Here is a 144179-nt window from a genome sequence, read left to right on the forward strand (position 1 = left end):
GCCTCCACAGCAAAATTTGGTTGAGTACACAAAACATATAGCAACTTGTTGGGCTGAGTAATAGTAATAATCCATCTAATCACAGTCAATTCAGCTGCTGGTTGCTTATGGGCATCCTTTACACATTAATTTAAAGACTGAATAAGCAAGATCAGAGCAGCTATTTAACAAAAGCATGCTCATAAAGCTCCTCTAAGCACCCAACACTCATTTTCAGAGGCTTGTGATCTGGGAGCATGCTTTTAAAACAAGTTTACCAGCTTTAACCTTTCTGCCTGTCATCAGAAACCCTCACAAGTCAGGCAAATTTTATTTCATTTCTTACTAAATGATACACATTTCTGAACACTAATTTGGGCATCAAGAAAAAGTACATGTATACACAAACAATGTAGTGGGGTTTTTGCTTTGTGGTTTGACTTTTTTCTTAAATAAAGCACATATTGTGTCCAGTCTCCAGTCTCAACCTGCATTATTTTCAGTCAAAATTACCCCAGTGAGGTAGCACAGAAGGTCTAGGGAGCACCATCAGTCTTTCATTAAGAAATATTTTTTGTTTAAATACCTTTGAGCAGGAAAACCACACATATTGAGTGGCTGAGGTTTTGGCCCATAATGAGTGCCCACTTTGTCAGCTGTTTTCAGGTGCCACAGAGGTGAATGGCAGCAGAGGCCACCATCTCAGAACAATTCATGACCCACTCAAACAGGTCACCACTGCAAATCCCCACTGTTTAAACCTGCTGATTTGTGTGCCTTACATTGTCACAACAGGGAAAAAAAGCAGTGCATGATTTTGTGGCTTTAAGGGTGGATGTGCAAGAACTAAGGGTCCAATTCCCCCAAACAGGGGAGTACTGTATTTGCATGGACTCCCATGGAAGGGAGAAATGATGAATCTGACTCTGTGTCCTCAGAAGGCTAATTTATTACTTTATAATGCTATATTATATTAAAGAACACCATACTATACTAAAGAATACAGAAAGGATATTTCCTCAATGCTAAAAAGTTAATAATGAAAACTTGACTCTTTCCAGAGTCTCGACACAGCTTGGCCAGAGAGTCAAAACAACTCACACCAGAATCCAATAAAACAATCACCTGTGGGTAAACAATCTCCAAACACATTCCACATGTGAGCACAACACAGGAGAAGCAAATGAGATCAGAATTGTTTTCCTTTTCACCTAGGCTTCTCACTTCCCAGGAGAAAAATCCTGGACGAAGGAATTTTTTCAGAGAATGTGAATGCTACAGGGTGGACATTCCCATGTGAAACAAGCACTCCCTGTATGGTGTGTCAGGAGGAGCTATTGCAAAGCACAGTTACTAAACATGAGTCCAGATTTATGCCCAACCTTTTGCCACAGGCAAAGCTACTGAGAAGATCAATTGCCATGCCCCCAAGACAAGAAAACAGCAGTTTGGCTCCAGGAGAAAGTGCACTCATTTCTTCAACTCTAAAGATATTAGAAATCAAACATCAGAAGTCCCCTCTTCCTTTCCAAGAGGAACATCAATAATAAATCAGAAGTGGGCTCTGTGAACACTTGAGTGGATCTATGAGGGCCTAAGAAACACCACCCACTGAGAAAGAAATCCCAGCATGTGAGAGAAAACAATTCTTTCCAAGTTTTTCCTGCTTTTTTGCTTTAAAGGCTGAGACAGTGAGTGCAGACAAAAATTACAAGAATGAAACCAGATACAGTGCAAAAACTGAGTGGAAGTGTCAGGGACCACAGAGGACTCTGCATGACAGCAGCTCTTCTGCAGAGTGGCTGTAACAATCCCAGCAAAATGCCATTCAAGGATCAGGCCTTTTTGTGAGAGAACTGTTCTGATCAGTGAATTGTCTCCCTGCTGACCACAATACCATCACAGCAGGTGGTTCAGGAAATCAGAGATCAATGGGAGCCATGGTGTTAAATCACTGATGGAAGCAGGGTAGGGTAGGTATGCATCAGAAGGTCACTTGTTCAGCTCCAACATCACATGCAGAAACTAAATTTCAAGATTTCAGTTGGAAGTTGCAGCTGTATGCATGACTTTCCTCTTCCAACTGGAAAAGAGATACTAGAAAAACTCCTAGCTCCTCATAGAATGTTATCTTCTTTTAAAAACACTTCTTTACACATGCCTAGGGATGTGTTAAGTTCTTGACTATACTTCAAGTTAATATAAGTTTGGCTTGTCACTGTAGCATCCAAACTGTTGGTTTATAGAGCAGGAAAGTTTCTGGGCCATGAACTCTGCTGCAACTGCCTACAAAAATTCAGAGTCTAGTTATAATAAATTAAAATTTATCACCTTTTGATCAGTAGAGATACCATTATTACATCATTGCTATGCTATATTGCAACTGGGTTTCTCAAGGAGGCTGATTAATCACCACAAGCTTCATAATATTCCAGTTACTATTACTGTAGCAGAAGTAAACAGAGATTGAGAAATCAAGTATCTTGCCCTCAGATCCTTTAAATAGTCTGTGGCAGATTCAAAGTGTTCTTTATAGCAAAGTAAAGGAAGGCAGTTTAATAGCTAAGCACCAGATTGATACTTGGGAGATCTGAAGTCACTTCTTTCCCATACACCTTTTGTTTTGTGTCTGGCATGCTTCCAAATATCTCCAGGTTCATCCTTAGTACAAGTGGGTGAAACTAATTAAACAGGAGTTAGATAAATATAGAAAGAGTCAAAGAGACCCAGCCACACACAGCCAAGCCAGTACTGTTTGTGCAGTAATGTTGTTTTTCATATATAAGAAGGGAAAAAAATTCCTCTTTTAATTGCCAACTGCTTAGTCCTAGACAATAGGAACTAAAGCACAGGTTAATCCAAGGAGATTACACACCACCCCCAGTGCAGGTACACAAAGCAGCTTATTCCACCTCGCCTTTCACAGCACAAAATGACTTCACATCAAGGCAGTGTGGGAGCCCCACGAATGTGGGCAAGTTTGTGCTAGTGCACTGCAGCTTCACATCATGACTTGCTGCTTGTGCCTCTCAGTGCCATGTGGACTGTCCTACACCCCTTGGTGAGTGTGCAGCTGCCTCAGCAGCAGAGGCATTGGGACACACAAGGAAATACACAGAAGGCTCTGCAGGAGGATTTGTAAATGCTGGTGGGACTCAGCTGACCTCTGCCAGCAGGGAGAAGCTTTAGGATAAATGTTCATTCCTGTGTGCTTCAGCAGCAGTGCCACCAGCCCACCTCACACTAAAGGGGGAAAGAAACTACAGAAGTAGAAATATGGATCCTATTTAGTCTTATTGAATTAAAGATGTGAAAGTAGAGACATAACAGAGGGACCTTGGCTTTGACTCCACAATTCCTTCAGTTCTGTGCTATCAATAGACTTATTCGAAAAACTTGCTAAATAGAGAACACACCTCATGCATGTGGGTTCCTAATGCACTGTTTTGGTTTCAGCCTGTCTTTGATACCTTCCCAGGGCTGCTGCAGCATATATAACACATTAGCTTCAACCTTTTCATTCAATCAGCTGTCAAATACATACCAGACATTGAAATACCTTTCCCTCTCTACAAGAAAAATTTAAGATTAATAAAAAAGACCCCTGCGTCAGGCTTAGGAAAAAGGTACAGGAAAGATTTGGCTTTTCAGGCTTTCCTGTAGATGTTCTTCTGCAGCTCTCCCTGTATCACTAATTCTGTTCATCCCAGGGGAATTACATTTGATAGCATATTTAGTTCACAGGACTAGCACAGTTACATTAAACAGAGGCTGCTGATGAAACATTACATCTCCCTCCCCCTGGCACACCATTTGCTGTGATGTAAAAGGCAGACACCCCATAGAGAAATTAATCAGAAAGGGGAATGAATCTAAAGAGTCAAAATTAAAGACCCCATGACATCTGCATCCATCTACTACATCCAGATAAAACAGTGTCCCAAAACTCAAGGATGTATTAGATCCTTCCAAGAGATGGAAGGGGTTACAGAATTCAGCATATTATCATCAATATAAATTATAGTTATTTTAATTGAAAGACTTCTCTTTGCTCAGCGCTGAAGCTCCACAGAGAACACAAGATCTTTTAGAAGAACACTTGTTTTTCTCTGCAAACTGATTAAAAAGACTTCAAGTTAAAAGACAGCTCATATAGAAGCAGTATCAGTCTAACTTCAGTAAAACCACACTCCTTTACCATCAAAAAGGATACAGCCTAAGTATCTACATTTCTCCCATAATGGGAAATCTCAGAAAGCATCTGTGTTCAAAAAAAAAAAACAAACTACAAACCAACAAAACAACCATAATTATGTGTCCTCATACCCCAGTTCTTCCCCATTTGGTCTAATGCTCTCATGCTCTCAAAGCTTTTCAACACTAAAACTATTCCAACATAAGGAATACCTAAAACAGTTTTAAGGACATCTTGATTTCCCTTTATCCCTTAACCAGATACTCATCTGTCACAATCCCTACAAAGGCATTTGCAGAATCAAATGGTGCCCTATAAGGGAAGGATTCTAAATGCCTCAAGTAACAAATTAGGCTGAAATAGATTAACCTGGATGGAATGTGAAAGAAGCAACCTTGGCTTTAAGCACACATGAACTACCATACCCTTTGTAGGCTTGAACTACTAGAACAGAGAATGGATTTAACCAGCTGGGAAAATCCAAGATGTGGACAAAAGTGAATGGATTGTGCAGCCTCTTTTAAACCACCATGCAGGTGAGCAGGTTTTGTTTGCAACACCCTAACTAAATGCCAGGGTTTGAATTTGTGATTCATGAGCAAAATTATATGCAAGAAGAACCTCATGAACTCTTGCAGACAGTACCATGTTTATGAAGCAATGCTCAGATTAGAGCTTCTTCACAAAGGAATTTAGTAGAGCAGGGTTTGAAATGCTACTTTCAAATCTGTTAGGCTTTATTCAGGTAGACCTCAGCTTGAAGTGTGGAGCAGGGAGAAAAAGACCCTTAAATTAATCACATCTCTTCACAACACAGGATACAGAGTAAATATATCATTTTTCCTGTAAAGTTATATCACTTCAGGTGTTTGCAGATGAATAAAACTGAATCAACCACACAAGCCTACTTATTTTACAAAAATCACAACTTAACTTCATTTTAAATTGAAGATCACTTATTCTAGAGACACATAGCAACCTTAAATCACTTTAAGGGAGACAGTAAAAATGCCTGGAGGAGAAGAATTATAAGTATAAAACTGCTTCTATTCTCAAAATACCAGTATTACTCTAATCTTGGCAGTGCTAGGTCAGAGTTCAGAATTGGGCCTTGAAAGATTATTAAACAAGTATTAAAGTAGAAGAGGACTATACTGCACATTGTTGCTAAGAAGTCTTATAGCTTTTGTCTCTCAAATGCTGTTTCTTTGCAGGAAGTGGCTGCACAGCAGAAGATAGGAAATTGTAAGTTCAGTCAGAGCTGACTTTCAAACCACATCATCATTTATTCAGAATGAAAACACCTTCTTACCCCCTGCTGTTGCAGACTGCTGAGATGAGTAGAGTACAATGATCTCCTCTTCAGAAAGGATGGTAACATCAGACTGAGGGTGGGAAGAGACTCCTCACACACTAAACAATCTGGTTCTCAGCCACACTCCAGTGAAATTTTTTTTTTAAATTGTACCATGGCAGGGACTGCAAGCAAATAGCAAGACAGAGAGTGCTCCCATTAGTTGCTATCCATTCAACCCCACTACTTGACAGTAACAGCTTAGGTGAACTAAGCAGGACTATGCCATTCTCACTTTATCTCTCCAAATTCTCCTGTTTTTCCTTCACTTTCACAACAGTTTCCTTACCTTTCTGCCACTGCATATGCAAAAGAAAGAAAAACTCACTGGCTGTCCAGGCCCTGTGTTTTTCAGAAGAGCCCCTCTGAGCTTAAACACCCCCTGGAATCATAGAATATGCTGAGTGGGAAGGGACCCATCACTATCATTGGTTCCAACTCCAGCCCAGTGCCCAAGCAATCTCTGGTAACAACACCACAGACATTTCATTTAACGGATTCCTCTAGATCATAAAATCATTTAGATTGGAAAAGACCTTTAAGATCATTCAGTCCAGCCATTACCCACCACTGCCAAGCCATGTCCTTAAGCACAACATCCACACATCTTTGAAATACCTCCAGGGGTGGTTACTCCACCATTTCCTTCAGTAGCCTCTTCCAATGCTTGACAACCCTTTCCATGAAGAAATATTTCCTAATATCCAGTCTAAACCTTCCCTGGCATAACTTGTGGCAGTCTCCTCTCATCCTATTGCTTGCTGGTTGGGAGAAGAGGCCACCTTGCTACACCCTCCTTTCAGGCAGTTGAGGAGGGTGATAAGGTCCTCCCTGAGCCTCCTTTTCTCCAGGATAAACACCCTCAGCTGCTCCTCATTACAATGGTACTCCAGACCCTTGTCCAGCTCCACTGCCCTTCTCTGGACTTGTTCCAGCATCTCACTGTCTTCATTGAAATAAGGAGCCCAGAACTGGACACAGAACTTTAGGTGTGGCCTCACCAGTGCCGAGTACAGGGGGACAATCACTGACCTGGTTCTGTGGCCACACTCTTCCCAGTACAGGCCAGGATGCCACTGGCCTCTTTGGCTCCCTGCACACACTGCTGGCTCATGCCAACAGCACCCCAGATCCATCTTCCAGCCACTCTTGTCCCCAGCCTGTAGCACTGCAGGGGTTGCTGTGACCCAAAGACAGGACCTGGCACCTCACACATCTGGCCTTGGGCCCATCACCCCAGCCTGTCCAGAGCCCTCTGCAGAGCCTCCCTACCCTCCAGCAGATCAACACTCCCACCCAACTGGGTGTCATCAACAAACTGACTGAGGACGCCCTCAATCCCCTCATCCTGAACATTGATAAAATGTTAAAGAGAACTGGATCTCTACTTACTAATAGATGAGACACTTGAGAGCAAAAATTCCTTTTAGCATTAATAGACTTCCAACACCACCACCAATAGAATAGCAAACCACATGAAAGCACCATCACTATGACCAAGACTGTCCCAGGACTTAATTTTTCAAAGTGATGAAATACATCTCGGGCTGTGCAACACCTGTGAGACCAAGGTATCCTTTCTACCACTGCAGGGACAGCAATGTGCTTCCTGGATACATCAAAGAAAAGAAGAAGTCAAAAATAGTGCTCAAGTAACATCATTTAGTAAATAAATATTTTTGCTACAACTTCTGGGAGTTAAGAAATATTCCAGATACATCCATACAACATACAAATGTTATTAGGCTGTCTCTGCAAAAGCTAGGAGGGGAAAGGATGAGAACACTTGTAACAAATGTTCATGACATATTAAGCCAAGATTATTATCTATGCTTACATATTCTTTGGAGGATGTTGGTTTATTTACCTTATGAAAGGCTTCCATGGACTAGATCTTAGTTCAGATCAGCACCACACATGAGAACACTCTGCAAAACATTAACTAAAGCAAGCTAGAAGCTTTCATATGTTTCTGAATTGTGTAATGCCAGGTTTTTCTAAGTTAACTCTCACTGGCTTACTCTTGCTATTTTCCTTTGATTATTCTCCACTACAGTCTTACAAACCAATAGGAATGATTTCATTTCTATGTTCAGTACTATGGTTTTCTCTCTTTTTATGTTACCATCACAAGGATAGTGGGAGGAGAGCTATTCTCTCTATATTTAAAATGAGGTTCTGGTGCCATGGGCACTTGCTGAATTGAAATGCTTTTTGCACTTGGCACATTAAGCCATTCCCTAATACAGCAGCAAACAATAATTAAGATAAAGACTTAGGTATATGAATAACTTTCACTGCGCATTATACTTCACTCAAGGGTTAATAATCTGCCCAGGGTTTGGGTCTGTGTGAAATGTCAGGATTTATCTGAAGCTATAAGGGGGGGGGGGGGGGGAAGTCTGTCCTAGCTTTCAACACCAGCAAATAAAACACCTTATTTTAACAAGATCACAAAGCAGACCAATGCAATCTTGTTGCTACCACAATTTTCTGAGTAAATGTGTGTCTATATATGTATAATAAAATTAATCATTTTGTCCATATCAACTTTCTTCAGGAATGTGACAATATCCAATTGTAAAAATATCAGCGAATTCCTACCTGAGGCAAGTTGAGGAGAATTCAGATTTGTTAGTGTTTCAGTGATAAGCACACTTTTCTCAGCAGCACATTTTTGTCCTGTAAATAACATTTCTGTATTTGATTCAAAACATCTGGGCAGGTCCAGGCAATATTAGACTGGAAGCTGTGGGAAATGCTGTATCTTCCAACAGCCAGAGTGAGGAACAAGGAGACAAGACATACTTGCCCAACTAACTTGTATGCCTTTGCTTTTCCTCAGTTTACCCTCAATAGTACTCTCCTAATAATAGCTTGCTTTAATATTTGCAAAACATACTGAATGCATGCCAGCAGGCTTGACATACATGAGAAAAGGCTTAACTGAAAACTTCTCCTCAGACTAAATGCTTCAGTTCAAATTAGCAATTTGCATTAGAATACTTCACACACACTTCAGGCTAAGCTGTATTCCAAACTAACATAACTTTTAGCACTATGACGAGAATAAGAGGACTCCAGTAGGAAGTACACACATCAGCACTTTCTTCTCCCTTTAAGCACAGTGCAGGCTTTGAAATAGCAACAAATAAGAGCAGGTGTATTTTGTAAACAAATTTCTATATCAACTTTCAAGACTACCCTGCAAAAGTGGTTAAAATATTCATCTTTGTTATTGTAAAGAGTAACATAAACAAACAATTATTCCCTTTTTTTTTTTTTGCAAAGATATTAGGTTGATCAATTAGGCCTATTGCAGAAAGGCTTGAATTAGTCTGATTAGTCTCAGCTACTTAAATTCAGAAGCAGATGCCTCACTTTGCAAGAGTGGTGATTAAAGGCTGCATTCACAAAAAAAATTGGATTACGCACACTTAAGACAATACCTACCATTTTTCAGCTCTCCCCCTCACAGCAGATGGCCCATACAATTACTGACTTCAAAAAATTCTCACTAGAACTCCTCCAAGGCTCCCTTCACTTTTTGAGACAAAGGTATGTGCAAGTCAAGACTTTTTTCAAATGTTCTCCTCATATTAAGATTTATCACGCAGGTCAAGAAAACCATTCACAAAGGGTTGTAAGTCAAAACACAGCGCCCACACGTCAGAAGAGTCACCCATATGGCTACTAGCGGCAAGGGAGAGGCAGAATAATAACATAAGAGCCTTGGCAGCAAATAAAATCCACATCTCACCCTCCTAGCACTCCAGCCAGCAGAAGCAAGTGAGAAAGCCAGGACTGAGAGATACAAAATGGCTCATTATCTACCCCAGAAGGCACAGCACTGCCAAGCTGCTCTTTATCAAGTCCTTAACAGGTGTAAAATTAGCACTTGTTATTAAAGACAATGGAGTTACATGTATTGCCAGCAGCTGAAGAAATGTGCTAGAATTGTTTTCACCTCCAGTTAATTCGGTACCATTCAATAATGTGCACGAAGCCCGTAAATTAGAGAAGTGCCTCCTGGAGCATGGCAGGGAGCTAAGACAGTGTGTGAGCATCCTTTCTGAAACACAGGTGATTTCCTGAATGAAGAAATGAGGACCAAATCCCCTTTTCATCAATACTGATGTAATTTCAAACATTTACCTGAGTGTACTCTCAGGTAAACCTGTGCCAGTATAATCTGTAACCAGAATCTGGAGCTGTCAGAAATCCTCGTAAGCAAATGCCAGGACAGTGCTGGTTTCAGCTTTTCTAATCCCACAGAGCACAGAACGACTGGCTGCACTGATATTCTCTCTTCTCAGCTACTTACAATTCATTCCTGGGAATAAAGCAGAGAAAGGTGTTATTTACTGAGAATAGCAAAACCCTATTCCAGATGTATCTCATTATAGGCAGATCTCATTATAGGCAGATGACCTCAGGTTTAGGACAAGATGTCACTGAATCACTCAGGACTGTGTAGCTTCATTGTGTATTTTTCTGTTCTAATACCATGCTCAGCACTGAAAGCAAATTATTTAGAAAAATACTGCACATAAGAATGCATCTAACTGCTGATCCCTATTATTCAATAGCACTGTACATCTCACCACTCTGCCTCTTTCTGCAGTAACTGGGAGAAGGGTTGGCCAACATCAAACAAATCTGATCAAGGACAGAAATCTTAGTGATAATTACATTCCCACAGGGTTTCATGAAAACTGGCAGTGAGATAGAGAAGAAAATTAACTCCTCCACCAAGGGGAGGCAAGTCAGGCATCTCGCTATCCCTGTGGCAGCAAATTGGCCAGGCAGCCAGCACACAATTTGCTCTGCACTAGCCAAGGCACACGTTACCTTTTGTCTGCTGGGACTGGCACTGGGAGCATGTCAGGAGATCAACTTTAGTGGGAGGGGGTTTTTAGTCCATAAGAAACCATGCTATTCATGCTACATCTGCTCCTCCTGCCAGATACCATGCACAGCCTGAAGTGCAAGCCATAGGACAAAGCTCTCTTGCTTTAAGATTAATATTGAGACTATTACTGGTGTGTGGGAATGGTGCTGGTCTAGTGCAGAACAGTCAACTCAGAGAGAGTCACTAATAGGCACAGGGTCTCTTCTGCTCTACTGTTCTGCAGTTTTTCTACTGTCATTTCATGATGAAGTCAGAACATGTCTGAAACACCCAATATAAAAAGCAAACTGTGTTTCTATTCAAAGTCTGCTGGACAAGTTCAGGTTTGGACAAAATGGGTGCCTGTTTGCTAAGGTATGAAACATCTTACCACCGTCCTTGGTTCATCATGCATCTTAGAGGAGGGAAAAATCAACATAAAACAAATAAAAAGAGCAGTTTCTTTTTATACAGAGCAAATCTCCAGCTCTTGTTGGATTGATAGGTGTGGTGAGTCACCAGCACATTGCCAGGGCTGTCAAGTTGTCACTTTAGCTGGCTGAAGTACAAAGCTGAGTCCTTCCACATGGTCACCACTCCCTCTCTGCGTGCAAATAAAGACTACAGCCTTTTCACTCCTTTTTCCAAATGCACAGGGAAATCTGTTATTTCTTCATCAGTCTCGCATCCCCCGGGCAATGGGAGTGCTCATCATCTGATGCATGTAAATGCTAACAAAGCTCCCATCTTGACATTAAATGGCTTAAAACCTATAAAATGGCAAATGCAGCGTGGTAATGACAAAATCTGGCAGGTTCCAGGTGGCCTACAGGGTTCTGCCATGCTGGCACTGACATCTGTGACATTGCTAAACTAGCTCCGGGACTTCCCAAAGACCAGGAACTAGCAAGAGAGCTTGAGTTATGGTCTGGTTGCCACAGACAGTTCTGCCAACCAGTGGAGCTGCTCAGTCATGCACTGACCCTCCCCAGCCTACATGGGTGCACTTCAGAAAGGAAAAGGAGCAGCAGGTTCCTTGGAAGAGTTCGTGCCAGTGCGCTGTAGGCTGGCAAAACTCATCACTCATTCACTCTGATAAGATGATAGCACAGCAAAGGCAAGGCTGATGCAACACACCTTTGTAAACACAGCACCATGCTGGCTTTCTTGAAGCATTGCCACATTTCAAACCTGCATGCAAACAGCAGAACTACTGCAGCGTGTTGCTGGGGGTAGGCTGCAGCTAAACCACCCCCTGCAAAGCAACACAAGTGACAGCCACTTGAAATGCATGCAACAACTTGCACTGGTCCTCGAGTGCTGCCAGCAGCCTTGCACCTCAGTTACCATCAGCTGGAGAACTATTAACCAGCTGCATCCGTGAAAAGAGCAGGGAGAGGCTTTTGCCAGGGAGAGGGAGGCACGGCCCTAGTGCTTCCAAGGGTCCCAGTTAGTTTGCACACAGTGCTCTCAGCCTGCTGTGCTCCTTTCCAGCCTGATTATTAACACTGCTAATGGGGAGAGGCCTTGGAGGACAAGGACTGTAGAGCTGCATGCCTGGTGCACACAGAGCCAAGATTCCTGGCCATATTCCCAACATATACAGACCTACCTACTACATTAATGGATTTTATAACATCAGTGATTCAAACAGCACATGCACACTGTGGAGGGGTTAATTTTACAAAAATATTCAATCCTATATTAACAATTTACACACCTCAAAAGGGATCTTTAGTTGCTATGGTAAGCTAGTCAGTGTGTTGTCAGTATATTGGAAGACCTTCCTTACCTAGACCTGGATAGATTTCCTAGTTCTCATTCTGGAGGAAAAATAAGTGAGACATGTCATTGAAGTTTAATGCTTTAATGCTGTTTCAAATCTTGCTTTGTGTTGGGTCACCTGTCTTTCAAGGACAACCCCATTAAGAAACTTCAGTACCATTGCACAACACCTAATAGTACACTGCATTTACAACAGGATTATTAGTAAAGAAGAGCAGGAAGAAAAGGGAGAGAGAGTTTAGATACTAAAGAGCAAATCAGAGACCAAGTGAGGCATCCAAAGAGGAAACCAAGAACTGACACTCAAACACTTAAAAACTGGGAAAAGGAGAAAACAGGGAAATATGGTGTTTGCAAAAGTGTTTAAAAAATTTCTACATCAAATCTATATATGGGGGGTTTGCAAATAATTTAGTTGGTATGGGCTGAGCAGAAATGTGACCAAGGATATAAACAGGGGACTCCACTCCCCTCCTTTGTGCTTGCCCAGAATGAACAGCTTTGCAAAGAAGGGCACAATCCATGTACTGGCATTTTCTTCCATTATGGATGTATTTGTATACATCATTACATTTTCCTCCTTCTGTTTCTCTCCCCAAAAGCCAAATCAAAGCTCTCCCTCATTTCCTGTTGCATAAGTAACTAACATTATCCTCACTTTGAAAACTGAGCAGTTTGAAAGTGGCAGCCCATTGGAGCCTGTCTGTAGGGTTTCAGCTGCCACAGCTGAATGTTTTTTCTCTGTATTCAGCAAAGGACATTGGAAGAGACATATTTTTAAGAACTTTTATGTGCTCAATTTGAAGGCAAACACAGTAGTCCACTTTGTCCTTCCCTCTCGTTCCCTGTCTATTTAGGCTAAAAAATTGTGTTTGTACAGCACTTAGCCCCATGAGACTGAAGCCTTTAGGTACAAATGTAACTCATTTAAATGGTAATATACAGCAAAATGAGTGGCACTCTTCAAAACAAGCAGCATTTGTAAGTGTATCTCTGCCAGGTGCTGACAAATGGAGGGTCATGGTTGGAGGCAAAGGGAAAGGTCTCAGTGAGACAATATTTAAAAGTCAGTTTTTCCAGTCAAAGACCAAACTCTAAAATGTCTGCTCATTTCTCTACTGCCTATGCCCTGAAGCACTGTGCCTGCCTCCCAGAGAGCAGCACACAAGGACTCCAAAGGTATTTCCTATACAAGGTCAGATCAATTAAAATGTGCTTTAAATAGAGTCATGTGAGCCATGTGCAGGAACTCCACAGCCTCATTAGATCCCTGACACCCTGAAGGGCAGAGTCTGAGACAATCTGCTGACCTCAAGTAGGAAAGCCAGATAACAAGGAGGCAGGACCTGCTTTTTCCCTACCCTGGGAATGAAGGCTTTGCTCCCTCTGGTCATCTAATATTGCTTTAACACCAGAGATGCTAATGACCTGGTTCTTTTCCTACTGAAGTCAGCAGCAGATCTCCAAAACCTAGTCTTTCAAAAGTGAGGGCAAGCTCTTTTAGCTGTCCCAGCAAGACAAGCAGGAAAGGAGCTGCTGCTGTCCTTTTCCAGACCTGATAGGAAGCTCCTGAAAAAATGTTTACATTAAAGAAATAAATGAAGCAAAACCTTGGCAGAGTGAAGTTGTAATGGTTCATGCCAGGGCCTGAGCTGTCCACTTGGAAGAAAAGCAAACAAAACCTGTCTCAGAGAGACCTCCTTATAATCAAGATTTGAAAGGTCCTAGTCTCAAGAGAGAATATTAATATAAAAGTGCAGCAAGTGAATTATGCCTCTAAATAAGTGCTGATGCAGTGGAGAGATGGCAGAAATGTTATTTGTGTCTGCTGTAAGAGCACCCCTTTACTCTCCACCCCACAGTGAGATGCAGTCCAGTGATACCTGCCCTTCTGTCTCATATGGAGGTCCCAGGAAAATACTATAACCAGGAATGACCCGTCTCAATCTAAATTCAGAAGCAAAAGACATATAAACAAGGTTAAAGGGAGTGCATCACCTGGGTCCCTGTGTGGGTTGCCCTTGGCTCCATGCTGCAGCTGTCCCACCCACCCTCTCCTTGTGGGGAGGCTCTTGGGAAGGGAAACAAGGAGTGAAGCCATTGGCTTCCCTGGAAGCTACTCTGAGGTCACCCTCATTCCTAACACACCCATCATCCAGCAGCTCCCCTCAGGTGTGATCATAAATCTCTGAGCATTTACACTGTCAAGGGTTATGTCTTATTCTGTGTATTCCACAAGCATATTTCTGCAAGTCAAATTCTGCATGAAGCCATGAGATGCTGCATACAGGAACAGCCTGGAAGGCAGTTTCTGCTTTCTAATTTGCACTTGTGATATCATTGCACATCAATATCCTTCCTTTCTCCTAAATACCACTGATAAATAAAATGGTTTTAGTAGGATTTTCATCTGGTGAAAGTCAGGGTAGCTCTGCTGAACCACTGCTAAAGGAATTTACACCATCTGAAGCCCTGGAGCAAAAAAAAATATCCAAGTCAATGGGACGTAAGCCAAAATTGAAGTGTTTTGCTGGATGCAGACCAGATTTACTTGCTTGCTTAAACAGGTGCCTAAGTGCTGTAGTGAACTGGGTCCCAAATATGAAAGCATTTTTTATTTATGTCCACTTCTGCCAGCTTGGACATCTGATACAGAGGTCATCTTATAGCTAACATTTTTGTCTTAAACCCTGCCTATAGCCACACTATAGAACAGCTGCCTGTGGAGTTATGTTCCACACATAACTTTAAAAATAAAATGCAAGTGACTGGAAAACATGGGTTTATAACTAGAAAGAGAATACAAGGGTACCTGGAAATAGAAATAAATGTAACATTTTCTGCGTGCTGAGAAAAGAACTCACAATCTTATATTTCTACTGCATTCTCTTTTAGTACTGATGTTTCAACTTTTCAACAGTTACAGTGTCCTAGAAGTGCCTTAGCTGGAACTGGTTAGACCAGAAGCACTGCATGGGAAAAGGGTTTACACATACATTAAACAAGTTTTTGTCTACAGAGCATCTTATTTCTCTATAGGGAATCTATGTTTGTACTAACTGCAATTCCAAACACTTAATGTCCCCACCTGAAATCCCATCTCCCAGGAATAGTTTTATGTATTGAGCCATAATCATTGAATGGAAAAAGTCAAAAGTAAGCTAGGAGTCCATGTGCAGAACACAAGTTCCTCCTCGCTTTCTCCAGTCCCGGTCACCAGATGAGAGTCCTGCCTTCTCACTTGATTTCTATCCCTGTCCATACTTCATCTCCTCCTGAAACAGGCCTGACCATGTGGGGACATCTCCTCTCCTTGTCCCTCACACAGAGGTATGCTCACCTCTGGCCTCCTTGTGAAACCTAGCGAGATGTGAAGATGAGGAAAAGGGAATTTGTATCCCTGAAGTTTAAGCTTTGAATCCCCATTGCACTGGTTCCAAAAAACCCAGCAGCTGTTAATACTATTTTTTCCCTTTTGTTGAGAAATATGTGTGATGTGAGCTGCTTGATAAACTGGGCCATCAAGGGACCTAGAAAGTGTTGCCCCAGAAAAGAGAAGGTGAGGGATTTCATGGGAAGAACTGCAGGCAAAGGAGAAAGAATTCCAGTGTGAACTATCCCTGCCAAAAGTTATTCAGGTTGCTCTCCAAAGCCAGTGGATTTATAAAGTTTTATTTGACACCATAACAAGCTCAACACAATCAGGTGTTTAAGTGTGCAAGTTAATGGCTATTTGAAACCATCAAATTTAAATAGACAAGGAATGAAATAACGCACCCAGTTTAATTTTGAAATTATTGGTAATCTGATATAATTAAGTCTTTGTAAAATAGACTCAAATAACGAACCAAGAGTATATACGTGTAAGTTTTAGCTGGACAGAAGTGCAACAGCTGAAACAGTAAGGTAAAATATTATCTCAGGTCTTGAGATATGAAAGAAAATTTGCTACCTCCAACTACCAATAAAGAATTGTATTTGCATAGGGAAAACTCTGTATTTCATCCATCAGTGCCTCGCCTTATTTTGCATCTCAGGCTTGCTTTGTGCCAGCAAGCCAGAGGCTAAATGCATTCAATATGCATATTATTGCCATGTTGACATGAAACTCAGTAGCCCTGAAATGTCTCATTTGTTTCTTTGTGGCAAACATAACCATAGTTAGAAAAGGAGAAAATAGCAAAGGATGGAAGTCTGATCGGCAAACACTGTACAGGGGAATATTTAAACAAATTATCAGGTTTATTAAAACTGGGATGGATGATTAGCAGCTTGATTTTTATTTCAGAAGACGGTAATATTGCCAGGATGGGGGAGAAACAATGAAGACCTCCAAGGAGAGGATGAGGTGGCTGGCAAATAAATAGAAGAAACAAAACCCCTTGGGTCCTTTTAAGATGGTGTTAGAGGCTACCTTGAAGAAGAGTGTGTGCCCAGCCTTGCTGTGCCCAGGGCTCAGAGGTCCCACAGGTCACCTCATCCTGCCACAGCCCCACAGAGATGTGCATCTCCAGAGGACAGAGCAATGGCACCAGTGCAGAACCAAATGCCAAGTGCAGAGCTCCTCATCAATACATTCTCTTTTTGCCATCATGTTTGTGGAGGTTTTCGCTTTTGCTTATAAATATTTGTTCCTCAGCATGCTGCTCTTTTTTTTAATTTTGGTTGCTTTTATTTATCTAATCCTTGCTCTGAAAAGCCCACCATGTATTGAATCACTACATGGTTTTGATTCTATATTTGAAGAACTGTGACTTTCTGCCCACAGAAATTAAATTTAGATGGAATTTACAAGTTAGTAAATATAGCTGGTATTCAAGGGTATCAGCAAAGGGATCCTCCAGAAATTCTAGATGCCATATTCCCTTGCATACAACCAGACACAGTGCAAAATATCAGTAAAGAAACATGGTGCACTCTTTTCCAGGGATAAATCAGAGGGATAGAGAAGGGCACTCTTTTTAAGCCATGCAGTCAAAAAGCTATTTAAGCATCACACTCCTGCTCTGACTCTCCCACTTCTCCAGCTGCAGAATGAGGAGGAAGGAATTTACCCCACCTCACAGGCCTCTTGTGAGGGTAAGCAAACAGTGCATGGATGCCATGCTGTTAGGGCTACCTAAGGAGAGAAAAAGAGGAGGGGAAAACTTCCCACAGATCTGCCTTTTGGCCAAATGGCTGGAAAACAGAGATGGTGTCACCAGAAGCACAAGCTTTACATGAACCCTGCCTGGAGGCTCCAGCCAGCACCAGGAGCTGAGGACCAGGCACAGCTGCTGTCCAGCCAGGGAGCAAACACAGAAGTGCCACAGAGAAATGAATGTAGCAGGTTGCCATGATGGACCTGTGGGGCCCAGGGCTTGATTCCACTTCCTAATATTCTTGTGGTTTCAGAACCATCTTTAATTGCTTTTTCTCATCAGGGAAAACAAGTATGTGAGCCGCATGTCTTTGTTCTGTAAACTATCAAGTGCTAAGAGAGTGTAAGTATTATCACTGCTATTTATTTCACCCTTTGGTGTTTTGTCTCTCTTTCCTGATTGGTTTACGAATGTCAGAGCTCTGTTCCCAGTTCCACACCTCTTGGGCAAAGGGACAATGCAATTTAACACGGTGTACCAGAGACCATCCTCCCTCTTCTGAATACTAAAATCACATACACAGCAAAAAGCACTCGTAACAATAGATGTATCTTTTATTCACAGATAAAAACTGAAGCAAGCTGTTATAATACATATTTATACAAAGGATTTGAAAAAACCATAAAAAGGAAGATGATTAGAAAATATGATTCATTATGAAATGTGGTATTACATACACTATTAAACCTTTTCAAAAGTATTTGTTTGGCAACAATTTATCAATAGTTTCCACACTTAAGTGGCCTCCTTCAAAAAAGCACAAATCTCATGCAGCATGTATAAACTTGATCCTGAGGGTTTGCCTTCCTTAGAAAAACTGTAAAAAGATATACTATTTGTCTTAAAAGTTCAAAATGCAAATGCTATATTTATAGTCAAAACTATATAAAAATATGGACCTAACTTAACATTTACAAAAACTTTTTGCTCCTTTTTTTTTTTTTGCTTGTTTTATGGTTTTGGTAATAAACATAATTCTCAATTCCTGCAGTCAGAGAGGAAAAAAGAAAACCAAAACAAACCACAGTGCCCTTTGTAGACTTCCTCACATTAAGTTTACGACTCCAAAAAAGACCAGGTCTGTGAAAAGTGAGGTTAGTAACCAAGGAAGTAGGTAAGCAGTTAATATATATCTATATATGTATATATAAAATGGAAAACAAACATTTATTTTGATCTGGAAAAGTAATAATACAAAACCTGAAGGTAAAACAATCATTTCAAAATGCCATAATACTCCTTCTCAATAGATAAATGTTCATAAAAATATCTTGAACCCTAACCAAGAAAACAATTATAATACAATTTTAATTCTGCTACATAAAACAGCTTTTCTATGAAACAAGAAGGCAAGTTCAGGTATGAAAACATAATTTACTTATTGCTTTTGCTACAATGTTGTTTGTTTTTACATATAGTCATAAATACACTATACAGTATAAAATATTTCGTAGGAATACATTTTGTGGTCTGCTTAGGTTTGCTGGCTTTAATTCTAGCACCAAATACAAAAATGAAAATCAAATGAACTTTAAAGGCACTTCCATTTCATGTTTGTTTGTTTGTTAATTAAAACCAGGGTTTGTACTAACTTTCTTCACTTCCCTCTGGTAGAAGCAATTCTTGTTCCTACTTTTACCTTTGTACAGCTCAGGTCACGTTGAGGCACCAAATGATTTATTAACATTCCCACTCCTCAGCTGTTTCTTTCTCTTACAACATTCATTGTTGCTTTTTAGTCTTCACCTTTCCTCCTTCACTTCCCAGCTACTTTATCCATTTACTTCTTCATGTCAGACGTCCCAGCCTCACTTCCTTCAGTCCCTTGAGAAACCTCTCCTCAAACCTCCACCTCCCGCACAGCATCCTGCGCATCGCTTATCCCGATGTCGAAACACGTCACTATCATGATGTGTGACTTGCACAGGTTAACACACTGCTCCAGCTCCTCTGTCACTTGTTCCAGTGCCTCTAGGTACTCCTGTGACTCCTTATCAAGGTCAGGATCCACTTCAACTGTCAGACAAAAGAAGTACTGAGTAAGAGAAACAGCTTACAATAAAACATTATTCTATCACAAAGTAGCCAACATGGTAAAATTTAGTTTCTCTTGAACTATCACTTTTTTCCCCCCTTTTTTCAGCAGATATGAAACTCTACCATGAGGCTTCAGTTATGCACAACACTAAGTCTGGGAACAAAACTCATGCCTCAATTTCCCAGCTATAATATGGATATATGGAAAGATTTTTTTCCTTCTTTGGAAAGAATAATAAAAGAATAATAAAAATTACATTTAATATTAACAGCCCCATTTTAATGTTCTCTTCTGGTTTGTTTGGATGGGGTTTTTTTGTTCAAATAGCATATTACAGAAACATAGATTGAGTCACAGAGTATTTTAGGACTCAATTCAGCAAAATACCTTAGCAAGTGATTAAGTTTTTTCAGTGGGATTGCTGACATGCTGAAAATCTGTTAGAGGCTGATCATATTGCTGTTTTTGCAAAATACTTACAGTCTTCTTTCCACTTATTTGGATCCATCATCAACCTGCACTTTGTCTCTTCCAACTCTTCCTTCAAAAATTCGTGCTTTGCCTTTATTTCTCTGATTCTCTGCTGGCGCCTCTCCAGTATCTTCAGCTTGGTATGGAAATACATCAGACCCTTTTAAGACACAGAAAGACCATTCCATGAATTTTCCTGTTGTGAGCCAGCCTGTAACAGCCTGACAAAAATTGCTCCCAGTTCACTACTTGTAAGAGTGAGCAGGTGGGTAGTTTTATTTGGTTGTGGGGTTGGTGGGGTTTTTATGGGTTTTTGGGGGATCTTTTTATTTGAAGTTTACATTAATGGATTCTAATCTTGAGGAACTGCAAGCTACATCACTTGAGCATTTGTTGCACTTCTCTGAATTAGCAAACATCTCTTAATACATTCTGAAGTTACTACTGTTTGTAAATAATTCTTTTTTCCAGTAGTGAAAATGATAAACACAGCCTAATGATAATGTCAGAGTTATAGTTAATACTAAAACATGAATTCTTATTTTCTAAAAAGCATTCCTACCTTCTCAACATCCTGGAAAGGCTATTACAAAAGAAAGGGGAAAAAGGCATCAGTAGAACATAGAATTCTGGTCCCTAAAATAGAATTAGCTGAAGTGTTTTCCAATTACAAGTCAAACTCAGTATATCCCTGATTTAATAGAATCCTATCATTTACATAAAGAGTTAATGACCCTATGGTTGAGGGAGACTGTAAGGTTCCACCAGCCAGGCTAGGATTATGAAGTCTTCTCATAATGTATTCATTGGTAACTTCCATTTACACCATCAGTCATGTTAGACACAATTAATTTTAGACAGGAATCATTTTCATTTTCTGTGTTAAGGGTACCCCAACATATGAATTGTAAAATTAATAATTATAGTACTTTAATTGCACTCAATTTCCTGAACACCATTCTGGCATTCAAGCAAGGAGTTTGTCTGTATATTGTAATTTAAGTTGTCTACAGTTGTAAAATATGTGCTGACCTCAGTTTCCTCTTGTCTGTGTCGCTGTAATCGTTCCACATCATCAATCTCATAAACTTTAATTTCAAATGGCTCTTTCAAAGTGCCTGGCAAAGGTGGTAGATCAACCCATTGGCCAGTGACACTGGGTTTTCTTCCTAAGGAGGCAGCATCTGGCAATGGAGCAGGAATCAGTCTGCGACGCTGGAGACCTAAAACACAAAAACAAACATTCCTCAGGCTCTAGGAGACTAATACACTGCAGAACATACTGCAGTGAATTAAAGAAAGATCTAGGTTCTCAGTATACTTAGGAAGAAATGTTTTTCTTGATCTTTTCCTTTTAGTAAAATACCCTCAGGCTGCTAATTGAATTACTGCCTTGACAAAGTAGGTTTCACTTGGTTCCCAGATGGAAGCAACAGCAGCTCCTCTCCCAAAGCAGATGTCTGAACATCAGTTCTTTATTCTCTCCTTGCAGAAATATTTTTCCTGGATTTATTTTTCTTTGGTGGACTACAATGGTATTCATTACCTTGAAAAGGCACTGAAATAGTGAATAATCTAAAACTAATACTGATAATGACTTACTTATCTGGAAATCTTCTGCTCCCCCAGTTAAAGCCTAGCAAGGCTAAGATCCCTGTCACTGCACTACATCTTTGCAAAGCTCAAAGAGTTCCCTCCAAAACTACTGGTGCTATTTTAGGGTGCTAAATACCATCAGTTTTCAGTGATTTTGTGGGATTGAGAGGCATTCAGAAGGCATCAACCAAGCTGCAACTTGAGCACTCCAATGTTAAGACATCTCACACCTTTGCACCAGCACCCAGAAGCTCAGTGCATAACAAACCTCACCAGTTCTGGAAGCCTTCAAGAGTGCTCCCAGATTTTCCAAGAAAATTATACTGCTCTATTATCCTTCTGCTAGGGTTCTAGTTTCATGAAGCAGAGACTGACTTATATCCTTCAGAAATGCTGATGCTTTTGATTGCAAGATTTGGCACTCTGGTGCCCAGCATTTTTTTGGTGATTATTCTCTCACCATTCTCCAAAAATCTGACCTTTACAGTACATGACTCAAGCATGAGTACATGCATAGAGCTGCTCAGGCAACATTAACAAGCCTGCAGCCCAATCCTTAAGAGGAGGGCTGAAGGCCACCAGCAACAAGCTGGAATGACACAAGGCAGCAGTAAATTTAAGCTGGCTTTAGGTGGCTGGTGACAATAAATTTAGTAGTTAATTGCCTCCTCTTATTAAAAAATAACTCAGAGGTTAAGATTCTCATTTTTTCTGCTCTTACCAAAGGGAGCACATCAAACAGACAAGGCAGCTCTGCACAAAGGACAATGCTGCCAAAATAACTTCTGGGCTAAGACCTCTACAGGAGATGTGAGCACAAGTCAAGGCTGTCAGATAGGCCCTGTCATGAACTCCAACATCAAATTTGAAAACAAAATCCCAGCAGGCACCCCCAAAGCAAAACACCTCCACTGATATCCCAAAAGTCACCTGCTTTACATATTCTTAAGAAAAACATCTCTCATTCTTAATTGCATCCTTGCTGATTTCTAAGTAACAAGAACAAAACAGGAATGTTTTCAAAAGGGGAAGACTTGATTCCACTTCTACAAAACCATTCTCACAACCCCAATGCATTCAGCCTGAATCACCACTAGTGTCCTGTGGGACAAAGGCACACACTGTAACCCTGACCCTGTAACTGCTGACAGGAGATCCCTCTGAGGAGGACACCAAACAGATGTGGTCAAACACATGCAATAACCAGGCAAACTTCATCTCCTTCCACTGTACAAGCCAGGGCCAACATCATTTCTCCATTACAGGATAAGGAGACAGGTTTACAGTAACATACATAGGAGTAGGATGTGTCCTTAAATCCAGAGACTCCAACATAGTCTGGTGTTACGTAAGTCACTCCAAGAATATCTAATAATGTGAAAAGATTACAATTTTTTTAGAACAATAATAGGTCTGAAGCAAACATTTCTCGTAAGAAATATTTGATGCACTTCCTGGCAAACTGCATTTCATGCATAAAACACATTATTTTCTCAAAGTCTACAGCACTCCAAAAAAGTAATACATAATTTACTGATGTAGAGCAATTACAACTGGAAAAAGAAATAGTTTGTCATTTTTAAAGACTTTATAAGTATTTCCTGGGGCAAAAACAAATACTAATCCATCAGTGGGTAATGCCTTCTCAATATGTGTGCAACTTACACAGCTGTTAATATTGATTTGTGGGAAAGGTTTAAGAGGCAGATATGCTATAGAAAGAGAAGAGCAGCAAATGTTACACTAAGTTTCCAAAATGATTTATCACTTGCTGAAGCAACTCAGTTTCCTTGACCAGAAAGCCCCACGAGATCAACTTCATTCATTTGGTTTTACTGCCAGAACTGAGCATCATTGGTATCTACAGGGATTGCAGTAATTGCCATGTTCCAATCAGAAATTCAGACCCAGCACATTGCTGATATGAGTTCCTCCTATATTCCCAGCAGCCAATATGCCCAGGCTGCTGAAGGAGGCTGCTGGTCATGATCTACATGGCACTGGTTGCCACTGGTTCATTACAATACCACAGGATCTCAACCTAGATCTGAGAAATAACACTGTAACACCAACCACATGAGCCAGATTTTGAAGCTGACTACAAATACACTTGGACTGCAGCTGCCCTCACATGAGCACCAGCAGTGAGAGCAGTAAGAAAAGGCATGAGAGGGAAGGAAAGGGGACCTGGCCCCCATATGCCCACCTTTACTTGGTGTGGTCAGACACAGTGAGCCAAAGTTGCCTCTTCTAAGCAACTCTCCCAGTCAGTTTCCTACTGTGTATAGTATCCACACACACAGCCTAAAATTTCTTAATCTATACTATTAGAGTGCAATTTAATAGTGTTGTGCTTAGCTAGTAGCATTAACCTAAGAGTCACTGCATCTTACACATACACCCTACTGCTCTAAGTCTTACCTTTGGGTAATCTAACACACATTTAGCAATCCTCATTAATTCACAAACACTCTTCTCCCCTCCTGGCCTATTCCTTTGTTTCTAAATTACAGTCCTAGCCTGTCTCTCTGGCATTCCCTCACAGACACCTAGCAGCAGAGCTCCTCCTCTCCTCACTGCCCTTCTCTCACCAGTTTTCCAGGATCACTCACTCGATCCTCACAGGAACTCATCAGCACTCAGCCAGCACCTCACTTTTCCCAACCCACCCATAACACCCTCCTGTTTGGGCCACCCTGGCCCTGGCCCTCCTGAGGGAGGAAGGAATGTCCCCCACCTGCCGGCAGCCACCCGCTGCCTCCTCCCTCGCAGGGAGGCTGCCGGCACCCCGGGGCACCCACACCTCTCCTGCCCTCTCCACCACAGCACCTGTGTCACACCTGCAGCTTTGAAGTAAAATAAATGACAAGTAGCTGCTGTCACAGCAATACACATGCACACACAAGCGCATGCAGCCAGTCCACCTCCCTGCTTTGAGCTTCCTCCAAGCCTCCTCTCCTCTCTGTCAGAGATGCCACAAAACGCCTCCATCCTCAGGATGCAGTGCAGCACCAGCGAACACCTGGCACCAGCAAACACCTTCATGTCTCACCTGTTGACCGTTTCTTGGGGGATTTAAGGCTCCTCATCCGGCCCGGGGAGGACATCCCGCTCTCGCTCATGGAGTCGTGTGCCGAGGAGGCGCTGCCGGTGGCCTCGCTGTCCCGGATCATGCTCTCATAGCCGCTGCTGCCCCCGCTGTGGTAGAAGAGAGCCGTCCTCCCCATGGCTGGCGGCAGCTCCCCGCTCAGCACGCTGCTGTTGTCGCTGCCGTGCCCGCTGCTGTAGCGCTGCGGCCGCCGCGGTGCCGTGATCTTGCTGTAGGGGGACGGCAGCACCGGCATCTGCGACTTCTCGTCGCTGAGGTTGATGCCGCTGTCATTGCCGCTGTCAGAGTCGGTGGAACCTCGGAAGTGTCCTGCCTTGGCAGAGCCGCCCGACACCAGCTCGTTCACGCGGCTGTTGGCGGCCCTCATGGCCTGCTTGGTGCCCATGATGGTGCCGCGGCCGGGCTTGCCGCTGACGGGCTGCACAGAACGGGGGGCTGCCTTCCCACCAGGGGCCAGGCCAGAGCCCTTCCCCGCAGGCTGTGCCAGGGACTTCACAGAGGAGCTGAGAGACTTTGACCCACTGGCAGAGAGGCCCCGGGTTTTATTCCCATTGGCTTGCACCTTCTGGTTAGCTGTAGGTTTGGCCTGATTGTTTTTACCAGGTGCAGGGGCGGGGAAGGGCAGTGGTAAACCCATACTGGAAGCAACAGGAGGGACCCCCAGCCTGGGGACAGAGCGCCCTGCACGGCTGCTGCCAGTGCTCCCGCTGTCCCTCACCATGCTTGCTTTGGATCCAACTGATGTCAGGCTGTCACACCTCTCCAGAGACATGTGGCTCCCGTATCGGTGCACAGTTTCACTCTTTGACGCCTTCACCTTTAAGCTGGACGTCATCTTGGGCAAAGAGTGGTCACCCTTAAAGTTCATTTTGCAGCTGGCGCTTTCACTAAAGTAAGAGCCAGCTTTCAACCGCAAATCTGCTTCGTCTTCAGCCTTTGGCGTGGCAGCTCTGGCAAAGTCCAGGCCGGAAGCTTTCCCCCCACCGTTACCCAGACCAACAGGTTTCTGCTCCAGGCTCGATTTACGCACAGGAGGTGTTGGAGGTGTTGGCCCACTTGGTCTGGGCAACATGGTTGATTTCTGTGGTGCGTTCTTCTTTCCTAGGGATGATTTCAAGCTACCAGTGGCCAGGGGAGCATCCGAATTCCCTCGGGTCACACACTCTGGCAAAGTACTGTTAGCGTGTGACACTGGCGTCACTCCCAGTGTGGTGGCTCCTCTCTTCAACTGTGGCATCTTCATGGCAATTTCTGACTTCTTGGCAGCTCCGCTGGAGGATTTGCAGGCCATTTCACAACCATCCACAACCCTCTGCGAGCAGGCGAGCATAGTCTGTGACTTTGTTGGCCTGGACGCTGTGCCAAAACCCTGGGCAGCTTTTTCTGGCTGCTTTTCAGTACCAAACGTGTGAGGTTTTGGAGACAGCAGCGACTCTGCAGGTTTTGCTTCCAAGTGATAATCGGCGCGTAACAGCCAAGGATCTTCAAATATACCATGTGGATTCTGCAGCTCTTTATAGCTGAGGACAGTATTATTGTGGATTGGAGAAGAGGTAGTTTTTGTTTTCCTAGGAAGACTAGAGTGTATTGTTTCTATCACAGGCGCATCACGAGAATTACTAAATTTGATTTTTACTGGCTGATCAGTGACACAAAAAGCACTTTTTATCTGAGATGCTTTGGTAGTTTCAGAGGTTTGAGGGCTTTTACTGATGCCTGAGGAAAGCTTGCTCGAACTCAAGCTCTCACTCTCCAGCTCAGAGAAGCAAAATCCACTGTCATTCAGAGCACTTTTCAGGGGGACACATAAATGGGATGAGTCCAAGTTGAAGGGTTCCTCAGACTTATTACAGTTGTAAGATGACTGTGCGACAAAACTGTCACTAGACTGGGCTCCATCACTTTCAATTGTACAAATGCTGACTTCACTAAGCCATGAACTGATGGAGGAACGTCTGCTGCTGGTAAAGGGATCCTTAGCAAAGGGCACAACAATATCAATATTTACACCAGTAGAAGTCTCCTGTGAGGTATAAGCATCAAACTCATCATTTATGCTGCTGATAATACTGACCGGCCTCGAACCCGATGCAAGGGCCTGAAGGGAGCAGTCACTGTTAAAGCTAATGATACTGGAAGGTCTCCCATTATCCATAATTCCACTAATAGAGAGCTCTTCCACCACTGTGAAAACAAGCTCATCCTCTCCATTCAGCTCAACAGGCTGCTGCAAAGTCACTGTGGTGGTCAGTATATCCCGATCAAAACATTTCCCTCTGAAAGCTGACCTGAAGCTGTGTACCTCTATCGCACCTGACTGACTCTGGGTGTTGCTACCAACAAGGAATGTGCTTCCTAGAGGGTTTTGCTCAGGTTTGTTTCCCATCTGTTTGCTCATTCCCACAGGAGGAGTCCGAACTGCATTGCTATTGTCTGGCTCCAAATTCTCAGCTTTGGAGCTTGGGGAGTGTTCTCTCTGCTGTGGAGGGGGAGGTGCTGGGCTTGGCAAGGGCCTCTTCACATACAAGGATTTTTCCTTAGTGACACATTCAGCTGTGGCCTTATTCTGCTCTGGATTCCTCAAGGGGCTACACCTTGAAGTCTGCAGGGAATCAGTGATTGTCTCTCTCTCCCCCTCTAGGATAGAGTCTATTATTTTGTTGTCAGCTCTGCTCTGCAGCTTGGAAATCTCTGCTTTCAAGTGAGGTGTGCTATTTTCTTGACAGTTGCCATTGCCACCCCTTGGTGTAACAGCCTGGAAAGGAAGGTTATATCCTTTTTTGGGAGATGCAGTTTCTTGTGAAATCGGTTTCTTAAATCCTCCAGAAGGAGAGGATACTTTTTCCTTTATCAACTTAGACTGCGCATTCTCTGTACTTCCAGGAACAGGACTACAATTGGACCCAACGGAGATTTCTCCACAAGCAAATTTCATGGGTTCCTCACTTCCATCAATGCACTCTAACCTTTCCTGCAGTTCAGCAAAAGTGTTGCATTTGAAATGGTCCTTGTCAGAACTCCTACTAATAGCAGAATTGTCTTTGTTTCTCTTCTTATTTAGGGACGGGATAATAGGAACAAACTCTGGTGGACCTTCGTTATCTGTCAATTCCCTGTCGGACAAAGCTGCACCGTTGGGGCCAACATAGATGACAGTATCACAAGACTGTTCACTGCTGGAGGAATAATCAGGATCACTGGATATATTCAGGACAGGAAGGTCAGGGTCAAGGGCAACAGTTCGTGGGTGGAATGGTCGCAAATGGGGCGGTCTCCGGACATGTCCTTCTTCACACGAACTCTCTCCTCCAGACGAGCTGGATGCATACTGCAAATGACAAGTAACAGTAAATTTATTAGTAGCAATTCATAAATAAGCATATACGTGTACAGAAATTGATTAAAAGGTCAGGTTGCAATATAATCTGTGCTTTGTGTATACTATCACAGCTACATCAAGTGGGAAAATATCAGAGAGGAGGATAAATTAAAGTAACATGCTACATAGATTTTACTGTATTAGTAATAATATAACAATCACACCTTTTCAGATAATTTCCATTAAATATTATGCATTATCTTTCTCCTCAATAGTTTTCTGTTCCTCCTCTATTGATTTTTAATTAATACTGATAGAAGCTTTTGAGATAGTTCCACATGTAAGCAAAGAAAGAATACGTGTTTGAAACAAAAAGAAGGGAATTTCAGGATTAAGGATAGGGGGCAGGATAATGGCTCAGTGCCAAGTCATTTGTCAGTTCCTCTCCTGAGATTTTATGCATTTTGTATTACTTCCTACCATCGAGAAATCCCATGTTCCCCTACTGAGAGGTTAGGAAAACTCATTTTCAAATGAATTAATTTCTGCTTGTTTGTGAACCAACCTTGGATTTCTTCTTTCTCATGCGGTGGATTCGTGATGCGAGCTGAACAGTTGTGAGAGTCTCTGCATAATTGGCTGGGGAGTCAGAAATGTGTGCAATCATAGTAGTCCTGCAGTTGATATTCCCAAGTGATTCCCTCAACAACATTGTCAACTTGTTGTCCCTGTGCAAAAGAAAAAAATGAAAACACTAGGCTTATTTAAAGAAGCCACCACTTTTTTTTTTGCAGAATTTTACACCACAAGCTGTGCTTTCACTCTCATGCACTCATGATACATGTAGATAAGAAATATGCTCCTGTTATTGACCACATTTAAAATGTGTCTATATGTACACATACCAAGGTACCAATATTTTAATTTATCTGCCTGTGTATTTACAGTATGGTAAGTCATTTTGTTGCTTAGAAAATTGTAAACCAATTGACTGATAACTAGCTTTCTCAGGTTTAGGTCATACTACCCAAAGAGCTCATGACTGCTGTATTTTCAGCTGAACAGACTTAGAACCTGGATAGTTACACTCTGTGAGCTCTATGCAAACACTTTTAAAAATAAGAAATAAAAGAAGTCAACAGAAATTGTAAGAAATCTCTAACCGGACATAACAATGTTAGATATCAGAAATTCAAGTGTCACCCCAACTAATCTACTTTCCATTCTGCCACCTGTGGTCTGCTCTGACATAGCAAAAGGGAAGCAGAACTTATCTCTGAAGGCTTTCCTGGTGATGTAAAGCCTCTACTGTGGACAGCAAAGCTGACAAGACAAGTGACATTTTGTTCTCCACTGGTCTCCAAGACATCTTTCCCCACAGCTCCTTGGAGTAGGAAGCTCCCTGCTCCCTGAGCAGTTCCATCCTGAGGGAACTCCTGTCATGTCTGGTCACTAAACCACAGTAGGTGACCAAGTTGAGGATCTGCCCTTCCCTGTTCTAACTCATCCATCCTCTACTCCATACACAAACCTAGCAAGTAGCCTGAGGAAAATATCTCTCTGCCTAATACAGAAAGAAAAAAACCACCTGTTTGAGATGCATCACTAGATAAATATGTGAAATGACATGATTGATAATGCATTATAACTTTGTGCTGTTGTTAAGACAAGCAGCAATTAAATTTAAGGACTGAAGGCCAAGTTCTGGTAAGGGTGCTTACAATGTGGCTGTTGTTTTTAAGCTGGGCTCCCCACAGGTGTGTTTGACACAAAATTGTTGTCACAGACACTCCACAAAGGAACACACCTAAACATTCACTTCTGCTAAACTAATGTGCAACATGGTGGTCTTTTTTTTTAATTTAAAAGATGCATCATCCAAAAAGACACACAGAAATAACGACCTTTGATGACCATACTTGAGCAATACTCAATTATTTTCCAAAATTTAAGTACAATTTTTACAATTTCAAAAAGAAGAAAAAAATCCTATGAAATTTGGTTTCAATTATTCACTAAGTCCAGTTGGCTGAGATCAGTCAGAAATTCCAGACCCAGGAAACAAAGAGAGAGAAGGAAAGAAAACATTAGCCATTTTCCCCTCACTTTTTTTCAACAATCAAACCCTCCCCAACACTTCACCCAAATTCAGTAGACCAATATACCATTTTTGGCCACCTAACTAAGAATTTCACGTTATTTGAACATTTGAAAACCTGTGTGTATGTTAATATGGACAAGTAGACAAAAGATATGTGCATCTGTAGGAGTGGCCTTAAAAGAAGGCAGACCCCTCTCTGACAGCATTTCCTTCAACTTCATATTAGGTGAACAGTAAATTGTTGATGCAATCCATTTCTCAGGTAACACCAGCCACAAATTTAAGATAATGCAGACTTAGAATCTACTTACTTATATGGCACATGCTTAGCACCATTAATTAAGGCCAAAATTACGTTGCCCAGGGCAGAGAGAGACAGACACAGAGAGCCTCCTCCATCTCGGCTCTTGCTCAGCACTTTTTCACAGCTCCCCAGATCAATGAGATGCAAACGACTGCGTCCTCCAGACACTAAAACAAAAAGGGGAAAAACAGTTGTACATCACGTTCTTGCATGGACTCAAGCCAAACCTGGTATTCAAAATGCATTCAAATGAGGAGAATAATGAATACAGCATGGATAATGGCTAAATTAATATTTAATTGTAAGGAAACCAGTTATTAGTCACAGCTACAAAAGTTAAAGGTGACTCAACTGGCTTGAGAGTTCATTTTTTTCTTTTTAAGTTAACTGCAAATTATTATTAAAACTAATGCAAGACCACATCATTTAGAATTAAACAATAAGGTAAGAACATTCATACTTCCTCCTTTGCCACTCTTCTCCATGCGATACTGGTATATGTGAAGAGTAAAGAGCATGTGTGAATTCCTCCTATCTTCCTCCTCACATTCAGGCTTGCTGGTGCTCCTGGCAGCAATTGCAGCATCAAGGAAAAATGCAGCTTTCTCTGCTGTTGGGGCCCTTAGCTCGCTTTGGTTTTGAAGCTTGAATATAAACAAGAAAATGACTAATTAGCACAGGGGCATTTTTTTATTATTTTTTTGCTGAACATGCTAAATCTCCAGGGCACTAAGAGAAACAACTATGTACACCATGGGAGATGAGCTTATAAATTAAAAGCAATAAATTTTTTTTACTGGCTTAAAAGTTGTCATAATTGTTGTCAGATAAAAGGAAATAAAAAGTAGAAGAAAGTCAGGCTCAGAAAAATCTATGTTGTGCTATTCATTATACCTGGGTTCCACATATTGGATCTTCTCTCAGATAAACCCCAGGAGACTGGCCATCCTGAAGGCTGCCAGTGGCTACTTCAGCTAACAAATCCTTAAGGTTTTCATCTTTGCCACTGATCTCTACAGCAGATACTCTAATAGAGAAACGAGTTCCAGTTTTTTCTTTACGTTCATTGATCAATTTGAAGAGCCAAGAAATTGCACAGGGGATGATACCAAGGCTTTGTGTGGAGTTATCTTTCCCAATCATGGTAAAAGATTTTCCTAGAATGAAAAGACAAACATAAACACAATTAACCTTTCTTGTACAAGGCAGTATGTCTTCATATTGCCACCTGATATCATCATCATGGTACATTACATGTGCCATGTGCTGCACAGATAAGGGAAAGAACAGATGAAAAAATTCAAAGTATTTCATTAATAATCCATTACTATTTATTCAATTAGGTTTGCAAGTTTTGCAAGCCAGACCCACAGCAAATTAATGTTAAAAACATCTCTGATCTTTTGATTTTCATCACAATGCACCTACATAAACTTGCTCTTCAATAAGCTAATCTGATGCTACATTTTACCTTTTCAAATTAAAACTTACAATCACAGTGTAGAAATAAACCGTGATAAGTTTGCAAAGCTAATTAAAAAGAAATTCTAATCTATTCATATACTCCAGGTTTATTGTTCCAGGAGCTGACAGCATGTAATTACCAGACTGACATAGTAATTAACTGTAACGAATTTGGGAGCTCACCAAGCTTGACATGACCAAAGCAAAATATGCAACCATCTGCACCATTCACAACAGACTGGATTACTTCTGCTACTGTTCCAGAGCATACCTCAGCCTGAAAGAAAAATTGGAGACAAATAAGTGAAAGAGCATATACTGCTGTGGATTTTACTGTTCTTCTGTAATGAAATGAATGACTCAATATTTTTGAGGCACAATATTCTCCCCATTTTTATGGCATCAGTCCTATTATTTTAGTAACTATGCTATCTCAAAAAATAATAAAATATGCTACTACAGCCTAAAATAGTTTTCAACTCTATTGAACCTATTCTCTTGGAATATTGATTCTATGACTAATGTAGCAAACTGAATGCTATCCAACCAGGCTTCCTGCTGGTATAATAGCTTAGCCAAGGCTATTCAGTAATAGTAGCAACCTCACTGAAATTAAGCTACTCAGGAGTGCTCAGAGGAATTAAAAAGACATCCATACTGGAGAAAATGCATTAAGATCCCTGAATAAGATTTCATAGTATCACATTTTCCTCTTCCAGTGGAAACATCATCATCAATAAAGAAAATTTGCTAAAATACTTGATTGTGCTAAAACCAGTTTATCCATGTCAGGGAAGGTTTCAAATACACAATAAGATGATCTATTAAGTACAGCAACTGGGGGCAGGGGAGGGGGCTGCTGTAAATATGTAACTCCAGTGAAATGATAAGGCTCTGTTTGCAGGTGCATGGCAGCAAGCTTGCCTTCAGCAATAACACCTCCACAGAAAGGGCTGCAGTGGCCAACATCACCCAAAAACATCACAACAGGCCGCCCAACAGGCCTGCCACAAGGACCTGAAAAGCCAACCCAAACCAGGGCTAAAGAGCCTGAAGGACTGGTGCCAAAACCAGCAGACATGCAGGCTGTGACCAGCCACCTTGCAGCAGTGGGGGCAGCACAAGTAAGGAAATCTCACTTCTGGACTCGTGTTGAGGTCACTGTTGCATACTTCTGCACAAAGACCCTGCTTGAACTTATGCAGGATCTAAAAACAGCTTTCGGATGTGGCCACCTGTGCTTTGGGCACTGATGTATGGGGGAAGCTATTCCCCATCTTTAGTGCTTGTCTAGAATTTAGACTCAATAGATATTTTCTTATCTACAGTCTGGGACCCAAAAAATTAAACAAAACCCTAGGAGAAGATCTGAGGAGGCGATGATGAACTAGACCTTGTCATACTTTGTCAACATTAATAGACTTTTTTCACCTTACACTATATTTTTCACCCTATTTTTTTTTCCAGCAGTTCAGACTTGGTATAGTTCTTCCAATGCTGTTGTATTAGTTCTTTTTAAAGCTGTTCTAGGATTTTATTTTCTGAACTAAAGATTTTTCACAAAAGGACTTATCAGATGTCCATGAGTGCAACCTCACTGAATATACAGCAAAAACCCCAATCCTCTCAAAGACCAGCCATCCTGTCTATGTTGCAGATTTCAGGTCTGAGGCTACTACTGAATAAATGCTCCCTTTTGCAGGCCAAAAGAAAGACATGCACCTCCATCAGCACAACCATCAACATAAAATAATCAGCCAAAACCACAGTATAAATAAACTGGAAAAGGTGCAGATAATATTAAAGCTCCCTGTTCCAGTATAACAATCCCAAGGGGTTAGCTTTATCTTTCCTCCTAACAGTATTTAGTTTAACATTAAGCACATGTTTATTTCCCATTGAAAGCTGTGGGGAAGGACTTTATTTCAGTCCCATCAAATGGGTTAAAACCTAGCTGGATGGAAACTGGATTTCAAGCTGGATGTGTGCTTTTCTCTAACAAGAGAATACACAAGAAGGTAATTTTGTCAGCAAATCTATCTCCCCAGCTATTATTCCTTAATTTTACATCTCAACTAAACAGAAGATGTAAGAATTTACCCACTTGTACATTAATTACCATGTCTTTTCCAGGCATTAAGGCAACTCATTCAAATAAAATTCCCCAGAAACAGAAGGAGCTGCTCAGGCAATCAAATGCAGTGGCCAAGAGAAGACTCAAGAGGTTTACGTGAGTGACTCCAGTACCTGTGAAGCATCCTGGGGGAAAACTGCATCAAAGGCAAACATCTTTGGGACAGCAACAACACCTCTTCTGTGACCTGCATTGGAAGGCCCAGTGGCTGCTGGATCATAAAATGTGATTTGCTTTTTTCGTGGGTCTACCTTTAGGAAGGACATGGATTCAGACGTTTCGTGTGTCCCTTGAGAGGAACAAATCCTCACCATCACTTTCACCTGCAAGGATTCAGAAGAAAGCAACAACTTGAGATCCCAGCTACAGATAAACATGCGCAAAGCATTCCTCCCAAACCCACTCCCCTTCCCATGATGTGTTTGTTTGCCATGTTTAGGTGTGTCAGAACAACCGTGGGACAAAAATAGAGCCAGATTTTCCAGCCTGGGGTCTTCACTGAACTAATTAGGTTTCAAAGGTGCACTTTGTCTCTTCAGTTGACGCTGTTCCAGTTTTACCAATTCAATTTATAAATGTCTGATCTGCAAGTATGATCCACTGTAGGTGTAACACGATGCCAAAGAAAAGAAAATTCTATTCTCCTGCCTTTCAAGTATTCAATGTGACCGAAGGGACACTTTGAAAACCAGTCTGAATAACACAAGGCTCAGACAGCCACTGCATTTGAAATAAGTCTAGAAACTTTCAATTTCTCATTCATATTATTCTAATAAAAAGGTGTCTCTCTTACAACTGTCCCAGGCAGTTGCCTTTATGCTGTCATTGCTAGGCTCTTCAGTGCTTAGTTGCAGATTTAATGGGGGCAAAAAAAGAAGGGAAAAGAAATCAAACCAAAAACCACTAAAAGGTTAAGAAGCTTGAAAAGAAACCTCTCACAAAGGTACACTTCTATTGCAGCACTACAAATTATGATATCCTACATAGAGGTTTTTAAGACAGTATCTTTAGAAAGCTCCAACTTGTTGGCTGTGATTTCCAAAGCACCTTAAGGGAGCCAAGACTGGGTCTCAGGAAAATTCAGCAATATCTGCACACCTGCTTCATTTAAGCTTCCTGGAAATCATACTCTTACTTTAAAAACCTGTGAAATACTGCCTCACACCCACTTACAACCATCTAGCCTTATGAAATACTCCCATGTCAGAACCAGCATGTTTTATATACCTTGCACTGAAGCAAATTACTATTACAGGTGGAACTTTAACTCTGAACTGTCCCACAGATCAGATTTCAAAGAAAAGCAATGTTCAGTGAGAATTACTTTTTCCATGGTGTATGAAACATTTTGGTAACAAGCTGAACAGTACAATCTCCTTATTCAACTACCAGCAATTCTCACAGCACCAGAGTTAACCAGGTGATTGAAGAGCCTTCATGGCTGCAATATACCACAGCTGGGGCAATTTACATGTGCACTGTCCACAGCACCCATCAGCACCTCCATCTTCTGCAACACGGCTACTGAGCCAGGGACATCCACTCCTGTTAAAGAACATGGGTTAGGGGTGGGCCTGGCTGTGCTGGGCTAAGAGCTAGACTTGATCTTGAAGATCCCTTCCAACCTAGACAATTCTGTGGTTCTATGAGTCAGGCTCACTTTCAGCTCTCAGCTGGATATTGCATGTAGAAGCTGGTTTCAAAAGCACTTGTCTCTCATGAAGAATGATTCTCCATTTCAGTAAGAATTTTGCTAAATGTAACCTTAAATGTGCCGGAACAATTTGACTCCTACTTACTTCGTTTCAAGAACATTATGCCATTAAAATGGTGTGCACTTACTCCATGAACACATTCTTTGTGTCTTTACCAAAAAATGGACTTTACAGTCAGCACTTCACTTCTGTGTCCACAGAGATACTGGCAAAGGAAGAACCAAAGCTGAAAATCTACTTCAGCAAAGCACAGCATGTGAAATGCAGGCAACAAGCAGAGACCAGAGCAGGCTGAGCCACCCTCAGGGACTGAGGGACATTCGTACCAGACAAGATGAAAAGGTGACAGCAGACACATCTGCACCCAGTGTGTGCAGTGAAATGCAGTGGCCAAGCCAGGATGATCCACAGCAGATGTGGGAGCAGCAGGAAGCACCATGCTGAACTGTCCCTGCCTTTACCAGCTGGGGAGGGAGGTAATTCAAATATTTAAGTTCTCAACTGTCCTATTCTTCCATCTTCTTTTCTCTATGGGGGCTAAGCTGCACACAGGCATCCCTACACAATTCCTCAAGCACCCTCAAAGGAAATATCTTCCACAAAGCAGCTCTAAAAGCTTTTCCCCAACATTTCTTCTAAACAAAGAGGTTAAGAAACAACCAACCCTTCCCATAAACGCTGCAGGAGGCTCCATCAAACATAGCAGCAAATTCTTCTACCTATTGACTAAGCTGTCCCCTGATTCAACATTTTCTTTTCTTTCACCTTTCACAGTAATACAAATATGAAAATACAGTCCCAGAAAACAAGCAAACCTTAGAATAAATGAAACAGCTGCCTCAAAAGCCAAGTGCATCAGAGGTGACACACTCAAGGCTGTTTCCCCATAAAAGCTGCATGAAGCCAGCTTTGTGTATTAGCCTGTTAACTCAACCTTGACATGCTACCAAGGTGCTCATAAAAAATAACCTCCCTCAGGGCAAAAAAAAAAAAAATGAAACAAACCCTAAATATATAAATATATGTAAGTATAAATGCCCACTTCAGGGTCACTTGATTAAAATGAATTTTAAAATATATGCTGTTTTCAAAGCACTTATCTAAACAGTCCTTTCTGTTCTCTCTTCCATCTATTATTAGATTATAGCAGCCAGAGCTTGGATAAGAGGAAAATTGGCTTGCTCCTGACCTAAACAGCAAGTCACCTCCATCAGAGCATTGCTCCCCCTAAACACAATGATGGCTTCACCCACAGAAAATCCTTGTGTGACAAATTAGCTTTTTAAGACCATCTCTCTGAATCAGAAAGATACTAAAATAGCTTCTCATAATGGATCAGATCCCATAATGGACCAGATCCCAAACTTGGCAGGACTCAAGGGTCATCTTCATGTTTACAATGGAAGTGAGCTTTCAAGACAAATGTGAGGGGGAAGAGAAAAGCAGCTTGATGGACTTCCCCCTTTAGTGTTTTGTGTATAAAAGCTGGTTTGCAGAGTAGAAAAACAGATTTCACATTTAGTTTTCCTGCCCACTAAATATATCTGTATGTGATATCTATCAGTAATTGCAGAGTTATAATGTGCCACACTCATTCATGATGCTGAGCCAGGCTCATTTCACTCAGAAATAAAGCAGAAATGCTCATGGAAGAGCCATCAAGCACAAAGATTACTCAAACATATCCCCTCACAAGAGCAAAAACTGAGAGCAGGCAGATCCTGGGTGCATGCACATGCTTCTGTGTCTATAAAGAAAAGGTTTGGTGTAATACTGTTTATTCTTCTCACACTTCCTGCATGCCTGTGGTTGAGGACCAATCTTAAGTGACAGGTTTAAATTCTCAGCTCCGAGGTTCATCCCAGTATTCTTCTGGAGTCAATACTGCAGGAAAACAGTACAGGGTGAGTACTAGAGAGCCAGCCTGGAGCAGCAATTTAACTGCAGCTTCTCCTGGGTCTCTTTACCTACTCCTCATACAAAAGGCATGCTCACCTGTAGAGACAGCAAAATGTGGTGCAGGAAATCATCCAGAAACAAGAGCTTGCAGGGAGGGGAGGATTCAGGATAACACAGGGCCTATAAACTTGAAAGTAACTTTGGCCCATAACTAGGGAGCAAATCAGCAATGACTGCACCCTAATGCTTTTATTTGCTTATGAAAATGAATTATTAGAATTAAGTAAAATTACTTTCAGGCCCACTCAAGATCACACCTTTTTTGGGCAATTATTTGACAATATTTCCAGGTTTCTAGGGTCAACTCCAACTGCAGTGGTACCAGCTACTGTTTACATTTGTACAAAGCAAGGAAACACAAGAAAAGAAATTTAGAGGAGAATGAATCGAGAAATGGAAGAATAAGACAGGTCTAAAGGAAAAAGAACAGGTCAGGGGGGTGGGAATCAAAGAGAGCCAAAAGGATTGGGGGTGAAGGGAGAGAGAGAGAGAACACAATAAAGGAAAAGACAATACAAATTTGGTTTCAGAAAAGTCATCTCAGGCGGCACAAGGCACCCCACAACTTTAGCTCTCCTTAAGGAGAGCTAACACAGACATCCACCCTGTGATGGGAATGACCCTTTTTGCTAAAAGTCAGTATTATTACTACCTTTTTTCCCCCTTTTGTTGTTTCTTCTTCAATGCAGAGAATGACGCAAAGTAAAAAATAATTACAAGTGAAAGTTTATAAATATGAAGTATGTAAGACTTTGTACATAGACATTCATGCAGGCATTGAATACTGGATAGAGGCTTTATTTTAATGAGGATGTTGATGGAAAAAGAGGGTAGGTTTGTATTTGAGTTCAATTTCTGTAAATAAAAATAAAAGAAACATAAATATCACAATATTTGCACATTATTAACATTTTTCTCAGTGCCTGAAGACAGCCTAAGTCATGGAAACAACTGAAGTATCTCATTAATTAACTAACTCTAATCTGGTGGGGTTTGTACACTGAGGGTTCACACTCCATTACTGAACTTTTCCAAATTCCTGTATATGCAGAAACCAGGAGGTCAGCAGAATTGCTGAAGGAAATCCTATTAAAATCAAAAGTACTTGGGAAAAGAAGATGGTAAATATATCTTGAATATGTCATTATGAGATAAAGAATTCAAAAAAATAAATAAACTAGCATCTAATTTGGAAAAGCTCTAGAAATGGGTGGCATAAGGTCAGAGGCTCCTCACCCAGCCCAACAATTGGTGTTATTTTAATCTTCACTGCCAAGGGTGAGAGAGAGTTTCCAAGCAATCAAAGAATTTTATTTTTTTTAAAGTTTATCTGTCAGCCTACAGTGGAAGCCAGGGCAAAGAAAGGTGACAAAAGAAAGCAGCTACTAGAATTCATTTGCTCCAGCTATGCAAGGGCAAACCTAAGGGATGGATGCTGAAGCATAAAAGCAAAAATCATCAGTTTTATGCAAACATATGGGATTTTAAGGAGATAAATCGGCAAAAGGGTGAATTAAAAAAAAAAAAAAAAAAAGAGGGGAAGAAAGAAAAGTCCTCTGTGTGGAAGACAAGGCTATGTGGAGGGCTCTGGGGCAAAACCCCATAAACTTTTAGATGATGAGATCACTAGAGAATCATAGATCCACGCAAATATCAGTAACCTGTTGGAGTCCAGAGACAAAACTCTAGAGATCTTTAACCTTTATGAAACTCAAATCTAGATGGATATTTAACAGTTTTCACCTGAACATCAAAATATCTCAGAAACTGAGGGATGTACATCCTGGCTGGCACCAGCCTTTCCTCCCCTTGCAGCACTCCTCCTCCTTTGATACTGGCCACTCCATTTCACACCAAAGGGTCACAAGGAGAGACTTTCTGCCCCACTGTCATGTGGAGTCACAGTTCCCATGCTGTGATCTTCTCCAGCATTGCCACGTGACCCATTGGAGTGGGCTCATAATTTCCAGATCTCCCCAACACCCTGAACCAGCTGTAGTGGAGGAGAACAGGACAGAGGAGTCACACCAAACAAAACAAGGGGCTGGCTTCAGGACTCTCCAAGACAGTGCAGAGCATCAGGAGTATGTCAGTGCCAGAAAGCAGGTCTGGAAAAAGGAAGAGACAGACCAAAAACCTGTGAAACCCAAAATTTGACACAACTGATAGCTGAAGGTGAGATGGATGGTCAGAGGCAAGCTGGCAATTTTATCTAGTGAGGCCCATATATTTTGGATCCAAACTGAACGGAGGTATTGCAAAGCCATCACATCAAAAAATACAAAACTCCAAGACCAGTGAGGCATGTGTTGTCCCAGAAGAAATCATGTCCAAGCCTGAATTTGCAGAGAAAAGAGCCAATGATCAACAGAGAGAATGACACAATCCTACATAATTCTAGATAGAAACAGCCAGGAGATTGACAATCAGGTTCTCATAGATTATTAACACATAAGTAAGTGAGACAGAAAGGCTTTAAACTCTAAGATCAGAGAAAGGGGAAGGACCATCTCACACTTAAAGAGCCAGATGATTTAAAGATTTGAATTCTGTTCCTAAGACCATCATGGACCTCTACTACATGTTTTAGGCAACAAATAAAAAAAAAATTATATAGATATATATATATCTCTCTTAGAAAATTGGTCATTCATCTTTCAGTGGAGAGTGCCAAACACTCTACACAGTTGAATTAGGGAAAGCCAAGTAGACAGAGAAGACTCCACTAATTCACTAGGTAATGTCTAGATTCCATGGCATTTTGAATGTTGAGGAAATTAGGGTCCTGACCCAGCCAAGTATGTTAGTACAGACATAACTGTAACATATGGTACCTCCTTCAAAATCAATGGATGTGCAGTGTTTATGTTTTTGTGGTGATGCTTTGTTAGCATCTGATGCTTATAGAGTTGTCAAGTTTCATATTAGACATAATGAGAAGGAAAAAATGAAAAGGAATGGATTAAAAAGCATGTAAAATTTTAAAATACATGTGCTCAAGCCTTTTTTACTAGAATCAACTCTATCTGTATTTTGGGAAGGTGCTGGCACTATACTGGAATCCATTTTAAAAATGCTGGTCAAATTCTGCAATACAGCGGTATCATAATCCCTAAATGAACAAGCAATTTGGTCTTTAGCAATAAATGTCATTATAACAAATTTGAATGGACACTAAATATTCCCTAGAAACATGTATCCTTGACAGGCATTGTGGAGCCAGGAAGTTAATTTTGTCCAATGTTCACAAAATGGGGTATAACAGCAGGTTAATTAAATAACTACATTAAGACACCCACCACTCTGAATTAAGATTTCTCACCAAGAAATTAAAAAGAATTCAGATTCTGTTGAATAAAGACCATTTTCCAATGAAATCACTTATTTTTCAACTACAATGTAAATCAAATTACCAAAGTCCTAGTTCAGAGCCAATATTTTGCATGGATTTAATTGTAACTGACAGATATATAACCCTTGCTAAATTGTTTTACTGTGGGTGGTTCTTACAAGCCTTTCATATACTGCCACTACCAATGGATGGCAAATTTATAGGCGAAATTGCCACACTAGAATAGACCATCTAGCTCCCCTGGGAGAAACCTAAAACAATTTTTTTTTAAAAAATCACTTCTATATAGTTTCTCTGCTAAAAAAGAATTGATTCTGTACTTTTAGGAAACATGAAGGAAAACTATTTCATTTTTTTCAAGGTGAAAACAGAGTACAAGAACTTATGCATTTCTATCTCACTTTTCCACATTTTTGTTTAAGCAGTTCAATGTGTTTTGGCAGGGATGCAAGTACCTTGGATGATGCAGTGGGGTACCTACATGGATAAGCGAGTGCTTACTGTGATCCATGGCTTATATCAGAAATAATGCTTCAGTCATTAGGGAACAAGGAGCAGTAAAGATGACAAAATTAAGTACCTATTTGTTATCCATCATCAAACCACTGTTAGAACCAGTGAATGGGACACACAGCACGTTTAAGACAACCCTGCACGATCAGTAAATCATATTAGCAGTACCTTAGCTATGGCTTAGTAAAGCATAAATGGAAGTAAATGTCTAAAACTCATAAATGGAGAGCAGTATGCATATACCTGTCCAAGAAACATGTCTGACAATTCAGGCTCTCTTTAAATGCTCCACTTCAATTGTCTCACATAGGAGCATTCTGTCATTCTAACATTTAAAAAATTGACAGAATCCTTGGAAGAGACAAGCACTTAAAGTTGCTGTTGTAAGTGATGCAGTATTATAAAGCATGAGCTGAATAGAACCCCAGAAAATAACATTTTGCATGAAAAAGGCTTCCCACCATGCTAAAGAAAAATAGCCCATTAGAATGCTATACAGCAGCCACTGTGAAAAGGATGTCTTTCTTAATACCACAATATGATAAATTATCTTAAGTAGCACATTAATGTCAGAAATTGAGTATAATCTAACTTCTTTCCAGTGACAATATTAAATGGCTTTCAGACGTCTTTCCTACTATTCTGACATTAAATTTAATAACACCCAGAGAGACCACAAAAATGATTCAGTTACAAGAATCATAGTGCACTGGATCATTGCCTTTTAAGTAGGATTCAACTAAATGGTTTGGACTCTGATGCTTTTGGCACATTCAAGAGAAAGGTATGAATTTTGCTACGTAACATTTATCAGCCAGTGTGCAAAATTCCTTTCAGTATCCAGTTTGAATTGATAGTGGGATCTTCCTTTGTGCAGGAGTTTGATTACTGTTGATTATATGAAACACAGGTCCCAAGGCAGACCTGCTGTTCTAAATTGTTGCTTTTTTTTCAACTTTTCCCTGCTTGGTATTCCTGTGTGTTGACAACCCCAGCAAGCACCTGTGAGAGTGTATAACATTTTGCAATCCTACTAAAGAAAATTAAGCAAAAGGCTTAATTAAAGATTTGTATCACAGGACAAGTCCACACACTGCTGCTGAAATTATTATAAGCAGAAAAATTGGTATTTCTGAAATGTAAAAGAAATTAATAAGACGTTTATTTTCCACCATCCAGAAGACTACTTGAAACAGTAAGAAATTATAAATACAAATTGCAAAAGATATTTAAGGGCTCTCTGCTGCAGTAAGTCTCTAATAACAAATGTATTCAACCATAAAAGCTGTATAGCAATTTCACCACAGAAGAACTGGATGATAAGCATGGAGATGATGATGTGAAATTAAGAATAAATTTAGATCTTGGGCTCAAATAATCAATAACTGAGTGCAAGTGCAAGAACTGGCCATCACAATCTCTCCGCATTCCTGCCTCGCCCAGCAGCGCTCACAATGCACAGTAACTGCACTTGCTGCAGCCATGAGGCTTATGAAAAGCAAGAGCTCAAGCCTCTTCCTTTCCCTAGATGTGTGCTCAGAGGTTCAAGACAAAGTCTCACAACCATTGGCAAGACCTGTTCAGTTCTTGACACCACAGCAGAACACAAGACAGTCCAGATGCTACTTTCAATCAGTTCCTTAGATGCAACTGTCCCATCACCCTCTTCAGAATAACTTTTAATTCTCTGTTGGCTCCAAAAATTATATCACATTTTCCACGTTGTTTCTGCATCTCTTGAAATGTATTGAACCAACCCTGAGTATCACTGAATGGAAAAAATGTTAAGAATTACCATTGCAGAGACAATACAGAAAGCCAGTCATATTTGCCATTGTAAATGCTTCAACATGTATTTTACTCTAAGCTTCCAGTGTATTTATGAGAAATGGGACTGCACAGAATGTGTCAGTACAAACAATAATTAGTCACTGTAGTATTCAGGCACTACTTATGTAGAATAAATAGTATTTTGGCACAGTTGGCATATCATTCATCTCCTCATTTTTTTCATAAGGGGAGGCACATTCCTCTCATTGAAACATCCTGAACACTGCACGGGTTTCTTGCTTGTATTTTTCATTCTCACACAACAACTTCTCCTCAGAGGTGAGGGAGGAAAAGGCTGCCCCACCAGCTGTTTAACCCACTGTAACCACACAGTGATAGTGAGGGACACTGCTGACAGGGGAATGATCACCCAAACCACAACACAGTACCAACCACAGCCACAGATGCTGGGGTAGGAAAAAGTGACTCCAGAATTCATCACTGATTCTGTCCCATATGTGTATCTTATATTCATTATTGGACAGGCTGCAAGAAGAAGGTGAGGAAAATGACAACCAGGAGGAATTTAAAGTAAAAAGCTGTTAGAAGAGAGACTGATGTTAACAGAGGACCACAGCACAACTGCCAGTGTTTACTGATTGTCCTCTCCATTGCTGTGATACTTAAAGCAGTGAAGAAGAAAAGTAATTGCTTTATTCCTGTCACCCTCATCATGAGACACCAGCTGAGTAAATCTTGATCAGCAGAAGCCAATGAGTAGAAAATAATGGAGAGTGCTAATGCATAGTGAGCTAAATGCCACCAAAAACTGTTTGGCATTGCTCAGAAAAAGTGAAACTATGAATTTTTAGTACTAAAGAACACCTATAGAGGAGTGACACTTCTTGGATCACAAGTTCTAAGAATTCAGACACATGAAATTTCATCTGTGCTGACTCAATTTTTAGAAAAAGCTGTATTGCTGGAGGGTTTTTTAAGGCATACACTGATATTTATAAAGTTGTAAAAGAGGAATGGGTTAAGAGACATTTAGCAGGTACTGCACTACACTGTGTTTCAGAGATGGCTACTTTGGGTTTTGAGGAGCCTTAAAACTGGTAACTGGCATACTCCATCACCATTTGGATGCTCTAAATCTCAACTCAAGAGCAAAAGGGCTAATTCAATTAACAGAGAGCTCTCATCCTCTCCAGCAAAGCACAGGATTCTTCCAAATTGTGGTCAACAAGTACTTGATGAGAAGGACCAGCTGGAACCCTCACAGGTTATGCTGAGTTGGAAGGGACCCACAAGGATCATTGAGTCCAGCTCCTGGCCCGGCAGGGGACCATCCCCAAGAATCACAACAAACAGAATCTTCAGTACTCTATGATCCTTGTAGGTTCCTTCCAACTCAGGATACTCTGTGATTCTGTGTTTTTCATGTTTTCAGCCAAGAGCTAAATAACACATTTTGAGGGTAACAGACAGACACATCCTGTGCTGGAGGAGAAGCTCCCACAGCTGAGCTGATCAGGCTCCTGCCATATCCTTGGAATTCTGCTGGAGCTTTTCCCTTCAAAAATTCTCCGCTCTACTCACTAATGAAAACAGTAGGCAGAGCACATGACCCAAGGCATATCATCTCCTGTCCTCTGGAATCATGCACTTGATCACAGACTTTGTTAATCTGTTTGAAGACACCAGATAAACCAGTGCTTTCCATGAGGTACAAGTCATGCTGGGAAGTTCCCCCAGTTGCCCTCAAAGCACCGGAAAAAGGCTGTGGTCTCTTGGCTTCACACAGCTGCAGGCACACAAGTGCAGAGACAGTTTTATTGACCTGTAGGCACAAGGAAATACAATCATACTTTAAAGGTCTTCCTAAGGCAACGTCCCTCAGAAATGCCAATGCTCCCTGTTATTCCTGGTGCCAAGTACTGAGTCACACAGAATAAAAATAAAAAAAAACAGGGACAAAAAATGGGTTTTGTTAAAACTCATACAAAGAAAGGACATTCCTTTGCAAAACCCTCCTCTACCTGGGCATGTCTAAATTACTATGCCAGGTTTACTGTATTCCATCATTACATTCTCTTTTCTAAGACACTGGAAAAGCAGGAGAAAAAAAAAACCAATCCATTTTCCTCTGTGAGTTTTCACCTTCTTAAAATAGCCCAAATTTCTCCTTTATTTTCCATTAAGCACAAATTCAGTTAGGAAATACAGAGTATTCTCTGTGAGCAGGTGTCAGCTCCAGGTATTTAAGCTGACAAACTCTTTATGTTAATGCTGATTTGTATAGTCACTCTAGGTGCATATTTTAGCTCTCCTGTGCACACTACATACTTCAGTTCTATCTTCAAACACTAATCTCTTGTACCCTATGTAAATAAGTATTCAGACTCTGTTGTGTGGGTGATTAAACAGCTATAAATATGAATAAAGCTCCAAGTAATTGGGTTGTATTTTAATTAATTTTAGATAAACTAAGCCCAAATTTTTCATTTCAAAGGTGCTGCATTTCTGAAGTTGGTGAGACTGCTACTCCATTTCCATACTCTTACAATGACATGTGAAGCAGAGGGAAACAAAGCCCTCTCAGCATATCCCCTTAACTTCAGCAGAGAGACAGCACCAGTGCCTGAGTCCTGATGGCAACACAGAGCCTTCTTCCACAGCTGAAGCCTGTGTGGGCACCCAGTGGGTTCAGACCACTGGCTTTGGATGCCAAAGGAAATTTTGTCTCTTACTCTTTTCAAAGTCCACAGGAGGTAACAGCACTCAGCACATTCAAGTGGATGAGGTGCTCTCTCTATCACAAGACCCTTTTCTTGAGTCGATCCAGCTCTGTTCTGGGCTGGAAGCTTCCACCCCAGTTAAAATTTTTCTAGAGAAATATTTTAAAATATTGAAATCCAAAGTTACCTTTCCAATGCCAGGGTTGTCCTTGATTTTGGACACAGCTCTCAGAAGGCAAGGTGGTGCTGGGGGAGGACAGAGCTGCAGGATGCCACTAAAGTTAGTAGCATAAATAGAGAAGTCGTGTGTGTGTGGCAGGGGTGGATGGTATTTCTTTCTCTTCGAAGACAGGTTGAGCTTCTGTGCTGCTCTGTATAAAAGTAATAGCAAGAAAGGACAGTGTTACTTAGGTGTTAACAGGAAACTGAACCAGACAAACAGATGCTCATTGTCATCACTGCCTGCTTAACAAATCAAGTCATTGCATTCTAATCTGATTTCAGAAGGACAAGCCATCAGGACACTAATAAAGGAAATATGGGTAGAAAAATTACTGGCAAAATATTCAGTTAATTTCTCCACCAACAAAATGTCAATTATAATCTAACTTGTCTTTCTTTCCCGCAACAGCCTGACATCTGAATCCTAAAAAAACTAACATCTCACTGATGTAATAAAAAACTGAAAAAATCCCCTTGTCACTGGCAGAACCAGATGGACTTTGCTGGTAATAACATTATGAAAGTGGTTCTTTGTACTCTACAAGTTACTCAAGGCAGAGGATAGCACTCCAAATCAGTCAAGCTCAAGATCCTCTCCTGTTGGCTGCACAGAAAATCCTTGGATAACAGGAAATTTCCTTCAAGACAGATTGGTTTTGCCTCCCCAATTCCATTCTTTTGCATTAAAATGGAAAGCTATTAAAAAGACACGCTTTAATGTGCTGAATGATAATGATCCTGCTTTTGAAATGTAGAATTTCAAAACATAAAAGATGAAGAAGGAGCAAAAATTAGAACATACAATTAAAATTGTAACATTCTTCCTTGTGAGTAAAAATAGGAACATAATCTGTTTTTTCTGCTATTCCCCATCAGCAGCACCAAACAATACAGCAAGAAACCAAAACAGAAACTCTTCCCTACATCAAAACCCACATGAGAAAATAAAATTCACCCTGCAGAGTGATTATTTTAAGCAGAATAAAATATATATGTTGGCAAGCACATGCTGGGCAGCTGGGCATGGCAATGAGGGCGAAATCTCAGTTCTCTCAAAATCAAGGAGAGCTTTACCACCTGAAAAGACACTTGTGATCTGACCCTGAGACTGTCAGTAGACAGTCCCTCCACAGAGAAATATCATAAAAGCATCCAAATTGTTACCTTATACCATTACTTTGAATGACTCTTAGGGCAGCAAAAGCACAGGGTGTCCCACTGCCAGCCTCTGGGGACCTGCTGAGACCACAGTGCTGATGCCAGCAGGTCTTTTGGGGACAAACCACTATTCTGCTCCATACTTGCAGTGTAAGGGCTTGTCACTTTGAAGAAATTAGTAAGTATCTTGATAAAATGACTACTTTATATTTTCATCAGGTCTTTCAGCCCAGGATCTCCAAGTGCTTTTCAGTGAGATCAAACTGGCACTAGCATCTGTGAAGTATTCTAAGCACAGACCCATGGAGGAACCAAGGCAGTGTTTTGCTGTCATAATGAATTAAGGATAAATCTAGAACCCCAACCTTGCCATGCATCTTGTCATCATTGTCAGGCAGCCTCAGGCTTAGTCAGCTTAATAAAACTGATCAGAGAGGGAAACTGCTCCTTTGTTTGTATTCATTGCAGGTGAGAAATTAACACCAAGATTAAATGAAAATATTAATACCAAGAACAGAAGGGCTGCACAGTTTCTTCCAGATGCACTATTGGCTTCAAGTGAGCATCAGTACAAAAAACTGGCTGTGTCTGAGGAGCAAAACTGGACACTTGAGTCCTTGAGTTAAAATCACACAGCTAGTTACAACAGCAGGACCCTCAATACAGATCTCCAAAATTCCCAGTCCTTTTCTCTATATTCCAAAACTTGTGTGTGTGTTAAACTCCTGAACCTTTGTATTTCAACTTCTGCAGATGCAGACCCCCCTACATGCTTCCTTCTCCCTATATAAACACCACACTATTTAGAAAAAGACAAAGATTCGTGTGATGAAAAAATGAGGCTCTAGTTCCAAACTCAGAGGGAGCCCAAAGCCACTGTCTTTTGAGGAACAAGTTGGACTTTTGCCTTTGAGGAAAGAAGCAGCTTTTGACTCCTACTGCATCCTGAAACCAGCAGGAACTGCATCCCACAGTGAAGGAAAACACCACAAGCATGGGTTTATACAGAACCTCAAGAGTTTGGTGGCAATGAGAACTGATTTAACTGCCTAAATCTCAAATCCCCTTGCTAATACTTCATTCAGTCACAAAACATACGCTGAAAGAGGACATCAGGAACACAGTTGCACAGCTTCACTGTGGTTGCAGCTGCACATTAAAGCTGTAATGCCTCCTAAATTATATGCAGCTTTACTGTGCAGAAAAGAGTCTCTACCTGTTGGCACTGTCATTGTGGAACTCAAGACAGTCATTAGCATCTATCTCCAAGTACCAATTAACAATCCTGCTTATTATTTAATTGTGTTGTTGATTAATATGAAAGATAATGTTTATTTTCTTGTTTACATGCTATGATCCCTTGTTGAAATTATAAAAACTCCTCAAGAGAATGTCTTCAAAGTGCAATCAAGATATACATTAAATCCTGATGAAATAATTACTCCTGCAACAGATCTGGCTGAAGGAGCTCCTCTGGGAAACATACATGAAAGAGAATGAGATACAAAGGACAAATTTACTCAGGAATTGTGTGTTCAAGCAGCTAACTGCTGTTAAGCACTACACTCAATGAGTAACTGCACCCAAAAAGGCCAAGCTAAGCAAGGCATATAAAAAATGAACAGAAAATGCCACTTTTTAGAAGTACAGCATTTCTCAAAATACCTCAGTAGCACATTTGTGGAACATTTTGATAAACAGATCCAAGATACTGAATCTGTTACTAATTGCCTTAACTTCTGCACCAAGACAGAGCCACTTTCAAACTGGTTCACTTTGACAGTGTGTGCAACCTTCCTGCACCTCCACTGTTCAAAGGACAGTGGCATATGCTACCTAAAGCAATTAACTGCTGTAGTGCTGATAAATCCTCTTCCTGTGAGTCTGGAGGGCGATGATTCTACTAAGAAATTTGGCAAAGGGACTGTTGATGTCCATGTGAGATAACAGGAAACTGAAAGCAGAGGAACTGGAGTAGCTGTTGTAGAAAATAATCAGTGCTTTGATGGGCAACCAGCCAACTGCACTAATAATGATGTGTGTGGTTCACACTTAAAAAGCATCTCTTGTCAGGTAACAGTGCACAAAGCTTAATTACAACCTCTCTGTGCTCGAATGCAAGAATGGCTTTGCCTGACATTAAAACAAGGTTATTTCTGGAGTTGGAACACCACAGACAACTTGCAAATGCACTATCAAACAGCTTGCTGGGTTTGATTTTGTTTGTTGTTTTGGGGTTTTCTTCTAAAAGGGAAAGGGTAAGGATCTAATTGAAAGCATAGGGCAATTTAGGAAAACAAAACATCACTATCAAACTGTCGACTATGAATATGAATTCAAGTAATAGTCATCCTCAGCTCTATAAAAAGCACAGTCAGTTCTTTACAGAAAGCCAGTTGGGCAGCCCCTTTCACATGCTCTGCTTGGGCTCCTGGACAGGTCCAGGCAAAGAGCACAACAGAAACACTCATCAATCCCTACGTGCCTCTTGCAGAACAAACAATACACTTGGTGGCATGCCAGCCACCTTACTCATTAGGCCAAAATATAGGCCAAGCTGGTCTGGAGATGGGCCCAAATAAATCAAGCAAAATCTAACTTCAGAAACCACTTTACTTCAGTAAAATTCATGGGAGGATGCATTTACATGGAGCCAGTCCTGAGACACTCCAGAGTGCCAGACCTTCTGCAGTCCTTATCCAACAACACATTTCTGAATTTACACTTAAGTTTTCAGTTGTGTCTTTTCTCCAGAATTCCTTTTCTCAGGGGGAGTTTGTTCCATGGAGAGGTTGTAAAAGCTCTCCTAAACTGGGCCCTTTTTGCCTAGCAGCAGAAAGAACTCAAGCTCATACCAGATCACTTTCTGTAGGGAGCCTAATTTGGTGCCATGTCCATTGCCTGACCTTCTTTTTCTCAAATTTAATCTTGCACAGGAGGCCCTCACACACACTTTCAGCACCACAATGGGCTGCCTGACCTTGTTCACTATCAACTTCTGTTTCCTCAGGGAAAATTATGACCTTTAGGGAATTCTGCACAAAACATAAGCATTACAGTCATTTCTTTCTCCAGGCATGTGCCAAACATTTGTCATAGCTAGAGTTTTACACTTTAGAGTTAGAGTTTTACACTTTCCACCTATCTTCTCTCTCCCCATTCAGCCTTCATAACCACTCTTCTACAAAACACTCTTACAAGGAAAACCAAACCACACTCTCATGTTTTTCTTCCAATTAAAGCATGAGAGACATCCATGGATATTGCTTTTGCCTCCAGCTGTGAGATCTACAGTCTGCATTTTGCTTAACTCTTTCCCTCTTTAATAGAAGATGTCTTTTAAGACACTCTGGAGAGTTCTTTCCTCATAGCTAGGCGTCATGGTAGAAAATAAAACTAATATATGGCACATGCAGGGGCACTCAAATATCAAATGACAAGGGACAGTCTCTAACCTGCTCTTTCCCCCACACGATTTACAGATTACTGGGTTTTCTGCCATGCATGGATGAGACCAGTGAGGAAAACCACAGCCAGATCAATTACATAATGCTCAGCACCTAGGGAACAAGGCTGTGCAACAACAGTAGCTACAAAGCCTGCTTGTTGAAAGAGCCATGCCATTTTTAATTTTAAATTCTGCCTCTGTTCTTAGCATGACATTTCAGATATTCTGATGTACAGAAAGCTGCTTCTAGCTTACACTCCCTGCACACATTCTGCACATTATAGCTGTGAAAGTAAACAGCAAAATTTAAATCCCTAAAGCACTCCTTCTAGCATAATTTCTCCACCAAAAAAAAAAAAAAAGAAAATGAGATTTGAAAATTTTATAACTATGCAAAGTTATAAATTTTTTTCTTCAAACTTTGTGAATTTTATTATCCTTCAGAAGGAAGAGAGCTATGAAATATACTTTGGGACATACTACAAATCAGGCAATTGAGATAAAGGCTGAGGACTTAATGGACACAGTGCATTTATGGACAAACTGCCACAAGTCAGAAATAGAACTGCAACTCTGCTTCCCATTATTAAGCTCCACTGACAAGAATAATAAAAGAAAACTTCTGCACATTCATTTCAACATGACTCATTAAATATTAACAGTTTTAGTGTTCTTGGCCAGTCTTATCTTTCAGAGATCACTATCATTATTCACATTGTGAAAATGCTGAAGGGCTTCACTGAAAGGGTCAAGGCCAAACAAGTGCACAGTCCAAGCCTTAAATATCCTGAACTCTGGACTTTACACAAGAGTATGCTTACACAAGACTTTTGGATTGACCTTGACAGACACCATGGAAGTGATTTTTATCCTGATTCTGAGCCATCTCCTAAGTTTGGAAAATTATGGATGCAGGCTGAGAACCAGCCGACTTTAAAGCAAAGCTTTCCCGAACTTTCCCAGTTCTCAGCTCAACAAGGCATAAATCCCCCCACATAACCCATATCCCAATCTTTTCCTGCTGCCAACCAGCTCCAAAGGAAGCAGTGGGAAAGTCACAGCCTGTCATCCTATCTGCAGTTCCAGTTATTGTTTCCTTATCACTCATCAAAACAGGCAACAAATAGACGGATGTCCTACAATACATCCTCCAGCACCCTGTCCCAAGCCTTCCACAACTCACAGGATAAACTTGGTTGGTATTATTATTTTTATTATTGCTATTGCTCTTTGATTTGCAGTACAGAAATTAGAAAGATAGCACAATAAAAAAAAATGCAGTTGCTACCCAAACCCACAAGCAAAACTAAAAAAAGCCAACAAGGTATCTGTTTCCACTAACAGCATTCACCTTGGAAAACATAATGAGATCTAAAAAACATAATTTTAAAGAGAAAACCAGGAATGTCTAAATACATCGTGAAGGTTTGGGAAGGACAGGCACACCATCTGTATTTCTAGAGTAAATTTTGTCCAAGATGCCACTTATAAAGGATATGATAAACTTTGAGGGTATGGTCTCTTCCTCTCCCAAGCTTACCAGGTTCCTGTGATGGCTGTCCAATTTCTGGAGGACAAAACATTTTCCCCACTCCATACCATTACACAAGTTCTGCACCAAACCTTTGTTTGCTTAGCTGTCTCAGCAATGTTGCTGAGAAGCACTGCCAGGAAGAACAAACAATTAATATTCCTTATTTCTGTGTTTTGACTTCCTCAATAAATAATTAGTTCATCTGGATCACAATGCACAGCCTCAAACAATGGCATTTTTATAATGGGTGAGGGTAATAAAGTTTCAATAGAAACCCATTATTCTGAAACATTCCAAAATGTCAAACCATATTTAATATTTCGAGGATGTTACCTCACCAACACTGTGAGAGCAAGTCTCTCCAATTCGAGACAAAGTTCATGCCTTGCCTCATGCACATAGCATAATCTTGCAATTCAGACTTGAATTTCAGCCTCTCACTTTGACCTTGTAATTTTCTCTTACTATCTCTTATTAAAATCAGCTAGGCAGAAATAGAAATCAGCAGTGTTGACATATTAGGAACATCACCGTCTCACAGTTTTTTACTAGACAGTTTTTAACTACTCTTACTCTTAGAAAATTCACATCTTGTGTCTCTCAATTCTTATTTCCCCCCACCTCACCAGCAGGCATGTAGAAGAGCTTACTTCCATCTCCTGCAGCAGCTGTTACCTGGATGAAAACCACTACCACACCATAGTTAGTCTTCTCTTTTCAAATTAAGAAGTCCCAAACCTTCCAACCTCTCCTCACAGGTCAGGTTTCCTTGATTTCTGACCATCCTTGTTGCCTCTCCCCAGCTCTATTCACAACTTCATGAAGTATGGAATAACTTGTGCACTAATTGTGCATCAGTGAGCAATAATCAAGGCTCACCTGAGTTCAGGCACAATGCAGACCAAGCAAAGCCACTTTGGGATACACTCAAAACAATCTCCAGAAGATGAGAAGCTAAAACAAATCTGCAAGGTATTCCTGACATCAGAAGAGCTCCCTCATGCTGTAGAGACCCAAGAGGTGCTCCCTCCACTCAGCTGTTTTTTAACAGAAGCAGCCAATCCAGCCCATCTTCAAGCATTCAAGCAATTTGCATACAGGTATCCAAGAAGAAATTTTCACCACACTTCTCTGTAATTTTTCCCCAAGTTTAAGAAACACCAAAGGGCAGATCTTCACAAGCACTGACAATTGCACTCCAACCATTTTTCCTGCTCTCCCAAACCAGTGGCTTCTGAGGTTGCTGCTACAAAATTGTCACTTCAGCTTGTAGATTTAAGACATTTTTCTGGCTAAAGAACATTGCTTCAGCAGCCAGAATCAGTGTTCAGGAACTGACTTATATATATATATATATGTATCTAGATATATCAGAATAACAGCTAGTCACAGCAGCCTGCCACATACCATTTCCAGCTCTGTTCACTAAGGATGTTAAACAAAGCAAGAGCAGATGAACATATTGCTGCACTACCACACTTGCTGTTTACAACTGTACCATATGACAGACTGCTGAAAACCTGGGTAGGTTAATCTTTAAGTAAGCAAGGCTGTCAACACTTAATACAGAAATATGTCAGTTCCTGGGCTGCACACTGCATGGATAGCTGTGCACTGAAAATACAACTACCTGAATGTCAGCAATATTTCCCCACTCTGTTTCATGAGCTAACTGAGCTAAAGCAGGCAGAGCCACATCAATCTAAGCTCACTCCTTAGGCAAAAAAAAAAAGTTGGACTTATTTGCCAGCAAGACACAGATGCATGAAATAGTCAGGTTGAGCAAAATAGAATTCTAGTCTCATTTGTATTCTGTCAAGAAAAAGTAAGAAAGACATTTTTAAAACTACAAAGTAATGCACCTGAAACAATGGTGTTAACTACTGAAATAACACTGAAATCGATTACTTAAAATTTTGCTTTGCAGTATCAGCTCCTGGTGTACAAAAATCATTCTGCTCATTCAGGCTGCTCCAGGGAAGAGGTAGATGTATTTGCAAGTGGAAAAAATGAGAGATTAAATACATGACATGGCTAACAAGGGCTCATCTGAAACACCAGATTCAGACAAATATCTGACAGGAAAGAGGAGAACCAAAAGAGGGGAAATTCAGTATCTCCATGTTCCTGACTGCATATGGCAGTCTGAATACAAGTTACCATCTGTGAATACAATGCCTTCTTTACAATAAAAGCTCTGAGGTGGGTTCCATTTTTCTGTTACCTTCCTTTGACCCAACACACCATCCCCACAGATATACCCTTCTCATCAATTCCAGATCCCTCAGTTCCATATTTTACTGCACATCTAAAAAATCCACAAAGGATCCATTCCCACTTCAGCTGGGTTTTATTTCAGATGCTTAGTCAAAGGCTTGACACCTATACTGCCAAGCAAATAACTTCTCAGGGGGGCATTTACTTATTCCTACTCTTAGTGAGTTAAATGGTCACTGACAGCACTAAATGATGCAGTGGAAATCATCCAAGTACAGAAGTGGTATGCCTACACAATGACTATTTTTAAACAGAGGAGGGACACATGGGCTTCTAAACCCAGGGTTACTATGATTTATTTAACTGACATCAGTTCTGAAGTGATACTTCTCAGAGGTATAACAGGCTGATACTGCAGTGCCCTTTAAAATAGCACTTAGCAGGAAAATTTGAGATGCATATTTTTCCATCACTGCAGATGGAGAGATCTGAATATTTCTGACCCAAAGATGGTAACTTCAAATTTCAGTAAAAATGAGCAATTCCTGAAGACCTGCTCGAGACACATTATCAAATGACATTCTGAAGCTTGCCCAGAAGTCCAGAAAGCTTCACTAATAACATTTAGATTAGATTTATTATATGCTGATTAACATCCACTGAGTCCTTTCCTCCAGAGGCCAAGTGTTTCTTAATAAGTGAGCTCCAACACTGAGGACACAAAAAGCCAAACAAAGCAGAAAGCAAACACAATAGCAGCACTAACTAATGATGAGCGAGACACTGGCTAAGCTTTTTAAAATGTTCTGCCAAAAAAAACATCTTCCATACTCCAGCAGGAAGGATGAAGGGAGTTTTAGAAAGCCAAAATTTAGTATTTCATAGAGAATTAAAAAGTAGCATCAGAGTAATCCTGCAGCTGATCAAGCACTGCAGCTATAGTGCTGGTGCATTGTTTTGGCTTGACATTTTATTTTTGTAATAAATGATAATGTGGGATGTCTTGATTTGCGACAAGCACAAGCAAGCAAAGCAGTTTAGCTCTGAAAAGAGACAGTGACACTTCAAAGTCCATCTGCCCTGCAAACCACATCCTGCACACCATAAACTGAACGTTAGAGTGACTCCAAGTTAGCCACAAAAACGAAATATGCAATTAACTATCAGTCTGATTTAAAACTATTTCACCTGCTAAGTCTCCCTGTCTTAACAATGGTATTAAAATAGTTAAATATGCTATTGGAAGAGTCTGAAAGTCACTAATAAAGTTGTAAAAACAGGTGCAAACTGTCAAATTACATCCCCACAGGAAAGTCACCATTATCATTTTACCTATGGAATGCTCCGTTCCCACTGCAGAAAAACCACCAGTGCAGCTGCCACTGCTGCCAGGCTGAGGAGCCCCAAATAACGGAGTCAGAGCAAGCGCTGCTGGTCAGGAGTCCAGGAGCCAAAAAAGCAGGCAGACTGGGAGGGCTGGGCTGAGGGGGAGGCAGGAGAAGTGCTCCTCTTGACAAGCTAGGAAGGGCAGAAAGAAAGGAAAAAATCCAAGGGGAAAGAGAGATGCTGGTAGCTAGGCAGCGGTGAGATTCCATACACTCAGGAAAACAGAATAATCAAGTGCATTCAGCTAGGGAGGAAGGAGAAAATAAAGGGTCATATAGAAAAAAATGGAAAAAAGAAAAACAACCAAAATTAAGGGAGAAAATATTAAGTCCAGGTGAGCAGAAGATCCAAGAGAGGACAAAATAAGAAGAAATATCTGCATGACTCCAGTCAAGTACTTCAGATCTTTTCCTAGTTTAAAATCCACTGACCACCATTTATGCTCATAAATAAATGTAAACCTTGGTAGCTCTGAAAGCACAGATTCTCCCCTACTTGTGGGCACATCTGTTTTAAATTATTCTTCTTTTCTCTTCCTCATGGGCATCAAGAATGCCTCAGTATATAGAGTTAATCTAAGACCCAACCACTGCAACCACTGTCTGCACTGAACCATCTACAGCAGCTCAAAAAGTCACCACATCTCCTGGGAGGGCTGCCTCTACTGCTCCAGAACTTCTTGTATTGTCATTCATCAAGGCACTCAGGGCTGACAAAAATCAGGCTTCCTTAGGTGTGGCCTCAAATTATAAAGATCTTTAAGGTATTTGGTCAGCAGAAAACATTTGAAGTGCTTTGCTGTGCCCCAATTCTGCTTCTGCTCTCAAGCTGAAGTTAAGACCTAGAACATCCTCTCCAAAATCCTGACCTCTTTACATGGTCCCCACATTACTAGATCTATTTTTCCCTCGCTTTTCTTTTCCCCCTCTTTTCTGCTTCTTCCTTTTCATATTTCTTGCCAATCTGGTTGGCACCAGGTTCCCTCCTTACTTTATTCTGCCACCTCCTGCACAGTCCAACCCGCTCCCACACAAGTCCTAGAGCCTGTGCCATCCAACAGAGGCTTCTCCTTCCAAACATCTCCTTAACACTGCTGTCTTAACTGCATATCTCTCCCATACCATGATCTCGAACACTCCATACAGGAGCTTTGTCTTCCAAGGCAATGACTCACAGATGCCCAGTCCTGCTTCACCACCCAGTTCCCTCTGAGACTCTGTCAAACCCTCACCCTGGGCTCTCCACCTTGGCTGATCTGCAGTGCCTCCCCCTCTAAACCAACAGGGATACCCTGACCCCAGATCTGCTGGCCTTGGGGACCTTTTCATGCTTTGCACAGAGTTCTAACTCACCATGTCCAAACTCCACTTTCCCTCTTCTCTCAGTTCTACTCCAGGTTCCTCACCTGTCCCTTTGCTGAAGCCCAGCTCAGTGTCTCAGCTCTCAGTACCACAGATGAGCTGTTTCTAGCAGGGAGCCTGTCTCACCACACACCAACAGTGCAGTGTGTAAATGCATGATGCTGCATTAGCAGTGATACCAGTAATGATGTTCTGCTGTTAAACACGCTGTCCTGAGAGTCATTTGTGCTTCCAAGAACAAAGCCTAATAAATTCAGGCTTATCTCCTAATTTATCCTCCTCACAGGCTAACGTGAAATAGGATATACCTAAAGCACACTCTCTTTGTTTGTGCTTAATTATAGGCAGTATTATGCTGCCACAGCAACTAGGAAAGCTTAAGCTGCCCTAAGTGATACAAGATACTGCACAAAGCCTCACACCCTGCCCCATCCCCTGTCCCCACAGCACACTGTGAGACCTGTGGGTCACATTTGCTCTCTGGGGACAGGGAGCAGCCACATTCCAGCAGCGTGGCAAGGCCAGCCCCTGTGACACCTGCTCCCTCTCCATCTGCACATCTTGCTCTCCCTGGCTCCATGCAGAGAGGAAAAGGGGGACAGGAGGGCATTGCCTCTCCAGCCCCACACATCCCCCTGCAGGGATCAGGCTGCTCCAGTCCTCCACTCTAAATCCAGAGTAAGGACTCATTAAGAAGGAAACATTAATTATGTATCTGGCTGCCCATGAAACAGCTGGATGCTCCACTTCATCTGCACATCTACAGCTCTCCCTCAAGCTGCAAATTTCTCAGCCACCATTCCTGAGCAGTGACCAAATGGTAGCAAGAGAAAGTGGGGCTTTTGGGGCATTTAACAAGGAAGGGATGGTGCACTGAGGGGCTGCTGGGCTGCATTAATGCCATCACATCCCTGAGGAGCCCTGCAGCTCCTACCATTCTGCTATGGCACTGTGAAATAGGGACAAACCATGCACAAGGTGTGAGTGAATCTGCCAGCAAAGCAGCCCTAATCAGGAAGGGTTTGTACCCCACTTTCTAAGGTCACTAGTTCAAATGAAATTTTCCCACATCACATCAACACAGGATTTCTTGGGCGGGGGTTATGTTTATTGAGGCAGCTTTAACAAGTGACTCTGCTTCTTCTCTTGACCCATGATTCATCAAGAATTTACTGTGGTTACCTGCAACTACAGCAGGGATTTCTGTTTCAGCCTCACAGACTAGCTTAACTACCACAGGTCAGCACAAAAATCTCTAACTCAGGATCCAATGAATCACAGATTTTCTTCACCTTTTGATGAACTACTACTTATTCATAACCCAGTTATTCATATTATCTGTCAAAGAGGTTTAATTTGTGCCAGCTCTGCACAAAGCCAGCATACCTGTACACCCCAGCAGGGTACTGAGCAGAAGTTTACAGCTATTAAATCCAGGGAATTGTGAACTACATTATGAGCTTAGAAGAAATATAATTCTTGCTTTTAACAGGACAGAGAATGACAGGCTGAAGTGATTTACCTAGAAACACCTTAAACATGACAACTTATTAAAAAAAAAATGTTCATCTTTTTTTTGCTTTTTTCCCCTGCATTAAATTCTGAAAGTACTGATAGTCATGGAATAATCAGGTTTAACAGGTTAGCAGTAATATATGCCTCAAATGTTCCTAATACATCATAATCTTCTTTCACAGAATTTGCATCACTGTCAAACTGAACTACTGATTTTCAGTTGATGCTTTTAACATGTTTCTATGGTTACTTTCCAAGGTCGCATCAGAGAAGCCTGAACAGCAGCTCAGAAAGACAAAAGGCATTTTGCATCTTTCACCATATTAAATAATTTATGAAAGTTAAGGCATCCTCAAGGAAAAAAAAATCATAAAAGAATAGGTTCTGAGGTTATTTTCTTTGCAACAGTTTGAAGCACAGCAAAATCAATATCTCTACAAAAGCTTTCAAGATGGGACTATTTGACTAATGTTCCATATGGTACAAAATGCTAAAGAACACATTCTAAGTTTAGATCTATAGGCAAAAGCCTACATGAACTGCACAAATGGACTTTAAAGCAAAATGTGGACATCTAATTTGCTGCCAGCAGCTTCATCTTTTAAATCAGGCACTGAGACATTGTCTCAGTATACTACATTTAAAAGATGCAAAAATAAAACTGAAAAAATGAAGTAAACCTAGTAATGACAAGCTTTATTATTTCCACCATTTCTTATTCAAAGCCACACAGATTTCATCTGTCCCCTAAATGTTACAAATTTTGACTATTATAATGAAAGCTTGTACATAAAATATCTGAATTCTCTGCCTACCACTACACTAGATCAGAGTTTATTGGAACTAATTGAAGTGTCTAAGGCTTGGAACAAAAACACATTAGTCATTTAGTGGTTGTGCTAATATTGCTGTGCCTTTCCTGCAGTTTCATTAGATACAAACTGCTTCAATACCCTAATCATATGCTCAGTCACAGCACAATCAGGACACTGAGTACTGACAAGCTGTCCCACCATGCCTAAAGCTGATAAGGTGTCTGCTCTATGAGTAACCTCAATTATTGACTGTATTTTATGGTCAATCTAATGACCAAATGCTTATCAGTGAACCATCAGGTGCCTGTAATAGGATAGTGACCCTTAGTTTATATGTACCATTACTGCTCATTAGTGAATAATTAGATTCTTTAATCCAAATTCACAGGCATTAAAATATGATGGAATATCCTGACTCCAGTAAAAGACAACTACGCTTATTTTAACTCTTCAGATGTTCAATTACATTACTCAGAGATTGTATATTTTGTTAAGAAAATCTGCTTTCAAAAAGCATATCATGTGCAATGTTTTATATCATGCCTAAATTGACACAGCTTTCCCAAACATGCAGGAGGATGACGAGAGAGGAAAGATAATGGGTGTGATTCACCACTGTGATTCTCTGATTTATTATCTTAAATGGTTCTAATTCTGCAAAGCCCAGCAACATCACAAATAATTTAGAAACCTGAAAACCAGTGAGTGCTATGTTTGGAAGATTAATTTTTCAAACCAAAGCAGGTGGATACAAGGGAAAGGAGTTGTAACTATACAGTTATTTTCCCACTTCAAAGGCAGCAGTTCCACAGCAGCAAATGCAACCCTGTCAGCAAACCAGTTTGAAAAGATCAACATCAAACAAGGTGAGAATTTTAGAAGAGGGACTTAATGCAGTTTGTCTTCTGCTCAGTGCTGCTCAGGGTTGCTAGGTTAGATACTTATTTTCTTCTAACCAGTTTTGATTCCTCCTCACTGTCCTGTCAATGCTCAAATCTTCCTTGCAGCCTGTGCACCGAGGGCAGGTAAAAACACCACAAACACCACACCCCAACCAGCAGCACAGCCACTGCTGCCACCACTGTCACCGGCCACCAGCACGGAAATGGCACGTTAATGGTGACAGCTTCGATTTATTGGGGGTCTGGATTCTTCTCCCAAGGGAGTGGTATTTTCTTTTTTGTCAGAGAGCCCATTAACCTCTTCCCAAGTGCATGCCCATTCTCCTCCTTGCTGCCCTTCTCCTGCCTGATCTTTTACACCATTTCCTGTCTTCCCCCCGCTGTTCGCGTGACAAGAAAACCCAACTTTGCTATAAAGCTTATTACAGCTTTATAACAAAATATGCCAATATTTACTTAGCTGCAAGCATAGCCCACAGAAGGGTCCTACAACTATCTCACATATTTTCCCTTAGTAATATAAAGTTTGTTCAGGTTCCTTATACAAAAAACCCACCTGGAAACAGGTGTAAAGTGTGGAGCACTAGGCAAGGCACAGTTCATGCCCCACCAAGGGACAAAGCCAGCTGCATTCTTCTTAAATCTGAAGAATGCAAGAATAAACTTTTTTTTTAAATGTAAGGGTGAACTGGGAGTCTCTTCACAGCCATCCATGAATATAAGCTGTGCTTTTTGCCCTGGCTTTCTCGTTCTGCCAGTGACCTACTGAGAAGCTCCATTTTCTGCTAAATCCTCTGGTAACACAACCACTGAGTAATGTCTGGCAATTTGCTTACGTGACACAGTCAGATGTTAATCAAAGCTTTCCTCCTTCTGTGACAGATCACAGTGAGGAAAAAAGCTTAAAACTGATTTAATTTCTTAATACGCTTCTGTCTGCTGTCTTTAATATTTGGCTTTGATTTCGAATACTTAGTGCTTCTCTGCATTTCTTGGTAATGAATAAAATACTTTTTTTTTAAAGCAGAACATAATTAAGCTTGAAGAAATTAAATATGACATTCAAATGAGAAAGAGCTTTGGATGAATATGTAGATTTGGGCTGCACACATGCTTAAAAAAATCAGTGCATTCCCTGCAAAGAATATCTTAAAGATACTCATTTTAACCATGAGGACCTCTTATGACCAGGTATCCTTTTTCTTGCATCTCTTAGCTATTGTTTTCCAGGTGAGGATATGAACTCTCTGTCCTGTCTTCGGAGTTTGTGACCTTACAAACACAAAACTGATTCTCATCAAGGAACAAACTGGAGTAAAAGAAAAAAGAACTAACCAAAAAAATCCAGCATGCATCTCCCTTCCCAGGCACAAACAGTCCACAAGCAAGAGTGTAAGGGTGTTATTTCAGCAAACAGAAACTCCAGTTTTAATGTGAAAAAGGCATTTATATGTGGCCAGGAAACCATGTCACAACCCAAAAACTAGATGTGCTAAGACCTGTACAAACACAGTGAATGCTGTTTTATGAAAAATAAGATTGGAATACTTTATTCATGTGGAAAAAAACCCCGTATCTAGTGTTGCTGGGGCCCAGGAAATCACAGATGCAGTTTCCACAAGCAGCCTATGAAGTCTTTGTCTTCCTAAGTATCTTACCCTGCACCCAAATACACTGAACATTAAAATATAGGCATATTTTTGCCTAGAGACTTTATTCCTAAGGCAAACCAGCCCTTTTAACAAGCCAAAGTTTCAACCACAGCTCCTCTTACAAAAGGAGGATGTAAACAGTTGAAGATCCTCAGAAGACTTAGTCAAAGAGAGGCCAATGATTTCCAAAAATTAAATATATGTGTGTCTGTGTGATTGTCAATATATTAACTGCATTTATTCCAGTAGAGAACAAGAACAAAATCTGCCAGGCTCTGCATAATGTGAGTAACACACTGGCCTTGCTGTGAAGTTCAGATTTCAAGTGGCTGAGGAGTTTCAGTACGGCAAAAAAAACCCAGCAAATACAATGAATGGGGACTACAGCATGACACTACAGCCATGACTCTTCTTTCATCTCCAGGTGCTTCTTGAGAGAGGATTAGCTGAACAGAGATGTAGGAGAGACAAGTGAATGCTGCTGCAAAAGCGTCAAGGCAGGGATGACCTTCTTCCTCAGCAAGTTCAAGGCTGGATGGTGCAAAGGGAAGGAGCCAGGAGTGGGAGGGTTGAAGCAAAGAAGCCTGAGAGCCCATTTACTGAACAAAACCCCCCAAAGTGGGATATCCTAGTATCTGTGGTTCCTGGATAAGGCATTTCTGCCAGTATCTGTGTCATCTCTCACTCATCCTTGAGGATTTCCACCTCTTCCTTTCCCCTCCTGCTGAGAGGGCTGCATGGCTTGAGGGTGGAGGACTCAGCATGGAGACTTTAATCCATTAAGGTCCCAATGGCAGAAGAGTCAAAAAAGAAGGAGCAATGGGAACGTCTCCTGAGGTTATTGCCAAAGCTGGGGGAGCAGCCTGGCCATGCCCTTGTACCCTTCTGAGAATCTGCTCAACCTATTTACAAGTGCCAGAGATCAATGATGGATCTCTCTCCCCCACAAAATCATTGTGAGATATTCTTTTTCTTGTGTTTCAACAACAACAGAATAAGAAACAAAAGTGCTTTGTGCACAAAAATTTCCATCAGCTCTGTCCATCAGTTAAAAAATTCAAGAGAATCAATTTTGAATATAGGAAACATGGGTAGGGAATAAGCAACGTACTAATGGGGTTTTAAAATGTTTTAGATAGCACAGAGCTGCTAAAGCTATAAAATTCTGATTCACTCAAGGCAAAGACAGATTCATGAGAAGCAATTAGGGCCTGATCCAACATACAATGATGTCATTTGCAGTCTTGCTGCTGACTTCAAGAATCTTTGAATTAAGTCAATGACACTCACTTCACAATAAAAACAGAACTGAGTTTTGCTGACCAGTGACAAAAGCATCACTGAGAGAAAATATTTTGGGTCTTCTTTTGTATTATTAGGCACTGATTTCTTTCTCTCAGTTTCAAGGAAGGTATTTTATTTTCTGGCTTCCCCAGTGAAAGGGAAAAATCTTTGCATTTCCTTATGACATACAAATTAACACTGAAATAAATCCAAAAGTAGATTAAGCTAAAATCATAGCCACAATATGAAATACAGTAACAAAAGCTGTGCTGCATCCCATTTAAATACTTTGGAAAGGATGCATCTGTCCTTGCTTAGGTAACTAAACAAGAAAAGAGATGTCTGAGCTTCTCCCTGTACCTTTCTTATCCATTCCCACTGATTATTTCAGATACCTGTCTTTGAATGAAACAAATCATCCTCTGCAGGCCACCATTCCTCTGTGTTGATTTAAACTCTCAGCACAGAGACAATCCCCTAACTTACACACAGTGCTCTTGGGGCAGTCATTTCCCAACCTCCAGTGTACAGACAGACTGTGACATTCAGGCATTTGACACTTCAAATCATTGTACCACGTTCTTTTAAAAAAGCAGAACTTGGAAAGTCAAGCTCTTTCTGAGGTTAGATTGCAACTTATAGTAAACATCATTTATTTAATGGTATAAAACATCTTAAATACCAATGAAAAGGAAACAATACAATTACCATTGTGATTACATTCTGCAAGGGATTCCCAGCGCATAAATTTTACTTTAGTGCCATTCACAGACATACGCTTTTCAATATTGTCTCAAAATATGTTCAGCTCAGAATCAAAAAAGGAGTTGGAATGCAAGTACAAAGCCCTGAGTTTTGTTGTTTTAAGTACCATCTGCTTGACAGTGTATTACATTTAATCAACATTGCTAATTACAACAAACATCCAAACAAAACTAACATATTTTTGTTATAAGACACCAGAACAGAAAAAAAAAAAAAAGATTGTTGTGGGCTATTGCTAAAAGAAGAATGTCAAACTGTTTTAACTGTTTCTACCAACCATGGAAAAACTTTTATTTGGACACATAGGCCATACTACTGCATAAAAATACCTTTTCTTAATCTAGATCTGAGAGAAAAAGACTTGTTACTTCAGCTTTTGCTCCAAGGAAACCTATAGAATAGCAGACTTGCGGTGAAGATGGCCATTAAGGACTGGACAAAGCCCAACAAAGGTTTCCCTGGGTTTTTGGTCAAGTGACTTTTTGGGTTTTGGTTCCAGGTCCCCAGAGAGAGAATCGGGGCGTCCCCATCCCATCCCTGCTCTCCGGCAGCAGTAGAAAGCCACAGCCATGAGCAGGGGACCAACTCCACCCCTCAGCAACCAGCACCTTGGCAAAGACTGAATAACATTTCCCAGCTGTCTGAAGACCCACGGGCAGTTATGGAAAGCAGGAAAAGAGGAACTACCTTATGAAGAAGGAAGCAGCAGCCGAGGTACCTGCCGAGACCCCGGCCGGAGCCACCGCGCTCTGGGGCGCTGCCGTGCCCACTGGGTCGGAGCCGGGCTGCCCTGGGCTGAGCTGAGCACTGGGAACATCTCGGCCACTTTCTGCTGCTGCTTCTCCCTGATGAAAATAAAAACATATGTACAGGTTAGTACACTTTAATCCATGGCCACGACAGGGAAAAATTCCACACAGCACTTCCAAAGCGACTCTTTGCAAGGGTGAAGGTGGAGATCAGCAGCAGGTGAGGAGTGATACAGGTGCACAAGTGTACTACAGGAGGTTCAGCAACAGAGAAAGTAAAAACCATGACCACAGAGGAGGAGCAGAAAAACACAGAGAACCTTTGTGAGGAGTAATGCACAGTTAAACAGTTTGACAGGCATGAAGAAATGGAAAACGATAAGCAGAACCCTTTTGTTTTACAGTGCTATTTGGGAGCTAGCAGAACTGTTTATCTGGTTCAGTTATGACTGTCAAGAATTATTTCTCAGTGGCACATCACCTACAAGACCTATCTGTTTAAGAGGAACTAACCAAACAGTCACACTTGTAATATGTTTCCACGTGAATAACCCCAAGAACTAAATAAAAGAAAATTGATTTTTTTTAGAAAAATATATACAGCCCTCTTTTTCAGTATTATTTTTCTTAGCAACACAAGTGTACAGCATTTTTCTCCTGCAAACCATTCCAGTGGAAGAACAGGAGAAACGGGAGATGCATCTTCTCCACCATAGAGGATTTGCAGTGTCTGAGACACAGTTTGGAAGGAGGTAATTGTTTTGAGATTTTGCCAAAATTTCAGACATCTGTATTGTGAAATTGTGTCAGGTTTATATCTTTATGTTTAGGCCTCCAACTCTTTCAAGTACTGAGTTCAATTAAGTCCTATCAGTCAAATGCTCATTGACAGTGCTGGGAAGGCTCCTTTTCGGAATAACCTGCTCTCTGTCTGCAAGTCCTGAAGATTTAATTAAAGATGACACCACAATAAATATTTGTCAAAAGAGTTAATTGCTTCATGTATGATAATATATGATGTTTCTGTCATCTGAAATACTACTTTGACATTTCCAGCTAATTAGCTAAAATAGATTCCAGGAAAGGAGACAGCCTTGTAATGAAGCGCAAGCACAATTAGGTACTTCCTAGGATGCTACCAAATTTTAAATTTTGAGCTGCCATAGATCATGTTTTACAACTATAGATATGCAGACATGGCAATAGGGCACTCCCAGTTACATACACACCCTCAATTTTCTCATACACTGACAATACAAATAGAGATTTTCTCATGAGAACTGAGGCAACCTGGTTATTAGGTACCAAGGAAAAAAACTTTGCCAACCAAGTAGTGCTCAACTGGTGCATGTCTGGAGTTTCATCTGGACTCATTCCTATAGGTTGAGTGCTGTATTGCCAGTTCCCAACAAAGTCAACAAGAAAAAAAGTGCACCCAGCTCTTTTGAAGGTCTGTTCTTTCAAGATTAGTACTATTATCAGTATTATGGAGTGGCTGAGTAATGCTTTAGCATAGAGTGCGACACAAAAAAAGTACTTTTATAGAGCTGACCAAAGACATCTGAGGCTGAGACACAAAATTCATTCATGCAGATTAACTTAATCCTAGTGAAGCTACTCGTGCTAGAAGCCAACCTGGAAACTTTGAACAGCCCTCTGCAAAATCCTTCACTTTGTAATACAGGAATCTCACAAGATCAGATTTCTCTGTGATGAAAACAGAAAGACCAAGCACTGCTAGAGATCAAGACAGGCACAAAAGAAATTATGCGGAAGGAAAAAGTATTTTAAAAAGGGAGTTTGTCTGTCCATCCTATCCATGATCTACTGGCAATGACAGCCAGGAACAGAGAAGCTTGGAAAAGGATCAGATCCACTCATGTGGTTAATTGCTTATAACTAAGTGATGGAGTAATGAACCTTGAGGGGGTCAATAAAGCAGGTATTTGATCATTAATGCACTGAAGCAACAAATGTGTGGTCTTGACCTGTACCAGTCACAGAAAGAATATGGCACGTGGAACAACATGCAGGTGGGTAAAATGCAGCGTGACATCTGAAATTCAGAGTTACGTGAACTGACACCAAGTGCTGACAGCAAGACGAGCTTATATGGATTCAGCAATTTACAAACTAAAAAAATCTACACCACAACCTCTGGAGGCAGCACATGGAGCCCAGAGAGTGGCACAGCAGGGACTGCCAAGCTCAGCAGCAGTGGCATGGTGGCCAGCAAGAGGAGGACCCAAACTGCAACCCCTGGCAGGATAACATCTGTGTCTGAAAAGTCAGGGAGACAACCATAACCCTCTGCCACAGAAGGTGCTGTCTCAGATTCAAAATTACAGGCTCAAGTCAAATTCCCAAGACAAATTTTTTCATTCACTTTGAACAGGGGCTATACTAGACAAGAGACCTTGATATAAAGAAAATTGGGTTCAAGTAACATTTTGAAAAAAAGACAGGAACAGCAACATGTTTCTAACCAATCACACTAACTAATGTAAAATCTAAATGATGGCATGATCTAAATCCAAATATGAAATCTTTAGAGTTAGCACAAAACTTCATTGCATTTTACAGCAAAGTGTAACAGACTTGTAGGAACTGACTGGAATCTGTTAATAGATCAATTCCTGTAAAAGCTATTCACATTTAAAAATATAAGCCATGTGTAACACACAATCCTTTTACACCACTTTTTATTTCTATGAGAAGTTAAAAGCTTACATTTCTAAGAGACTGATGATTGTGGACATATCAGGCATGTAACTTGAAATAGCCAAATCAAACCTGATATTTCAGATGGCAGATGGTTAATATGCTTTCCAAATCAATGTATCTAAGTTGGATAAATTGCTATTCCCACATTAAACACATTTGAAAACTCAAACTGTAATTTCTTTTTCTGTAAGTTTTATTCTCAGTTTTGTGTGAACATAAAAAGAGGATGAGGGGAAGCCAATAAGATGGCATTGATTCTTGTAAAGGAACAAGAAGTGAAGGTATACAAGATAAAATCATCAGGAGACTACTGCAGAAGACAACCCATTTAATATTTATGGTTTTCAACTACCCAATTAATATTAAACTCAGAGGTAACATCAGTTTTGCTGCAGGATGAGAAGCTGAAAAACATCAAAAGTTCTTCCAAGTTTAGGATTCGTTTCAAGGACTGTTTGCACCATCCAAAGGTGACAGGATTTTCCAGCACAGCCACATGCAGCTCTCCCTGAGAAGTTACATCTCTCAGGTGAGGAGGAAGGCTCAGGTATGAGGAAATTTGTCAGGTCCAGGTCATTTACCCTGAGGCAAGAAAACTAAAGGCAAGTAATGGGACCCTCCTGGGCCTGGACACTCCAGTGTGCCTCACCACAAAAAAAAGAAAGGAGCATTTTTTTTTTTAACTAAATGCACCTCCCTCATCTCAACAAATATTTTTCTGAGGACTGTGTGTGGAAAACAGAATTTTTTAGAGGAATTTGAGCAACTTTGGCTTTCCCAAGTATTCAAGTCAGCACAGAGAGAAGGCTCCAGACGGCAGCTGAGAGGGAACTGTGCTTCTCCATTTAATGAATTTTCATAAATCATTGATGATCAAATGCAGAAAGTACAACCTTGTCACTATAAAATGTTACTGACTGCACTGAATATTTAAAATGTCATAGGGCTCCACATCCAAGAGCGATGTTTGTTTCAATTTTCTAAGAAAATATTTGCTGGACAAAAGCCATTGGAAAAAACCAAAAACCCTTTGGAAAGATGCTAAACCTCAAGGGAAGGCTTTCCAAAACTGCTCTATAGGACCCCTTCCCTCTACTCTCTCCAAAGCCACATGAAAATTGGCACCAGTAAGAGCACAGCAAGGATGACATTTGAAAATGTCACACCAAGCATTTTGCACGTGCAGGAACGAGCAACGTCTTGGTGCTTCATGTCACTGCTGTGCCATGGACAGGAGGGCTTTGGGACCAGGTCCCAGCACCCATCCTGAGGACATGGGGGCAAGTCAGCCACATTGCATGCCCAGCTGGCAGCATCCACACACACAGCTGAAGCTGGCAGGGCCACAAGAAGCAGTTACAGCAGGAGTTGTTCCCAGCTGGGAGGGCCAAAGGCTGGGGGCAAGGGCAGGATAGATGGAGGTGACCTGACATGCTCAGGCTGTGGAGGTGGAAGTGTCCTGGGCAGAACAGGGCACCCCCTGTCCCATCCCTGATTCCCAGCACACGAGCTCACTGTTGTGACTAGATGGCAGGAAACATCTGCCCAGGCTTAAGCAAGTCAGACTAGTCCAAAATTACACTATAAAGAAGTTGGCCCTAAATGAAATTTCCAGATCCACAGGACTTTGTCTGGCCATTACCATCCAAAGGACAATTACAATTCTAACAAGCTCTTTACACATTTGAAGTGCAGAGCCAGAAACTAAGCCATACTGTTTCCAGTTTTCTGAATATTTCCATTCTCTGGACATTGACCTTTGTTCAGAGAATGTCCAGGAATCTAAAAAAGCCAAACGAGGTCTCTGAAATGCATGCAAAATATGTGTCTGGTGACAGGAAATAAAAACACAGGACTATAAAAACCTATAAAAATAGATCAGCCCCAGGATAATACTGTCATGGCTGAAGAAAACCAGAAGGTTGGATAGAGCTGCAAAAGAGTATTGAGAACAGAATCACTAATGAGGGAATGAAGAAAATTACAAGAGCCTCTATGAATCTGACACACATCTGTTGATCAGAATCACAACTGAATGTAATTTATTTTAATTCAAAAAATTGGTCCCATAATGAAAGCACTTAACAGGGTAGTGCAGGTGAAGCACTAAGTGCTCTGGGACAGCCTGAGTCTGTACTGGTGATTTTTTTCCCCCTAACTAATTTTTTCTAACTTTTTTTACCCCTTTCTGACTAGCAGGCAGACAGAGGATTTTTAGAATTTGCTCTAACTTCCTATTTTCCCCTTTCTGACTAGAACGTCACAGTCAATTAAACTGTAAAAACTGCTTCGTGCAACGATTTTGCAAAATATTAAACCTACTGTTTATATATGATAAAACAATAATTTTCCACCTAAATGATTCATGCAAAAAAAGGCTCTTATGACCTACTAGCACTGACTGGAACAAATGTGACGTAAATCTGGAGCTGGATAATGCTCACATTATAAACCCTTCTTTCCCATAAGCGTGGGCAAGTCCTGCATGCATCTCCTGTGAGAAAAGTCTCCTCCTGACTGACGAGCACCCCATAAAGTTAACAGGGCAGCATATGCCAGGCTGAACTGAAACGTGTTCTGGATAAACTTTTTACTGCCACTTGGCATTGTTTCTGCCAGGGCTCATTATAAAATAAGCAGGGCATTTTATAACTACAATACACTGCTGTAGTCATTTATAACCTGCAGCTGGGATGTGGTAACAGGAATGCCTAAACCTGTAGTTTCAGACTTTTATATGCATCTCGTGTTCAAAGTAAATCAACTGCAGAGCATGATGTCCCTTCTCTCAAAGAAGGTTTTTCAGCTACAAGAGTTGCTAATGCCTGGCTTATGATCAATCTCTGAAGATGAGGCAGAAGGAGAAAAATTATAGAGAAGTAGAATTAAATAGAAAGTGGAGGCCCATCTGCTGTCACAGACTGGAAAGTAATATAGGCAATCCAAAGGAAACCTCAGAGCACTTGCTTTTTGAAATAATTAAAGCAGGTTTAAGGTTTGGATCTTTACCACCAAAAATCAGTAGTAGTCTGTGCTCCATGCAGAAAGGACCTCAACCTTTTGGGCAGGGCACACACCCAGCTACATCCAGCATGGGCGTCCTTGGCAGTACCAGGATGGAGAATCAGCAGCTTCTCCCTTCTGACTAATGGCTTTTGATTTCAATCTGACCCAGATCTCTCCTAAACCATGCTACTTAGTCCTTGAAAAATGGATTAGGGTTCTGGGCAGGCCTCAATCTACAAAATGAAACTTAATTGTTTCTTTCCTTCCTTCAGATTGAAAATGTGGGCAATCCCTGCAGGCAGGGCTCTGGTAGTGCAAAGATGTCAGCAGGCAGTGACAGACCAATTCCTTCACATTGCAGCCATTCAGGATACCCATACCAAAGACACAGCAAGAAATGCTCTTTTTTCTTTCCCTTTTCACAGCAACCTGACCACCAGTCACATGAACAACATCCTCCTATCTGCACATGTAAACCCACTGCCTGCAAAGTCAGGAGGGCATGAAATGAGCTACCAACAAGGACATGGATCCTGCTGCATATTAACACTCTCAAATCAGGACCTTTCACGTGCAGTGCATTTAAAACAGCCAGGCTAGAGGGAACTGTTTCTTCTAATGCCTCTAGGCAAGCATCAGAAAGTGTTGCCCAGAGCCCTCCCTGTTGACTTCTATTACAATAGCTACAGCCTCCAAAGCCAAAAAATCTAGCTGTGTACTTCCCTGAGTATTGCTTCAAATGGACAGATATACAGTAAAAATCCCTGCTTTTTGTCAAAGGCTGATAAGAGCAAGCAAAAGAATTCATTAACAGGTTCATAATAATGCAAATTTCTGTCATTTTAGGATTGGGTTTCCTACAACAAGACAAATCCTTTTCCATTAGGACTGACTTCCATGGGCCAGATGTGTTTCTAACAGCCACTAAACACAGGAGACATGCAGAGCTTTGAAATGGGAGAACTTGTTTCACCTTCCTGACTCCACAACAGCATTTCTCAATGATCTGGGCAACTCAACAAAAATGTCACCATATCTTGATCACTCTCTATTCAGCAAAAGAAATTACCATGTTCCCAATTTCATTAAAATCACTGTATTGTTATAATGATTGACATACAATGTCACCAAATAAAGCAAAGGTGGACGGAGATTGTCATACATAATTTCTATCTCAATCACAGTTGAGCTGCTTATATTTTAGATGTAGCTGCTTTAAAAAGAACATCCCTTGGGATCAATTTGCCTGACAGCTACCACATGGAAGGCACCCACTGACTTGCAGCTCTCTTGAAGAGGTACAAGCCCTCATTATCTGAAGGGAAAACTGGCTCTTTATTACACCCATATTTAGAGACCAAGGCTCAGTTACAGGCAAGCTCATGAAGCAGCATTAAGTTTGCAAAGACAAGGACAGCTGTGACCATTGTTGAAGGACACCAAGGTCCCAAATTAGGGATAGAGCTGTGCAGATGACACTCTCCTTGTGGCTGTTTCTGCTGACCCCACTGTTTGCTCCCAGTGTTGGGGCCATGTAACCCAGACATGATTCACCATGACTAGAGTGAAATCTGCAAGCCTGCAGATGTCCCAGAGCTCTTTCAAGTAACAAAATGCCAATAAGGAATTCCAGAAGAAATTCCCAAGTGTGACTGTGCAAAGCAGCTGTCCCAGGAGGAGAGATAAAAGAGGCTGGGAGCCTTCTCTTGCTTGGAGAAGGGAAGATTGAGGACAGCCTGACTGAGGTTTACAAAGTCATGGAGGTACTGAATAAATGGAATGAAAGCAAATACTCTGTACTGGGGTAGTGAACCCATGGAACCTGCTGGCATACAGAAGGCTGTGGAGCTAGAGGGGGTTTCAGGGTCAGAGAGGGTTTGGATAAATTCCTGAACAGCAGGTCCCTGAACAGATCAGACAGGTATGTGTCCCTGTGAATTCTCCAGCTGGGCATGAGCAGACTGCAGAAAGCAGCCAGGCTCCACAGCTCTCCCTAAATACCATTTCCAGCTTCACTGCTGGAGACAGCCCTGGGCTAGACAGGTTGCAGCTGAGACCCAGCAGGATATTACTAATGTTCTTATCATTCCCATTCAATCTTTTCAAGAGAATCTTAGCATAACTAGCAACAGGAGGTTGTGCTATTCCCACATCCCCTATCAGTACTTCAGAGTCATAGGGAGAGGCTGACAGGCCTCAAGGGGATGTCCATACAGCTACCTTGCATTAACAACCTCAACCTAGACCTTTCTCAAGGCATCTCAAGGGCCACTCTCCCCTTCTTTATCCTTCCACTGCCACCTAAAACAGCCTTGTACAACTTCTTCACCTTGTACAACTTCATCACCTTCTTTTTTAAGAACCACAAGAGACAGTTCTGAATGGCAGATCCATTATCTAACAACACCAAAAACACAGCAACAGACTCATGCCTATAGCACCTTTCAAATTCTTCCTTTGCATAAGGTATCACAAAAGAACAAACTCATCCAGATTTGAAATAGAAGCAGCCATGCAAATTCAGAGGAGTTAACTCAGTTGTCTCTTTTCCAGGCTAACAGGCACAGCTTCCTCAGCCTTGTCTCTTAAGAGAGATGCTCCAGTCCCCTCACCATCTTCACAGCCCCTCCATGGGACCCTCTCCAGGAGCACTGTGTCTTTCTGGAACAGAGGAGCCCAGAACTGGACACAGCACTCCAGATGTGGTCTCACCCAGGGCTGAGCAGAGGTCACCCGCCTTGATCTGCTGGCAATGCTCCTCCTGATGCAGTCCTCAATACCATTGGCCTTCTTGTTCACAAGGGCAGTGCTGGCTCAGGGTTAGCTTGTTGTCTACCAGGACTCCCAGAGCTGTTTTCTGTAGGTCAGCCCCCAGTCTGTACTGGTACATGGGGTTAAACCTCCCCAGCTGCAGAACCCTGCACTTGCTTTGGTTGAGTTTCATTATGTTCCTCTCTATCCACATTTCCAGCCTGTCCAGGTCTTGCTGGATGGTATAGCTGGCACTTTATGGTAGCAGCCATTCCTCCTCAGCAAGCTTCCCAAGGCTGAGCTCTGTCCCTCCATCCAGGGCATTGATGAATATGATGAAATAAACTGGAATCAGCACAGACCCCTGGGGAACACCACTGGCTCCAGGTAGACTCTGCATCACTGATCACAACCAAGGTGCAGCACAGCACCTCTCCTCATTGGCTCTTCTGTCATTTGGAGAAGAAAATTATCATTAACACATTCCAGGAACCTCCTACATTGCTTATGCCCTGCTGTGTTGTCCCTCAAAAGGACCAGGACTTCTGAACATGAGGTTGTTCCTGCCTGTCTTTGGAGGACCTCACCCACTCAGTCTTCCTGGTTGGGCAGCTCACTCTCTATAATGTCACTGTGAAATTATCTCATCGTAGTTTTAAAGTTCTATTTATAAGTCTAGTAATCCCATCATTGATTACAGTGACTGTATTCAAATTATAAATCCATTAGCTGCTCAACAATGAAATAAAATCAATAATGCACGTAAATGGGAAAAAAGGAATTTAAATGCATACATTAATGTCACTTGAAGTAGTGCTATTTTATGCACCATCTCTAACAAAACTGTGTCACATCATTAGCAATAATGTGAAAAATCTTTTTCAATTAACAGAGCTGATTTGATGCTATGTTCACTAAAGTGGCAATCCATTCCATTAAACACACACATATGAAATGCTTGAAATATCTATGAACTCTATCCATACATCATAAATTCTCTCCTAAGTGCTGAAACACAAAAATAGATACATCATTTTCTATTTATGCTTTTCAAACCTCCTGTCAGAAGCTGCCAGGCAGGGCCCTTCAGTGACTCTAGCTGCAAGTAACAAAGAGCACGAATTTTTGCCCCACGCTCAGCCACAAAACAACAGGAGATGCTTTCACCAATGCTTGCACTGTGCACATCTCTCAACCATCTGAAGGCCCACACCCTCAACATGCCATCATTCCAGTAAACAGCCTGCTGAGAAAATGTCAAATTCAAAGCACTTTCCAAAAACAAAAATAGATGATGTTCAAATACTATTCTACACAAGCAGGACAACTGGGCAGTCCTACCTGCATTCATCTGTACAAATCAGTTCCTTTCATGTACTATGCAGACACCACTGCAAGACTTTCCCCTCCACCCCCTCTGCACACAACTAAGGTCTGAGCTCAGCCTGAATTTATTTGGTTTCTCTGCTGCATGAACTTCTGAAGCCAGAGGCCATTATTCATCTGCAGCCCACCCTTAACCCATGTAGCCCATGCAACAGCAGCCTTGTAAAAGCTGTTCAAGCTGTTCTTTCTCAAATCTTGGATGACACCACTTCCGAGCTTCAGCCAAAAAGCATGAACCTTCCCTGCATGGCAACTTCTAGTGCTGGGGTGGCATGGGATGCACTGATTATCAGTTCACCAGAGGATTTATAGTGGAGCAAATTTAGAGCATAAATGGACTAGAATGAGGCAAGAGAAGCTGAAGGGAGCAAAGTGAACAGAAAAGGCCAAAGAAACAAGTTGAAAGGCAAGAGTAGAAAATTGAAGTATTTGGGGTATTTAGTGTAGCTTATGATATATTTGCCATATGAGAGAATGCACTGTGGGCCAAAGGTAAATCCAGTGGATTATCATTTCCACATAATCTCTAAAGTCTGCTTGTCTTAAATCTATCTCTGAAGAGTTACAGGTGAAGTCTGGGCAAACATTCCTTATTATTGCCTGCTGACTTCAGTTGTCAACTGAGGCAAGCATGGACTTGTTTCCTCATGAGAGTTGTAATAACAACTGCTTAGCCTGGAGGGGTGAAAGATCAAAAGAACTGCTTTCAGGTGGTAATGTGAGCCACAAGAGGGTCTGAGTCCTCAAAGAGTTACCCTGTCCCACAACTGTAAAACCAACACTATGGTGGAAGTGTCAAACACAATAAAAAGAAATGCAATCCACACCCTCACCCAAGAAAGGTTATTGGCTACAAGGTGGAAATGAGCCTTTCTGTTAACTCTTAGTATTTTTCCTGTATCACTCTGATACCTGGAAATTTGTTAAAAAGTAACCTCATTTTCACCTTATCACCCTACACTGGGGACAATCTAGAATGGGAGAGCACAAAGGTCCCAATAACTACACAAAGCAGAGGGTTATGCTTCCCGCTGCACGTTTAAGGCTGAATTCCCAACCCACTCTTCCCAAGGCAGTCTGCTCCCTGGCCGCTGGGGCAGGGTCTCACTGGCAGTGGCAGTGTTGTAACCCCACATCACACCCCTCCCTTTGCCAAGGCAGCAAAGCCCAAGGCAAGGCATGACTGCCCAGCTGACATGCAGCAGCCACAGCAAAGGTCTTTCCATGGGAACATAAACTGGGTTAGTATGAGAAAGCATTTAGTAACCTGGACCGAAAGGTTTCCTTCTGCTGCTGAGACTTGTTATGGAGAGTGACCAACACTACCTTTGAAAGGTAGTATTTTTTGCCACCCCCTTTTCCTTTATTTATTTACTTCCTCTACAAAAGCAGTGACACCATCACTACTGGAGCTAAAGAGAAAACAGAAGAGCCCCTGTGCAGTCCCTGCCTCACCATCTGTCTAACATTGACTTCTTGAGGATCAAGATGTTATACGTGGAGTCCGAGGAATGTCCCAAAGCTCAAAGATATCCATACGTCTCACGGACAAGATTTATGGTCAATGCACTGTATTTTAATTGTTTCATTACAAAATATATTCCCCACATTGTATTAATAAAAGGTCACTGAGAAAGCTATCAAGTAGGGTTTTAAAAATTAATTTAAAAATCCATTTGGCATGACATTTATCAAAGTAAAAAAGTAAATGCTGGAAAGTAAATCTTGTCATTGTTCTGTTTTCCACAGTCAGCTTTTTATTGCATCTTTTAAACAAAATGTAAGTCACCCTTGCTATAAACAAACAAAGAGGCTTTAAGGAAAGTCAACAGAGGCTGAACTACTCTCAGACAAAACCATCTGGTTTAGATTAGGGTAAGCAGAAGACTTACTCAAACTACAGGGAAGTCTGAATTGTGACTAAAATAACTCAGAGGTTTTTCACGTAAGACAAATAAACACAACTTCTTTAACTTCAGAGTCTATGCACCCATTTACATGTGCTATGCTGTAGGTGAATCCTCCCTCTCTGAACTTCACAGACCCAAGCAATAAGCTCATACTTAAATTTAAATTTGTGAATACTCTCAGGAACATACATTTGATAATTTTACAATTTTGCATATATAGGCTTTAGAAGTTTTACTTAAGGCTCTTCAAATTTTTTAGTGCTCCAACTTTTTCAATTTCTTAATGGTGTGTTTTTAATATATTTTTAAATCCACTTACAAATTGGTAAGTGTTCAAGGAGCCACAATGCTTTGCCTTATAACCAGTGCCAACTGTACATGTTCAAGTAAGAAATACAGTGTGACGAGGATCTCATTTTGTGTAAGATGAAAGAAAATGCAATTTGCAAATAAGCCCTATTTCACTGAGAAGTCTTTATAGCACATGGCATGGCTACTTTAGCACTTTTATGCAGCATATAACACTGCATAATAATAACACACTCAATTTAAAATGTACAGTAAGACCTCTTTCTTTCTACAATACCCAATAAATGCAGATATTTCTAATAAGCGTACAAGGTATTTTCAGTGGTTTTAATGTTCTACCTCTCAGCCAGATTTCAACAACAGTTGAAAGCCCAACAACAGTTTGGGTTTTCTGGGAAGCCCAAACTCCCCTCAGTCCTCTCCTTTTGCATTAAACTGGGTGTCAGTGCTTAGCACTGCTAATGGGTTTTTTTTGATTTGAGTAGTAACCTTACAGTCACTTGTCAGGTCAAGAACTGAAAACATCAATATAAAACTATTTATTAATTACAGTTGTCAGGCGTCCAGCACAAATCAGCTGCTTTACCCAGAGTTACACCAGCTCCCTCCCCTCCACTGTGTTCACTGTCTGCTCAGACAACTTATCACTGCTACTGGTGATTATTTTTTGTAATTTTTCACAACGGGCCACTTGGGTAAAGCAGCTGATTACATCTTCACCTTTTGCACCTTGGTTGCAATCCTAGTCTTCCCCTCCCTGAACCTTCCTCCAGATCCTTAATTACTGTTCCTCTTTACAGCTCCCAAAGCCCATGGTTATTATTTTCATTTGAGCAGCACCCACACTGCGCTTCAAACACACGTTCCTGTTCAAAAAATTTATAATCTATATAATGGATTTTTCACACTTGAACTCCAAACACATATTAAAAATTTACGATGTCCTGCACTTCTGACCCCCAATGTTCAGCCCAGAAGTGTTTTCACAACTCTAAGTGACATAACAAGGTAATACATGCGAGTTTGGGGAGGGAGATGAGAGGAGCAGAAATAAAATCTTTTTTTTTTTTTCTCTCCACAGACAATTTCCCTACTGCCACTATTAGAACTAACCAGGAATAAAAAATACAGATCCTGGAGAAATGTGTGCGGCTGCAAGGTCCCCTGAGGTTTGGCAGACGTACACTGGGGTGTATTTCCACACCTAGAAGGCACTGGGGACACAGTAGGCTGCATCCAAAATAGGATTCACTCCACATGACCTGCCTGGGCTCCACCAGCACCAGCTGGAAGCCACAGGCACCCCTGGTGGACAAGGCAGGCCAAGAGAGACATCCAAGATGAGAAGGACAAAGCATCTCTTTGAAGTGCCTGTTGGTCTTCCACAGCCCCAAAGGAAGCCTCAGTAATTATGTTATAATAAATACCTGGGGTTTTGACAATTAAAAATACTTGAGATGAACTCAAGCCTTTACTTTTGTCTTCCCAGATTTGCAAAATTAATCATGCCCACTTCATATGCAGCAGTGAATTAAATCACTGGGAGGACGGGCATTGGGTAGAAGCCTCCCACCAGGGAGTTCAGCAGCTATTTCAAGTACCCTTTGGTAAGGAAAAAAGGTGTAAGTAAATACAGATTCCCATGGAGTATTTACAGGGTGGTCAAAATTACTGGTGTCCCAACCAAGAGTGGAAACTCCCTGAGAAAAGAGCCAATTTTTACTTCTGCATTTGTGCAGTATGTTGCCTAAATGGGGGCTGAAGTCTTCAAAATCCAGTCACACTTAATAAATAGTACATTCAGTGCTGTTCTTTCTACTGCAGTAGTCCTGCTCCAGAATTTCTCTAGCCAGACCAGCTTTGCCCTGCAAGACAGGAAGTATTACTAAAGACAGACATCACTAAAAGTATGTATAAGAACAGCTCTCTTCTGGGTTAATCTGAAACCCAAACTCTGTCTCTAACTTCAGAAAAGAAAAGACAAAATTATCTCTCTAACCAGTAAAAAAAAAAAAAGTAAATAAACCAAATAAACTTTTCTAATAGGGAAGGAAGTTTAGATGTGAGAATTAATAGAACTGGGAAAATCCCAGTCTTTGAAAAATTGCGAAATTATGTAAGATAAGCGTTGGACAAGAATGTCCTGCAGTGGATACTATCCTAGACAAGGGCCAGACTAGCTGTTTCCTGAAATCTCTCCAATCCTGTTTCCTTCAACACCTGTGATTTCTCAGGGGAAGAGCGTAGGGGAAGCACTTTCTGCCTCACCCACCCAAACAACTTCATCAGACACCAGGCTCTTAACAATACACAAGGCAGTGGAAGAATTCCGACAGACACAAGAAGCACCATCTGGAAAGAGATGCACTCACAGTCTTCAGTAACTACATTTGGGTTTAAATGAATAAAATAAATAAAGAGAGAGGAGAGATAAAACAACTGAAGACTAGCTTCTCTCCAAAAACTGCTTATAAATCCAACTGATCCTTGCAGATGACTGGATCACATCCAAGCTGCCTCCAACACTCACAGTGTTTGTCCTTTCGTTAAAGGTCACTGTTTTCCAGGCTACTGAGTTTCTTTGCACATTTCTAAATCACACTTAAGCTCTGCTGCATTATACACATTTTTCCTTCACAGGGGTTAAATGAGGCAACAGTTTTATCTTAGAATAGCATAGTGGTTAGGGAAGACCACATCTATCAGTCAGCATGGTTAAGCAGGAAGAAATCTGTAGCTGGCTGTTACTGAATTATTTAGGACAAGAATAAGGGCAGGCAAAGAATGAGCAGACAAATGGAAATACTTCTGCTTTCAGAGTGCAAGCTTCTTAGCCTAGCAGCTTTCCCATTTTTCCTTCTCTATTTCTGTGATATACAATGAACTTAGAAGGCAATTTAAAGGTAACATCAGATACCATACATGGCCAAATTGATCCCTAATGCATGGAGCAGCATTTTAGAGAAAAGCTCTTATAGCAGAAGTTCCTTATAAACCATGAAGAGCTGAATGGGCCATTTTCCCTTTTCTTAGTGAGTGACCTGATGTCAGTAGAGATTCACTGGATTTAAATCCCTCAGAGGTGGAATTTATGTGAATTCACACGTTTCCTTAAGAGAGAAAAGTATGGGAGGCAGGAATCAAGTCTCCAAGCCTTTTCTGGAAGGAAGCACAAGTCAGCCTGAAAAAGCAATGTTGTTACACAGCAGCACTCAAATATTTATCTCTGATGATCTTGGAGCCCAACCAGCTGAAGCTACCAAGCAATATTAGGTAGTGTTTACATACAACAGCACATAAGGCATCATGTAAAATTTAAAGCTGCTTGGCACCAAAATATCTGATCTCACAAGATCTGTTAGGTCATCTTTAAGTGAAAACCTTTATTTCAAATTGTACACATTTCATTATTAGACACACTCCCCCATTCACTACCTGAAAACTGGTCAGGAATAAATCTCAGTCAAAACCAGCCATGTACTGTATCCTCCTTCTTAGCACAGTCCCATAGATAGGCACATCATGAATTTGCTTTTAAAGGTAATGTGCACCTCTACAAAGCTTTCCCATTTCCCACAAGAGTTCTTACAATCACAGAGAATACAGGGAAACAACATCAAGGCTGAAAATCCAAGTGCAGTGACATTTACAGGCATGTGGCTCTAAAGCAACCTCCTGAGCCCCTTCCTCAGCAGCAAAAGTTGTGCAACACATCTAAGCTGCAGATTAATGCTGTGCATCACAGTCCATCAACAGCAACTGCTGAACTGCACACAGTCTTGGAAGCTCTGCACTAGACTTGAGGGTCAAGTTCACCTTTGATATAATCCCATGAAGCTCCCAGAGCTTCATGTGTGACAAACTTGGCCTTTTTTGTTTTTCTAAAGGAGTTACCAGGTACGTGACAGACAAATAGCATCACCTGCATACATGAAGCTAAAATAGGTGCAAAAACATCTGAGGAAAGGATTTCACCATGTGAGATAAGAAAGCAAATTCCTCATGACATCTGATAGAACATCTTCCAAAGCTCTTTAACTCTTCAGCTCTTGAAACGTGGCTTAGAATACCATTAGCTGATCCCCACAAAGATAAACATGTATAGATCTCAAATTTTATCTGTATCCCTCTGTATGTCCACACACATGCAAACAAAACCAAGGCAGCTGAATTATCACTACTTACTAGACAAGCCTGAGGCAGGAAGCTGTTCACTCTGGAGATACTCCACATGCCCTCGAGGTACTGCTGAGCTTGGATGGTGACAGAGCTCAGGGCACCACTGAGGCCGCTGGGGGCCACCGTCACTTGAACGCTGGAGTTGGGAAAACCGCCCATGCCTTGAGACCATCCCAGTCCTTTCTTCCTCTCTGCCGCAGAGAAGAGATTGGGAGACTTCCCAGGCTGCCTGCCCACCTGCCCAGCAAGGAGGGGCAGGTCCCTCTGGGAAGAGACAGTGACCATCCTGGGTACCATGCTGGTCACGGCCCCGGCGCCGGGCGGGAGGTCAGGCATCTCCGGGTAGCTGGTTTGGCTGAGGGTGTGCATCATCTGAATGGCTTCCTGCTTCAGCTGATTCAAGTGAGTGGCACAGGTTTCACATCTGCTCTCTCCTTCATTCCTGTTTTTCTGTAAGTAGTCAGGCACTTGAAGCTTGTCAAAAATTAAAGCTGATAATCGTGGGTCCTAAAGAAGGGGAGAAAGGGGGGAAAAACATAGTCAGTTAAAGTGATGCAGAAGGATAAAAACAAGGGGAAAAAAGAAAGTTCTCTGATTTGCTCTCCACTCACGGAAGTACTTTAAATCTGTTCTGTAACTCTCAGCATTTTTTCTGCTGAATACCCTAACAGGCCCACAGTGGATTAATAAACCAAAAGTGAATTCATTTGTATTAGACCCAGCATGAAAATTATCATCAGAATTAAACAGTGGAGCTGCGGTGTTCTTGATAACTGCTCATTCTTCTAATTAACTCTCCTTTGGAGACATCTACAGCACCCGTGTTTCCCATGCTCAGGAACAATGTTAGTTGAGATGCTGAACCTACAAATATCATAACTTGATTCAAAGGCATACCACCATCAGAAACCAAGGAAAATTAGACTGAAAGTATTTTGAAAAATTAATTCATGACTTGGTAAATGTCGTGCTGCCCTTACCCTCAGAAATGATGAATCAAGGGGCATAAAAGCCAGTTTACATGGTGCTGCCCACAGGACTGTTACTTCTGATCTTTGCAACCCAGATCGTTGCAATATTCCCTTCTGCTACAGTTGCTTTAATGAGAAATAGATTTGAGCCTACAGCCATGTGTGAAGGTGTGACAATGTGCACACTAAGACGCTGATTTAAAAGCAACACCTATTTTGTTTCCACATAGCAATTCCCCACCAGCCCTTGGCTAGTTCATTTTAAGGCTGCTAAGACATTTTAAAACCCAGCACTGTGTTTCCACTTCAGAGATAGAGTTACCTATCTCCTGCAACACACAAACGCCCTCCCATCCCAGGCCTGCTACTGAAAAGATTAGTCAAGAGATTAAACCCAGCCCTGTCGTAAATCTGCTATCGAGCCTAACACCAGGCAGTAAAACTGACCCAACTTCACACACCCTCATAGAGCTCTCTAAACAATTAAGGTTTTAATGAAATCACAGCACAGCCAAAGGTTTATTTGTATAATTATTTTAAATGAAAATATTTAATTTTCTTGTTAATAAGTAGGACACACATAGCTGGTAAATCAGCCATCCAACATATGCTGGGGATATCCCCAGATTGGCACTTGTTTTTAAAAATGTATTACTTTATGCCAAGCTGCAATTGCTCTCTAGGAAATGAATGTGCTATTAGAAAACTCATTCTGGTTTTAATTACAATGCACATCAATAAAACTCTTTAAAGAAGTCTTGGCACTGGTACTTTGGCTTTGCTCTGAATTCAGAAAGTACTAAAACACTGCTTAACTTCTGCAGCAGCAGCACAGAATTTATCTCATGTTCAGCTGTTGGACTACTCCTGCAATAGTTTCAATGATCTCACGAGACACAGTACAGTGTGGATAGAAACCACTGTAAGTATATCTAGCATCACATTATTCCACAGCCAAAAGCCATTAATCAAAGTTGGTCTTTCTGCAATAATCTAAATTATTGTTTATTGACTTAAAATTAAAAATAATTCTGAGGCTAAGAAAAGCTTCTCCTGGCAGTGGCTGAACAATAAATTGATTCACAATAGTGAATCAGCATAAAAAGTGAAGTGAAAGACACTGTTTCATTTTTGTCTCTTCTCCTTATTGAGGTTTAGATCCTGCTAAAAATGCCTTTGAAGTTGCACCATTTGCTTACCCTCATGAGGAAGAAAATTCTTTCCCACCAAACCTCCCAGAAGATGGTAATACTAAATTAAGAGATATTAGTCATGAAAAAAAAGTAATTAATATTTTAGAAACTTTTTTCTATCCCTTCAGCAGAAAGTGCTATTGGTTAGACTTTAAAAAAAAAAAAAACACAGAGACTCAGTTCTGCAAGCTTTATTTAGCCTCGGGTAAAACAAAGGCCATGCAGTCTATCTCCCAAGAAAAACAAACAGCACCGTGCTCAGTGCTCCTCAGAAACTTCTCCAAGGGAAGAGAGCCCTCTGAGCAAATACTTGCTGAGGCTGACACACAGCTTCTATTCACAGAGCCCCAAAATACACCACCTTCCAGCACTGGGTGCCCCATCTGCACCAGGCACATCCCTGGGCTCGCTCCTTTGAACCAAGCTGGGCACACAAGGAAGCACCTGCACGTCCCCACTGCATGAGCCTCATCTGGCAATGCTTAAATTGCTATCAAATGTCAAAAGTTTCAAATAAGCAATTAAAGCGAATTACTAGGTGAAACAGGCTTCTCATTTAAAAGAAATTACTTCTTTTGATGTAAAGAAAATTAATGACCCCAATTCTAGCTCCATAAACACAGTTTACAGCATAAGGCAGATCAGAGTCGGGCTTGTCTCGCAGTTACAAAGAAATCAAGTTGATGTCATATTAAAGGGGGGAACAAAAATAAATTTTAAAAAAATATATATTTAGAAAATTGCACAGAGCAAAGCTTATAGGCACATAGCATGCCAAATTTAAACCTCACAGGTTATTTATAGTAAAAGAAAAAGGCATCTCATTTCCAATGCTTATGTTTTGCCAAGCTTTACAAGGAGCCTCTTAACCCACACATCCAGCCTCTGTGACCCGCAGCTGGCATTGTGGCCAACCTTCTCCAGTTGTGGAGAACCTTCTCCACCTCAGTAAGGGCCCAGCTGGATAGTTAGATTACTTTTATTTTTCCACTCTGAGAGACAAAAACACCTGGCTAATGGTTGGGCGTGAAGGCCAGAGGAAACACAAGTTACTGTTAAAAACATTAACCATAACTTAAAAGTTTAGCCAGCCCCATTAAAGAGGTTTTCCTGCCCAGTGACAATGCCTGGTGCTGGGGAGCCCCTGCTTCAGCAGCTCACACCCTAACAAGGCTGGGCTGGGAGTTACACTCTCGTGTTTAACAGAGGGAAGAAATAAAACCTGAGTGGCCAAATGTGTGACACACACGTGGGAGGGGTGAAGCAGCCAAAGGCATCCTCGCTGCAGCTCCAGCAGCAGACAGGCCAGCCAAACAAAGGGAGGGTGCAAATTGCTGAGGGCAATGGCACAAAAATTAAACATACAAAACACAAGCTTCTGTTCCAAACACTGCTCCAAAACCTCTTTAGTCTGCTCTGCTACAAAGAACATGACTCTTTCGTTCCTCCACAGCATAAATAAACTATGCTGTCTTTGTCACACCTACTTTCCAAATGCTCTTCTTTCCTCCTGAACAAGCAGGATAAGCAGAATACTGTGATGCTGTAACATTCACAGCTTCCCCTCCCACTGCAGAAACCAAAACCCTAATTTCAGACTCAGCTTTTAACTTTTGCATACAAATTTTAGATATTCAAACATCACAGACTGTTAGAATAGTAAAATAAATGGTCCCACTAGGAACTGAGGAGCCCAGCAGCCCCCAGCAAGGTCAGGGCATGAGATAATTGCATGTCCTTATATGAGGACAAATTTCCTGAATGCTTGAATTTACCACTGCTTTTCAGCAAGCAGTTCTTACAGACACAAGCCAGCTGCCAACTGCTGCAGGGAGCTTAGAGACACACATGCAAACTGCCCACAGGAGAGGGGCTCACAGAAATGGTCTGCAAGTTCAGCACGGCAAACTTGGAAAACCAGGACTGTGCTCCCGCTAGAACACTGGCAAAATGCTCATTTCCTTCAGCACTGGAGCATTTAGCCCAAAGCCTGCCTCCAGGCTTTACTCTGAAACCAGGAGAAGGGAAAAGGAGCACAGACTTGAAAGCACATCAGAAGTTGCTACTTGCAACAGCGAGAAGGAAACAGTCTGTGATGGAGGTTTCCCTCTCTGATGTAAGAGCTCAGCTCTGCTGCCTCCACATGAAAGCAAGGAGGACCCTGCAGGGACTCAGCTGTGGGGTAACACCACGGGCAGCATGTGGGGCACACAAACAAAACCCACATTTCACAACTGCAAAATACCACATGCCCAGACCACTGCCCTTGAAACTACAGACATAACTCACAGCAACTGGGACGTGGCCAGAGGCCAATATCACCAAAAATCCCTGCTACAGCTTAGACACCAAAGTCACAGCCAGGTTTTCAAAGTACGAAACATCAAATAACCTTCCTGGATCTGAACTATTCTGAGAACTTGAAGCAGTTTGTAAGTGAAAACTGCACTTAAATTACTTTGAAATCATAGCTCAATCTGTAATTTCCCATATACTTAGAGTTAGCAGTTACATTTTCTGTTCAACTAACAAGAATGAATAGAGAGGTTTTTCCCACTGAAAAAGAGAAACAAAGATACAAGTTTTGAATCTTACCTGCAGCTACTGACTTCTAACTCCCCAACTAAGCAAGAGAAGAGGAGGCAGCACAGCATCTGGATTCTCACTTAAGAAGTCCCTGAAGTAATACCCACCCATCTGTAACCTAATCCTTTCAGAGAGGAACTATGCACAGAGTGTGAACAAACGATGACGAACAAATGATGAAAAGTCAAATTGCCAACAACCATCCTCAGTAATTACCCACAATTTTGCCTGGCACTGCTTTCTGCAGTGAGAGTGTATCCAGAGCAGTATTCTGAATTGAATTAAAGTCTTAATATAAATATAATTTAAGAGAAAGAAGAATAATTGAATGTCACACTGAAATATATAATTAAATACAGATTGAGGTGAAAAACATATTAAAAAGATGCTTTTGGAGAAAGGAATGTACTATCCCAGTGCACAAGAATCAATGTTAATGATTTTTTGTCTTAATTGTCCTTCCAGATCTCTGCCATGCTGCTTACAAATTAGTTTTTATCTTACAAGACATTGTGAAATATTCCCTTGTATCTTCTATATTGACAAATACCTTGAAGGCTGATGCCTGCTTTCAACTATATAGCAGTCATTGTGAAAACAAACAAACAAAAAAAAGCAAGCACTACATTCAGCAAACCCTGAGAGTGTTCAATGCAATCAAGGGGGGAAAAAAACCAATTCTAATGATTTTTTTTTTAGAGAAGTTTCCAACTATCTGACTAATCTCAAGGGATTGAAAATATGAGCTTTAAGTCTTCAAGTAACCCGTGTTGTTAATTCATTCAGTCACTGACCTCATCTTATCAGAATATAAACAATCAAGGAAAAACAAACACATGAAGCTTTCACAAAAACAGAATTCACCTGAAGTCCCAACTCCTGGGAGTTAAGGGTATCTGGAACCTGCAGTGTAACTTCACTGTCCTTGAAAACATTCCTCTGAACAAGCAGGAAAGCAATCCACATTTCCAAAGTGAACAATATGTGCAGGAATTAGGAAAAAAGTAGATACATTTTTAAGGCCTAATTCCATTCGGTCCCCTTACAGTAATGTCTCACTACCTTTAGGTGGAAGGTTAATTTAAGCCAGTGGGCTGTGGCCATCCTCCCATTGTATCTCCTAGCAGGATTTCTTTAAATCTCAATCCCATTATTCTGTTTCCAGCCACAACCTGAGGAAGTGCACACAGACATATCCCCCTGACTCTACCCAGCTGAGACTCAACCCAATTTCTTTTCATCTCTGGCATCCCAAAGAGTTTCGGAAAAAAAAAATAAAAATCCAAGCACATTTTCTTACTTATATAAAAAAAATCACAGGGTATCTCTTTTAAACAGGGCCCATCTTTCTAACAAAAGCCAGGCAATAGGATAAATCTGCTCAGAACCGCGTGACCCCGCACTAAAAACGACTGCGCCGTGTTCAGTTATTGGGCAGCTCCACTGAACTCTATTTATTTCCATTTCCTGCCCACTTTAATGTACTTCAGTGGCCTGCAGTAAAGTTAAAGCAATAGGTGTCTGTCATAAAGATGAATGGTGCTATTGGAATGCATAATACAGTGGAAAGAGGAAATGAGAGCAATCTGGTTTATTTACATCTCAGGCTCCCATCAGCACCTCAGCCCACCTCCCAATGGCCTCAGCTGCCTTTCCTGTTATCTTGCTGTATAGTCCCCTGCAATGAGTTGGCTTTTAACCTCTCAGAACCAGAGGGGATGAGCTGATCTACCAGATTTGCTTTCCTGAGCTGGCAGAGTAGTGGAGCAAACAGCCATGCAGTGTGTTCAGTGCAAAGAAAACAACATAAAGGTAGTGGTTGCCATTTAAATTAATTAAAAGACACAAGCAAAACAAAAGACCCCAAAGAGATCTGCTATCACCGGTAAATTTAGATCAACACACAGGAACCTGACTACTTCTGAAAAACAGTAATTACTGTTTCACAAAATATTACTTTTAATCTTCTTTCTTTACAATCTAATTAAACAGATATTTTACTTGCCTTTGCAAAATGTTTTTCTTAATTTCATCCAATTTTAACATTTGGTGTGTTCTATAAACTACACATCCAAACTAGTATGCAATTTTATGCTTATTTTTAATAGTGTATGACTTCATTTAAAATTTATGACTTTTAATTTGCATGTTTATTGTTGGTTTTAAGTAATCTTTTAATTTTCCCTCTTGGCTCTGAGGCTTACTATAACTTCACAATGTAAATTCAGTACTAATTTTGTTCATGTGAAAACACCATCTTCCAGCACACGTTGTGTCTTTTTTAATTTCCCTCTTATTTCTTTTATAAACCTTCAGAAAAGTATTATCACTTGGAACAGCAGCAAGTATGTGTAGAAACAGTTGCATATCTATCACTACACAATACTTGGTATCTAAAGGCCTTTGTTTGATTCTACTTTCAGAAATAATGACTTGGATGAAGCTGACTTTCAGAAATTCAGACAAAATCCTCTTACAGAAATTAGACACTTTTGTTTAGAAGATAGAGGTTTCAATCCCTAATTATTTTTTCTCTGAAGCCAGGGAATAAATTTTGGTTAGCCTATGAGCACAGTAAACCAGATTATAAAAACTCTGCCTGTTAGAGTCACAACTGCATAAAAAGTCACAATTTCTCTTTCCTCTTCAAAGCAACCAAGGGCTCATGGGTTAGAACAGCTACTTGGGAAATTGATGCTGATTTCATCACACTGAATGCCACCAACCCCACATACAGTTTGAGCTCAGTGAGGCTGCCCAGATAATAGAACAGCTCTGAATTTCAGCATAGGGATGAAAATCAGAGCAGAGCAGCACTTCACAGAAACATGCTGCCTTGTCAAAATGCCTCAGAAACACCACCTCTTAATATCATTTTATGGGAAACAAAAGGCTCTTCCTACTGTTAGAATTCAGTCAACACATTCTGTGTTTCCAGAATTACAAATTGCACTGTGAGCCTGGTGAAAAGGACTCCCTCACTGATGAACTCTGACCAGCAACCCAGCCCAGCCAGCCCAGTGCACTGGGAGAGGAGTCACGCCCCAGATGAGATCTTCAGCATCTCTAAATGATCATAACTTCATTGTCCCAGGAGAACCGTGCCCATTTGTATCAGACAGACCTCTGAGGAGGGAGGTCAAAAACAGCTGGACACCAGCCACAGTGAAAGCAACTCTAACTTAGAAAGACTGCAAAGGAAAAAGAAAAAAATTGCTTGGAACACCCCTCTGTGTATGAACCCTACCACTGCTTCAGCCCAACCATCTGAATCCAATTAACAGAGCACTGAGTGGCAGAAGTTAGGGAGTGGACACATTTTCCAAATGAACATCATTAGCATAATGTAGATTTAAAATCAACTATGGAAACCAGCACTTGGCATTGGATCACACTCTCTTAGTGTCTCATTCACTTGCTCATTTTATCAATTATTTGGTAAATGAATACTTGAAGACCATACAGAAACGATTTAGCCTTCACAACCAAAAGGCTGCCCCATTGTGCACTCCTTGCAAGCTACAAATTACTGCATACAGTGCACAGTTAGCACACCAGGCAGTTTTTATTATTACAAAAGTGGATTGCACTTATTCTTCATCTTAATTAAGTTTCACTGCCTCAGTTTGCTTCAAAAAAAAAAAAAAATCTTGTTGGCTGAAAAATTTTGGGTTTACATCTGAATTTAGGAAGTACTGTAATGCAGTTGGGTTTTAACTTTTTCTCCTTGACTGGAATTAAGCAAGGGAAAAAAAAAGGAAAAAAAAAACCTAACAGGGATGAATAGTCAAGGAATGATGAAGAGCATCTGTAACTCCTCAACCACAAGCTGCCACACTCTGCCTGAAGAGTCTGCTCCAGTTCCTTTGCTTACTAGGTAGCATGGATGAGACACCCCCTCCCTGTCCAAGCTGTTCATCCAGCTTCATTGGTAAAAAATTGCCTTCTAGATCCACTTGGGTAAGGAAAATAGGAAATCATCCTACTTTTAAGCAAAGGTAACTCAAAAATTATCAAAGGTGAGTGAGCACTGGCAATTGCTACAGATTGGTGTTGAGAAAGCTTCTTCTTTTGAGAATTTCTGAAGAGCAGGTGAAAAACATCTGTGGGAGGTGATCAAGAGATAGATGAGCCCATTCCAGTGGAGAAAGCTGGATTACTTTTTAAAGATCTGAAAATCATTCCCCAGCCCTGTGACACTAGTTTTGGAAAGATGGTAACACATCTGTGCACAGACTTCCTGCTTGGGTCCAAGTGCCACAGACTTCACACTACTGCTCTACTTAGATGACTACTAGTTACTATTAGTAACCTACACTGTATCTTGCTCCCAGCAAGTTTTCCAATTTGCATCATTCCTACATTAATTTCATACCTCTTGTCCTAGTTGTGACCCTCTATACACTTTGAAAAACTCTTCTGTCAAATACAGCACATCATCACCACACCCAAAACTATCTTTTATCATTAATTAGGCTACATTTTATATCCCACTTTCAATCTTTCTTTACAGATACAATGTATAGAATTGCTACATTTTGTTCCCTAAAATTTCAGGGATCAGCTCTTCAGGAATCCAAATGAGATGCCTAAATTGGAAGGTGCAAGTCCAGCTACTCCCATCTGTCCATCTCAATGGACACCAGGTACAAGTGGTGTCCCTCAGGGTCTGTATTGGGACCAGTGTTATTTAACATCTTCATTAAGACTGGTGGAGGGCAGCCTCAGCAGATTTGCAGATGACATCAAGCTGAGTGGTGCAGCTGACACATCTGAAGGATGGGATGCCATCTAGAGAGAGCTGGACAAGCTCAATTCAATGTGAATCTCATGAGATTTTACAAGACCAAGCGCTGGTGCTGCACTGGGTCAGGACAAGCCCCAGTACCAATCCAGGCTGGGGATGAACAGACTGAGAGCAGCTCTCAGGAGGGCTTGGGTAAGAATTGCCTTTACCAGCCCAAAAAATCACGCTCACGTGAGTGGAATGACAACAGTCAGGTGATCAATATCCACCTGTAACCCTCTTGTTAGGAAAACCTGCAGTGGTCCTGTGAAAACTGCAAGATGTGCAACCTCTCACCATACAAAGGACTGGTGTAATCAAGGAGGAGCAGCTCCCTTTGCCCAAGGTCTGTATTCTACAAACATAAATCCATGGGGCTACGCTTGCAGGCAGACAAAAACCCACTCTGCCCATTTATAAACTCTGCTAAGGCACGGGATATAAACATATTAAACCCAAGGGCAAAGCAAGCTTATGTCTGCCGATAACACATGCACACGTAGACATGCCCACAGATGATTGGCAAAAATACCTCTGCAAACTCTCTCAGGCTCCTCACACACACACACAAAACAAGCCTTGTCTCCTGAGACACAAAAGCAATCAAATACCTGGCAACAACTTTCAAAACCCTTCAAGCCAGATCCTATTAAAACTAGCAGCTAAGAGATGAAAGGCTCTAGCTCTCCTACCAGTCACACTTAACAAGGCTCTTAAACATTTACTGTATCTTACATTACCTCTATAGAAATTCCACAACTGTAGACAATGCCTAACATCATAGGATACATTTATGTTTCCGTTCAATTGAAGGTACAACATAAAAGGATGTTTTTATTTTAATTTGTGTTCTGGGACCTTGGAAAAGGAGCTGCCTCATCACCTGCTGGAAAAGGCCAAGTACAGAGGAAGAAAGGGTTCTTTTAAGAATAGAAATTACAGCCCCAGAGTGAGACCTGGGCCCTAAAGAAATCCATGGCAACATTCATACTGAATGCAAAGTCATTAAATCTCCTTCTAAATTGAAACATCCCTGTTCCTAATTTCAAATTAGCAGCGAACTCTTTCACCATTCTGCCTCTCTATTTCATAAAATGCCCATGAAATGCATGTTTATAGTTGATGGGTGATGACTTAAGTTAAATCTTGGTGTGAAAAACCCCCCATTCTTTTTAAAACAAGGATTTCCAGCATTATGTGGCAAATTTGCAATGAATCATTAAAAAAACTCTGCCACCCAAGTTGCCTTAGTATTATCATTACAGATGTAAAGACACATTTAAAACCAGTTGTGTAATCCTTGCTAACATCCTTATAAAATCTTACAGTTTGTCAAATAGCCCCCATTGTGGACAGCACTGAAGCAGTTCTAGAGATCATCAGAGTTAAAGGTCAGTGAAGAAAAGTACCTTGTCCCACCTCCTGCACATCACAGCTCTGCTAATTTCCATCATGAGAAGTAGTGAAGCTGACAGGCTTCTTTAATGAAAATACATGCTTTAATATTTTAAGAAACATTCACTTTTATTTAAACCCATGTGTCTTCCAGACCCACAGTACTTCTGAAAAAAAATAATGTTTTTAAAGTACACGGTATATGAATAAAAAACACAATCAAGCAGGTAGGGACAGCAATTGAGGACATAAATCCAGAACTGACACACACTACTCTTTGCTCCTGTGACAGTTTATATCAGCCAGGCCAGAAACCCTGCTCCCAATGGTCAACTTGAAAAATCCAAGTGGCTGATTCCAGGACCCTCAGCACCATTCCAGGCACTGACTGTGCACTGTTAATATTTGATGTATGCTTTCAGCTCCAGTCTCAGAGAAAGCCATTATGCAGGACATGCTCAAAGATGTGTTTTTTACTCCACATGCCTTATGCTGTGATTCACAGGGAAAACCTGCACAGAAGGCACAGGCTGGGATGTTACTGCTCCAAGCTCCATCAGCAAACAGTCACTGAAATAAATTAACATCAGCATCTCATAGAAGTTCCTGCACGAGAGTGTTAGGCAAGATTTATTCAAGACTACAGTCTCTGGAGCAGTTGATCAGAATCAAAGGTAAGCCAAAAACCAAATAAATGAAAATGGGACCAGCTAGAATAACAAAGCAGCCCAGCCAAGGCAGCAGCCACACGACAGCCAGAGGCATCTCCAGAGTGGTCAAATCAACTGTCCACAGAGCTTGCCAATGAGCCAGATGCTGCTGCTGCTGCTGCTGGAAGAAGGGTAGTGTTGATATAAACTCAGAGATACGAGATGCTTAACACCAAGAGCAATCAATCTTGATGGTTCCCACACAGCTCCCAAGCTTTGCTATTATGCCACAAAGAGATGAAAACAAACTTCATAAAGCACATGTAGATCCTACATGAGAAACTCCCTCCACCCTCCCCTTACTACTCAGAAACAAACCCACAATTTGGGTGTAGCTGTAAATGACCTGATGCTTTTCCTGAGTTAACAACAGAATCAGGAAAGAATATCGTTGGCTAAACAGTGCACTGTACACACCCTGCCAGAGAACCAATGAACTTGTCATACTGTATAGGAAATTCCTATCTTCCACATCAATTAGTGACCCAGGAGTGATTGATTTTATAATCCCAAACTTGACTTACAAAGTGACTTCCTCTGGGGCCAATTTTCCATTACCCAGCATGTGGAAAATTGCATATGGTCAGTGCACTATGAAAACCAAGGAAAAATAAGTGCTATTTAAACCCCAATTCTACCATGCCTCCACATTCTTGCTTTCCTGAGGGAGATGCACTTTTGACAGTTACTTCCTTTCCCTGCCCCAACATCCTATCTGCACCACACACCAGCTGGGCACTCAATCAAAACAGAAACAACAACAGGAACTAGCAGCTACTCATTACAATAGGATCAAAACATTTCTAGGCACTAGTGCTTTGCCAAGTTACCAGCCTTGAAGACCTGCCACAATCCTCCTCCTCCTCCCTTCCATCACAGACACCACTGCTGAAAGTGGCCTCACTTCAACCTAAAGCACCACATTTTGAAGATCACAGCTTTTGAGTCAGAAGCCACATCTCAGAACTGCAGGAGCCAATGGAACTGGGCAGCAGAACGGTGAGAAAACTACCAGGCCAACCACAGGCCACTGTTTGTCCTTTATTCCAATCAAGTTAGCATTAGCTCCAGTCTATAAAACCAGGATTGCACTGCACACTAACTGCCAGGGTAATCACAGAAACAGCACCACAATATGATTACTGGGTGCTAATTATATCTTATAAAGAGTTAAAGACAATCAAGTACATGTAATAAAGATTTATATGCAGGTTTTCACTGACCTGAAACAGCTTCATACATTAGTAGGTTAACATTACTGCAGGAACAAAGCAAACAGTTACATCTACATGATCAAATACATGAAACCCAAGAGCCAGATGTTGGGTCCTTTCATCCAGCAAGCAATTATTTAATTCCTGGGAAAAGATGATCTCTCTCATTCTTTCATCAATACATAATATACCTCAGAACCAATCCTGGCACTCTGGCCTGGTCTGGGTACAAATCTGCAGGACTGCACAGGGTCATGAATCAAGGGTCTCCTTTTCCTGCACTGCCATTGCTTCTGGGCAGTGAACACAGAGCAACTGGAGATATCCTCAGTCCATATCTCTATCTCCCCATTCATGCACAACAGCACAGACCCCAAGGAGGCTGTAAAGAAAGAAAGACTCTGCTTCCCCTCACAGCCCTCCAGCAAGGCCAGTTCTCCATGGGTAAGCACAACAGGGAACGCCAAGGAGCTGCCCACCCTCTCCACCACAGTTGCTGGTGTAGGGTCCTGTGTAATCAAGTACTCTGTGATCTTTGGGTGGGTGCTAGTGGCTGTTTCAGGTCAGTTGCTGACCTCCAGCTCTGAGACCCAAAGGGTCCCTCAGCCACCAACTAAGGGCTCCCTGCTCCAAGCACCATCAAGAACTGCTGACCTTTGGTGAGTCACTTTGACCACACCATCTTCGTCCTCCTTGTCCATCCTCCCAGATAACAACACTCACCACCTCTGGAGAGGTGGACACTCATCAGCCACCACCAGCACCCATCCAGAGATCACAGAGTACCTGATTACACAGGACCCTACGCCACCAGCAATTCAGCACTTTTGCTAGCTACACTACAAACAACACAACTGAAAAAGCACATCCCTCTGCAAGGTTACTCCAAGGCTGTCACTGGATAAACCAGCCTGAGCACACCACATGTAAGGTACACTCCTGAACAAGGCATAACAGATAGGAGCACTTAATAAACACAGCCATTAACTAGGAAACATCCCTGCAGCAATTAAAAGTTTGCAAAGTACTACAACGTACACCTGGTTATTGCTCTGACATCTGCTTAGGTTTTCTGTGTGTTTGTAAGTGGGACCAAACAGGAAGATAATTGAGTTTATGGGCATTTCATGACAAAAATGACAACAAGGTACTGCTAATTGTTCATGAAAAATGGCATAAAAAACTCAAATGAAGCACATGTAGTGTTTGAAGTGCTCAAAAGTTACCACATTTTATAATGAACCATATATGACCAAATGGTGTTTCTCCTACTAAAGAATAAAATTATTCTAAACTAAGGATTTCATCATAAAATGAGAGGAAATTCACAGTCTGAACAATTGCAGTTGTGCTGAGCACATTTTAAGACATATGGCAACTTTATAATGCTCATCGGGGATGAGGAGCTAGAATTCTGTTGCAGATTTTGAATTTAAGACATTTCACATAAAATTGCATATCTCAGGAAACAAATTAATTGTTAAGTGTGCATCCTCATAATGTTGCAGACGATATTTGGCATATGCAAATATGACTACCTCAAAATATGAACACTATTTTCAGTACAATTATCCAATTGTTTTAGAAAGGCTCCAAATAAGTTTTTAAAAATTGTGTGGAGGCATCATTCAAAGTAAACAAATATAACAAGAGCTACTTTAACTTTATACAGAATTACTGCAATATCATTCAGCTACAATATGTTATCCAGTGTTCTCAAGTAAATGCCCCAATTACTATTGTAAGTCTGTCACTTAAATAGTTCCTTCCTGTTTAAAATGTTGAGAGCCAAATGCATTTTCCCACCACTAGGTATTGTGTAAGACTCCTTTCTCTTCCAGCAAGCTGGCTGAAGATGGATGAGCTTCCAAACTGATATCATTTTTAATTACGTGTTTTTCTCTCATTACTAATTTCCTAAACATGTCTCTAATCTCACAGCGAAATCTCTAAGCACAGTAGGTGTATCCACATACATCATGCTCTTGAAAATTAAAATGAGATAATGATCAGGACTGCCATCACAACATAACCTGAAACAAGCAAGATACATGAGTGGTGATACACACTCAGAAGACTCTGATCTCGAGTGTTTCTGGAAAGCAGCAGCAGTTGGATGGTTTCAATCCTTCCTGTAGCCCCTCTTGGAGCCAGTCCACAGCCAGTGGGGTCTAGGAGAGGGAGATGCTTCAAGCCCCCTCCCACCTTGAGCATTCCACCAGGCATTTCCACCAAGCTCATGATGCCAAATGTCAGAATTCAGGACATCCCTCTGGCTGTCCTGGATTGCCAGGACCCCTGCCAGGGGGCTCAGAGACACTGGCACAGAGCCCAAGACACCTGTGGTTTTGATTATGACCCACGGAGCAAATTACCAACCTTATATGAAGATCTGCAAGCCACAGAAGTTTAAGTAGAATGATAGTGAATTTATCATGGGGTGAAAAAAATAGATTTTTGGGGTTTTCAGAATGGGGTTCAGGGGGCTAAATGGAGGAATCTGGGCTTGTCCAGCCTTTCTCCTTCCTCTTTTTGGCTTCCATCTTCTGCTGTGATGTTGGCACTTTTGGATTGGTTTAGAGTAGAAGCTCACAGTCTAACATAGGTGATAGGTATTGGGAAGTAATTGTAAATATTGTACACATAGTTTTTAGTATAAAAAGATAACGCTTCCCTGGGGGTGGCCAGAGTGCCTCTGGCTCTGACTGTCGTGCTGAGCGGACCTTGGCAGGCCAGGAGAAAAAATTTATAGATAAGATACAATAAACAACCTTGAGACCAAGAAATGAAGAGCTCTGACTCCTTCTTCAACCACCAGGCTGGGAAAAGAGACTTTCTAACTTATCTTGGGCTCACTCTGACCAACCAGAGTCCTGAGAGCCAAATGCATTCCCAGCCCTTCCCTCCCTTCCCCTAAACACTGCACAGGAGCCCTGTGTGCATAAGGGAGCCAGAGCAGCTGCTCCCCTGCAGAAGATGGGCTCAGGTACCCCAGTTCCCTCTGCCATCGGGGCTCCAGCAGCTCCTTCCATCCAGGCCAAGGTGTCCTGAAGGAGCTGCCTTCTCCAGGGGCAGAGGAGAGCAGAAGTGCTGGAGGCAGCCTCACCCACCAGGCAGGTAGGGAGCTCATGCCCACGCAGCAGAAGGGGTCACACCCCCAGCAGCTGCTCCTGCTGCTGCATCAGACGCTCCCTTGGCAGGAACTGGGGCTATGTATAGACCAGATTAGGTCAACCAAAGCCAGTCAGGCATTCCCATGGGATCCCTCTCATTCCTCAGATACCTCTCACTACCTGAAAGGCACTGCACAGCTGAGTTGCAGCATTCTTTAACCATTAAACCAGCAGGGCAAAACCGAAGCTTTTTAGGGGTTAGGGGGAAAGCAAAGAAAACAAAAACAAAAGGGTAATTGTCACAGGGCTTTCTTCCCAGCTAAACACTTCACACACCAAATTCCTAAGGGAGTGATGCTTTCAGCACATCAGCTGCCTTCTCATCAATTGACACTTCCCAAATAAAGGGGGAAAATCCTAGAACTGTTCAGAGTGGCTGACATTTAAGGAATCAACTAAAGTGAAACCAGATAAATCACAAGCACTTAAATAAGTTTATATCTTCTAAGCAGTCTTAAAATATGTCACAAGTATGATTCTGCCTACTCACTCAAAGAAAAGGGATCTCTGCTGTTTTGCAGCCAAAAAGATAAAGATAGAGAGGGACTCAAAATAGGCTTGAAGTGCACACACCAGATTAATGCTAATAAAACCAGTGCATGTCTAAGGAACACCAACGCCAGGGCTCTGGTACAAATGCATGCAAGCCACCAGTCTGTAATCTCAGGCTGATCAAAATGCATGTGCTAAATGGGGTAAGCTTATCTAAAAATGTTATGCTAGCTGAATTGCCCTGGGCCCCTAGGGAGGCCTGCAGCACAGTGTGAGTGGGCTGGAGCTCAGATGTTTTGCTGTATTCACACATGCTGCTGTGGAAGCTGGATGATGGAAAAATGACACAATTTCACATTTTCTTCTCAAAAAAACCCAGTCCACAAAATTTCATCCTGTTTTTTTAAAACCTGCATCCATCCACTGACCAGGATCAGAAGCTCTAAATCCAGCCTTAACTTCCTCAAGAACTTGATGAAGAAATTCCTATAAGAACCCTGGTTCCTCTTGAAAACAAACATTTCTCCTAAACTTCACTCAGCAAGGGGAAGGAAAAGCTGGGAGATGCTGGGGGATGGTTTCTCCTTCCCACAGCATCTCAGGAGGACCATGAAGAGGACACCTACAGACCCAAGCTCCACCAGATCTCTGCTCTGCACCACCCACCCCTTGCCTGGAAGCAGAGCCCACCTGGGAGTCAGGGTAAGGCTGAGTGCACAACACAAGCTCGACCTCAGGTAGGAGCTCACTGACCACCAAGGGCAGGGCGAGCCTTTCCTGTGACTCTGCTGGGCCATGACTGGGCTCCTGCTCCTCCTTATTCCTCCTGAACATTTGCTGACACCTCCTTCACAACCAGAGGGACAGGTTCTTTATGAGGAGCCCTTTCACCTTCCCCAGTTAATGTCTTAATCCACAGACTGAGGCAGGTCACATTATCTACACTTATCAAAGACAGCATTATGCTTCATAAGCTATTTTTCTGCTTCAGTAAGGAACAAGCACGTTTTATTTCTTGCTATGTTTACCCATGACCTCACTGAGCTGCATTATTGTTAGTCTTTCTGGGGTTCTCCTAGAATAGGAACACATAAAACAGGATTTCCTCCAGCTCTGCATACCTACTTACTCCAGAGTCATTAATGACATAGGACTGGATTGAACAAAGACTTAACATCAAATGAGCATTGAAAACAGCTGGGAACAAAAATATATCTGCCTGGAACACTGCATGTGTGTTTTGTCTTTTGAAAAATGCCAATGAGGCGAAAATTCACTTTCAAGACCACTTTTACAGGGATGTCTTCCTGAGAAAAAAAGGACTTGCAGAACACTTGCATGTGGGACGTGTATCCCAGTGGGCTCCAAATTAAATTTATAGCAGTTTTTATAGATAAATCTGCAAATCAGGTTGTCCTCTTTCTGGAGATCAGATGTAATTTAACTGCTGTTGAAAGGAATTCTGCAGAAAAGACCCAAGAGCTGCACAAGAATCCTCCAAAACCCCAAATCCAAATTGTCTTCCATATGATAACAAGCAATAGCTGAAATACCCAAGGGTAGGTAACTATCCTCAGAACTCAACTCTGAGGTTTTTAACATAACTATAACCATTATTTTAAGGAAAACTTAGAGAGGTATACGTGTAAGAAAAATACAAATGATACTGTTCCAGGATTCATAGAAATTAAGGATACTGCTTGGGTTCAGTGTTTAGCACCCAAAATAACCTTGGCAATCTCTTAAAGGCCTCTGTGTGGATGGAGCACACAGAAGCAGTGGCAGCCAGCAGGTTGGGAGGCAATGCAGGGATGCAGGAGGAGAAACACCACGGGCTCTCTGCAATGCTGTCAGCTCCCACCTGCCCCAGGACATTCCCTACCTCTGCCTACAAACACAGCGATTCCCCAGCCACTGAGTAAACAGCCTTTGAAGATAACAAAGCTTATTCTAATCCCTCACTGATGTCACTCCTGCATTGTACTCAGCTGAGCTACAAAACTCCTGGGTTAACTCACTGGACTGACCACTCCAAGAATCACTCCTGGGTTAACTCACTCTGTAAGATCAGGATTACCTTAACTCCCTGTTGTTGCACAGACTTCAGAAATCCTCTTCAGGTACAGAAAGAAGTATGTTAAGTATGTTTTGCACTCAGTGAATCTGTGTTTTTTCTTGTTGAATAACCAGACATTTTTCAGCTCACTTCCTTAGCAGCAGGGGGACCATTTCTTACCATTATGCTCAGTGACACAGCTTTCCCAAAGAAAGCACAAGCACAACCTCTTGGAAGGACAGAATGCCATGGACAATTTTTTAACACTAGAAAACAGGACTGTTGCTCCAGTCACAAGAAGGTAAAATCAGACTGAGCCTAGACCAGTGTGGTATGATTCTTGGAATGGTCCTGTCCAGGGCCAGGAGTTGGGACTTGTGGGTCCCTTCCAACTCAGGATATTCTATGATCCTAGCAAGAGAAATTAAAATAAAAATTGTAAAAATAAAACAAAAAAGTAGAGACTTCCAATAAATCACCTCAGAGGACAATGTCTTTGTGTTCTCACTTGTGTTCACTTCCCAGGGTTAAGTGTTCTGCAGTTCAGTTCTTTAACTATCTTCTCCACACTTCTCACCCAATCCTCCAAGAGCCAAACCCTCCCAAAGGAATAAAACACTGAGTGAAGAACTCAGGGTGAGTCAGGAAAGCCAACCCTGTATATAACACATCTTCCATGTCATCAAAAGACTTGGCAATAAGAAGCTTAAACCCAACTAAATTCTTACAGCACAAACAGAGCTATTTTGCTTTTGAGCTGCATGTGCTTATGATCAGCCATGACCAGAATAATAAAAGAACACACAGCACAAATCTGAGAACAGGAGTTCAAGTTGTGCCTGAATGTTCACACTCCCTGTCAGTCCCAAAAGCAAGTTTCTTTTGGAAAGCCTGAATATTGTCAGCCAGGGTTTTTTGCCTCTTCAGTAAGCTATATCTTAGTTACAACAAATAGATCCTGGCACTACTTCCACACACACACACATAAATAGGTAATAATGTTCCCACTGAACAGAAAAATGAAGGGGACGTGCTGGAGGAAAGCAGGTGGAGGTAATGATACCAGCACAGAGAGATGGATTTGGAACACAGGCATTGACCAGTTCTGCAGTCTGGCTTCCTCTGCAATTCACCCATCTAAATCAACTGGAACTGCACAGAGCAAACAGGCTTCATTTTCCACCTGTTAACACAGGTTATTGATTCCACTGTCAATAAAAGAACCACGATGCAAACTGCTATGAAATGAAAATCCAGTGTCGCACGCGACCGGAGACAGAAGTAGGGAGATGTACATTCAGGATGATGTATTGCTGGAAATACTCTTCCCTAAAACAAGCTATGGCTCCCCAAAGGGTTGTTACCAAAGACATGACTACTTCCCAGTGCCAAGCTGCCCTCAGGAAGCCAGTAAGACTCAGCCAGGGTGTTGCTCCTCATGACCAACTGAGCAAATGCTGAGCACAAACTCCACCTTCCACACAAAAACCAGAGAAACCCATTCACAGCCTGTGTTTCACAACATGTCAGCATGAGAAACTCTCTCCAGCACACAAATTATTCTTCTAATCATTTAGCTCTTTGTGGATGTCTCAGATTTTAAACTTGAATAACAAGCACTTCAGCAGAGGTCAGTCAAGCAGCAGTAGGGCTGCACGAGGTGGAAGGTTTAAAGCATCTCATGTATACAAGAGCACAAGTATGAAATTCAGAAAGGGCCCCCAGGGATCCCAATGCAAGACATGAAGATGTAATTAAAAACCATAAATCCATCAAACAAAAAATATGTAAACTTAATGTATTAACTCATATATTTTTCTTCCTTGAACACATTTGTCTTATTCTACACTCATTTGGAGCCTACAAATAAAAAATTAAAAGTATCAGAAGAAATATTTTTTAATATGTAAAAAGCGAGTATCAATAATAAATGCTTTTTACTTTATTCTTACAGGTAATTGCTGAAAGAAGCTCTCTCAGCAGTCTGCTCAGATTCTGTGCATATTATGAATTATTTCAGCTGTATCTCCTCTTTACAAAATCCACAAAAGGATGGTATCTTACACTGTTTCCATGCCACTTAATCATCCACACAAAATTACCCTTGTGAGAGCTTGTTGGAGGAATGTCAAATGTATTTGCCTGCCTTTGCAACAAAATCTTCAGAGAAAGACAAATAGTTCACAGCTTGCAGTTACACAAGTTACACTAACACCTGAACATTTTAACTGCACATTCTGGGTTCAACTTTGAATTTCAAGCTACAGGCAAAATAGCTTTAGGTCAAATCCTGCCCCATGTTTGGCCCACAGCACAGTTTTCAAGATATCTTACAAAAGCTCTGCAGTGCCTGTAGATCATACTAGGTCTAAGGAACATCTTCTAGAAAGGGTATTTGGGACAAACCAGCCCTTCCATCTTCTGCTCACTGACCAGAGAAGCAGCACCAAGTATTGCCCAGAAATGACAGTGGCAAAGACATTTGTCCCTCACCTCCATCCTTCAAAGGCCAAATTTTGTAGAGCAAATTTGTCTCCTGTATTTAATGAGTTTCCTTGGAACCAGGTTTCCCAGGGCAGCACTATGGGAACACCATGGGTGACCAAAAGGAGCAGAGTGATTGAAACAAGGATGGCCACATTTCCTGATCATACAAGCCACGTGTTCAAGTTCCTGACAACTGTAGAGACTGTCACATTACAGAGTCTCTGGAGACAGCTCCTGCTGCCCTGTTTTGGGGTGGGAATTGGACATGTGCCACCAGGCTGGCAGAGTGCCATTGATCTCAACCACTTCAGCAGTGTCGCCTCCTCCAAAACACTCAGCAGCACTCTGCTGAGGGCCATGTGATGTACCCTGGGCATAGACACCATTCCTGAACTCCTCAGGAGCCACATAAAAGCCATGCAAAAGCAACAGGCAACCCCTAAAACAAAATTTTTACTTGATAAAGCCATATGCAAGCTGTAGGAAACTGCTCTAGTCTGGGACCTAGGAGAAAAGCAGCAATGCCAAAAGGAGTAAATACATGCTACAACATACAATACAGTGAGAACAACATAAGGCAATAAAACCAGAATACAATACAAACTGAGTAGATTTAACATCCCAAATGAGTTCAAACACAAAGCCAAACGCTGCCTGCTTACAGTACAAGCAGCACTGATCAATTTATACACACAGACAGCAACACAAACTGTATTGTAACAAATTATGTGTTGCAATAAAACAGGAAACACATTTAAACATAACCTTTTGAATGCTGTGAGAACCAGGACTAATGCTTCTCTTTCACCTTTCATGCTGAAAGCCAACTCAATGCCCAGCCTAGCCAGAAGTATTTCAGTTTTGCACAGAAGGCCTCCCATCCCATTCACCCAGCATTCTAAAATCCCTCAGCAACATCAGGGGGAAGATTTGCTAAGAGCAAAATGAAAATTTATCATCTTCCCACAGGTGTCCAGTGTTCCAGTCAATCCTGCCCAGGTATTGATGTTTGGTAAGAGCAGCCCAGCCCCAGCCAAAACTCTGAGCAGCTTGCAAGCTCCAGGAATGCTGACCAAGGACAAATTGTAAGACTTGACTCAAAGAAGGAGGTTGTACTCACCTAAGCTTCTTTTTGTGAGCAAGAGCTGAGACTTATCTGATTCACTATACAGCACTCAAACCCTTGGTGATAAAACAAGCACACAACAATGGCATTATGCTGCCTAAAATAGGTGGATATATTTATACTAAACATTTTTTGTCCAACATGAGAATGAACATCTGCCAGCTATGTCTTAAAGGCTCAAGCAGCTTCAAAGCAAAGTCAGTCCAAAGAGCTATATGCCAAAGATGTACATTCCCTTTAGCCTATCCTAGAGAAGAATACATTGCTCCTGCAAAGTGACATATTCCCACCATATTCCAAATGAGAGCAATAATAATTTGAAACTTTGCTCTTAAGTTCCTCTATAAAATTTAGGGGTTTTTTCCATTTAAAAGTAAAACATTTTTAAGGAAAAACTAATAATTAATACACCTTGGCATAAACTTCAACAGCAGTAGGAGGGACTGAAGCCGCTGAGAGCCCCCAGTTTACAAGGCCACATCACATTTCCACAAGGCAGCTTTCCAGTTCCATCACAGGGAGGCATCATGCAGAAAAAAACTTTTTAGGTACTATCAGCACAGCTCTTACCCCTGCTCCCTGAGCTGATCTGACTCCTGCTCCTTACTGAAGCTCCACTTCAACTGAACACACACCACAGACCTTCAGTCTCCTTCCACAGCCTCACCACTCCCCTCCTGGTGAACTAGCAGATTTCAGAACTACCTGTTACTGCCTTTACAGTTTACCTGAAGTCCCCAGATTTTTTAGCTCTTTCTGCTGTTGCAGTGACCCCAATTCCAGAAACCCTTCCCTGACACCTGACCTCAAAGTTCAGTTGGAAGCCACAGAGTCCACTATTTTCTGTGTCCCTGTGCTCTATATTCTTATTATGTACATTACAGGAGCAGTCAGCTCTACTAACAGCAGTTGATGATACTTAATGCCATACAAGCAAGAGAGAGTCCCCACCACAAAAAAAAAGTTTTTACTGCAAATGAACAAAAGATGGAAGCTTTTTCTCTTTACTGAGCAAAGGAGAAATAAAACTGCTTGCTCAAATTCACAAACTCAGTGGCAGATCCAGGGATTAATTCAGATTTTGCATCCCTGCAGTGGGACAATTCCTGTTAACAGAGGCAGCAGCAGGTATGATTCTCCTTGAAATAAGGCCCAAGTTTTCTCCCATAAGCCACTATAGAAAATTAGTAGACACTTGTAAAAGAAGCCAGGCAGGTCCCAGTCACAAGCACAGCCAGCAATAGACAAGATTTCCACTTCCCAATGATGCCTTCCCCTTGGGGATGGACTGGACACGTAAATACAAAATAACTATTCCAATGCTGCAGGTTTGCGGCCAGAGGACAAGGAGGCAAATCCAGACAAGTTAAATTCCACTGATTTCCAGTAAATAATAAAGAGCAGATACAGTACTTCCAACTGGACAGCTGCCTGTACTCAGTGTGACCAATATCCAAATATATCTAGTTCCTGAAGGCAATCCAATGCTGAGAAAGGAAACAGCATTGGCATGGAAAAATATTCCATAAGACATGCAGATGCTTTCAGAGAGGTTCTCCTTGTCTAAGCAAGGTAAAGCAAAATCTCTGCTCACTTTTCATGACAAAACGTTCATCTGCCACCTGAAAACCCAGGGACTAACTGGCTGTTCCCTACATGAGCATCTTCACTGTGGCAAGGACAACTCAGGCCCAAAGGGTGCACCTATTTTGGGGTACCTGAGCAGCAGGAGACACATGCAGCAGCTGTGAACATTGTGGGTAATCCTGGTCATGGAGGGGGAAAAAAAAAGAAAGAAAATCCTGGTGGTTTCAGTCATCCCCACTCCTATACCCTGCAGTGCCAGGTCCACAGCAGCAGCCACTATCAGCTGCTGTGAGCCAGGGATGAGGAGGAGGATGACTACTGCCTCCAACAACCTCATTGTTAACAAGTCAGAGGTTGGGATCACTGTAGGTGGAAACTCTTGGCAAAAACAATAAAGCAGCTACTACATATTTCAACAGGTTCAAAGTAACCTCAGATGTTAGCAGCAGATGCTCTTTTCCACCCCCTGGGATTTTGAAATGGTTTATGTATTTCCTCCCTTTCCCCTAATAGGGCAGGGTGCTGAAGGAATTAGCCAGAGAGAGAGCCAGAGAAACACTAATTACCCTCAGCTCCCCGGGAGACCACAGCACCTTCAGCTAATTGTGCAATCCCCACTCCCCCACTTCACATCCCCCAGAGAGAAGAAGGTCTCTTGCCTCCAGCATCCAGACTGCAAGATAATCCCTCTCACCTGTATTTTAAAAGGGCATGCTTGAAAATCCTAAGTGTCTAAAGCAAACTGATTGCAATTGGTTTCCTCAGCCTGCGCTGTCAGACGGGAGCGCCTGCGCCCAGCCAGAGAGGGAACTGCTCATGTCAACACATCTGACACAGGGCTGTCACTAACCCTGTTATTAGACTGCACACCTACCTGAAATCCACATCTGAGCTCATTGCCTCGAGCACTCCACGGCCAAGTCTCTGCAAGAGTCTCTCGCACAAAATTAAATATTAAATGTGCATCTTAAAAAAATGCCCCATAGTTTCATATTTATTAGCTAAGACATCGCTTTTCCACTTCCACATTTTTGAGATGTTAAATATAGAACATTTTAAGGCGCATTTAGTGCTCGTGAAGAGCCATGAAAAGTGGATTCCTCTAGAGAGCAATCTTTAAAAGACAGCTCTCCCACTCAATTCCCCTTATCCATACCAACCCAGGTGCAGAGAGACCTCCTCATGAAAATAAAAGAGCCCCTAAGTAACAGAGGACCCCAAACTTAGCCAAGACTCAGCTGTGTCACCATTGTGACTCCCAAACTGCAGGCAGTAAGGGCTACCCCAGTAGTAAGGGTTGACACACTAACAGAAAACAATGGGCACAGGCAGGAAAGCTCAGCAGGGAAAGCTCCTAAAAGCTTAGACCAATTCCACATGCACCTCAAGTGTTGCAAGAAGCCCCCATATGCTCTGAATCCTTGTTCTGTCAGGGAAGCACAACCCTGCAGGCAAGCACTGAGGACACAGAGCCCTCTCCCAGGGTCTTCACATGCAGCACAGGCTCCTGGAGCAGCCAACATTGCACAGCGAGGAGCAGCCAGGGATCACATGAGCTCTCCTTGCCTCAATTCCTGCTGGTAGCAGGCCATCAGAGTGGCCATGGTGGAATTACAAAGCATCCCTGACACACATCAAGACTACAGCCCTCAATCCCATGCCTGTCCTCTCAGCCTGGTTTTCCAAAGCACTAAGAACTACTGCACAGTCCTTCTTTCCATCCTTCTTACTTACAGCCTTTCTTAACAGCTTTTGAACCTGTCAAATGATCTAAAGTTGAGGTAGAAGGCTCAGAACAAGTTCCTACAACTTCCACAAACTATGAGAGAAATTGAGCAGTATCCATGTGTTATTGGTAGCTTGGCAGAAGCCAGATGTCCAAGCACCAGCTTACTGCCAACCAAAGAGTGTGTGCAGCTACAGAGAAGATGCTGCCTCTTATGGAGTCAGCTGGGACAAGGAGGGAACAGCTGGGATTAATGCAGAAGGATGGGGAGAACAAATACAGTCAACATCATCCTACCACACCCTCCTTTCCTATTCTGCTGCTGGTGGGAACAGGGGGGAGTTATTTAGCACACAGGAGAAACCCATAACAAAAGCCTGCCCATCCCAAAACTCTGTTCTTCATCTCCCCTTCGGGTGAGGCAATCAGCAGCACACACAGGTGTGCCACCAAGAGACCATCACTTTGACAGAAGGAGTGATGGGAGTTGAGTCCAGCAGCCTGCCTGCCATTTGCACACATCCATGCAAACAGCATGTCTAAAGCCACTGCCATCTTCCCTTTTTTCCAAGAACCCCAGCTCTTGGAAAAGCTCTTCCTCCAACTCTGGCTGGTGTAACACTGAGCCCTGACATGGATACAGCAGGCTAGGACTTGCTTAGCTCCCTCCAATGATTCATGGTTCATCAGCAACAAAGGCACAACCTGTCCTGGTCACTGAGGCTCCCTGCACACCAGAGCTGGCAGATCCTTTGTACCCAACTGCATTTACCTGGGCAGCTGGGAATACAGGACTTTTGAGGTATTGAGGAACAAAAAATTGCCAATTCCACCAGCAATAGAGCCACAAATAGAGCCACACTCTCTCTTCTTTGTCCTTCAGGCCCTTGGAAGCTGTTCACTGGTGTGCCCCACATAACACACAGTGTAGATAATGCAGTGGGGGTAAAAATTTAAAACAAAACAGAACAGGGAAGAAAAGAAGCTCCTAAAAACTAAGACAGCAAGAACTTCCTGAACTCAAGCTATAACACAAAATTAATGTTTCTGCCCTGTTTAATGTTGCCTCTAGAAGCACCTGCCTGCCCTAGCAGTAGGTACAGCATAAACTGCTCAGACTGGGGGTGGGGGTGGATGGGGACAAGTGAAATGTGGTGTCTGAATCCCTGGGCTGGGAGAAACATGATCAAAGCCAACCCCTTTCAAAGTGAACTTCTGCTGGTCTTGGCCTCCTTTCAATACCAATAAAAAATTATTCCAATACAGTATACCTGTGCACAAGCATTACTTTTCTACAACCAAAATATTTACACCAGTATAAATCCCTTCTGTAGGTGTAGTTGCATCCATTTGTGTATTCCTAACACCAGGAGAGCTTTTTTCCTCTGCTCATAAGGGATTAGCTAAAACCATTTTACAGTAGCTGTATATCCTTAAGGCTATTGCCTGTGCCAGAGGCACACAGAGTTTACCTCCAGAAATGCAGCTACAGGAGCACATCTCTCATACTGAACAGTTCCTGCCTCTCCACTTCCTTGTGGAGACACACACCTCAGTCTGACATACACCTCTGCAGAAATGACAGCATGTCTGGCTTTTACCTAACAGGGGCAATCACACAAATTGATTAATTAGCATTTGTGAAACACAACTGAAGAATTTAGGTGCTAAGAAATATTATTACTAATTTAATTTACATCCCATTCAGCCCTCAGTGTCTCCCTGAAACTGCCAACAATGATGCCAATTAGTGGTAATTGTGGTTTGTGACAAGGCTATTTGCCAACTGGGAGTGAAACACAGACCACCAACTCATTTCCCATGGATTGTCCCACAGCTGCCAACAGCAACAACTTCCAGGCACAGCAACCTGCTCTCCACTCCAGCCAGAACTCTGGCAGTAGGAGATGCTGTATCCCATTACCAAGTCTCCAAGGACAGAGCCTGCAAAACTTTCAATTAGGGATAAACCAAGACACCTTGATTTTCCCTCCTACATTAGTTCAGTACATGACCCAGTAACTGATGCCAACACTGCAATACCAAAATGTTAATCTGGGATAATTTCAAATTAAACTTCACTTGGCCCCATCCACACTTAATGAAAATCACATTTTGATTCACACACAGGCCTCACTGTGGTAGAAAGCTGTAAAGGCAGCAGCAGTAAACTGAAGGGAATTGAGAGTGTAGGACGCAGTAAATCTTTTGCTTGGGAGACTGTTTCAAGAGTTTTAACATAAGCAAAGAGGTGTATCTTTTTATCAGCTGTCCACAGAGATGTGGAGGACTTTGAAGAGACACAAACAACTAACAGTATTCTGTAATCAATGCACATCATCTGAGCACTGAAACTCTAAATTATTTATTTATTTTAAATACGTCTAATTGAAAGGATAGCAACACAAACTGTATGAATCATAGCCCTCTCAAGTAATTAGATTTGTTATCCCTGCAGACTGCAAACAGTACCTTGGTTTTCTATTCTAATGTGAATTCAATCCCTTGTCAGCTGCCCCACGCATGAGAATACACCTCCACTCTTTCATCAGGAAAGATATCAACAGCAGGAAACTAGCCCTTCTTTCATCTCTGAGGCACCCACCCACCTTTCCAAAGGGTTTTCAACCAGGTGTGGAAGCCTTTCTGAATCTGTGCTGAAAGATCTCCTAATTATTACGGCAAAGGAGGCAAATCCTTTGAGAACAGCACGCTCCAAGCAGTAGCCTTCTGCTGTTTACTCATCCACTAGTTGCTTAGTTTGACAGTGCATGAGAAGAGCCTGTAGGAAACTTTGGGACTTGCATTGTATGGGCATGAAACTCTTACAGAGAGGAGCTGCTTTTTCAGATGTCTTGTTGTATAATTAAACAAGAAGGGGGAGGGGGGGATCGAGCAAGCTGCCTTTTTGGCACAAACATTACACAGTGCTCACCCTGCCAGCATATTGCATCAGATTCCCACTGCAAGGCCAATTCACAGCAGCTGAGTAGCCGAACCCCTGCCTATTATCTCCCCCTAAGCTACTTCACACTCACAAGGCAGTAAGGACAACTGTTTATTGCATCTTCCTTCCTGAGGAGCTGCTCACCACACCAGCATTAGAGGCAATCTGAGCTCCCAATTAGGCTCCAGGTCTCACAAGTGCCAGAGAATGCAGTTTTTTTAAGAGATTTCAACCACCAAGCCTTACTGCATGCTGCACAGTGAGTAAACTCCAGGTATCTGTAACTGTGCTCAGGTCTGCTGACACTGTGATGATTCCTATTTTATTACGTTCCTGGGCATGCTTTGAAACCCTGCAGAAAAGGAGGATTCATTTAGCCATCATCAAGTGCTTATCAAGGAAGTCCCCTGAGACCTGCAGGAAGGAGACCACACAAACAGGCCTTTGCTCACAGCTCTCCTCACCTGAACACCTGGCTGAGGCCCCTCACTCTCCTACACTGGGAATTTTTTTTTCCCATGGCAGAGATCCGCTCACAGATAGGACCCAATTCTTTATGGCAGAGGCCCACCCCAAGACAGGAACAGGGGTTTCTGTGCCCCTCACTGAAACGACCTATCTCAGGCACTTCACAAGGGAAATTCAACTTCTTTCCACCATCTGCAGCAATCCAGAAAACAAAAGGTCCAACAGTCCTGAATCCAATGAGATAAGATATGTGACCTTTTACACCACAGAAATAAGAGCCTACTCCTATAGACCAGCAAGCCAAAAGAGAGACTCCTGTCGATTTCAAAAGGCTTTGGATCTGGCCTGAAAATGCAAACCTCACTGTACATTTGGACACTGCTCCACAATGCACTTCCAAACAAAACTATATTTAGATTCAATGGGAATTCTGTAGATCATACAGGAACTCTTTGAATGAAAACGAAGGTCAGTAGGGTTTGGCTTCCTCTTCAGACCCTCCCCCCCCATTCTTGCAAACATCCAGATAAGCATTGTTTAGAAAACAATACATTACTTCCAAATGTTATCAAAACCCCAACACAGGTTTTGTGTGTCCTGAAACAGAATCTCAGGGCTTTCTGTTGCATTTTGCCCTATCAGCTAATTCTCAGGATCTCTTCAGATGTCTGTATCAAGACTGTCTGTTTTCACCTTTCAAAATCTTTGGTCTGCCTGCTCTGACAAAGGAAAAGCAACAAGGGTAATAAAGGCCTTTGATAGAAACAAAAAAAACAAACACAGAAAGGAAAAACCGTGCAGACAATTACAATGCATGCTAATAAAGCTGTACCTGTGTAAGAGGGAAACTCTTGGCATCCTCATGCACTTTCTCCATTCCCTACCAGGTATTAGGTGCCACCGTGCAGCACAAACTGGAGGAAAATGACACAGCCAGTGCTTGCCCGGGGGACATTAAGGACAGGAGTAAGCCCATCAGCCAGGCAGGCACTTTCAGGCACCCAGAGGGCAAAAGCACAGCCCACTCAAAAATCATCCATCCCACTCAAAGTTTGCTCCAGCGCCACAGACACAACTGTTTGATTCTCAGCTGCACTTTGTGGGCTTCTCGGAAGGAGGAGCTGAACGCCTGCCACCGGCAGCTTCTCTTACTAAGGATGGAGCCAAATCCCAGCCGCAACAGCGAGCCGGCATCCCCGGGGCGGTGTCAGCAGGGCTGGGCTGCCCCGGGTCCTGCGGACCGACACGGGGAGCGCCCCCGGCACCCGGCTCTGGGTGCGAACCGAACGGCACCTGCACAGCCGCCTCTTCCCGAAAGAAGAGCCTCCTCTTCCCAAAGTCCCTATTTCATTTTTCACTGTTCCTGGTGGCTGTAGCAGCGGGTGACCGTCCAGCCGCACAGTTTCGCTTTTTGATAAAAAGTCCGGGACGGAAAATCCTTGAACTTTTGAAGAACCCTCCCGGGTTGGAAATCTCCGGCTTTGCCGTCACGCTCCCCTCCCAAATCCTTTGGGGATGTACCTGTGACCCCGTGCGGGCCGGGGCCTGGCTCCAGCAGCCCCCCGCCCTCTCCCCCCGGCCCCCCGGCGGTGCTGGGCGCTGCACCGGCACTTACCGGCGGGGCGTTGGGCGGGCAGCCGCCGGCAGCCAGCCGGGCCGCCTGCCTCCTCAGCTCGGCCAGCTGCGCCTGGCAGCTCCGGCACCAGCCCCCGGCCGCCGCCCGCTCCAGCGGCCGCGGCTCGGCCCCCGCGGCGGCTCCCGCTCCCTCGGGCGGCGGGCGGCTGGCGCAGCGCTCCTCCTCGGCGGCGGCCGGCGGCCTCTTCCGCGGGGAGAGCTCCCGCACCCCGCTCCCCTCCGCCACCTGCGGAGACAGCACAGCTCAGCAACGCGGGAGGACGCGGAGGCAACGCTGCTCCCACCCTCCTCGTCAGGAAAAAAAAAAAAAAAAAAAAACAGTGGAGGTTTAAAAAAAAAAAAAAAAAGGGAGAAACTAAGGAAAAGCTCAACCGCGGGGAGGAGATGAGTGTGAGTGAGTGTTGTAGGAACTTACCCCCGGCTCCCGGGGATCAGGTCCCAGAGCCTTCCTGCCGGCGGCCGCGATCATGGTAGCGGGGGATGCTCTCCTGCCCCGCTCCGTTAGTGCGGGCGGCGCGGGGCCCGGCGGCGCGGCCGGCCCGGGGCGCCCATCGCGGGGCGGGGGTCAGCGGTGCCAACAGTGATCGCGCCGGGTCCCCGCCGCCCGGGCTGCCGCGCTAGGTGATGTTGCCTCCCATATTGAGACGGGAACGAAGTTTGGGATGGGAGAGGGAGGAGTGAGCTCCCCACGGCGGCACGGGGAAGGACCCAGAGCACGGGAGCACGCCGGCAAAAAAAGCTGGAAAAGTGCTCTGAGGGCAGGGGAGGAGGGACTGGGCTGGGCTGGGCTGGGCTGGGCGGGGTGGGGTAAGCGGGGCGGGGGAGCCTCGGCCGGAGCGGGCTGGGGTTCGGGTTTAGGTTTGGGGTAGCGGCGGGGGAAGAAAGATGCCATTTCATAGTGACCCTACGGGACAGTGCCAAAATCAGTGTGACTTAAGTCGTTGCTTCCTTCACACTCTAAGACCCAAGTTCCTCGGGAGTCGGGAAAAAAGGGCTGGGCGCGGGGTGCGGTCCCGCCGCAGGGCGCGGAGTCAGAGGAGCGGCGCTGGGGCTGCGGATCAGCTGCCAGCGGGGCTCAGGGGTCCGGCCGGGTCCGCTCTCCTCGCTCCGCCCCGCGGCTCCGCTCTCCTGCGCGGGCTGGGATGCGGTGCCCCCGCTCCGCGGGCAGATGCGCGGTGCCGCGGGGCACGGGCCCCCCGCGGCCGAGTCTCCCGCCGCTCGGCGGGCGCGACGGGATGCTCCTACACGCGAAAATTGACCTGACAGATGGAGAAATTAACGTTCGCAGCTAATTGTCTACTTAGCTGCCGCTCCGGCTCGTATATTTAGCACTTTTCTCCTTTTTTTAGTTTTCCCCCCCGAGAGCCGAGTGCGCGCCGCTCTCTGTCAGGGGCCGGGCCCGGGCTCGGCGCCGCCGCCGTCCCTGTGACCAGAGCGCCCCCTGCCGGCGCCGCGGTCCCGCCGGGACGGAGCGGCCCGAGCTGAGCCCGAGCCCGCGGGGCCGCGCCGGGTGACGGCCGCCGCTTCCCCGGGGATGCCAACGCGGCTCCTGGGCCCCTTCCCCGCCACCGCGCGAGTGGGTGCTGGTGGCGCGTGGGGTGGGGTCTGTGGTGAAGTGGGCATCGCCGAGCACAAAGAGTGGAGAAACACGTACATAGGGGGGGAAAAAATAATCCCGCCCCAGGAGGCATCTTTCCGCCGCCGCTTAAACTTTTCTGGCTTCTCCCGGCAGGCGTGTGAAGCGCCCCACCGGCCCCACCCCTAAGGGTGCATGCCCTGGGGCCGTGGGCGACAAGCACAGCCCCGCACCGCGGGCAGAGAGAGCCCCCTGCACTGTGATCGCTGCCCCCGCCCGCCCGGACCGCCCCCCGGCAGCCCGGAAAAGTTGGGGTGCGGGAGTAAAGCGGAGACACGGGGGACACGGGCTGGTGCCCGGGGGGCTGCCGTGTGCCCCTCTTGGGGCTGGCGGGGACCCGGGGCTGGCACAGACACACGCACCAGGGCGCCGCGCCCCAGCTCCCTTCTCCCGCCTGCTCGGGGTAATGCTGCTGCTCTCCGGGAAGTTGCTCCGAAATTTCCTGTGCCCAAACAACGTCTGCAAAACCCTCCCGCGGCTCCAAGGCTCGGGTTGGACGGGGCGGGGGGTAAAGGGGTGGGCTCCCCGGCCGACGCTGGGCTGAGCCGCGCTACGGGGCTGAGCAATTTCCTTTTCTTAGTAAGTACAAAACCCTCCCAGAAATAGCGGGACGCGGTGCCACCACTCGCCATCTGAAACCGGGGTCACATAAGGTGCCGCGGTCCCCACGGGGAAGCCCAGGAGGGGTCCGGCAGCGCGGTTCCCCCGCGCCCCTCCGCGCCGCTCCGCGGAGCCGCCAGGACTGTTCGTGGTGCTGAAACCTGCCCGACACCGCCGCCCGCAACTTCGCACCGCCAAGTTTGACACCCCCTTCCCGTGAGCCGGCTCTCGACCCCCTCCCGGGCCCCAGCTGCCCCGGACCGCGGCAAGATGCCCTTACCCTGGCTTTCCTCCGCAGGAGGTGGCTGGTGAAGCCGAAGATGATCTCCGAGTCCAAGCACAAGGCTCCTATCTCCAAGAGGCTGGGATTTTTCCTCGTGGCGTTGGAGGCATCGGGCGATTTTTGAAAAGCCATAGTTTGGGGTTTGAAATATTCCTGCTCCCTGAGCGGAGGCGATGTATTTGTATACACACACGCACACAGAGGGAAAGAAAAAAAAAAAAAAAGGATAAAATAGCAAACACCTCCCACCCCTTAAAAAAAAAAAAAAAAAAAAAAAAGAAAAAAAAAAGCCAGGCGCGGGTGAGTTACTCCGTCATCTGCCAGGATGCGCCGCCGGGGTGCGGTAGCCGGTAGCCAGCAGCCGGGCAGACCCGGCACTCTCCCTGCCGCTCTGCTGCTCTCCGCCGCTCTCCTTCCTCCCGTTTTATCCCCCTCTCAGCGCACCTTGCCTGACGAGCGAGCGCGGGCGCGGAGCCCTCAGCGCCCCGCAGGCGCCGGGGCCGCGGCCGCCGCTGCGCGGGGTGCGCGGGGTGCGCGGGGCCGGCAGCGCGCTGCTCCCCCGCCGCCGGCCATCAGCTCGCCCAGCGAGGGGGCTCCCACCGCCCGCTGGCCAGGAACCCGCGCTGCGAGCCTCCTGCCTCCCCCCATCCACTGCTGGGTGGGTTTAGTGGCTGGGTTGGTGGGTTGTTTTTTCCCTCCTCCTTCTCCTCCTCCTCCTCCGGGGTGAGCGCAAGGAGGGAAAAGCTGCCAGTGAAAGTCAGTTTAGGAGGGAAGAGAGACACGCACAAAAATAAAGGAAAAAACTAAGGGAAGGTAAAAAAGGAAAGCCTGAGGGAGCAGAGTAAAGCACTTTGCGGAAGGGACGCGGTCTTTCCTCCAAAAAGCTTCCCCCTCTTTTCTCCCCACCGCCTAATTGTATTTGCGGTGGGTGCGGACGGCAGGAGGGAGCGAGCTCCTCCTCATCGAGGGGCCGAACACAGGTGCCCGAAGGCTGCTCCCGGATCGGGCAGCCCTCCCTGCAGGCCGCCTCTCCCAGCCTGGGGGCCGGGCAGGGCTCGGGGGTCCCCGCCGAGGCGCGGCCCATCCCGGCGGGCGGGCGGGGTGGATGGATGGAAGCGGGGAGGGGGCTCCGGGCAAAGCGCTAATCCCTTCCCGCGTACTTTCCCGCTAAACAAATAATCCCCCCCTGACAAAAGCATTATCCCGCTTCATATGGCCTGCAGTGAAAGGGAGGTGAATAATCCATTTATCCCGGCTCCGCGCCGCCCGCCCCGCCCGGACACCGGCTGCTGCTGCGCGGGGGCGGGGGGCAGCCGGGCCCGGCTCCCACCGCGACTCCGGCCGGGGCAGGGCTGAGCTCCTGCCCCGCAACCTGGCCCCGGCCGGAGCCCCGCACGGCGGGAGGGAGCTACGGGACGTGGCGGCTGCTGGGGAGCGGGGGGGGAAGGAGGAAAGGAGGGATAGAAATTAAGAAAGGGAAGGGGAATTGAGGGAAGGGAGGAGGGGGAGAGGGAGGGAGAATGAGGAAATAGAGGAGAGAAGAGACAAAAGAGAGAAGTCTTAAGTCTCTATGGCCATGAAAGGACACCGTAGTTTATTCTGAATTTGCTCAGTTGTCTGTTCTGGGCTTCCCAGCTCATGATGATTCTGTGTGTTAGATGAAGAAAGTGGGTTAATGGGTGTCTCTGTAGGATGGAGGTGTACAGATGTAACAGGCAGGCACTAAAGCAGTGCTAGGAGGGAGAAAGGAGGGTGGGGGTGGTGAGATGCTTACAGGAAAGGTGCAAGGATTTGTTTGACTCCTCACTGCATTCCTTCCTGATATCCAGCTATCAGACCAGACTCATGCCAATGTGTTAGCTGGTCCCTGAATCCATCTGGGAATGGTGTCTGCAGGGACTCAATCCCTGGGCCACCTGGCCCAGACTCATCCTCTCACCCCCTGTCTCAGCCTCCTGTCTTGCTGTGCAGCACTATGCACTCAGTCTTCCACCCCCTCCCCTGCATAAGTGGAAGGTTTCATATTGCCAAGGGAGTAGGAATAAGTGGGTGCAGAGCAGTCCAAGAGGAAAAACCATTCAAGCAAAATGGTGGTATGGACATCAACAGTCCAGGTAAAAAGTGTCCCCACCCAGGCACTCAGTGCAGGTGTTCAGCATGAGGTAGAACAGTGCCCATCACCAGAACCATGAAATGTCATTTTCCAGTCACTGGAGTCTTTCCCACCTTGGCTTGGGAACATTCAACAGCAGAGAAAAACTCAGGTCAGGAAGGCTTGTTGCCTGCTCTGGTGAAGGCCTGAGGCAACTGTCTCCATCCTCCATGTTTTCAGACCAACCAAATTTAAGCACTCACACCATGCTCAAAGGCAGCTCAGGCCTTCCCTGTCCTCATGCCACCTACAGCCCACCATGACTTCCTTCCCCAACACAGTTTATCCCTCTTCCCTGATTCTTGGCAAAGTTCCTAGGAAGGTCTGGGTCTAAAATATGCCCTGAATGTCAGGCACTGAGGGTCCCTGTGCAACCCCAACCTCTCCCCTAATCCTGGAGAGTCTCCCTTTAATCACCCCTATTAAAGCAAATATCTGCCCACCTCACTGCCCTCAGGTGTCTTGCCGATAAACAAGCTGAAGGGAAAGTTATTACCTTTTATTCATGGTGTCTAAACTAAAGTAAAACATCAACAGGGTGACTGTACATAATAATATACTAGATAAAGTCCATTTTTCTTGGGCCCTCTGAAAGCGATCCCTGAGCATTAAAACGGGTCTCTTAATAAATATCTTATCTCCCTGCCACAGAGCCCTGGCTGCAGATAACCAGACAGCCATTACTGTACCTCTGAAATAACCCCATTTCCATCAGGGCCACTTCAAACAGGCTTCTCTTTAAAGACCCCCTCCTTTTCCCCCAGGGGAGGTGGGAAAAGGCTTGAACCTCCCTGGGTGGGGAATTTCATCCAAGTCCCCAAGCACAGTGCGGGGTTACTGCATTGCAATGCATTCCCTTCCACAAATAACCATGGAGCAAGGCATTCTGCCTGTTAGCCACGAGCCTAAATCCATCCGCCTTGTGCGCTGCTTTGGGGTGAGCAGTGCTGGGCTCCCACAGTTCTGCTCCCCTGGGCCTGCTCTGCAAGCAGAGAGAAAGCTGGGCAGGAGAGGAGGGATGTGGCAGGCAGCTCCCATCTCTAGGGAAACTGCCTTCCCAGTGTGTGCATCCCAGGCTGCAAGGTGATGCTGTACAGGTTGCACTGGAGCCCTTTATTAATACACCATACAGGTGATAGTGGATTTATTAAGTATATTGCTGTGATTTCACATTTAATTTACTAAGAATACAATGGTTTGGGCTAGAGGACCCAAGGGAAATCTAGGCAAGAGTGAGCAAAAATCCATGAAATTCAATGTAGCACACTAATCATGGAGGCATTATAGTATTAATTGCTATAATGATATACTTCTAATCCTATCTTACACTGCACCACATAATTTCATTGGGTAAGAGAGGAAAGGAATTAAATTTAGTTCAATACAGGCAAGCGTGTAACTTAATAGAGTAGTTTGACTCCAGCACACTCTGGGGTTTAGGGCTGATGTCACATAACATGGTCAGCAGCAGGGGAGAAGGATGGCACAAGACTTTTGACACCCTCACTGAAATCTGGAAGCAATATGGAAAAATGTTAGAGATCTGCTTTTTGAGAGGCAACCTGGCCATATAAAGGATAATTAGAATTCCTTGCAAAGATGATTTATCATGTCTATCATTGTGCTTGAAAAGGCTAGGTCACCCATGAATGCTGATGAAATTTCAAAGATCTACTCCCCAAGGACTTTCTGCATCTGCTGCCCTCTGAGATGGGGAAATAGCCCAGGGCAAGCTTCTCATTAATACAGCAGGAAAATATGAGCATTTTGTCCAACATAACATTTTTCTTCAGTATTATACCTGACACGATCAGACCTTTAAATAACGTGGTAATAGGGCTCACTTTAAAGTTCATGTACTTGATGTTGTGCCCCCCCCTTCCCGTTCTCCCCTCCCTCCCCGGGTTTCAGCCGGGTAGTACCTCTCTCTAGCAAGCCAGCGTTCTGACCCGAAACACACTTTCTCCCGTAACAAATATTGTATGAGGTGGGCGGAGGTGGTAAAAGTACCTTTTGATCTTGTTTGTATAATATGCAAGAGGACATCAAAGCGAGGGAAGAGGAGGAGGGAGAGAAAGGAAAGCAGAGCAGGAATAACCCTAGTCAGTGTAACACCAAATAGCTCATGAATAGCTAAATAAAACATAATTAGGAAAACACGATAAATGAGTGGTTCTTTAAAGAGAGCGATGGCGAAGCGGGCTGGGACGGTGGCCAGGGGAGGCGGGCACAGCCCGATTCAAAGCCGGCCCCGAGGCAAACCAAGCGGGAATTTGGAGGGGGCAGCAGGACCCCTCGGGGACCCCCTTCCCCTCCGCCCCGGAGGCGGCTTTCCCTGGCCCCGTCCGTCTCGGGGATCCCGGGGGGCAGCCGGGGGCTCCGGGGGTGTCCGGACCCGCTCCCTGCGGCTAAAGAGGAGCTGTTTCCCCGCGGGGCGCTGCAGGTTTCGGGGCGTTCCCGACGCTCTCCACCGCGGGCGGCCCGGGGGGGGCCCTGGGAGCCGCGGGGGCGCCCGTTTGTTTTGGGTTGGTTTGTTTGTTTGCTGTGTGGCCTCCCCTTTATGTTGATCAGGCCGGCTCTGGGTTTAATTGATCCGCGGGACGGGCAGCCGAGACCATCAAGGGAAACTTCAGCCCTTGCAGACTGCGGAGAAAATAACGATGGTATCGGTGAAACCGGCGTGAGAGGCAGACACAGCCCCCCGCCTTCCCCCGCGAGTGTTCACAGCCCGGAGGAGCTGGGGATGCTCGGCTTAAGCTGCAGGGCTGGACCGACTGCCTGGGACACCCCTGGGGCCCGGGGGGAGGGTGGTTGGAGAAGCCCCCGGCCCTCCCCCGGTCACCAGCTAGGAGGATGCCAGCACCAGCTGCGGGGTGACTCTGCAATGGCTCAGCACTGACTCCGCAGGCGGGAGATGCCTGCAGAAGGGGCGGGGGAACACACGGAGAGGAGTGGCTGAATTCACGCCCAGAGACAGATTTCCTCTCTGTTCCCGAGGTCAGTCGGGCTAGCCAACTCCGTCTCTGCCTGTTTGGGTGCCTCTTTCTGGAGCTCTGCCCATCTGCTCATCACTGCTCAACAGTGCTTCTCACCACACCTGTTGTCCTGCAGGGCCCAGCCCAGCCTACAGAACCCCTTTTCAGTTCCCACCACAGTAAGGGGCTCCCTGCCACGCCAAGACCATGTCCCACCTGCACTTAGGGCAATGCAGGCCTCAACATGGGTCTCACAAGTCTGGAGCAAAGCAGGGGCTTTAGTAAGCCCCAGGTGGTGACCTGCATCATAGGCTGGGTAAAACAGCTTGGTGCAAGGGCTCTCCTGTCCCTGCCTGGGCTCAGAGCTCATCTCAGGTCTGCTCTGTCTTGCTCTCTTGCCTCTTCGTGACCCTGCTCTCCGACGGGAGATGGAAAACCCTCCTGGTAAACAACTGGTGAAGGTCAGGGGAAGGAAAGCCTGACACTACTTAATGAAAGACAGTTACAGACAATCTTTTGCTCAGTTGTCCGTGTCTGGGAGGCGTGGGGATCTCTGTGTTCAAGCTTTTTAATTTCCATTCTAATTTGCAAGTCATAAAGAGAGACAGTATGCCGTCCATGGTCTCGCATTTAATTTCTTGTCACCCTAATCATGCCAGTTTAACCCTCACTTGCTTGCCTACGTGTTTGTTATGCTCAGCCCCATCTCCTCTGTGCAACAGCCGCCCCAGGCACATTAGTAGTGTCCTGCTTGCATGGTAGATTTGGGGTTCTAATACTATTCCAATGATTCCTGCCCAGATGCCACAGCCCGTAGGAAGAGTGGAAAACAAAGAAACAAAAAAAAAAAAAAAAAAAAAAAAAAAACAAACAAAAAAAAAACCACCAAAAAAAACCCCAAAACGAAAAATCCCAAAGCCCACAACTGCCTCCTTTTCAATGTTTGGTTGGGTGGTTTTTAAAGGGGAGGGTAGGAGTGAGGATTACTTTTTCCGTGCTCTGCCTGCCACTTTAGAACGCCTTTCCCCCCGGTGCGGGACACGCTCAAGGGGAGTCCGCGGCACGGCCGTGCAGTACAGGGGGGTGACACAAAGGCTGCTCCCCTTCCCGTGCTGCCGGCAGGGACGGGAAGCCCGCGGCGTCTCCCGGGGCTGGAGCGGGGTTCAGCACCCTGGAGAGCGGCCCCGCTCCGGCCCTGCGCGGCGGCCGCTCCCCCTGCGGGGGAGCAGAGGAGATGCGAGCAGCACTGCGCCTCAGCGAGGGACAGATGCCAAAGAGAAAAGAGGTTTTGACAGCAGCTGGGCTCTGTGGCTCAGTGTCCTGGCGGCTTTGGCAGAGGGATCGCGGGGCTGCGAGGGCTTGGTGGTGAGGGAAGGTCCCGCAGAAGTGGAGCTCAGAGGATTGTTCTGCTCCGCCCCGGGACAGGTTTGTGTTACCTGCACCAACAGCGAGAGAAGCAAGGAAAATCACCTGTTCCTTCAACAAGGGAGCAGCCCCGCGCTGCCCAGCTCCAGGGTGTACGGGCTAACTCGGCTTTGCTGCAGGGGTGTGAACTGGCATTGACCAAGTGTCCTCCTCTTCCTCCTCCTCACATTAGCAGAGTGACTCCGGATGGCCGGGAGCCTCTCCCGTGGGGCTGTGAGAATCCTGGGGAGCAAATGGGAACTAGGGAAGGCTTCATGCAGCGGGGAGGGCAAAGAAAAAGGGAACAAACCAGCGCTGACTTCTGGCCTTAATCAAAGAGTTCCCCGTCTCCCCAGTAGGGTGCACAGAGGCATTCCCAGGGACAGTTTGCTTTGTGCCAAAGACTCTCTTTAAAAGCAAGCATCTACACAACCATATTTCCATCAAAGGTAAAATAGCATCACAACAAACATGAGAATATCCAAGGAGCTGCAGCAGAAAGATTCAGATTTGCTGGCCATGCATAGTCTGGAAGTGAAGCTTCCTCTTCTCCCTTATTCTCTCCTACACAATGAAGATTATATCCCAAGCAACAAAGTCAAAAAATGTGCTACAGAGAGCTCGGTGTGGCCTCACCTTGTATCTCTTCTCAGGTCACATTAGTGGAGCTTACTTACTGGAGAGATTGCTGATTTTATTTCCTACACCACATCAAGTCTTGAGTGCATTTTTCTAACAGCCCCAACCAAAACCAAGCACATTATTAATCCTTTAACCAAGCAGAGAGACTCAATTTCCCAAAAAGAATTTTAAAATATATTTATTTGAAAAGAGAAAATTGTGTCTCTCAGCCAAAAAGAGGCTGGTTTGCCAGTGAGAGGCACAGAACAGGGCAGGTGATTATATTTCATCAGCCGAGTGGCTCCTCAGAGCAGATACCACTTGCTGCAACAGACAGGACCTTTTTGATTGAAAGACAGTCATTACTATGATATTATTTGAAAAATCTCTTCGCCAGGATTTTTCTCCTGGAAATATGAGAAGCTTCAGCTTCTCCTTGTTTTGTTATTTTGGAATGTGATTTGGAAAATTGTTTATTTAGTATGTGAATTGTTTTTCATTAATAGCCAATCACAGCCAGCTGTGTCGTACTCTCTGAGTCAGTCACAGATTTTTATTATTTATTTTTGTCTAACTTTCTGATGTATTTTTTCTTTCTTTAGTATAATTTTAGTATATAATTTCATAATAAAATAAAATATAAAATATATCATATATCATATAAAATCAGCCTTCTGAGAACATTAAGTCAAATTCTCATCTCCCACCTCGTCCTGAGGACCCATCAACACCACAGACAGTGGCAATCTTGAGAACTACACCGAAGGCACTGGATTCCCAAACCCAGGGAAAGATACATGCCAGCGCTATCCATCCGTCCATCCCTCTGTCCGTCCGTCCGTCCCCCCGCGGCCGCTGCGGGGCGCTCCCGGCAGGTGGCGCTGCCCCGCCAGGAACCGGCCGGGCCGCGCTGAACGGGGCGCGGGCGCTCGGGGCTCCGGGACACGGCACGAGGGACACCGGGAATGCCGGCATGGCACTGCGGGAACGCAGCCGTCAGCCCTGAGCGTTACAAAAGGTCCTCACACACAAAAAGCTCATTTCACAGAATCACAGAACGGTTTGGGTTGGAAGCGGCCACCAGAGGCCATCTGGTCCAACCTCCCTGATCAGGCAGGGTTCCTTGGAGCAAGTTCGTCCACATTGTGTCCAGACAGCTTTTGAGTATTTCCTGTGAGGGGGATTCCACAACCTTTCTCAGAAGCCTGCTCCAGTGCTCAGTCACTTGCACAGTAAGGAAGTTATTCCTCAAGTTCAGGTTGCAGTTGCATTGAACTGCAGTTCAATGCAGTTCCTGCATTCCAGTTTCATCCTATGGCTCAGCGGTACCAAGAAGAGCCTGGCTACATCCTCTTGGTACCCTCCCTTCAGATACTTACATACATTGGTGATGTCCCTTCTCAGTCATTCCTTCTTGAAGCTAAACAAGCCCAGCTCCCTCAGCCTTTTCTCATAACACAGATGCTCCAGTCCTTTAAACGTTGCCATTGCCCTCCATTGGATTCTCTCCAGGAACTCCATGGCTCCCCCGTACTGAGGAACCCAGAACTGAACACAGCAGCATATTCTGTGCCACTGATCACAATCCTCTGAGACCTGCCATTTAGCCAGTTCTCAATCCACAATGGCACAATAAATAAACAGCAGATCATCAATAGTTCTTTCCCTCACCACCTCACCACACCCCATCCTGCGTGAAGGTGCTTTGCAAAGGGAGTTTAAAAATCAAGTGGCTAGATTAATTAATTAATCAATTAATTGATTTATCTTCAGAAAAAACACCTTCTTTTTCTAGTTATTAATCTTTGGCACTGAATTTTTGGTCTTTTCTCTGTCCTAGGATAGAAAGGGTGAAGACCTGAATCACTGTCAGGGTGCTGACAGCCTGAGAAAGAAAAGGAGAATCGATGCAGTTTTCTGTGAAACAAGGCAGAAAGGGGTGTGAGAGAATCAGTCTTGCACATGGAAAACATTGCTGGAGAGCCTATGACACAAAAAGCGATGACAGGTTCTTGCAAAATATGACAGTTAAACTACAAATGGTTCCCTAAACTGGAAAAGCACTCCCTCTGTACCATTCTGACCCAGACATTTTCAGGCTACAAATACTCTACTGGCACATGAGGCTCCTATGGCCTTACCAATGTATCTCTGGGCCATCTGAGCCAGGAGTCAGCATAGTTGGGGGAAATGAAGAGCAGGACCAGCTACAGCCACTGGCAAAGCAAGAAGTTGTCTAGAGCAGCAGGCAACCAGACATGGCCAAATGACCACGAGCTCCAGTGCCTCTATTCCCTTTGCCAACGCTCCAGCAAACCAGGCCAGAAGGTAAGGACCCTGCTGTGGAAGAAGAGAAGACCTCTTTGGTCCTCATACAGGCACATTTCCACCACAACTGTAGGGACACCAAGCCAGAATGGCCTCCCCAGTATTTTTCTTTCCTATTGCAGAAGACACCTGGCCAATATCCTTATTTATAGGACAACGTGTCAAATTTTCGTTCTTTTTTCCTGCATAGCAAAGAAGCTTTCAGCCAGCTCTGCTAAACACATCGAGACAAAACAGTCCATCACATAACAAATGCAAATTGATCATTCAAACAAAGGAAAAGTTTGTTTCCAGTGGGGAAGGACAGAATTCAGACACATCTCCAAAAGACTAAAACAATAACTGGGAGAGGCCATCTCCCTGGTTCACTGATTCTGCTAACTAAACTATAACTGGGTCTAACCTGGAAAATCTAGCAAGAGATTTGAGCAACAAAGGTTACCTTCTCCTCTGATGATCCTTCTGGCAGGTGGGAGTGGAAGAAGAGGTTAGAGTGGAATGGGATTTGGGGAATGCAGTCACAGGAAGAAGAGGCATGAAGATGAAAGGAGACAAGAGGGAAAGGAGAAAGAAACAGAAAGCAAGCAAAGATGAAGTGCAAAAAGTTAGCATTGCCACACAGAGGAAGATGCCTCACTGGGGGAGAGAGATAAATCTTTGTTGGAAAAGACCCCAAAATAAATGAATACCTAAGACACTTTCTTTTCTACCCCTTTGCTAACAGATTCATCCTAAATCCTATACCATGGCATCCATCCCCTTCTTGCCTTTCTTTCACCTCTCTTATCAAGCACAAGCTGAATGCAGCACAATAAACACATTGCCTGACTGTTTCCTGGGCCAGCACCTCCCCACACCAATCCTGCAGTGATGCCCATCCACCCACTGCCAGGCCACCATTTATCTGCTCCACAAACAGCAAGAGCTTTCGGCTGCTCTGGCAACACAGCAGCTCTCCTGGCCCCACAATAACCTATTATTTTCAGCTCTCTAATAGATCTTGCTCAATTTCCAGTACACAGTCAGGAACAACCCCAGTTTACACAAGGGTGCACATACTCTCCCAGACTGCCAACCATTCGGGAGTCATTCACACCTATCGGGATGGTCACAACAGTGAAGTCTTTAGTTATACTGCTTATTTACCTTGGCAAAGGTGATGATAGTTTCCATTTTATCAACATCAGGGACCCAAAAGTCACGATTGAAAGCACTCAAATGAAAGATCTCAGGCATCCAGATTAGAGCCTACAGCACTGGGACTTCAATGGTTCCATCTTCTCTCCAGCTTATACAAATAGGGTGACACAACACATGCTACCACCAAATGGCCCTTTGCTACTTCCTTTTTTTAACTAACAACCCACATATGAGTAGGAGAGGCAGAGGAGTGGATGGTTTGCCATTACAATTAATTAGGTCAGCTCATAATCTGGGGTTTTTTTCCTTAACTGCCTCAGTTATATGGCTGCTGGCACAGCTGAATGTGGCAAAGCAGCTACAGGGACACAGGGCTCACAGGTGTCTCCTCCTGTCTCTGAGTGAACTTCTGTCCCAGGACAGAGCAGCTGCTACCAGCAGCAAAGGGTATCTCTTGCACAATGCTCAGCCACACTGAAAAATCAGCTCTTAAAGGAAGATGGGCAGCAACTTATTATTATTATTATCATTACATGTAGAAAGTTTCTCAAGAGACATTATATAAAAAGCTGACTATAATATTTTTGCTCTTTCTGGAACTTGTGGTACATGGAAGATTATCTCAGTAGAAAGCCACCTGAAGCCAGATTAGTTCTCTCTTTCTGGCAAAAAAATACACTTTTATGTAAACACATTCTGGATTCTATTGATCAATAAACAATAAGTAATGATACTAAATAACTTCATGGAGCCATGTCCACAGACTGTGTGATAGAAACACTGTTCACTGATCACTATTGCATCACTAAATAGCATCTAAAGTCACAGTTGTATGGTTCAGACGGACTCCAGCCCAGATGTGATCAGTATTGGACAGCCCATGAATACTGGAAATGCCTGTGTTCCTGGATGCTGACATCAGCTCCTGGAGGCTGAAAGATGCAGTATCTTCCATGTTGACTTTCTAGACCACTTAAAATTAAGTCTAAATACTAATTTGGGAGCTTAGTTTAGTCTTTGGGTCTGGAAAGGCAGAGGCTGGCCTCTCCTGGAATATTAGGTCCTTAATACACAGTCTGCACAAACATTAAAATCCAGTGCTTGTCTTCAAAGTAGTGTGGTCACTCTGTTTTTTTCTTTAAACCCTCATTACCAAATGGAATGCATAAGAAGAGCCAGGAAAAATATGTTTGTATTTACTAGGGAAAGAAAAATAGAGGGAAGACGTGAACAACATTATTATATGTGATGAATCTCCTGTTTATTTTAGAGAGTCTGGAAATTGCCTCATTTTTTCAATTGGACCACATGTCCTTGTTGAAGATGTGTTCCACCCTAAACCATAAATATTCCAAGGGCATCCTATTAGCAGTGTTATGAAAGAGAAGGAACTAGATTGTCCCAATGGAAAGCATTCACACTGCCTCCTGACATGCATTTGATGTAAGCAGGTCTTCTACACTCTGTCCATAGCGAAGGAGATTCTGTCCAGGAGCCTTCCTACAAGCCCTGTGTCCTCCCTTTGGAGATGCCTGGGAAGATAAGCCTCTCACACATGCCATCTAAAACTGGTGTCATGTGACTATCCTCTTCTGGCCTCACAAATTTCAAGTCTATGAAAAAAATAAAACACTATTCTTTAATTTGACATGAGCACAAAACAGCCTTTTATGACTGTGCATCTGAATCTGGTTAAAGGGAGCCTGGGGTGCTTTGACCTTTAGTCTTGGCACTGTGCTACTCAGGTACAAAGCCAAAAGTGATCCCAAAGAAACCTGCACAGCTCTGCTGAGTCCACACCAAGCTGTGTGAATGTGGCAGAGCAGAGTATGGCCTGATGAGGCAAGATTACATACAGGCTGCAGTGAGAGGGGAAGCATCAAACTGAAATAAAAATCCTGTCTGACCTCCTCTTAATTCTAAATCACCTTTTAGATCTTATCCTTCTATTGGGGAGATTAAAGGGAACATGATTCACAAAAGTCATCATACTCCTGAGGAAGCTGATCTTCAGGGAAGAAAATCCAGAAGGAAGCTCTAGAGACTGGAAAGAGAAAAGCTGTGGTGCACAGAGTCACTTATTCCTGCTACAAATCCACCTTTGCCTGGAGCCAGGTACTTATGAATTCTGTCCCCAGGCAACAGAGTCATCAAGGGAACCCCTTTTCCTATCTCTTGCTGCCAGAATTCACACTGCCCTTCTCAACAGCTCACCAAAAGTAATTTTTCCATGTGTCAATTGAGCTTCACAAGCCTTCTGACCTGGTAATAGATCAGCAAAACACAGACTGGTCAAGACAGAATTTGGGATTGGGAACCCCTGGTTTCACCTGAAATGACAAATCCACAGATGACTGTAGCAGTTTTAGCATCTTCTGTCTGTTTATTCTGTTCCATCAGTGTACACAAATAACTGGTGTTTTTCTGGGTTTAAGCCCATGTGAAAGAGAAAAGATTTGGCTTTCTGTTTGGATGTCATAATATTAATAGAGAACATCTTTAGAGCCTTATTACAATGCAATATTGCTGATTCCAAGTGTTAGGAAAATGAAAGAAAAAAAGAGGACATAATGAATCATTCATCCCCACCCTTCAACAAAAATCACGAGAGTAAAAATGGCTTTAATTCCATTTGTTTACCAGTTTCTGAGCATTTCTATGTCGTCAGATTACTATTTCAGACTCTTCTGCCACAATGGGAGCTAGGAACTGTCTTAAATAAAGATTCTCATTGTCTTTAAATCACACAAATCTTGAAGCTGCAGTCTTGGGGGGAAAAACATCTAACAAAAATAAGCTAAGAAGGTAGTAGGGATGAAAATATCAGAGCAATTAATGAACCATCAACACTGAGCAGGTTCATAAGGTTGGCTGTGCTGCAAAACCCAGAAAAGATGACATTTGCAAGAACAGATTTAAAATGCCTGAAGTGAAAAAAGGGCTAACATACTACATTTTGGGTATTAACCCAGATCAACTATGGACAATGTTCCTAGGGGAAAAAAATTATCAGACAAAACCCACTCCCAAAAAAACCAGTTGGGGCTTTGTTTTTATGCCAGCTCTCCCAGTTCAGGTATCTTATGGAGTCAGGAAAAAAGCTATGGGCAGGAATAGGTCTGTGTAAGGCTCTCAAAATGTGGTAACTAAACATTATTATTAATTTATTTCATCTTGACACCAAAGCCAGCTCTACAGCTGTTTTATGATACTGTGAAGGTTAAACTACTATGGAACAAGTACTCTTGCATGTGGCTACTCTAAAAGTGTCACTGAATTATTTCTAATTTTAGTGCCTGTTGTTCTAAAAATTGCTTCCTGCTGCACTCCAAGAAGCAAGAAAAAAGGTGATTCACATAAACCCAGGCAGCTGAGGATACTAGATGGACATAACTGATGTTATGTTAGCAGAACAGCTACAGGGTTCACACTGGACTAAGGCTGAGGAGGGACTCTCAGGGGGTTTAAGCTGCCATGGTTCCCAGTGTGTAAATCTCATAACTGATTTAGTGATGCTGCCCCGGTTTCTGGCAAACTAAGAGAAACAGGTACTTTAGGGCAGAATGGGACTCCCTTAGTTCAGTCACCCAGTTTAAGATGATGAGTTGAATCACACCTGAGAATAGCCATTTGTCTGCACCAACCATGTAATTCGTTTGGGCAACTAGAAATTTTATTTACTTTTTTTTCCCCAGGTATTATTCAAGTGTCCAATAATGGGTAAATTGGCAGAACACTACTCCAGATACAAATACAGCTACAGCTACACCTCCACCTCAGGGGACTCAAGTATGTCACCAAAAAAGGAGGAGAAGAAAACAAGCTCAAACAGCCGATATTATACCTTGCCAATATGCTTGGCAGAAATTAGTGCTCTCAAAAGCCATTTCCTTTACTGGTATTCCCAAATACCATTAAAAAAAACAAAACCACAACTCCAAAAACCATTGTCTGTGAGCTGGATCTAAGACATAAAATGACACAAAGCCATGGAAGCTAAAGGGAGATGTCAATCACTGGTGTCTGTCAGTGAGATGATCACCAGCACTCACAACATCACAGAATTGTTTAGAATGGAAAAGACTTTGAGGCCATTAAGTCCAACTGTTAACCCAGCACCACCTCTCTCATCCTGGACTCCCACAAACACTGTAGCAACTGAAAAATTTTATTCTCAGAAATTGCTGGATACCATGAATAGCCTTTAAATGGGCATCATGTGAATTCTAAATCACAGGTTTTCAGTTTTTAGTTAAAGAAAAGAACCAAAACCAAACCAGTTAGCAAAGAATTCATGCCTTCATTGTTACAAAGCACAGACTTTGTCACCCCATTTATCTTATGGGGATGCTATTACTGTTGATATGGGCAATTAACTGTATTTGGAAAATACATTTTTCAAAAATTATCTGCATTTTCCATCATCAGTTTTGAGCAGAAAATTACTCACAGGGAGAAATAATTTCAAGACCTGCACCTGAGTTGGGGTAAGCTGTTACAGCTAAACAGAAATAGAAGATCATACACCAATTTGCACAAGCTGAAAGAATGGTCATTAATTCATGCCTAGAGGATTGGAAGCTTCCAGCAGTGAGTGAGTCTTTTGTGTCCCCCAGGTCAATAAAGCAAATGGTGAGATCAGGCCTAATAATTTTAGATACTTAAAAGTAGTAGATGTGTGGTCTCTCAGCATGAAAGTTATTGTGTGAACAACACTGCAAATACAGTCCCAGAAGTTAAGCATAAAGCCCCCTGTGAATGCTTCCTACTGATATCTATATACACTGTTTATTTGGTATTAGTTTTTCATAGAACTTTTACTGTTATTTTTAAAGAGTTCTAGAAATGCAACTACCTTGTTCAGAGATGCAACTCTTCTTGCTCGAGAATGTAAGAACGATGCCTAAGTGTGGTGCCTAGGATGCCCTGATTACTGCATTACTCAATAGCTAGTAGCACCAGTATCTAGATTGCTTCTGTGCAGAAGGGCATTATTCAGTAGATTACCAAGGAAGGTGTGTTCCAGGTTGCTCTTTCTTAATTCAAATGTGCATTTGATTTGAATGTGTACTTTACTCGGTGTTGCTACCTGAATCTCTGACCAATCAGCATCCCACCCAATGTATTTGTGTGTGCACTGAAACTCCTGGATGCTGCCAAAGCATTAAGCAGCCTACAGAAAAGGGTGGGGAGGGAGGAATGTGCTTCTACTTCCTCTTCTTGGGTAGAGCAGACAGAAAGAAAGACATCCTTAGTCCAGAGGTTAGTCCAAAACCAGAAGGTTTAATCCACCTAGCCTTCCAGTCTGGTCATACTACCTTTGCTAGTCATTTTAAAAGGGAGCAAAAAAATTAAATGTTATTATCCAAAGGCCAAGATTTCAGTGATAAGCAACTGAAATTTTGTCTGGGACTTTAATAGTAAGAGCTAAGAGCATGCTCTGCAACTGCGGGGCAACATTTTACTAAGTTTGGCAGAAAAGTCTCCTCCCTTCATTCCCTCAGGCTCCTGCTTAGCTTAGACAATATCACAAGGAAGGGCTGTTTGCCCAGAGGTTTTCATTGCGAATTTGTTGGGGATTTTTGTTTGTTTGTTTGTTCATCCACATGGCTTACTGCCAGCTTAAGAAAACTACAAGCCTGTCATCAGGAGTTCACCCAGTCTCAGAGAGGAAAAACAATGGTTAGAAGTCAACCTGATACCATACCTTTAAAATGTGACAGAATAAAACACACGTGGAAGAGACATTTCAGTAATGTTGTGACACTCCCCCGTTTCAGCAATGGACTACAGTGAAACATCAGTTTGTGTAAGCAGTCAGGAGAGGTTTGACATGGACAACCCAGTACAAGATATTAAGATCTTGTCTTTGTGTAAGCACAACCTCCCCCACAGGTTTGCATGATTAACAATATCCTTTAAAAAACAAAACTCTTTCCTTATCAAACAGGTTTCTTCCAAACTTTTCCAGGGCACATTGCACTCAGACACAGGAAGAAAAAAACTTGAATCATGTTGAGCTGTACTAAGAAAAGCAAAGAGGATTCCCTCAAAAGAGGAAATTCTACTTTGTACAGCTAGTATTCCTGCTGAAGCCAGTGGACAACTTGGATAGAGCCAGCTGAGAGGATCAGACTTACAACTGCAGATAGGCAGGAGAGAAAAACCACTGGTCAAATCCCAGCTAGGGTAAATCAGTGTAACTCCACGGAAGTTAGGAGGGCTGTGCCGATTTAAGCCAGCTGTGGATCTAACTCACAGTGTGTTTTGCAAGTCCATTTTCAACTCTTCAGGGCTCTGCTCTGTTTAAACATCCACAACACCCACTGAAATTAATGAGAACTGTGTGTGCAGAACACTAGTATTACTTTTTAACTATTTGGGAGGTGCTCAGACACTGTGATAATGAGCATCATATATTAGAACCCAGACAGAATGGTATTGAATCATCAGACCCTTAAGTGGGACAGGTCATTAATCTTTTCCTTGGGAGAGCATTTCAATTTTTGCCCTGGCAAATAAGGATTCATCATTAATAGATGTTGGGGTTCTACGTTTGCCAAGTCCCAGACAAAATGTGTTTTTCCATTTGCCTTGGGCTTGTGTAAGCTTGCCTAAGGAGGCCAGCCTTGCAGTTTGAGAAACACTGCTAGCAGCCACCATACCCTCATTCCCAGCTAAATTAAACCCTATTATGCTGTAATTAACCTTGCCTAACTTGTTCTGAGTTACAGCAGCAGGTAAAAATCACGCTTTTACTAGGCTGTACCCAAGAAGCATTTTTACGTATCAGACTTGCCTACTCTTCAAGTATTTCCAGCTACTCTTGGAAGTTCTTCTCCTGAAGATCACAGCCCAACTGCAGACATCAAAACTCTTCTTGACTTCAGAGAGGGCAGAATCCCCTGCAAATTTACTCGTGCACCTCATGTTCCTGCCAGATGGCATGTTTTTGGAGGACATGGGAATTCCACAGAGGTGATGATGAGAATACGTGTATACAAATCTTTAGGTTTAAAGGTTTAAAACATACACATAGGCAGGCCACTAAGTTTTCTTAATTAATTTTCTTAAATCTCAAATTTAAAGCAGTAAAATTCGATTTTATGAATTAGTCTATTGCCCTTTTTATTTACCTGCAAGTTAAGAAAAATAAAAAGAAACATACTATTACATTTCTACTTTCAGTTTGATACTCGGGATACGGGTGAGAAGGATGAGCACAAGGTAAGAAGAACCTCTCATTTACCAAGCTAAAGTGGGTGGCTGCTACACTTCTATAAGAAAAATCAATTGTTGGAAGAATTGCAGTTTTCAGACTTGTTTCCCCTCCTCTTTAAAAAAAATCAAAATTCTTCAGCTGTATTTTGAAAGATCCAGGATTTTCTCTGAGGTCGATTTGATTAAGTCCATAGACCTTCAAGCCAGGCCATCATTGCCACAGTTCTAAGAGCAGATATCCTCTGAAGTAATTCAACCAAGTTAGGACAGAAAGTCGAGTTAGGACAGAAAGTCCAGATGTCCTTTAGCTGCCTGCAATAAGTGCACATACAGAAAATACAGTATAAAAGAGCACAAGAGAAAGGCTATGCTGCCCTAAGTAAAAAGGCACTCAAAGACAAAGAAGTGCTATCACTGAATACATCTTGCATATTATTACCAGTGGAAAGGTGGGAAGTCTCCGGAGAATGCAGCCTAGAGAGTCAATCTGATTTTTTTTTTTTAATCTGTGCATCTGAGTGTATGGTGCAGATAAATGAGAGAACAGATGGTTATGCAGAAAGTGTATCAGCCTGCCTCTAGCACAGCCAGATGACAGCAGCTGCAGCAGCAGTATTTATCCTACCTGCTCCTTTTAAGTTATTAAACTCCTCAGTTCCCACAGGACACGCAATAATCTTTTTTTTTAAGCACTTGCCCTGTCTTTGCTCACTCCGCCATCCCCGGAGCGAGACCCGCGGCCGGCGGTGGGTGCTGGCTCCGGCCCTCCCTCTCCTCGCCGCCCGTCCCAGGGGCTGCGGGGCCGGGCCGGGCCGGGCCGTTCCCGCCGGCTCCCGGCTCTGGCTCCGGCTCTGGCTCCGGCTCCTCCTCCCGGGGCCGGCCCGGCGGCTCCCCCGCTCCGGCTCGCTCCGCCGCGGGCGCTGCAGGTCTCCGCCGCTGCCGGCCGATGCCCGGGCCTCGCTGGTCAAGTGGTCCTAAACATTTCACAATTATGCTAGAGAACTGTTGAACTGTTAAGAACCACTGCACCAAGGAGGCTGAGGGTCCGCGGGGAGCGCAGCGGGGCGGGGGCGCGCTCCCCGCCCGCTCCTGCCCCGGGCTTGGCTCTTCCTTTCGCCGCGGCGGACCTGGGGACGAGACAGAACACACGGGACTGGCGGGCGGGCGGCGACAGCGGCCGGGGACAGCGCCCGGCCCGGCCCGGCCCCGCACGCCCGCCCCGCACTCCTCGCTCAGCGCCGCCACTTACTGATGGCCACCGTCCCGCGAGCATCCCCGGCCTTGCGCTGGGGCTGGGAGAGCTTGACGGCAACACGCTCTCTTTACAGCGTGGAAAGAAAAAGAAAACAAACCAAAAACAAACAAACAAAAAAACCCAAAACAAAAAGCAAAACCAAAACAACCAACCAACCAAGAAACAAAAAAAAGAAAAAAAAAAGTTTAAAAAGAACAAGCGAAACAAAACCAGGCGTTCTCCTGAGGGGCCGCAGCTCGGCGGCAGCCCGGGCCGGGCGCCCGCGGCCGCTCCCCGCCACCCATGTGCCGCGGCCGCCCCTCTGCCGCGCCTGGCCGTGCGGGGCCCTTTTATACCCGCGCGGTACCTCGCGGTGATGAGCCGTCCCCTGCGCGGCAGCCAGGAATGCTGCCCTCGCCCCTCACACGACCAGTTTTTCCAGGCTGCCTTCGCACTGACGGGGCGGTTTTGTTTCCAGCCATCATCTGGGGCGGCCGAACGTCAGCAGGTAGAGAAGGACAAACCTGTTCCGAGGCGGCGCGTTTCCTCCCTCCCTCTCTCCTCCCGCCGCCCTCCTGCCCTCCGCCCTGCCACCGGGGGAAACTGCTCGACAGGTTTCGCCGAAGCTGGAGGTGGCTCCGGGGGTGAGTAAGAGACTCCACCCTGCGCCCTCCCGACAGGCGCTGCCGCTGACGGGCCGCCTGCCCTCGCACCCTTGTCGGCCCCCCTCGCCTGGCTGGCAGCCCTGAAAAACAAAACAACAAAACAAAACAAAAAAGCCTTAAACCGGCACGTCACGTTCTCCGGGGGATTTCACCGCCGCAGTGTGAACGCCCGGCCTGGCCCGGGATCCGTGCTTGTGGCGTCGCGCCTGGCGAGCGTGGCTGCTTCCCGCCCGGCCGGCTCCCCACAGGCCTGAGCTCTGCTCTCCTGCCTGCCCTCCGCGGCATTCTGAGCCGGGATTCTCCTCTTTTCCCCCCGGCCAATATTCTCTGAGATGGGAAGGAATTCTATAGAAGCCCTCAGACATCCCTGGGTGAGCTGGCAGCGTTGCCATGTGCTGCCCAGCTCTCCTGATGGGTAGCACAGGTACCCATTTCTAATCTGGAATGTTCATTGTCAGATTGACTGTCTTGAGTGTAGTTTGAGGGAGTTTTTAGTAAATGACGTGAGAAAACACCTGCTGGACATGAGTGACTGGGTTTGCCCTGTTTTCCCCCAGTATCCCCACAGCACTGCTGCTGTTTCTTCAGGTGCCTTGAGGAGCCACCACTGGGAAACACCAGACCTTTCCGGAGGTCACTTTCTGCTCCTGAATGTTCCTGACCTCGGTTTCAGAAAGGAAGGACTAAGAAGCCAGAACTGAAAAATATGGAAAAGGTTCTGATGTTCAGAGGTGTTGGAAGCCAACAGGGAAGGAGGACACCCTGAACTTTGACAGGCTAGCAGTGAAATCCAATTCACGAAGGTTTGGAGCCGTGTTGTTGGGGTGAGCTGCAAGGCCCTCACGCCCTGTAACCTTAGGGTGGGGATTATGCTAACCCCACAGCTGGCTTCCCCTTGGTGGCAGTGGGGATGCTGGTTGCTGGTGGTGCCAGGCTGCCTGCACTGCCTGACCACATGCTGCTCTCTCCAGCCAGCCCAGGAGACACCATTTCAAAAAGATGTGGATGGTAAACCTTGCTCTGCCAGTGACTCAGCCTCCGGCCTCAGCCAAGCTGCTTTACCACACCTTGAGAGGGAGATAATGCTTACCTACCTCATCTTATGAGGCTTCACTAATGTTTATATAGTGCTTTGAATGTTTAAAGAACCGAGTGATGTTTATGCATTTTGGTGCTCCAGATCCTATGATCTTTGGCCCTTTAAAAATACATAGGAGACTCAAGTGGTCCCAGAGGAAATGCCCGTACAGGAGGCATCCCAGAGCAGCAGAGCAGGGAGAAGGCCTTTGGCTGTGCACAGCTCATGTGAACGTTGTCCTGCACCAGAAGCTGGAGTGCTGGAACCAGAACAGGTTGCTCTAGAGCCTATGCAAACCTCATGCTGAGGAAGCTCCCTGGATCTAGGCTGGAGGCGTTTTAGTCTGCTTTGGTAAAGCCAGCTCCTGCTCTCCTGCTCTGTCCTCTCACACTCAAACCCAGAGCTTAATTTTGTGCCTTCTTCCAGATAGCCCAAGCCATAGGGGCTTTCTAGACCTTCTCTTTCTCCCAAAAGGATATTTGCTTGCCTTGGATAGAGAAGAGGGCACTATTTGTGTGTTCACTCAAAGGACACCTCTGTCCTTGGCATCCATGGACATCTGTGGAAGCAAGACTACTCTTTACACCCTGTAAGAAGAGGCCTTTGTGCTATGACACAGTGTTCTAGGTCATCCACTCCTGCCAGTGATGTGTACAGCATGTGCAGCATGACTGCATGGGCTGTATTTTATATATAATCCTTCATGGACTGCACTGGCAACTCTCACCTCCCTCTGACAAACACAAGCTCACACCCACACCCACAGCTCCACAATACCACCCAACTAAATAATAACCTGACTGTCCATACTGGCTTGGTTCAAGAGTCCTTTCCAGCCAAACCAGTCAGAACCTGCTCCTGCACTGGTGAGATACATAATCCCCAGAGATCTCATTGCTGTTCTGGTCCTGGGTCACACACACATGGCAGATGGTCCCTAAAGGACTCTGAGCAATAAGGGGGGACCTGTCTGAGGCAGCCAGGCTTCTCTGAGATACCAGAACCTGTATGGTCTTTAGGCAGGATGAACCATCTCTTGCTTTCAACTTCTTTTTAATAAGTGTCAGTGGTTTTACAGTGAATGGGTAAATATACCTTTCTTTTAATTATATAAGCATTTAGTAGGTTCTGTTTCTCACCCATATACCCTCAATTATGGAAGTAAGAAAGTTAACAGCCTGCTTCCTCCCTTCACTAGGTAGAGTCTCAGAGAACAGGCTGAAGGCTTTGAAAGGTAGAAGAGTAGAGGTGCCCAAAAGTGGAAATGGACAGGCAGCACTAGCCAAGGCATGAGCAATGTTGTGTTCTTCCTCTGTGAAAGGTGATTGAAGCATTAAAATAATGGAATCAGTTCTGAAATTAGATAGGGAGGAAATGAGGAGTATTAGAAGGAATAGTAATTAGTCCATTGTTTTTACTGATGGTTAAACTAAATATTGTTTATATCAGTGGACCCAAATGAAAAGGACTGTGGTACCCCCCAGCATGGCCTCCCACACTGGGTGCTGAGAGCTCTCTGACTGCACCAACACTCCTGAGACCTGGAGGAGCAGCACACTGTAACGTGGAACATGATGGCTTGAGCCCTTTGGACAGAATTTTCTTGGATGGGGGAAGCAAATACCAGTCACCTTATGGTGTCAAAGAGAGAGGGCAGCACAAAAGGAGACATAATGCCAGGGGTGGTTGCAGGAGACAAAGAGCTGGTCTGGGAGGAAGTGAAGATGAAGGGCAAGCTTGTGGGAGGACATAAAAGGCTGTGATGTTTGCATGGCAGAATATGGAAGATCATGAATGCTTGGTAATGAGAGGAGGATTATATTTCAGGGAGGTTCTGCTTTGAAAAAATGGACTTATGAAAAATGACTGGAAGATGCTATTACATTATTACCAGTCAATATCCCCACACTTCTTTGGCAAAAGCTCCCAATACTTTCCTGCTAGTTCCTTATTCCACAGGTAACATGATGGAAGGGCATACCATCCCTTCCATCATGTTACCTGTGGAATAAGGAACAAGGGCAAACCCAAAGTACTATTCCTTGTATGACATGTTTTATCTGAAAAATCTGGACTTAAATCCAGCATTAAAACTAAGCATGGACATGGAGCTTGTCTCTGCTTATTGTTTCTACGTTCCTCATTTTTTCCCCACCAATTTCCTACTCTTACTCATTAATGCTCACCTAAAATTAGCCTGGAAGTTTCTTAAAGAAAGACCTGGAATCTGACATGTCCTGGAAAGTACTTTTAATATCTTTTAATATTTTTGGGTCTGGTAAACAGGAAAAAAAATAAATCTCTGCAAGTAGATTTTTCTCCCACCCTGGGAAATCAGCATTCCATATGTTCATAGCAAACAGTGATGGGGCAACTTCATGTTTACTTTAGTTGGTTTAAACTCATTTGTCAATACAGCAGCCCACTATGTGTCACATGTGAGCATAATAATAGCTTGATACTAACTTGATTTGCAGTAATAAACACCCTGAGAGATAGCCTAATGCTTCCTCATATAAATAGGAAGCCTTTTGAGATTACTGCCTAAATAACATCAAGTCATTTATAGATAAATGGATGAGGTGGGATATTTTTCGAACCAAGAACTTTTAGAAAAATTGTGGGTTTGCAGTTCAGTGGGTAGATTAATAAAGAAGTTTTAGAAATTAAAGTATGGCTAGCAGCTTCTTCTCCAAGAATTCACATGTTATTGGAAATACCACTATTGTGTACACAAAATTTTGATTAAATCCAAAGTTACCAGTTGAGCAGGAGAGAGATTTGTATCTCAAATGCTTTATCTAAGCATGCATTTCAGTGTCCCTGTAGAGGGACATACCAATTGTATGTCCCGATTGTAAACACAGAGGCTACATACCAATTTAATGTGTAATACTGCTTTTCACCATTTTCCTTGTTCTGACTTAACATTTTGTTAATTCCAGAAGCTAACTGTGTAAATTACATTATACAAACAAATGTAGTTTTTCCCTTTTTGGGAAAATTTTTCAAGTAGCACAATGGCAAGCAGCAGATTACAAATTTTCTGGTTTCTATTTCAAATTTTCAGTTTAACTGTTAAATACATCTGTTCTTTTAGTAATAAGTCTAGAATAAGGAGACCTTTGCACACTTCCAGGCTGGTTCTGTGGGTACGATTGCCTGTGCTTCAGCAGCTGCGAAAAGAAAAATGTGAGAAGAGCAGTGGTTGTGCTGCAGAGATGGATGGTGTGTGAGCTATCAAGCAGATGTGTCCTGGGAGATTCATCCATCCCTGCATTGAGACCCTGATAGGAAGGAGAAGCTTCAACTCTGGCCCTACAAAACATCAGGAAAAGCACATTGCAAATAACAAGGAGGTACTTCTGCAGCCCTGGTGTAGATTATACTTTGCCATGACTTTCCACTGTAAGTTCAGGAGTCCCAGCAGTGTGTTGAGATGAGAGCTGGAGATCACATAATCACAGAATAGTCAGGGTTGGAAGGGACATCTGGAGATCATCCAGTCCAACCCACTGCCAAGGCAGGGCCACCTGGAGCAGGTGACAGAGGAACATATCCAGGTGGGTTTTGAATGTCTCCAGACAGGGAGACCTCTCCAGGCAGCTGTTCCAGTGCTCTGCCACCCTCAACATAAAGAAGTTCTTCCTCCCCATGTTGAGGTGAAACTTTTTGTGTTTTATTTTATGGCCTTTGCTCCTGTTGCTGGGTACCACAAAAGAGAGTCTGGCACCATCTTCTGACACTCACCTTTGAGACATTGGTATGGATTAATGAGATCCTTCTCTGAGTTTTCTCTAAACTAAACAGGCCCAGCTTCCTCAGTCTCCTCATGAAAGAGATGCTCCAGTCTTCTGCTGGGGCCTCTGACGGACCCTCTGCAGTAGCTCCTTGTCTGTCTTCTTCTGTGGAGTCCAGAACTGGACACAGAGATGTGGATGAGAAATGAGTCCACTGAGCCCTCTTTTGCAATCAGCTCTCCCTGTAGTATTTCAAACTTCAGGAAAGCATGGTCTCATGGTTACTTTTTTTATCTCCTCACAATCAATTCTCCTTTCTCTCTCTCTCTCTTTCTCTCTCTCCCCCTCTTTTTAGCAGACTTTCATTAAATGCCAGGCACCTTTTACTCTACCATAAAGTTTCAGGCTAAACCCTGGAAGCTAACACTTGAAATCACTCACTTTTCCTGAATATTTCAGCCAAGCAATTCCTATTTAAGATTAGCTGCTATGCATTAGATCTCCTTCAATAAGTTTATAATTGATTGCAATGCTTAATTGTGATAGCCATCAGAAACCTTGTAGCAACTTGATTTTTCATGTTCACCAACCAGCTGTTTTTTCAGAGTTGGCAGGATTACGTGTCCTGTCCCATAAAACCATGAGAAAGGAAGTAATTACTAATTATTTGACCCTCTATCAAGATTTCCTAGGCTTTTGCTGGTTCAGGTTATTGAACATACAGAGTCAGAGTGTGACTTTGCACTGACGTAGCATGGTAATTTTTAGCAACATCTCATATTTCCGGTTTTCTGTCCTTGGAATATAGAACTTTCCAAACAACAGTGGTGAATGGTGACATAGCTGTGGGCAGAGAGCTTGGTCAAAGTGGTCCAAGTAAATAAACTGACTTATTTCACATCACACTCTTGTCAGACAGAGAGATAACAGGCCAATTGTCTGTGCCCTGAAGCCCTGGAGCTCTACAGGATTCAGCAAAGATCTTTGCTGGGTGCCTCAAGGGTGCTGGAATCCTGTCATCCCAATCTGACCCTTCAGTGGGAATAAGAAATTCATATGTGCCACAGAAAGAATTGAATGCATTGAAATCCCAGCTTTACTGGGCCCTGGTCACACAGATCCATTCCAAAACATACCCAGGAAGGAAGCCACATGCCCTGGAAGATGCAAGTGTAATTATTCATGCAATCCTCATCAGAGAATGTCCCCAGCACAGCAGCTTCTTGCATGACAGGATTAATTGACAACTGTCTGTTCTAATTGTGATAACTTCATATCTCTCAGCAAATGATTGCCATTAAGATTCCTTTTTTCTCACCCTGAAATTCTTTTCTTTCTACTGAATTGCCAGGATTGTCATTTCCCTTCTATGCTAATAATTAATCATTTCATGTAGAAATAATCAGCTGGCATAAACAAACATAATTGTCATTCTCTTGACCCTTTCTTAGCACCTTTTACTGCGTAGAGTCCCATCTAATTTCACTTTTAAGCCCTTAAAACCAGGATTTGGGACTGTTGAACACCAAGCACAAGAGCCTAATGGGATCTGCAACAGTGGCACTAGAGGAGAAGCACATTAATTATGCACATAAACATGTAATAATGAGGCTTATCTGTGCTCAGAAGTGCTGCTGAGGATACTTAGCAGGCAGCTTTGGCCAGGCAATGTCTCCCCTGGCCACCATTCTTCTGATCCCATGTGGAAGCTGAGGAGATGTGAAGGAATACTGTGGCTTGAGAGAGTGGTTATTTATTGCTGTGGTATTTACTGCTGCTGCAAGACAGGAATGATATCTCAGCCCTTTCCTGCCTCGTTGTGCAACGTGCCACGCATCAGGTCGCCAACGCCGAGGCCTGGCAGGGCCTGCCTACGGAGGAGGCTGCGGAGCAGGGCTGCAGGATGTTGTTGGTTGGCACCTTCCCATGGCTTCCCTGTGATGTGCAGCATCCTGGAGTGGGAGGGAGGTGCTGGTGTGAAGCTCACAACGCCAGTGGGAGTGTGCAAGATATGCACGGGCTGAGCGTGTCCTGACAGGAGAGCCCTGGCAGGGCAGGCTGAGGGGGAAAGGGGCACAGCCTCTGCCCTACCACCCTGTGAGGAGCTGGGCCCCACTTGTTACAACCTCCTGGTGTATTAGTGGCAGATTTGGACATCAAGGACCAAATCTTTTGCCCCTGAGATTTGAATCAACTCTTCCCAAATGGAGCCACGTTAAGTAGTGCTGTTTAGTGTGGTTCACACTAGACATTTTGCTGCCATGGTTCAGGATTCTTGTCTCAGCTACACTTTCGAGACACAGGCTTCTGCCTCTTCCCATTCAGCTGATCACAGGTAAACAAATGTATGTATAATGAAGTCTCTAAAGTAATTTCCAGATAGACACTTTGCAAAATAATAAATCTGGTAGTACGAGATTTTATTCTGACTCACGGACTATCTAAGATGGCAACATTCGAGTCCCACAGATTCATTTGTATGGGACTTTACATATCTTATAAGCATTCTACATTAGTAGCTTTTCCAAAAGAGCCACTAAAATTAAAGTGCTGCTAGAAACATGCAATCAAACACCACTGTGTCATAAAACATTGTTAAAGAATCATGGAAGACTAGTCTTACTAGTCTAGAAGGTGATTATACTGCTGATAGAGTCCACTTGGAAGACACAAACATATCAGCTGTGCTTCTGATAATATATGCTGCACACATTTGATCTGTTCTTTATAAATTTCTTGTTTTCACTCACCATGCAATTACTTCAGGTTTATCTCAGTGATCTAACAAATTACGTTGCTGGGAACTAAAAGGATTTTGTTTCTTAACTGCTGTAATAGGTCCTATGGAGGGATGAGCATTGGTGCCTGGAGAAGGTGATTACCCCTGTGGATGCATTTGATCACTCTTTGGGTCCCTTAGTGCTTTGTGTAAGTGGAACTGGGCTCACTTTGTCTTCTGTGCACCAGGGATGCATTTACCTCCCTACTTATCTCACTACTTGAACAAGCCTTAAAAATGGAGGAATCTTCCAACTAGATCACAATCCTTTTGGAAGAATTCCAGTTGATCACACTGTTCAGAAGACTGCAAATAAAGGTCCTCTGATGCAAGGAGGGGTTTAATTTCAGATGAGGGACTTCATTATCACTCACTACTGAACAGCAAAATCCCTGTATGAGGCAACTGAAACATGCTACAGTATAGTAATTCTAAGTTAAGATGTGCAAAACTGGAGATATTTAGCTTTTTAAGTAGAAGGAACAGATACTGAAGCCTTGTTGGACATGATTAATTCAGCAAGTACTGATCAGACACAGTCAGTCTGTCCGGGGGTCAGGCAGCCTTGTCAGATGTCAACAGTTTATTATGTCAACATTCAGTAGGAGAGCAAGCACACGCTGATTTTTCAAATAATTAACAGTGCCCTTCCGTGACAAAAGTTTTATAAGAGACTCTCCAAACAGAAACTTCATATTTTCAGCCATCAGTAGAAAAGAAAGTGATTGCATTCAGGAAAGAAAAGCTGTAGCTCAAATCAGACAGGAACTTGGACATGTTAGTTGTGCAAATCTCTGCTTTCTGCAGTGTTAAGAGAAGTGCTGACATAGGCCAAGTAGTCCCTATTCCTTGGCAGTATTAGCTGGATCATTAGGAAAAAGAAACAAAGTGGAAGCTGGGTGTTGTCTTTCAAGTGAGGAAAGCTGTAGAATTGATGTAATGTTTGACTTTTAGAGGAGGCATTCAGTGTCTTCTCTGTGGAGAGGAGCAGAGCTCCCAGCACCAGCATTCATTCCCAGAACATCACTGCAACTTAAAACATTTAACACTGGAAATAAATCCAACATTTGTGCAGCAGTTACAAGTGTCACATTATTGATTGTGCCTTTTGCTGTTCTATGGTCCCTGCTGGAACTTGTGGTGGTGTGGATGGTCCAGACCCTCAGGATCCTCTCTGACACTCACACAGGTGCAGGCTGGGAGCTTGTGCACTTTTCTGCTGTGGCATTTGACCCAGTGGTGATTCTGCAGGGCAAGGAAAACTACAGCCTGAACCCTTGCATTATTACACTGAGGCTGGAAAAGAATGGGAGCTACTGCCATTTCCTAGCAGAAACTAAAATGCCACTTTATATTCCAATTAAAAACTGATAGTAAATAATATCACAAGCTTTTCTGCACAAAAAAACCCCAAACAAACAAACAAAAACCCACCAAAAAACAAAAAGAAAAATAAAAAGCCCAAACCAAAACCCAGAAGTAACTTTATCCAGCTTCCACCATGCCATTTCAATGTGTACTGTGTATAAAATACCAAGCACAGATCTGCAGCTGATCCTCACAGGCCAGATCTCCCAAACTGCAGCTGGATGTAGCTGTGGAAGGGTACATGCACATCATGGATGTCTGGAGCTGCTTGAGGAGTCCTGAGATGTACCCACAGTTAGTGCTGGCAATGGAATGAGTGTGTTTGCAATACCCACAGCCCTGTATGGCTGCTTAATCTGCAACCCTTTACTGAGCAGAAGATTGCTGGATAAAAAGAAGAGTGCATGGGATCTTTTCAGGAATGATCTGAAGGAGAAAAATTAGGATGTTTAAAAAGACTAAGCTGCCTCTGGGATATCTAGCATACTTCAACTAATGAAAGACACTGTCTGCTGCTCATAGTAACTGAAACAAATAGGTCGAAACAAATAGGATCAATTTTATTCCTTACTAATATTTAGATTTTACTTTTGAGCAATAACTATGCAAAACTTAATAGTTACTACACACAAATAGATTCATCATAAGACTGGGAGTTATCACAGAGAGTATAATTATGATTATTAAATCCAGCATGAAGCAAAGGGTGTAGTAGACGAACAAGACAACACAGGATCTCCAAAGTGTTACTGAAGTTCATTTCCAACATTGAGTCAAGAGCTGAAGTTTCTGGCCTTGGTTGGGTGATTCTTGCCACAGCACCCTATACATTTAAGTTATGTAAAGTTTCTCTTAACACGTAGAGACTGTTAACAGTTCCTGAATGAAATTCTGATATATATAAAAGAGATCCAGTTCTTTCTCACATGAACATTAAATTTGCATTCATATGTCTGCCATTAAAACACACTGGTTTATTTATAAGGCAAATCACAAATTTTCTAGAAAGTTGCAGGAACACTCTTAGGTAAGATGATATATTAACAGGATATATATATTTCTGTAAAGATTTGTCAGAAAGTAGCTAATACTGCTTTATTCTTAATTTAAACATGACCCAAAAATTTCATTTTTGCTTTATGAGCTTCTAACTAAAAGTCTTCTTACTGGATCACATCTCAAAATGTTGTACTTAGTAT

The 144179-nt window shown here is 43.2% G+C and overlaps 1 protein-coding gene across 5 annotated transcripts; it reads right to left on the reverse strand.

The window, feature by feature from the left end:
• Positions 1 to 17881: 17881 nt before the first annotated feature.
• KIF26A (kinesin family member 26A) lies at positions 17882 to 114846 on the reverse strand. 5 transcript variants are annotated; one of them, XM_071426327.1, is made up of 17 exons: positions 114720 to 114846; positions 114273 to 114435; positions 111737 to 111982; positions 81211 to 81711; positions 64878 to 65035; positions 46119 to 46302; positions 33995 to 34204; positions 31931 to 32024; positions 31178 to 31440; positions 30744 to 30927; positions 30291 to 30450; positions 28444 to 28606; positions 24503 to 27887; positions 20887 to 21077; positions 20417 to 20437; positions 19864 to 20014; positions 17882 to 19361 (listed from the first exon to the last, which is right to left on the reverse strand). In XM_071426327.1, exons 2-17 carry the CDS (start codon positions 114405 to 114407, stop codon positions 19186 to 19188), a joined length of 6222 nt encoding a protein of 2073 aa, XP_071282428.1. In that variant the 5' UTR covers positions 114408 to 114435; positions 114720 to 114846; the 3' UTR covers positions 17882 to 19185. The 5 variants fall into 5 exon arrangements, with proteins under 5 accessions (XP_071282428.1, XP_071282425.1, XP_071282426.1 ...); XM_071426324.1 differs by lacking the exon at positions 114720 to 114846 and adding an exon at positions 55843 to 56028 and having other exon boundaries at positions 114273 to 114692; XM_071426325.1 differs by lacking the exons at positions 20417 to 20437; positions 114720 to 114846 and adding an exon at positions 55843 to 56028 and having other exon boundaries at positions 114273 to 114692.
• Between the last annotated feature and the right edge of the window lie 29333 nt (positions 114847 to 144179).

Source organism: Agelaius tricolor, unplaced genomic scaffold (assembly GCF_023055355.1).
Source record: "Agelaius tricolor isolate 1412-34295 unplaced genomic scaffold, bAgeTri1.0.p SCAF_5, whole genome shotgun sequence".
Classification (NCBI taxonomy): domain Eukaryota; kingdom Metazoa; phylum Chordata; class Aves; order Passeriformes; family Icteridae; genus Agelaius; species Agelaius tricolor.

Excerpts from the sequence above, each read along its gene's own strand:
- KIF26A (XM_071426324.1), bottom strand. The coding sequence starts at position 114,407 with ATGGCTTTTCAAAAATCGCCCGATGCCTCCAACGCCACGAGGAAAAAT. Across the intron at positions 56,029-64,877 it reads GCTGCTTCCTTCTTCATAAG|CTTGTCAAGAGGAGCACTTC; the intron begins GTAGTTCCTCTT and ends TGCCCTTCCTAG. Across the intron at positions 19,362-19,863 it reads AAATAAGTGGAAAGAAGACT|TTGAAGTGGATCCTGACCTT; the intron begins GTAAGTATTTTG and ends TTTGTCTGACAG.